Source organism: Phyllobates terribilis, unplaced genomic scaffold (genome assembly GCF_046119375.1).
Source record: "Phyllobates terribilis strain yellow unplaced genomic scaffold, ASM4611937v1 Scaffold_183__1_contigs__length_3771566, whole genome shotgun sequence".
Taxonomy (NCBI): Eukaryota; Metazoa; Chordata; class Amphibia; order Anura; family Dendrobatidae; genus Phyllobates; species Phyllobates terribilis.
In genome coordinates this window covers 1,329,588-1,451,483 of record NW_027362943.1, presented here as the reverse complement: position 1 = coordinate 1,451,483, position 121,896 = coordinate 1,329,588, and the positions used below count along the sequence as shown (strand labels likewise).

The following is a 121,896-nucleotide window of genomic DNA, read 5'->3' as shown; positions in this document are numbered from 1 at the left end:
ACGTATTCAGATGCAAACTCCAAGGAAGAAACTGCTTGTTGTCTGTGGCCTAAAATATATAGGTTTTATTAGTAGATGTAAAGAAGAAAACTAAATACTGTAAAATAATAAATCTCCTCAGATGTTTCCCCTTATTATCTCCAGTAATTGTATTATTACACAGGATTTTTATGATGTTACATCGGCTCATCATCTTCTCATTCAGGTCTCTACAATATCAGATCCTCTCAGTGAAGATCTATATAAGAGAATTTCCTGATTTACTCATCAAGGATGGATATGGATAGAGACAAGATGGCGGAGAGGATATTCCACCTCACCCTAGAGATCCTCTTCCGGGTTACTGGAGAGGTGAGAGATTCTGATGACGTCACATTACATCATTCTTATCTATGGGAATAACAGATGGACAGAACTGGAGAGGTGAGGACTCTGGAAATGTCTGTAGTGAGATTTATTAATGTGTCTCTCTATAACCAGGATTACAGAATAGTGAAGAAGACCTCTAGTGAGCGCTGTCAGGACCCTGTGTCTGAGGGATGGGGAAGACCCCTGAGCCCAATCACGGGACCTCCACCTCACCCCCTGATACATGAAGACATCAATGACCAGAAGATCCTAGAACTCACCTACAAGATGATTGAGCTGCTGACTGGAGAGGTGACACTGCTGGGAATGCTGGCACATTATACAGTAACGCTATGAAGGGATCAGGGGGATGACAGTATCATTGTATGTGTCAGGTTCCTATAAGGTGTCAGGATGTCGCTGTCTATTTTTCCATGGAGGAGTGGGAGTATTTAGAAGGACACAAAGATCTGTACAAGGACGTCATGATGGCGGTTCCTCAGCCCCTCATATCACCAGGTAATAGACAGGACTAAATACACACGGCCTATAATTATCTGTATGTAAAGAATGAATTCAGTCCCTGTATGTGTTTCCTCCAGATCTATCCAGTTACAGGACAACACCAGAGAGATGTCCCCGTCCTCTTCTTCCACAGGACTGTAAACAAGAAGATCCCAATATTCCTCAGGATCATCAGGTAGATGGAGAGAAGGTGTCATGAGATCTCCCCTATGATGTGTAGACAGCTGTGAAGGTCTTGTGTTCAGTCTTGTTTTATCCACCAGTATTATATGTTTTATACTTGTGTAATGAGAACGGTGGAGATGACAGGATTAGAGCCGATCATAGATGTGACTTCTCCATCTGTCTGTGACTTTTACAATATTTGTTTCAGGGTGAAGATCTGACCCATATTAATACTACAGAGACATATGTGAGGGGTGATGAGCGGTGTAAAGAGGAGATTCCTACATATGACTACCCAGGTGAGTAGTAACCAATAAATGCAGAGAAGTCACAGATTCTTCTCAGTCAGCGGCTGTGGCTGCTTTATCGGTGGTGTAGTCCGGACGTATCACAATCGTGTGATCACCATTTTGCCGCTGGAGCATAACATTCTCCTCCACCCAAAAACTGTTCAAATGAATTAGGGCAAGGGTGGGCAATTCATTTTCCCGAGGGGCCACATTAGAGATCGTGACTGTTGTGAAGGGCCGAACCAATTGGCTGAAATTAATTCTGCTCAATATTAATATCAATATATTAATGATAATATTAATATAATTAATAATTAATTGCATCAATTAATTACATTAATATGGAGCTGAATTAAGCATGCTGACCTCTAACTATATACCACTTAAACCTGAATACAGCCCCTTCTATATATCGTATGAGCCCCCACACAGCCTCCCCATATACAGCATGAGCCCCCACACAGCCTCCCCATATACAGCATGAGCCCCCACACAGCCTCCCCATATACAGCATGAGCCCCCACACAGCCTCCTCAAATAAAGCATGAGCCCCACACAGCCTGCTCATATGCAGTATGTGCCCCACACAGCCACCCCATATACAGCATGAGCCCCACACAGCCTGCTCATATGCAGTATGAGCCCCACACAGCCTGCTCATATGCAGTATGAGCCCCACACAGCCTGCTCATATGCAGTATGAGCCCCACACAGCCTCCCCATATACAGCATGAGTTCAACACAGCTTCCCCATATACAGCATGAGCCCCCACCCAGCCTCCCCATACACAGCATGAGTTCAACACAGCCTCCCCATATACAACATGAGCCCCCGCACAGCTTCCCCATATACAGCATGAGCCCCCACCCAACCTCCCCATATACGGCATGAGCCCCACACAGCCTCCCCATATACAGCATGAGCCCCCACACAGCCTCCCCATATACAGCATGAGCCCCCACACAGCCTCCCCATATACAGCATGAGCCCCCACACAGCCTCCCCATATACAACATGAGCCCCCACACAGCCTCCCCATATACAGCATGAGCCCCCTCACAGCCTCCCCATATACAGCATGAGCCCCCTCACAGCCTCCCCATATACAGCATGAGCCCCCACACAGGCTCCCCATATACAGCATGAGCCCCCACACAGCCCATATTCAGCATGAGCCCCACACAGCCTCCCCATATACAGCATGAGCTCCACACAGCCTGCCCATATGCAGCATGAGCCCCATGCTCGGCATGAGAGCCCCATGGCCTGCCCCATGCTCGGCATGAGAGCCCCATGTCCTGCCCCATGCTCAGCATGAGAGCCCCATGGCCTTCCCCATGCTCGGCATGAGAGCCCAATGGCCTGCCCCATGCTCGGCATGAGAGCCCATGCTCACCTCGCTTCACCCGACGCTCTGCCTCTGTTGCCCTCTCCGCTGCTTCACATACTGATTTGTGGAGGAAGGGGCCAAAGGCCCCTCCTCCACCAATGTAGTCGGCGCGGATGGAGAGTTTGGAGACAGCAGACGGCCGGCGAGCAGGCGGTGGGGGAGGGCGTGGTGCGTCCCGTAGGCCACTGTTTTCCAGCCCCTCGGCCATTTCAGTCCGTGGGCTGGACTCGAGCAGCCAGAGGGCCGGATGTGCGGGCCGCACTTTGTCCAGGTTTGGCTTAGGGCAGTGAAAGCCCTTTTCTAGAGAACTTGCAACCTGGGAGGTCCACTGACCCCCTGGGATTAGAAGACGCTGACCATTACCTGCCCAGATCTGTAAACTACAAAGCCAAATGACAGCGTACGTAGAACGTGCTGACAAGTGAGAAAATCACTTGAAAAATAAATAGAAATTTTAGATTGCCAAGAGCCATTGAGCCCCATACTCCAATTACCCCAGAGAGGTTTCACCACTAGTTACTTATTTATTACTGATGAAGACTGTTGAGTTTGATCATTTCAGTAGATGTGTTGTTGTCTATACTCACAGTTTTGACTATAGTAGTTAGTGTCCAAAATACTCTGATTTAACCCCTTCCTGCAGCCAGTTTTGTTTTCCTAATTAGGCCCCATTTTTCAAATCTGACATGTGTCACTTTATGTGGTGATAACTTTGGAATTCTTCACAAAGGATAATAGGAAACAAATGGACCTTACAAATTATTTTCCAACTTCTCTTGAATCTGACAATACCTTATATACGGTTGTACCCTACTGTCTGGCACATGGCAGGTTAAGAAGGGAAGGAGTGCCATTTAGCTATTTGAATGCAGATCTTGCTGGAATAGTTTGCAGACACAATGTATTGGGGTCACTGTTCGTGGTCACCTGGCAGCTCAAAAAATGGCCACCACAAACAGGCTTGGCTCTATCTATTCCGTTTTCCAAATCCCAGGGATTGTCTTGCTCATCACCCTTTAACACCTTCATGACCTTGACTTATGTATACGTCCAGGCGATTTTGTGTGCCCAGGAGCTATGCACACACAATCGCCACTGGCTGTCAGCTGATCTGATAGCTGACACCCAACACTCAGGGCACCGCTCCCAGCACTTTAACCCCCGAATTACTGTGATTGACATCCATCGCAGCATTTAGAAGACAGGCAGAGGGACAGAGCCCCCTCTGCCATCCGATCGGATTGCAAAAATCGGTGGTGGGCTCAGTGGCGTTTTTTTTTCCAGCACCGATTAGATTACGATCGCGCTGAAAAAAAATCGCAGCATGCTGGATTCAGATCACACACACATATATAAGACTTTGGGTGCGTGTGAAACATCGCACTGCACTCGGATATCACCCGAGCGCAGTTGATTCCCTCCGACACCAGCAACAGAGGAGTTGGAGAAATTGATTTCTCCATTCCCTCCGCAGCTGTGCTGCGATCCTCTCTGTGCTAGAGGATCAGAGCACTGACATTCGACTCCCGCTCGCAGCGAGCATGAGCTGAATGTCATTAGCATATCGGATCAGATACCTTATGCTAGTGGGCTCCCGGCCTTTCAGAGCATTTAGTGTGGAGAGGGCCTGGAGGCACGAGCTCTGGAGCTGTGATGTTCATGTTAAGCAAAGCTAAACCTTTGGTTGTTTATACTGAAGCGTGGCAAGGCAGGCACAGATCTGGCCAAGGTTACGAAAGAATTTCTGCATTACTCAAGGTTCTTAAGAGCACAATGTCCTCCATAATCCTTAAATGGAAGAAGTTTGGGACCACCAGAAGCCTTCCTAGACCTGGCCGTCCAGCCAAACTGAGCAATCGTGGGAGAAGAACCTTGGTGAGAGAGGTAAAGAAAAACCCCAAGATCACTGTGTCTGAGATCCAGAGATGCAGCAGGGAGATGGGAGAAAGTTTCACAAAGTCACTGCAGTCCTCCACCAGTGGACCGACATACAGTGCCTACAAGTAGTATTCAACCCCCTGCAGATTTAGCTGGTTTGATAAGATGCAAATAAGTTAGAGCCTTCAAACTGCAAACGAGAGTAGGATTTATGAACAGAAGAATAAATCTTACAAACCAAAAAGTTATGTTGCTCAGTTGAATTTTATTAAATTTTAAACATAAAAGTGTGGGTCAATTATTATACAACCCCTATGTTTAATATTTTGTGGAATAACCCTTGTTTGCAATTACAGCTAATAATCGTCTTTTATAAGACCTGATCAGGCCGGCACAGGTCTGTGGAGTTATCTTGGCCCACTCCTCCATGCAGATCTTCTCCAAGTTATCTAGGTTCTTTGGGTGTCTCATGTGGACTTTATTCTTGAGCTCCTTCCACAAGTTTTCAATTGGGTTAAGGTCAGGAGACTGACTAGGCCACTCCAACACCTTGACTTTTTCCCTCTTGAACCAGGATTTGGTTTTCTTGGTTGTGTGCTTTGGGTCGTTGTCTTGTTGGAAGATGAAATTACGACCCATCTTAAGATCCTTGATGGAGGAGCGGAGGTTCTTGGCCAAAATCTCCAGGTAGGCCGTGCTATCCATCTTCCCATGGATGCGGACCAGATGGCCAGGCCCCTTGGCTGAGAAACAGCCCCACAGCATGATGCTGCCACCACCATGCTTGACTGTAGGGATGGTATTCTTGGGGTCGTATGCAGTGCCATCCAGTCTCCAAACGTCACGTGTGTGGTTGGCACCAAAGATCTCGATCTTGGTCTCATCTGACCATAGAACCTTGAACCAGTCTGTCTCAGAGTCCTCCAAGTGATCATGAGCAAACTGTAGACGAGCCTTGACATGACGCTTTGAAAGTAAAGGTACCTTACGGGCTCGTCTGGAACGGAGACCATTGCGGTGGAGTACGTTACTTATGGTATTGACTGAAACCAATGTCCCCACTGCCATGAGATCTTCCCGGAGCTCCTTCCTTGTTGTCCTTGGGTTAGCCTTGACTCTTTGGACAAGCCTGGCCTCGGCACGGGAGGACACTTTCAAAGGCTGTCCAGGCCGTGGAAGGCTAACAGTAGTACCATAAGCCTTCCACTTACGGATGATGCTCCCAACAGTGGAAACAGGTAGGCCCAACTCCTTGGAAAGGGTTTTGTACCCCTTGCCAGCCTTGTGACCCTCCACGATCTTGTCTCTGATGGCCTTGGAATGCTCCTTTATCTTTCCCATGTTGACCATGTCTGAGTGCTGTTCACAAGTTTGGGGAGGGTCTTAAATAGTCACAAAAGGCTGGCAAAAGAGATCTTTAATCCACACATGTGAAGCTCATTATTCTTGGTGCCTGAACTACTTCTTAATACTTTAGGGGGACCAAACAGAATTCTTGTGGTTTGAGGGGTTGAATAATAAATGACACTCTGAATTAACTTTTAACGTTAAAAAAAAAAAAAAAAAAAAGCAATATTTGCTGCAGTGCATTTCCCACTTCCAGGCTGATCTACAGTACAAATGTCACAATGCCAAGTTAATTCTGCATGTGTCAACCAGCTAAATCTGCAGGGGGTTGAATACTACTTGTAGGCACTGTGAGGCTATGTGCCCACGTTGCATTTATGAAGCAGAAAATTTCTGCTGCATAAATGCAAGTCCTCTCCCGGAAAAACGCATGCGGAATTCCGCACGCGTTTATCGCGCGTTTTTCGCGCGTTTATCACGCGTTTTCCACATGCGGAATTGCCTTGCGTTTTTTATGCATTGGACAAAGGCAATTCTGCTTGCGGAAACGCAAAATTAATTGACATGCTGCGGATTTTTGAACGCAGCATAAACGCTGCGGAAAAATCCGCAGCATGTGCATAGAACTTGCGGAATCCCATTGGGGACCATGGGGTGCGGGTTACCAAGCGTTTTATAAGCGTTTCCGCTGCGGAAATTCCGCATCAAAAACGCTTGAAAAACGCTACGTGGGCACACAGCCTGAGTCTCTCCTCAGTGCAAGACATGAAATCCTGCATAGAGTTTGCTCAAAAACACATGAAGGAATCCCAGACTATGAGAAATAAGATTCTATGGTCTGATGAGGCGAAGGTAGAACTTTTTGGTGATAATTCTAAGCGGTATGTGTGGAGAAAACCAGGCACTGCTCATCACCTGCCCAATACAATCCCAACAGTGAAACATGGTGGTCGCAGCATCATGTTATGGGGGTGTTTTTCCAGCTGCAGGGACAGGACGACTGGTTGCAATTGAAGGAAACATGAATGCGGCCAAGTACAGAGATATCCTGGATGAAAACCTCTTCCAGACTTGGCCGAAGGTTCCCCTTCCAACAAGACAATTACCCTAAGTACACAGCTAAAATAACAAAGGAGTGGCTTCAGAACAACTCTGTGACCATTCTTGACTGGCTCAGCCAGAGCCCTGACCTAAATCCAATTGAGCATCCCTGGAGAGACCTGAAAATGGCTGTCCACCAATGTACACCATCCAACCTGACGGAACTGGAGAAGATCTGCAAGGAAGAATGGCAGAGGATCCCCAAATCAAAGTGTGAAAAACTTGTTGCGTCATTCCTGAGAAGACTCATTGCTGTACTACATCAAAAGGGGGCTTCTACTCAATACTGAGCAAAGGGTCTGAACACTTTCCGCACCCATTGTGTGTGTGTGTGTGTGTGTGTGTGTGTGTGTGTATATATATATATATATATGTACCCGTAAATATTGTTATGAAAAAACAAAGTAAACCACATGCACTATATACAGTGCCTACAAGTAGTATTCAACCCCCCGCAGATTTAGCTGGTTTGATAAGATGCAAATAAGTTAGAGCCTTCAAACTGCAAACGAGAGTAGGTTTTATGAACAGAAGCATAAATCTTACAAACCAAAAAGTTATGTTGCTCAGTTGAATTTTATTAAATTTTAAACATAAAAGTGTGGGTCAATTATTATACAACCCCTATGTTTAATATTTTGTGGAATAACCCTTGTTTGCAATTACAGCTAATAATCATCTTTTATAAGACCTGATCAGGCCGGCACAGGTCTGTGGAGTTATCTTGGCCCACTCCTCCAAGCAGATCTTCTCCAAGTTATCTAGGTTCTTTGGGTGTCTCATGTGGACTTTATTCTTGAGCTCCTTCCACAAGTTTTCAATTGGGTTAAGGTCAGGAGACTGACTAGGCCACTCCAACACCTTGACTTTTTCCCTCTTGAACCAGGCCTTGGTTTTCTTGGCTGTGTGCTTTGGGTCGTTGTCTTGTTGGAAGATGAAATTACGACCCATCTTAAGATCCTTGATGGAGGAGCGGAGGTTCTTGGCCAAAATCTCCAGGTAGGCCGTGCTATCCATCTTCCCATGGATGCGGACCAGATGGCCAGGCCCCTTGGCAGAGAAACAGCCCCACAGCATGATGCTGCCACCACCATGCTTGACTGTAGGGATGGTATTCTTGGGGTCGTATGCAGTGCCATCCAGTCTCCAAACGTCACGTGTGTGGTTGACACCAAAGATCTCGATCTTGGTCTCATCAGACCATAGAACCTTGAACCAGTCTGTCTCAGAGTCCTCCAAGTGATCATGAGCAAACTGTAGACGAGCCTTGACATGACGTTTTGAAAGTAAAGGTACCTTACGGGCTCGTCTGGAACGGAGACCATTGCGGTGGAGTACGTTACTTATGGTATTGACTGAAACCATTGTCCCCACTGCCATGAGATCTTCCCGGAGCTCCTTCCTTGTTGTCCTTGGGTTAGCCTTGACTCTTCGGACAAGCCTGGCCTCGGCACGGGAGAACACTTTCAAAGGCTGTCCAGGCCGTGGAAGGCTAACAGTAGTTTCATAAGCCTTCCACTTACGGCTGATGCTCCCAACAGTGGAGACAGGTAGGCCCAACTCCTTGGAAAGGGTTTTGTACCCCTTGCCTGCCTTGTGACCCTCCACGATCTTGTCTCTGATGGCCTTGGAATGCTCCTTTGTCTTTCCCATGTTGACCATGTCTGAGTGCTGTTCACAAGTTTGGGGAGGGTCTTAAATAGTCAGAAAAGGCTGGCAAAAGATATCTTTAATCCACACATGTGAAGCTCATTATTCTTGGTGCCTGAACTACTTCTTAATACTTTAGGGGGACCAAACAGAATTCTTGTGGTTTGAGGGGTTGAATAATAAATGACACTCTGAATTAACTTTTAACATTTAAAAAAAAAAAAAAAAAAAGTTGCTGCAGTGCATTTCCCACTTCCAGGCTGATCTACAGTACAAATGTCACAATGCCAAGTTAATTCTGCATGTGTCAACCAGCTAAATCTGCAGGGGGTTGAATACTACTTGTAGGCACTGTATACAGTACAGACCAAAAGTTTGTACAAACCAAAAGTTTGGACACACCTCATTTAAAGATTTTTCTGTATTTTCATGACTATGAAAATTGTACATTCACACTGAAGGCATCAAAACTATGAATTAACACATGTGGAATTATATACTTAACAAAAAAGTGTGAAACAACTGAAAATATGTCTTATATTCTAGGTTCTTCAAAGTAGCCACCTTTTGCTTTGATGACTGCTTTGCACGCTCTTGGCATTCTCTTGATGAGCTTCAATAGGTAGTCACCGGAAATGGTTTTCACTTCACAGGTGTGCCCTGTCAGGTTTAATAAGTGGGATTTCTTGCCTTATAAATGGGGTTGGGACCATCAGTTGTGTTGTGCAGAAGTCAGGTGGATACACAGCTGATAGTCCTACTGAATAGACTGTTAGCTGCTTTTTTCTTGCCATAATACAAATTCTAAGTAAAGAAAAACGAGTGGCCATCATTACTTTAAGAAATGAAGGTCAGTCAGTGCGAAAAATTGGGAAAACTTTGAATGTGTCCCCAAGTGCAGTTGCAAAAATCATCAAGCGCTACAAAGAAACTGGCTCACATGAGGACCACCCCAGGAAAGGAAGACCAAGAGTCACCTCTGCTTCTGAGGATAAGTTTATCCGAGTCACCAGCCTCAGAAATCGCAGGTCAACAGCAGCTCAGATTAGAGACCAGGTCAATGCCACACAGAGTTCTAGCAGCAGACACATCTCTACAACAACTGTTAAGAGGAGACTTTGTGCAGCAGGCCTTCATGGTAAAATAGCTGCTAGGAAACCACTGCTAAGGACAGGCAACAAGCAGAAGAGACTTGTTTGGGCTAAAGAACACAAGGAATGGACATTAGACCAGTGGAAATCTGTGCTTTGGTCTGATGAGTCCAAATTTGAGATCTTTAGTTCCAACCACCGTGTCTTTGTGCGACGCAGAAAAGGTGAACGGATGGACTCTACATGCCTGGTTCCCACCGTGAAGCATGGAGGAGGAGGTGTGATGGTGTGGGGGTGCTTTGCTGGTGACACTGTTGGGAATTTATTCAAAATTGAAGGCATACTGAACCAGCATGGCTACCACAGCATCTTGCAGCAACATGCTATTCCATCCGGTTTGCGTTTAGTTGGACCATCATTTATTTTTCAACAGGACAATGACCCCAAACACACCTCCAGGCTGTGTAAGGGCTATTTGACCAAGAAGGAGAGTGATGGGGTGCTACGCCAGATGACCTGGCCTCCACAGTCACCAGACCTGAATGGTTTGGTGTGAGCTGGACCGCAGAGTGAAGGCAAAAGGGCCAACAAGTGCTAAGCAGCTCTGGGAACTCCTCCAAGATTGTTGGAAGACCATTTCCGGTGACTACCTCTTGAAGCTCATCAAGAGAATGCCAAGAGTGTGCAAAGCAGTCATCAAAGCAAAAGGTGGCTACTTTGAAGAACCTAGAATATAAGACATATTTTCAGTTGTTTCACACTTTTTTTTTAAGTATATAATTCCACATGTGTTAATTCATAGTTTTGATGCCTTCAGTGTGAATGTACAATTTTCATAATCATGAAAATACAGAAAAATCTTTAAATGAGAAGGTGTGTCCAAACTTTTGGTCTGTACTGTATATGTTGTGGAGGATCCTGCAGTCTGATCCTTATTGGTCAATCTAGACTGTATAAATGACATCAATGCAGTTTAATAGCCATATAATAGCAATCTGTATATCAAAAAACAATACCTCACTGGTTATGCTATATCATATATAATCAATCCAATGACCGCACAAATGAAGAAAAATTTGCATATAAACCGATAAAAAAAAAATATATATATATATATATATATATATATATATATATATATACAACCAATGAGGTTTACATGGACCTGCACGATTTTGCATATACACCATACACACCATGTGTTTAGAGCTTGTATGCAAGTTAGAAGTTACTTACCGTCCATTAACATTCCTGACTGACAGTCCACGAGAGACGAGCAGCGGGACCTATGTAAGAAGGTCCGCAATAACTCACTGTGTCAGCGTTTTATTGCCCGATGCTTGTATGCAAGTTAGAAGTTAATTACTGTCCATTAACATTCCTGAATGACAGTCCACGAGAGACGAGCAGCGGGACCTATGTGAGAAGGTCCGCAATAACTCGTTGCGTCGGCGTTTTGATGTCCGATGCTTGAAGCTGTCAGTGCTGATTACTTGGATGTGGAGCTGGCGGCATGAGCACGCAGGGAGCCCCGGCCGGTGGCTTGCCTGCGGCTGAACTTGCCGCGTGTGAAGGAGCAGTGGCATTTTCCAGTTTTTATTTGTCAGTTCCACAGTTATTACCTCATAAAGTGATACTTGTCAGAATTGTAAAATTTGGACTGGTCATGAAGGTGAAAACAGGCTTTGGGGGGGTAAAGGAGTTAACCCCTACACATATATCTGGACTTACACAGAGACCTCAAGGCTTGGGCCACGGTGTAAGGCCACGGCCCCACTATCAGTATTTGGTCAGTATTTTCTCAGGAATGGTAGCCAAAACCAGGAGTGGGTGATAAATGCAGAATTGGTGACTTGTTTCTATTATACCTTTTCTCTGATTGTTCCTCACCTGGTTTTGGCTCCCACTCCGGAGAGAAAATACTGACCGAATCCTGAACAAATACTGATAGTGGGGCTGTGGCCTTACCTGCAGTTCTGTGGAGTGAGACGGCAAGAAGAATAGTCAGGTAGCCGGGTCAGAACCAGCAGGGCCGAGAAAATACAAAATCAGAAGACACCAGTAGTCAGTAAACGGGCCGAGGTCACAACAGAAACAAATACACAAGCCGTTAGCTGAGCACAGAGGACTGAACCAGAGGAGAACAAGGCTGTATCTGGCAGCTTCCAGCAATATGCTTCCAGCTTTAGTAGGGTGTGGTGCTTTCCAGTTGGCTGAAGCAGGGAGCAGATTACTCCAGCTGGACAGCACACACACCCATACTGCTAGACTGGATGGTACTACTGGTCCCAGGCACCCTAATCTTACTGGCTGGACAGAGCCTGCACCACCCAGAACTTCTGGTTCTGACGTCTCCTCCATCACCAGCGCCACCTGCAGGATGAATAAGGCGGCTCCTAGTGACGTCACAGGAGCAGATCCCGGAGGAGATGGGACACAATTACAGAAGCCCTAATATAACAAAATGGCAGAAAACCAGAGCAGTAGAAATCCCCATAAAGTGACTCAATTTTGGAAATTATAATTCTCAGTGAAATAATCTATAGGAGTAGTGAGTATTTTGACTCCACAGCACTTTCCTGAAATTAACACACACTGGATGTTGTAGATTGAAAATTGCAAATATATTATTTCATTACCCAACACATAGTGCCCATATTGTGCTAAAGGAGACACACAACATCAATTAAGTGGGTTCTTCTCACTATAGTAATGTCAAATACATGGAGGCTAAATGTGGCTTGGGGGCACTGCAAGGCTCAGAAGTGAGGGGGAGATCTGACTTTGGGGGAGTGGATATTGCTGGATTGGTTTATGGAAGCCATGTTGCTTTTCAAAAGCCTTTGAGCCACTAATAATGTGGAAACCTCTGTTTTTCCATTGACATATGATGGACCTGAGTGGGGACTTGTTTTTTGTGAGATGAGTAGAAGTTTTTATTGGTATTATTTTTGACTGCATAATATTCTTTTGTGGCTTTTTATTCCATATTTGGGAGGCAGAATGAACAATCAGTTGAACACCACGCTCTACTGCTTCATGCTATGAGGTTTTCTATTAGACTGTGAACTATCAGTGTCTTGGTGAATAATTCAATTTTTTTGCATAACTTGCCATTTTTACTGACAGTTTAAGTAGAAATGTTCAAAAATATAAAATTCAAGGATACTTTATTAAAAAAAATAATAATTTGCTTTCTTCTTGGCAGATGACTGTACCAGGAGATCAGAGGAACAGCTGACGTCTTCAATTTTCAAATCAAATAATTTTGAGATCTCACAGGATACAATTGAAGTGAATGCCATTATTCCAGATATACCATCATCCCTTCACAGCAAAGATCTGTCATCTGATCCTTTGAAACAGGTTCTATCTTCTGATTCATTACCGACTACTAAGGAAAATCAAAGTCACAAAATAAGCATTAAAAAACGAATTGCTTCTAAAGCAAAAAAGCCATTTTCACATTCAGAATACGGAAATCATTTTCCGCTTGAAACGTCTTTTCTTAAACATCAAAAAATTCACACAGCAGATAATAGATTTTCGTGTGGGAGTTGTTTTAACCAGAAATCAGATCTTGTTAGTCACCAGAGAGTTCACACAGGGGAGAAGCCATTTTCATGTTCAGAATGTGGGAAATGTTTTGTGAAGAATATATCTCTTCTCAATCACCAGAGAGTCCACACAGGGGAAAAGCCTTTTTCATGTTCAGAATGTGGGAAATGTTTTAAATGGAAAACAAATCTTGATAGCCACCAGAGAATCCACAGAAGCGAGAAGCCATTTTCATGTTCAGAATGTGAGAAATCTTTTACAGAGAAAACACATCTCATCACACATCAGAGAACTCACACAGGGGAGAAGCCTTTTTCATGTTCAGAATGTGGGAAATGTTTTGCAAAGAAATCAACTCTTAATACACATCAGAGAACTCACACAGGGGAGAAGCCATTTTCATGTTCAGAATGTGGAAAATGTTTTATAGAGAAATCAAAGCTTATCAGACATCAGATAACTCACACAGGGAAGATGCCTTTTTCATGTTCAGAATGTGGAAAATGTTTTCTAGATAAATCAACTCTTTTTACACATCAAAGAACTCACACAGGGGAGAAGCCTTTTTCATGTTCAGAATGTGGGAAATGTTTTAACCAGAAATCAGATTTTGTTAAGCACCAGAGAATCCACACAGGGGAGAAGCCTTTTTCATGTTCAGAATGTGGGAAATGTTTTCGCCAGAAATCAGATTTTGTTAAGCACCAGAGAACCCACACAGGGGAGAAGCCTTTTTCATGTTCAGATTGTGGGAAAAGTTTTGTACAGAAATCACATCTTAATATACATCAGAGAACTCACACAGGGGAGAAGCCTTTTTCATGTTCAGAATGTGGGATATATTTTACACGGAAATCATCTCTTAAGAAACATCAGAGACGTCACACAGGGGAGAAGTCTTTTTCATGTTCAGAATGTGGGAAATGTTTTGTAGATAAATCATCTCTTCTTAGTCACCAGAGAAGTCACACAGGGTAAAAGCCTTTTTTATTTTCTTAAATTATATTCTTATTGTTCAGAATACATTTCCTCTTCTCAGACGGGACGTAAGCCCCTTAAGAAAAGTCTTTAAACGAGTATTTGAACCATAAAATCAAATTTTATTGGAAAAAAATCATTATTTAAAACATGATAAAACTAATCACAGTGCTTCACAAATATGGACGGGCTAATAAATATGCAATCTAAACAGTATATGTGTAAACTTTTTATATCCCAATGTCACCAAAAATCATGAATCACTAGTTTACAATATATTATTCACAAATGTGACTATATTGCTATCTCATGACATGTAAAAGTAAAAATGAATCTAATAATAGCATTGAAAAATACCTATGTCTGTGAAGCAATTGTCACTATTAATTTGTATGGTGCTGTGTAATGACCATGCTGCCACCTTATGGAGAACTTAAAACTACAACCAATATTGTTAATAGTGTAGAAAGGTGCCCATAGGGAACAGAAACAGCTGTCAAAAAGTATGAAGCGCAATCACTATGTCACGTGGACAAAGGGATAAAAGCTAATGAATGGCATTACCTGAATCAATGTTATGTGCTGAAGCCCGTCCATCCGTTATTGTTCAGAATGTAGGAAATATTTCATACAGAAATCAAATTTTGTTAAGCACCAGACTGAGCAGTCACACAGGTGAGAAGCTTTTTTCCTGTTCTTAATGTGGGAAATGTTTTACTTGGAAATCAATTCTTAATAAACTTCAAAGAAATCACACAGAGGAGAAGCCTTTTTCATGTTCAGAATGTTGAAAACGTTTTAACCGAAAATTGGATCTTCTTAAAGGGGTTGTTCACTACTAGGACAACCCTTTTTTCATGTTTGGCCTTGATAAAATAAAAAAACTCATACTCGGGTCCCGTGTTGGTGCTGTTCCAGCAGTGTTGTGACTCACATTATTTTACACGGAAATCAACTCTTAATACACATCAGAAAAGTCACACAGGGGTGAAACTTTTTCATGTTCAGAGTGTGGGAAATATTTTACATGGGAATCATCTCTTAAGAAACATCAGAAAAGTCACACAGAGGAGAAGCTTTTTTCATGTTCAAAATGTGGGAAATGTTTTAACTAGAAAGTGCATCTTGATAGCCACGGGAGAACCCACACAGAGGAGAATGCCGCGACTGCACCCTACTGGTCTCTGTACAGATTAGAAAGGCCATAGCTGCACAACTAAAAACACAACCTAGGACCTAACCCTTAAATAGGCATTTGAGGAGTTTCTCATACCAGAGAGGAGGCCGCAACACACTGTCAATAAAGGGAAAGAAAAGTGTGAAGTAAGATATGAAAAACCCTGAGTGAGAAACCCATTCATATAGGGCAAAGAAGACAAGCTAATGAGAACCAAAAATAAAAGGAATAAGTATAACTTTCCAGAAACCTAACCTTGGTAGAAAGAAAAGGTACTGGGAGGGAAAGCAAACAGAGAAGGAGGATTGTTTCACCTTTGTGGTGAAACTTACAAAATTCATTCTCACTCACAATTATTTGAATTTCATAACAACATTTATCTACAGGAGACTGGTACAGCAATGGGAAGTAAAATGGCTCCACAGTGCGCAAATCTTTTTCTGGTTTTCTGTTGTTTATCCCTCTGTGGATTCAGTGCTGCCTGCAGCCCTCCATTATACATACCACATGTGTTATGCATTTCACAACCCAGAAAGGTGAGAAATTTCTGTTTTCTCACAACTTAATCTGGTAACAGCGCAATTTGCGCTCCCTTTTTATTTATTTTTAGTTTCCAGGTGGAGCATAGGCCTGGGAAAAAACATGGGAATGATGATACCTTATCAAGGGTCTTTGTATGGTGGCAGAAGGTGCCAAAGGTGGGCAGATGGGGGAGGGATTGTAAGGTTGCAGCTGGACATGTCGTGGACGGGAGGTAAGTGTCCTCAAGGTGCCAAGCCTTGGTGATGTACGGAAGACCAATTTTCCTCTTTACTCTCCAAATCACACCTCACCACCTGTGAACTTGACCCAATCCCGTCCCATCTCATCCCCAACCTTACCACAGTCTTCATCCCAACCCTTACCCACCTTTTCAACCTGTCAATAACAACTGGTATTTTCCCCTCATACTTCAAACATGCCTCGATCACACCCATCCTCAAAAAGCCCTCCCTTGACCCATCCTCTCTGACTAGCTATTGCCCCATATCACTTCTCCCTTACGTCTCAAAACTACTGGAACAACACATCCATTCTGAACTGTCTTCCCACCTCTTCTCCTGCTCTCTCTTTGACCGCCTCCAATCTGGCTTTCGACCGCACCATTCTACTGAGACTGCCCTGACTAAAGTCACCAACAACCAACTAACCACCAAATCCAAGCGACACTACTCTGTCTTCCTCCTCCTAGACCTGTCATCTGCCTTCGACACAGTGAACCATACCCTCTTACTACAAATTCTCTCATCTCTTGGCATCAAAGACTTGGCCGTATCTTGGATCTCCTCATACTTAACAGACAGGACATTCAGTGTCTCCCACTAACACACCACCTCCTCATCTCACCCCCTATCTGTCGATGTCCCCCAAGGTTCAGTCCTAAGACCCCTGCTCTTCTCCATCTACACCATTGGCTAGGACAACTCATAGAGTCTCATGGCTTTCAGTACCACCTCTATGCTGACGGCACACAGATCTACCTCTCTGGACCCGATATCTCCTCCCTACTAACCAAAATCCCACAATGTCTGTCCGCCATCTCATCCTTCTTCTCTGACAGATTTCTAAAACTTAACATGGATAAAACAGAATTCATGGTCTTTCCGCCATCTCATTCATCCCCCCGCCTGACCTATCTATCAACGTCAATGGCTGCCCACTCTACCCAGTCCCTCAAGCTCACTGCCCGATTAATCCACCTGTCCCCACGCTATTCCCCGGCCTCTCCCCTCTGTCAATCCCTTCACTGGCTCCCCGTTGCCCAGAGAATCCAGTTCAAAACCCTAACCCTGGCCTACAAAGCCATCCACAACCTGTCTCCTTATATCTCTGACCTAGTCTCCTGGTACATACCCGCACGCAACCTCCGATCCTCACAAGATCTCCTTCTCTACTCCCCTCTTATCTCCTCTTCCCACAATCGCGTACAAGATTTCTCCCGTGCATCCCCCCTACTCTGGAATTCTCTACCCCAACATATCAGACTCTCACCTACCATGGAAACCTTCAAAAGGAACCTGAAGACTCACCTCTTCCGACAAGCCTACAATCTGCAGTAACCATTGCTCCACCATACTGGTGCACGACTAGCTCTACCCTCACTTACTGTATGCTGAACTATCCCTTGTAGATATCCCCTGGATTTATAATTTTAACAGCATGATTTTAAAGGAATTCTAATAAACATGAAGTTTTAACACACATTCAGATTCCTATTTGGATGTTTGTTGTTGGATCCTTGCTTTTTGTTGATATCCCTTGTAGATTGTGAGCCCTCGCGGGCAGGGTCCTCGTTCCTCCTGTACCAGTTGTTGTCACGTTTTGTTAAAGATCTTTGTAATAGTTCATGTATGTATACCCCTTTTTCACATGTAAAGCGCCATGGAATAAATAGAGCTATAATAATAAATAATAATAATAATGTAGGACTCGGAAAAGTAGGCTGCAGCACACATAGTGCTGAGAGGTATTTAATGGGCTCGGATTATAGGGCCGTGTTTTACGGGCATCTAAAAGAGCTGGGGTGATCAGCTGCTCACTTACCTCCAGTCCAGGTCTTGGAAGGCCTGATTTAAGACAGCTGAGCTTGTCTCAGTCTGTGTGTGTGTGTTGTGCAAAGTGAGCAGACCTTGCATGTGCTGCTCAGACCTTGCTGAAGGCAGAGAAAGGCATCTGCATTTAAACGACTGAGGCCGCGCTGTATGGACTAGATATTTTGTGTTTTGTTCTGTTATACCTTTTTGGAACCTGAAATAGGCTGTTATGTTTTGTTTCCTGCCTGGTTTATGGACATTTAATAAACCACCAGTTTGTTTGAACCTGCGCACTGCATCCCTGTATGAACCAGCGCCTACCACAGAGCAGACTCCTCACAACACTTTAATATATTTCATCCCACCATCAACTCATCACGCAACTATTCACTCCTGTACTGAATTTAACTTTTTAGACACCTTCAAGCTATTGAACAATGAAATAGAGATGTCCCTGTCCCTCTACTTGGGTCAGTCTCCATCCAAAACACATAATAAAACTCTATTGTCTACAACCAACCCATTAGATATGTGATGGTGTGATATGATATGTGGGTATCTTTTTGTGTATAGTTATATTTTACTGATTTTCATAGTGTTCTCTTGTTGCTCTGTGTCCCTCTAATGTTGACTTCTCTTGTAGGATGAGTTGATATTTGTTAATTGATGAATAGCTGGTATTTATCATCTGATATCAGCTCCCACAGTTTATTATACTGTTATCTTTGCCCAGGGTCAGTGAATAATGCTGTTTGCTAATATGCTAATGACATATTGAACCAGGCTAGCTTGTTGATTTTGCAATGTAATGGAAATACCAGCAATGGGACCTCCCTCCCTGACCTGTGAATGAGGAGAAGGGACTTTTAAATATCACAGCCAGGAGAGACACTGGTGAGATTCTGTATGGGACGAGGATGTGAGGACAGCATGCCAGAGAGAATGGGAGAAGCCTGGATGACTTTGGAAATATTTCTTGAAGGAATATATATGGAGAAACATATGGACTATTTTATCCTCTGTCTGCTGGATTGTTGGACTCTCATCTCCCAGGGCGTTAGTACCATTACCGGACTGCATTCATGTTTCTGGACTATTTTTATCCTCTGTGTGGTGGATTGTATATGGATCTTTCAGTATTGCCTATAATAAAGGTCTTGGAATTGTTCAATCTTCTCTTGCTCTGTTGATTGTGTGATGTTGGAGAAGGACCCCGTGACAAGATACAATCAGATATGTTCCAACCCTATGGACAGAGACAACACCTTGGTGGCCTCAGAAGGACTTTTTTGAACGAGGGATACCATACAAGAAGAATTGAAAACCAGATTGCAAGAGCCACCAGAATATCAAGGAATCATCTCCTACATTACAAAACTAAACAAGAAAGCAATCTGGTGCCTCTAATAGTCCCCTAAAATCCAATTCTGGGGGTGCTAAGTAGAGCTACATGGAAATTACAACCATTATTACAAAAAGATGCCCGCTTACAATCTATATTTCCAGATCCCCCACTTCTGTGTTTTAGGCAGCCCCCAAAACTAAAAAGCATCATTGTCAGAAGCTCCATGTCCTCACCAACAGCTACAGGAACTTTTCCCTGCAACCAGAAACAAATGTAAAATCTGTCTATTTATAATGAACACAGACAAGATAAAGATTCCCAACTCAAATCAGGAGACAACCACAAGATCCCAAGTACTTTCAGCTGCATCACATCTAATGTAGCGTGCTTAATTATATGTACCAAATGTCCAGATAGGGGTCTGTACGTAGGGGAGACAGGGCAAAAACTTAGAACAAGGATGAATTGTTATCGCCACACAATAAAAGAAAAAAGATTAGATCTACCTGTGGCCTAACATTTTTTTATCCCTGATCACAGCATCATGGACATGAAATTACTTGTATTAAAAGGTAACTTCAAATCTCAGACGGAAAAATGTGGAATTACAAACTTATGACAATCTTTGACACACTCAGGGAGCAGGAATTAATGTGTCACATGGATATATGTCTTTCTACATCAACTAAGGAATGTGCTCCTCAGACTGTTTGGGGGCATCACAATCATGGACCAGATCTCAATCACAGGACAATAAAACTTTCACACTCCTTATCAATGAACTGTTCCAATATTCACAGCCACAACTGCTTCTCCCTCTCCCATACTGATAGTTCTGTTTCACGTCACTTGTCTTATCTATTGCATTATTCCTGTGCCCTGTTGTGTATAAATATGTGACTCTTCAGATTTTGTGTTATACTATGTCTACTGAAGAGATCTGAGTAGTCTCGAAAGCTTGTAATTTGTTACCATCTTTTCAGTTAAACAAAGGTATCAACCACTGAAGACTCTCAAATTTTAATATTTTTTTCCAAACAGCAATTTTAAGATCTATACACAGGTGTTCAATGGGATTTAGATCCGGACTCATTGCTGGTCACTTCACAACTCTACAGCACTTTGTTTCCATCCATTTCTGGGTGCTTCTTGATGTATGCTTGGGGTCATTGTCATTCTGGAAGACTCATTACCTAGAACATAAACCCAGCTTTTTGACACTAGGCACTACATTGCCACACAAAATCCTTTCTTAATCTTCAGATTTCAGGATGCCTTGCACACAGTCAAGGCACCCAGTGCCAGAGGCAGCAAAAGAACTCAAAAACATATTTGAACCTCCACCATATTTGACTGTAGTTACTGTGTTCTGTTCTTTTCTTTGTAGGCTTCATTTTCTTTAAACAGTAGAATGATGTGCTTTACCAAAAACTCTATATTGGTCTCATCTGTCCACAAGACGCTTCCCCAGAAGGATTTTGGCTTATTCATGTACATTTTGGCCAACTGCAGTGTAGCTTCTTTATGCCTCTGTGTCAGCAGTGAGGTCCTCCTGGGTCTCCTGCCATAGCGTTTCATTTAATTCAAATGTTGACTGATAGTTCACACTGGCACTGATGCACCCTGAGCATGCAAGATGGCTTGAATTTATTTGGAACTTTAGTGGGGCTGCTTATCCACCATCTGGACTATCCTGCGTTGCAACTTTTCGTCAGTTTCTCTCTTCTGTCCACATCCAGAGAGATTAGCTACAGTTCCATGGGTTGTAAATGTGTTGATTATGTTGCGCACCATGGACAAAGGAACATCCAGATCTCTGGAGATGGACTTGAAAATTATCAACAATTTCAAGGTTACAACAATTTTGGTTCTCAAGTCCTCAAACAGTTCTCTTCTTCTCTTTCGTTCTCCATACTTAGTGTGGCACACACATGCACACAATGCAAAGATTGAATCAACTTCTCCCTTTTTTATCTGGTTTCAGGTGTAATTTTCATGTTGCCACAATTGAGTTTGAACGAGCTTCACATGCATGAAATAAAGTTGTTTACCCACACCCCACAATTTTGACAAGGTGCCAACAATTTTGTCCGGCGCATTTTTGGTGGTTTTGTGTGAAATTATGTTCAATTTGCCTTTTTTTCTCTTTTTTTTTATTGTGTTGTTCCAATACACACAAAGGAAATAAACGTGTATAACAAAACATGTGTGATTGTAATAATTTTCTGGAACAATTTCAAGGGAGCCAACACTATGGCCATGACTTGTTTTTGTTGCCTTTTAAATGTGTTGCAGCATATCATCCTCTACATGTTCAGCTATATTAGGAGGCTTGCAGCAATCGCAAATTAGCAGCTTTCCATTATTGCCATTTCCATGTACATTTACCCATACTGGCCCTACATTGTCGTCATTGAGCACAGGTTATAAATTGGATTTAACGAAAATACCCATCCCTCTATCTTTTGTTTCTTTCCTAACTTTTTAAGTGTAGTGTAACCCTCTGTTTGTCACCCAGTCATGGCTTTCTAGCCAGGTTTCCGTAATGCCCACCACATTGTAATCTGTGGCTGACACAAGAGCCTCTAATTCATTCATTTTGTTTGCAAGTCTTATTGCATTTGCCAGCAGACATTTATTACTCCTACTCACCTACTTAATTTCCTTGCATGTCCTAGCCCCCATAAATCCTCATTGACCCCTACTGTCTCTCTGTCTACTGTATGTCCTTATTTACACAAGTACCCTCCCTCCCCCCAGATCCTACTTTAAAAGCTCCTTCATCCATCTGACCATTTTTTCCCGCAGCACAGCTGCACCCTCCCCGTTAAGGTGCAGCCTGTCCCTATCGTAGCGCCTGTAGCTGACAGAGAAGCTGGCCCAGTTCTCCATGAATCCAAACCCTTTCTTCCTGCCACTTATTTAACTCTTTAAGATCCAGTTAACTTTCTAGTGATGATAGTGGAATCTGCAGTATTTCTGAAGACACTTCCTTGGAGGCCCTGTACTTCAGCTTCTCTCCTAATTCCCTGTAATCATTTTCAAAGACCCTCCACCTCCCTCTAACTTTGTCATTGGTACCCATGTGTACCATGACTGCTGGATTTTCCCCAGCCCCACCCAATAATCTGTCTATCTGATCACATGAAGATCCCCAAATTAATTTAGGAGCTATCTTAAGGACCATAATCTTTCCACTTAACGAGATAATGCAGACGGCACCTGACCCACCTGGAACAAAGCACTCGCCCTACCTCATACTACTGATACCCTTCCAAATCCACCTCAATTATGTCTTGAGGCCCCATCAATTTTTTTTTTAAAAGAGAAGAATAGAAAGAATTATGATTTTCCAGGCCATAGGAAGTTGCAACTTAACTTACAGGATTTAACATTTTTATAATTTTATAAGGACCTACAAATTTAGGCACAAACTTTCTAGATGTGATCTTTAAGTGCAGATATTTTGAAGACAACCACACAAAATCTCCCTCCCTAAAGATAGAAGCCTTCCTACCTCTGTGGTTAGCACCACTTTTGGCCTGGTCACTAGCTACTAAAAGATCCCTTTTGACCTCCCTCCAGACCTTAATTAATTGGGGACAAAATCTCTCCTCCTCTGACATGAAGGATTGTAATCCTGAAAAATTCCCAAACACTACAAACTACAGCAGCTAAAAAAAAAGCAAGGTCCCGGTAGTCTTAGAGGAATGGTTATTTAGAGCACACTTGGTATGGGACAAAAATTCCACCCAGTCTTTCTGATTAGAGGAGACAAAACATCCCTAATACTGCTCTATTTCCAGGATCATCCTTTTCTGTTTGACTGTTAGTCTCGGGATGATACACTAAGAGAAAAAACAGATTGATACCCAATCTGGAGCAAAAACTAAGCCAAAAACTAGCCAGAAATTGAACTCCTCAATCGAAAATTATGTTTTTGGGAACACCATGAAGTTTAACGATTTGAGAAATTAACAAAGTTGCTAAGATCCTAGCAGTTTGCATGTTTTGAAGTGGGACCAAAAGAACGATTTTGCTAAAACGGTCTACCACCACCCACATGACAGTAATACCACCAGTTAAGCAAATCAGTGACAAAGTCCATAGACAAGTGGGTCCAGGTTTGTAATGGAACATCGTTAGGGAAGAGATAACTAGAGGCTTTAGCCCTGGCACAGACTTTCAGACTTTGCATTTTCAGACATACTCTTCAATATCCTTAAGAGCATTCTGCCACTAAAAAGACCCAGAAAGTGATCTTGAAGAGGCAGAAGAACCCACATGGCCAGCGAAAAAGGAATCATGTACTTCATTAAGAAGATCTATGACTAAAGAGGGCAGTACATAAAGCTTATTTATAGGTAAACCTTCCTGCGCACTGTCCTGAGCATCCTGAATGTGTGAAGCCCAGCTGTGCTTGGTATCACAAATCCTAGAAGGGTGTGTTGAAGGATTCCTCCACAAGAGGCCCCCATAACCATTCACACATCTCCACCTTCCACCTCAGACCACCAGAGGGAGACCGTTAGGGATATAAAAGGGAAGGTGGAGCCAGGCAGCAGTTGGGTTGAGTCAGAGTCTAGTTCAGTCTGGTTTAGCAGTGAATCCAGTGCAGTCTGAGAGGAGTTACCTCAGAGGACAAAAGCCTGTTCCAGCTCCTGCAATTGCTAACCTGCAGTGGAGCTTATCCAGATCAAGACTCCGTGTAGCTCAGAGAGGTGAGCTTCAGGTGTGCCGGCGCCATAAGATCGGTGAAGCGCGGCAAGCTGCCGTTAGTGTGAGTAGCCTAGAGAGGGCCCAAGTAGGCCGAAGGCGAGTAGACAGAGTTAGTTCATAGGGGGCAGAGGAGCTTAACTAGCTCACCCCGAAGAAGCAGTTACCGGACACCGGGTCCGAAGCTTACCGGGATCTCCATGACCCAGTAAGATAAACCAGAATCCCTGGAGAACTACAAGTCCCAGGATCGCTAAAGTGCTGATACGTACCAGAGCCAGGAGACACATAGGCCCCGTAGGTCGGGAGCGTTCACTCCAAGAGAAGGCCCTACCACAAGGTCAGCCAGCGCAGGACAGAGACAAAGTTAGGCCTAGCTCCAGGCAGGTCAGAAACTTACTACGCAGAGTCAAGAAGCATGAGGCCCAAAACCTGCTCATTGGGGAAGATCCGGACATACACCCTTCACCCTACAGTGCTCCGGGGAGTGCCTGAATTTCCATCAGTAAAAGGTACTGAAGTGACTATTGTGTCCATCCCTGTTCTTGCTCTGACCCGGCTGAGTCTCTCCGTCCTGCATACCCCGTCCGTACCCTGCCCTGAGGCCTAGCTCCACCTGTGGGGAGCCATACCATCTAGCTGCCTGATCACCGGCCTCAGTGGACTACGCAGCGCTGGTGAATATCATCAGAAACCATAGGTGGCGTCACAAACTCTTTTATAAACTTAACAAATCACTAACCCTTTTTTAAAGGAGAGGCCCAGGGTACGGGCCCGGGAGCCGACCACCGCGACATCCCTAAAGGCCAGGCTAAAGGCCCGGGTACCGATTCATCCCCATCTCCCCCTGGGCTAGTCAAATGCGCTGCCTGAGATCTTCCCCACCCCTTCACTAAGAATCTTGACTTGAATTTCGTGTTGACATTCGTAGAGCCAGGGAGATAAGTAACGGCAAAATCAACAAGGCCCACCAAGCCTGTCTGGTGTTTAAGCACTTAGCACCGTCAGCGTACAACAGGTTCTTATGATCGGTCAAGACAGTCACCTTATCTGCTGGACCTCAAATTGACATTTCTCCAGTTTAGCAAATAAATGGTTGTCACATAGAGCCTGAAGAAACTCTCTGACATGCTCGTGATGCTCCTCCAGAGTATGTGAATAAATCAATATGTCATACAGGTAAATCACCACAAGTCTACCCACTAGTGAGCAAAAAATATTATGATATTTTAAAAGACTGAAGGTGCATTGCTTAACCCAAATGGCATCACCAAATTTTTAAAATGACACTGAGGCGTAATGAATGCGGTCTTCCGTTCGTCACCCTGATGTATGAGTATAAAGTTATATGCCCCTCTCAAGTCAAGTTTGGAAAACCATTTAGCTCCAGATAATTGCTTAAACTGGTTCGGTATAAGGGGCAAAGGACAGGGATTGTGAACCGTGATTTTATTAATCTCTCTAAAATTCAAGCACGGATGCAACTCTCCATCCTTTTTTTAATAAGTAAAAACCCCCACTACAACTGGAGAGGTGGATGGCCGTATATGACCCTTAGGGCAGAGACACACTGCCGTATAACTCGTGTGAGGATCGCATCGCACTGAATGGACTGGCCCGCACCTCTCCTGACCTGAACATGACAGCATGATGGATTTCTTTGCAGCTGTCAAGCTCAGGTCAGGAGAGGTGTCGGCCAGTATGAGGTTCGAGGCGATCCTCGCAGGAGAAGTACGGCCATCTGTCTCTGCCCTCAGCCGGACTCTTCTGAATATAGTCTGTCAAGGCCGCCCTCCCTGGAAGGGGTTAAACAAACTAGATTTCGGCCTTTTAGCTCCTGGTATGAGGTGGATAGCACAATCATATGCCGCCATATAGTAGACGTCGGGTAACTGGTGATAATCACCTCATGTGTCGTCTATTTGTCTCCAAGCAGGAAAATCCCACGTTACATTCACACATAAAACTGTAGAAAAGGCGGCGCGGGGTAATTGTGCCAGTAGTGAGGGGCAAATAATGCCGGAAATGTCACTGACTGTGGAGACGTCTCCATGTAGCGTCTTCACTCCGGATATCACTGTACAGGAGCCGCACAGTTCACACTGTGCATTCACTGAGGCCCCTGATCATGTGACCCCTGACTCCTCCCCTCCTGTGACCTCATCACAGGTCCTGTGCGCACAGAACAGCCATATATGTGGTGGCGGCTCTGCAGGTGGAGGTATGTGGAGACCCCCATTACTGGGTGCAGGGGGCATTAACCCCTTCAGCACGGAGACTCTTTTGGGGTCTCTGTGTGGTGTGAACAGTGAGGTAACAGCTGTGGACAGAATGCGGCTTAGCTGGTTCCCGTCCACATTAGATCCATTCAGACGACAGCAGGATGAAGGACAGAAGCCCAGAGAAGTCCTCACACAACGCCATTATTCCGCTTCTAGTTCCAGCACAGTAATGTAGATGCTAGTGATGACATTCGGGGGATTTGCAGGAATATGTGGCAGATACTTGCTGGATCTTCTGCTTTCTGGACCGGTTCCACTTGTAAGTCTTATTAACCCTTTCACCCCAGAGTCTGTTTCACCTTCCTTACAGGTCACTTTTTTCAATTCTGACCAGTGTGTGAAGAATTAAAGCAATGGCAAAGGGAAAAAATTAAAATGTTACTTTTTCCCACAAAAATCTTACTTTACCCCCAAATTTTGCATTTTCAAAAGGGTAACAGGAGAAAGTGCATCATACAATTTGTTGTGCAATTTTTCCTGAGTAAGCCGATATCCCATTTGTTGTAGGGAAACTTCTGTTTGGGTCTACAGCAGGGCTAGGAAGGGAAGGAGTCCACTTAACTTTTTGTATGCAAAAATGTCTGGACTCGAGAGCGTACCCCATGTCGGGTTTCCAGATCCCCTGATGTGCCTATACAGTGGCAACCCCCCACAAGGGACACCATTTTTGAAGCTAGACCCCTCAAGGAATTTATCTAGTTTTGTGGTGAGCACCTGGAACACACAGGTGCTTCACATAATGTTATAAAAAGCCGAAGACGAACAACTCCCATACACAAACTATAATAATTATGTTATTGAACATATATTAAAAAGACAACAATTAAAAACAAAACCAGAATTAAAAAAGGGAAATCTACTGCAAATGAACAAGTAACAGGTAAAAAAGTTTTACTTATAGTTTATGCCAGATGTGAAAATACATATATAGATCCATATGGAGAAATATCTAATAAACACTAACTATATGATTACTTCATACATATAAATATAAACTGCATTTTGGGGTAAGTGAAGAGTCTCCGCGAGCTCAAAGAACACTGGATTTTGGCTGTTGGAGCTGAAAAGAGGACATCGGTAAACCAGGGGAGGAGTCCTGAGGAGATAATTTGCATATTCCCACTGCATTTTGGGGTAAGTGAAGAGTCTCCGCGAGCTCAAAGAACACTGGATTTTGGCTGTTGGAGCTGAAAAGAGGACATCGGTAAACCAGGGGAGGAGTCCTGAGGAGATAATTTGCATATTCCCACTGCATTTTGGGGTAAGTGAAGAGTCTCCGCGAGCTCAAAGAACACTGGATTTTGGCTGTTGGAGCTGAAAAGAGGACATCGGTAAACCAGGGGAGGAGTCCTGAGGAGATAATTTGCATATTCCCACTGCATTTTGGGGTAAGTGAAGAGTCTCCGCGAGCTCAAAGAACACTGGATTTTTTCTGTTGGAGCTGAAAAGAGGACATCGGTAAACCAGGGGAGGAGTCCTGAGGAGATAATTTGCATATTCCCACTGCATTTTGGGGTAAGTGAAGAGTCTCCGCGAGCTCAAAGAACACTGGATTTTGGCTGTTGGAGCTGAAAAGAGGACATCGGTAAACCAGGGGAGAAGTCCTGAGGAGATAATTTGCATATTCCCACTGCATTTTGGGGTAAGTGAAGAGTCTCCGCGAGCTCAAAGAACACTGGATTTTGGCTGTTGGAGCTGAAAAGAGGACATCGGTAAACCAGGGGAGGAGTCCTGAGGAGATAATTTGCATATTCCCACTGCATTTTGGGGTAAGTGAAGAGTCTCCGCGAGCTCAAAGAACACTGGATTTTGGCTGTTGGAGCTGAAAAGAGGACATCGGTAAACCAGGGGAGGAGTCCTGAGGAGATAATTTGCATATTCCCACTGCATTTTGGGGTAAGTGAAGAGTCTCCGCGAGCTCAAAGAACACTGGATTTTGGCTGTTGGAGCTGAAAAGAGGACATCGGTAAACCGCGCGCCTGCAGGCGCGCGCATTTTGAAGCTTTTTTCACTGTTTTCAGAACATTAACAGTAAGAACATGGAAGAGTCCAGGAGCCATTTGGTGAGCTGCATATCCTGCTACATGTTCACAGACTTGCCAGTGGAAAAGCCAAACTTCACATGCCAGAAATGCAAGCTTGTGTCCCTGTTGGAGGAAAAGTTGCGAAATCTAGAAGAGAGGTTAACTACCTTGAAAATCATTAAGGAAGGTGAAGAGTTCTTAGACAGAGCAGAATTATCTCTTCATGATTCAGAAAGAGAAGAAATTCGAACTGCACCTGATGAAACAGAGGAATGGAAGCATGTGACCACAGAAGCAGGAGGATCGAGAGGCAGTCAGCACCTATACTGCTCAGGAACCAGTACCAGGCTCTCACGCAGGAGAACCATGAAGAAATACAGCAAAATAAGACTTTGCCAGCAATGAATAACCTTGTAAGCCCTCAGAATCCTCCTGGATGGAGAAAGAAGAATGTTGTGAAGAAAAAACGGAGAGTGGTGGTCATGGGGGATTCCCTGCTAAGAGGAACAGAGGCCGCTATCTGCAGACCAGACATAACCTCAAGAGAAATGTGCTGTCTTCCAGGAGCAAAAATTAAAGATGTGTCTGACAGGATATCAAGACTCTTCAGACCTACAGATCACTACCCATTCCTGCTAATACATGTGGGGACAAATGACACCGCAAGAAAGGACCTGGAAACCATCTGCAGTGACTTTGAAGACTTAGGCAAGAAAGCGAAAGAATTGGGAGCGCAGGTGGTCTTCTCATCCATCCTCCCAGTGGATGGCCATGGAACAATGAGGTGGAATAAGATTCTACAGGTGAACAACTGGCTACGTCGATGGTGCCATCAACAAGGATTTGGATTTCTGGATCACGGAATGAATTACCTATACGATGGACTACTTGCTAGAGATGGGGTGCACCTTACGAAGACTGGAAAACGTGTATTTGGAAGTCGCCTTGCTACACTCATCAGGAGAGCTTTAAACTAGAACAATGTGGGAAGGGAAGCAAAAGGCCAAAAAAGCCATACAGCTGACAAATACTATTGAGATCTCTGCTACTGGAAGTGGAAAGGAAGAACAAAGACAAAACAATTTAAATAATAAAAATATGGGAGGAAGAGAAACCAATCACAAACTAAAATGTTTTTATACAAATGCACAAAGCATGGGCAACAAACAAGGAGAATTGGAACTACTAATGCAGGAAAAGGAATATGATGTCATTGGAATCACTGAAACTTGGTGGGACGATACACATGATTGGAATACAAGGCTAAAAGGATACAACTTATTTGCAAGAAACAGACTTGATAAACGAGGAGGAGGTGTCGCATTGTATGTTAGAAAAGCGTATATCTGCACAGAGATTGAATCTTCAGAGACTGGGAGTTCTGTGGAAACTGTTTGGGTAAGAATACAAGGAGAGAACAATGGAAAGGACACCATTGTAGGCATTTACTACAGGCCACCTGGGCAAGCTGAAGATATGGATGAACTCTTTATGTATCAAATGACCAAGTTCTCCAAAAAATATGACGTAGTGGTCATGGGAGATTTCAACTATCCAGACATTTGTTGGGAATCTCTCTCAAGTAAAACTAACAGGTCAAACAAATTCTTATCCTCTCTTGCTGACAACTTTATCTTCCAAAAGGTAGGGGAGAAAACAAGGGGATCTGCTACTTTGGATCTAATCCTTATAAACAGGGAGGAAATGGTTGAGGAGGTAAAGGTGGCTGGGACCCTAGGAGGCAGCGATCATGCTATTATAGAATTTTGGATAACTAGAGGAGGAAGACATGTGAAGACTCAAACTTCAAGGTTAGATTTTAGAAAGGCAGATTTTAAGAGACTCAGAAAGAGAATAGGAGGGATCCAATGGCTGGATGTCCTTAAGGACAAAAATGTCCAGGAAGGATGGGAAATTTTTAAAAATGAGATTCTCAAAGCACAATTGTTAACAATCCCGAAAAGTAGGAAGAATGGGAAGCATTTAAGGAAACCAGGATGGATGAACACAGAACTTAAACACATGCTAAAAATAAAGAAAGAAATGTTTATTAAATGGAAAGAGGGAGGCATATCTAAAGAAGATTATAATGCAGTCTGCAGATCCTGCAGGGCACGTGTCAGGTTAGCTAAAGCTGACAATGAATTAAGGCTTGCAAGAGATGTCAAAAGCAATAAAAAAGGATTTTGGGGGTATGTCAAAAGTAAAAGAAAAGTCAAAGATGCTATAGGATTTTTACAGGATGAAAATGGAGAAATGGTAAGAGAGGATGTTGAGAAGGCCGAACTTTTTAACTCCTATTTTGCATCTGTTTTCTCTCAGAAAGAAAATGTAACATCAACTGATCTTCACTGTCCTTTTAAAGGAATAGAGGAATCCAAGTTATCTGTAAACAGAAAGATTGTGAGGGAATATTTAGCTAACATAAATGAGTTCAAGTCTCCAGGTCCAGATGAATTACACCCCAGAGTACTGAAGGAGATCGTAGAAGAAATTTTAGAACCACTCTCCATAATCTTTGAAAATTCTTGGAGAACAGGAGAAGTCCCAGAAGACTGGAGAAGAGCAAATGTTGTTCCTATCTTCAAAAAGGGGAAGAAGGTGGACCCAGGGAACTATAGGCCGGTGAGTCTGACTTCTATACCAGGAAAGATCTTTGAACAAATTATTAAACAACATGTATGTAAGTACCTGGATAAGAATGAAGTGATTAACCAGAGTCAGCATGGGTTTGTAACTAACAAGTCATGTCAGACTAACTTAATTTCCTTCTATGACAGAATCACTGACTGGGTGGATCAGGGAAATGCTGTAGATATAGTATATCTTGACTTCAGCAAAGCATTTGACAAAGTATCTCACACCATCCTTATTGAAAAAATGACCAAGTATGCAATGGACCAGGCAACTGTTAGGTGGATTAATAACTGGCTTAGTGATCGGACTCAAAGGGTGGTTGTAAATGGCTTCACATCCAGCTGGATGAATGTCTCAAGTGGGGTACCACAGGGCTCCGTCCTGGGACCTGTATTGTTCAACATCTTTATCAATGATTTAGATGAAGGAATTGAGGGTAAACTGATTAAATTTGCTGATGACACAAAGCTAGGAGGGATAGCTAACACTAGAGAAAAGAGAGAGAGGATTCAAAAAGACCTAAATAAACTGGAGCAGTGGGCAGCAACCAACAGAATGGTTTTTAACAGGGAAAAATGCAAAGTACTACATCTGGGCAATAAAAATGAAAAAAGCATATACAGAATGGGAGGAATAGAGCTAAGCAACAGTACATGTGAAAAAGACTTAGGTATACTAATAGATCATAGACTCAACATGAGTCAACAGTGTGATGCAGCAGCAAAAAAGGCAAATACAATTCTGGGATGTATTAACAGTAGCATACAGTCTAGATCACGTGAAGTCATTATCGGTCTTTACTCCTCTTTGGTCAGACCTCATCTGGAATACTGTGTAGAGTTTTGGGCACCACATTTTAAAAAAGACATAGACAAACTGGAGCAAGTTCAGAGAAGAGCGACCAGAATGGTGACTGGTCTGCAAACCATGTCCTATGAGGAACGGTTGCAGGATTTGGGAATGTTTAGCTTGCAAAAAAGAAGACTGAGAGGAGACTTAATAGCTGTCTACAAATATGTCAAGGGCTGTCACATTGTAGAAGGATCATCTTTATTCTCATTTGCACAAGGAAAGACTAGAAGCAATGGGATGAAACTAAATGGGAGGAGACACAGATTAGATATTAGAAAAAACTTTTTGACAGTTAGGGTGATTAATGAGTGGAACAGGCTGCCACGAGAGGTGGTGAGTTCCCCTTCAATGGACGTCTTCAAACAGAGGCTGGACAGAAATCTGTCTGAGATGATTTAGTGAATCCTGCTTTGAGCAGGGGGTTGGACCAGATGACCCAGGAGGTCCCCTCCAACTCTACCATTCTATGATTCTATGATTCTATGAAAGTGCATAGTGCATGTATGAGCACCACATATCTGTTAGTAGGGTCAGTTCATTTTTTAATGTCTCCCCCGAGTGGGACCATATGGAATCTTATGAAGACTCCAGAAATAAAGATATTTGGTCTCATTCAAAATCCATCACGGCTAGTTGCTAAGGTTATGCTACACAAATACAAAATTATTATTATTATTATTTATATAGCTCCATTGATTCCATGGTGCTGTACATAAGGAGGGGTTACATACAAAATACAGATATCACTTACAGTAAACAAACTAACAATGATAGACTGGTACGGAGGGAAGAGGACCCTGCCCTTGTGGGCTTACATTTTACTGGATGGTGGGGAAGGAGACAGTAGGTTGGGGGGATTGCAGTAGCTCCGGTGTTGTTGAGGTGGCAGCAAGCAAGGTCATGGCAGGCTGTAAGCTTGTTTAACCGGTTCCCGACCGCCCACTGTAGATAAACGTCGGCGCTTGCCGGGCTCTGTGCAGTGCCGACGTTTAAAAACGGTGGGTGGTCTCGCAGTGCTCAGGACCCCCAGGGTCCTGCAAGCACTGCGATTCCGGTGCAGAGCGTTAGCTCTGACAGGGTACATCATCGGGACCTGATTAGATCAGGTCCCAGTGATGTTAACCCTTTGCTGTCTTCTATATGCTGTGATCTATAGTGATCACGGCATATAGGAGACAGCAGGAAGAGAGGGGGTCGTCTTACTTACCTCCGAAGACCTCCGTTTCGTTTGAGGACCTGGGGTTGCTATGGCAGCTGGAGGTCACATGACCGCCTCCAGCTCTGCCATATATGGTGTCCTTCCTGTCTGACTTCAGCCTGTATGTAGCTGAAGTCAGACAGGAGACTCTGACTGAAACAGTCAGTGAAGATCTCATATAATGTAATACATGTCTATTACATTACATGAGATCAGTGATCAGAAAAATAAAAATTAATGTCCCATACAGGGACTAAGTAAAAATGTAAAAAAAAGTAAAAAAAAAGTTTTTAAACTATTAAAAAAAAAAATCACAATATAAATAAAAATAAATAAATAAAATATTAAACCAATAAATCCGTAAATTATTACAAAACCAAAAAAAGTACACATATTTGGTATCGCCGCGTCCGAAACAACCCGAGCTATAAAACTGTCACACTAATTAACTCCTTCTGTGCACACCGTAATAAAAATAAATAAAAAACGAAGCAAAAAAATATGCTTTTTCATCATATCGCCAAACAAAAAGTGGAAAAAAATGCGATCAAAAAGCAGAATAGAAATAAAAATGGTACCACTGAAAACGTCATCTTGTTCCGCAAAAAAAAGCCGCCATACAGCTCCATCAGCCAAAAAATAAAAAAGTTATAGCGCTCAGAATAAAGCAATGCAAAAAAAATATTTTTTTTTCTATAAAATTGTTTTATTGTGTAAAAGCGCCAAAACATGAAAAAAATACAGTAAGTGTAGTATCGCTGTAAACGTACTGACCCGAAGAATAACGCTGCCTGATCACTTTTACCACACGCAGAACGGCATAAAAAAAACCTCAAAAAACAATTCCTGAAGTGTTTGTTTTTGTTAACTTTACCTCCCAAAAAACGGAATAGAAAGCGATCAAAAAATGTCACGTGCCCAAAAATGGTTCCAATAAAAATTTCAACTCGTCCCGCAAAAAACAAGCCATCACATGACTCTATCGGCCGAAATATGGAAAAATTATAGCTCTCAAAATATGGTGATGCAAAAACTAGATTTTGCAAAAAAAGCGTATTTTAGTGTGTGACAGCTGTCAGTCATAAAAACCCGATATAAATCTGGTATCTCTGTAATCGCACCGACCCGAAGAATAAAGTAATCTAATCAGTTATATCACACTAGGAACGGCATAAAAAATAAATAAAACAAATATTATTCAACTGCTACTGATTTGTTTATTATGTCTCCCAAAGATCCCAGTAAGGCTCTGCTCACATTTATCCTGTGCTCTGCGCTGAGCACTTACACCAGAGTTTCCGTGTAAATCTCTGAAATACGTGATTCAGCCAGAACCCATGATGGAAGATTCCCTGTAATGAGGCAGATATAGGCCACTGTGGATGCCGTCTAGCCTGGGATCCCACGGTGTCATTTGTTTTAGGCGTGCATAAAAGTGCGGTTGGCCACAGTTTTGTGCACTTCTGAAAAAAAGGACACCACTAAACAGAGGCCAGACGGAGTCCAGAGTAACTCTGCTGCCTCATTACAGTGAATGGATCCTGCAGGGGTTTCATCTGAATTACATCACTTGGAAAATTAGATGGAAACCCCGATGTAAGTGCTCAGCCTAGAGCGCCGGATAAATGTTACGTAAAATGTTCCCAATAAAAGCTTCAACTCAGTCCTCAAAAAAAGCTAGTCCCCACTCAGGTCCATCATCTGTTAAAAATATAAGGGACTTCCAAGTTACTGGTAGCAGAAAGGCTCTGGAAAAGCAAAATGGTCCTTGCCCCCCAAAAGAAATTCAGAAAATTTTGTGCTCCCAAATCCAAATGCCTATTCTACAATAATTTGTTCTCCAATTGTCAAATAGCACTCCGTCCCCCCCAGATCTCGCCGTATGGCTAAGTGGTACGATACAGCCACATATGGGGTATTGACACTTTTAGAAGAAATTGTGTGACACATTTTGGCACCATTTTTACCCATTACCCTGTGTGAAAATGTAAAATCTGAGGGTAAAACATTTTTTTGTGGTAAAAATATAATTATGCTTTTTTCACTGCCCAATGGTATAAATTTAAAAATTAAAAAATGCTCACTACTTCCCTAGATGAATTCCTTGAGAGGTGTAGTTTACAAAATGGGGTCACTTGTGGGGGTTTCTGCTGTTTTGGCATGTCAGCGACTCTTCAAATGTGACATGGTGTCTGCTGCCTATCCCAGCCAACATAGCGCTTCTTTCTCTTCCGAACCCTGCCGTACACCAAAGCAGTGGTTTTCCCCCACATATGGGGTATTGGCGTACTCAGGAGAAATTGTACAACAAATTTCATGGTGCAATTTATCCTGTTACCCTTATGATAATGCAAAATTAGGGAATGAAAAACATTTTTTATGGGAAAAATGTGAAAATTTTATTTTTACGGCTCAATATTATAAACTTCTGTGAAGCAGCTGGGGGTGCAAGGTGCTCACCACACATCTAGATAAGTTCCCTAAGGGGTATAGTTTCCAAAATGGTGGCACTTGTGGGGGGTTTCCACTGTTTAGGCACATTAGGGGCTCCCCAAATGTGACACGGCGTCCGCTAATTATTCAAACAAATTTTACATTCAAAAAGTCAAATGGCGCTCCTTCCCTTTCAAACCCTGCCATGTGCCCAAACAGTAATTTGCCTCCACATATGGGGTATCGGCGTGTTCAGGAGAAATTGCACAACAAATTTCATGGTGCAATTTATCCTGTTACCCTTATGATAATACAAAATTAGGGAATGAAAAACATTTTTTGAGGGAAAAATGTGAAAATTTTATTTTTACGGCTCAATATTATAAACTTCTGTGAAGCAGCTGGGGGTGCAAGGTGCTCACCACACATCTAGGTAAGTTCCCTAAGGGGTCTAGTTTCCAAAATGGTGGCACTTGTGGGGGGTTTCCGCTGTTTAGGCACATTAGGGGCTCCCCAAATGTGACATGGCGTCCGCTAATTATTTAAACAAATTTTACATTCAAAAAGTCAAATGGCGCTCCTTCCCTTTCAAACCCTGCCATGTGCCCAAACAGTAATTTGCCTCCACATATGGGGTATCGGCGTGTTCAGGAGAAATTACACAACAAATTTCATGGTGCAATTTATCCTGTTACCCTTATGATAATACAAAATTAGGGAATGAAAAACATTTTTTGAGGGAAAAATGTGAACATTTTATTTTTACGGCTCAATATTATAAACTTCTGTGAAGCAGCTGGGGGTGCAAGGTGCTCACCACACATCTAGATAAGTTCCCTAAGGGGTCTAGTTTCCAAAATGGTGGCACTTGTGGGGGGTTTCCACTGTTTAGGCACATTAGGGGCTCCCCAAATGTGACATGGCGTCCGCTAATTATTCAAACAAATTTTACATTCAAAAAGTCAAATGGCGCTCCTTCCCTTTCAAACCCTGCCATGTGCCCAAACGGTAATTTGCCTCCACATATGGGGTATCAGCGTGTTCAGGAGAAATTGCATAACAAATTTCATGGTGCAATTTATCCTATTACCCTTATGATAATGCAAAATTAAGGGATGAAAAACGGTTTTGTGGGAAAAATGTGAAAATTTTATTTTTACAGCTCAATATTATAAACTTCTGTGAAGCACCTTGGGGTTCAAGGTGCTCACCACACATCTAGATAAGTTCCCTAAGGGGTCTAGTTTCCAAAATGGTGTCACTTGTGGGGGGTTTCCACTGTTTAGGCACATCAGGAGCTCTCCAAACGCAACATGGCGTCCGCTAATTATTCAGACAAATTTTACATTCAAAAAGTCTAATGGCGCTCCTTCCCTTCCGAACCCTGCCGTGCACCCAAACAGTGGTTTTCCCTCACATATGGGGTATCAGCACGCTCAAGAGAAATTGCACAAAAAAATTTGGGGTCCATTTTTTCATGTTACCCCTGTAAAAATAAAAAAATTGGGTCTAAAGTAACATTTTTGTGAAAAAAGTTAAATGTTAATTTTTTTCTTCCACATTCCAAAAATTCCTGTGAATCACCTGAAGGGTTAATAAAGTTCTTGAATGTGGTTTTGAGCATCTTGAGGGGTGCAGTTTTTAGAATGGTGTCACTTTTGGGTATTTTCTGTCATAAAGACCCCTCAAAGTGACTTCAAATGTGATGTGGTCCCTAAAAAAATGGTTTTGTAAATTTTGTTGGAAAAATGAGAAATCGCTGGTCAACTTTTAACCCTTATAGCTCCCTAACAAAAAAAAATTTGGGTTCCAAAATTGTGCTGATGTAAAGTAGACATGTGGGAAATGTTATTTATTAACTATTTTGTGTGACATATCTCTCTGATTTAAGGGCATGAAAATTCAAAGTTTGAAAATTGCAAAATTTTCAAAATTTTCGCCAAATTTCCGATTTTTTCACAAATAAACGCAAGTGATATCGAAGAAATTTTACCACTATCATGAAGTACAATATGTCACGAAAAAACAATCTCAGAATCAGGGGAATACGTTGAAGCGTTCCAGGGTAATTACTTCATAAACTGGCAGTGGTCAGAATTGAAAAAATTGGCCCGGTCACGAAGGCAAAAACAGGCTCTGGCGCGAAGTGGTTAAAGAGATGTATTTTCAGGTTCCATCTGAAGGATAAAAGTGTGGTGGATAATCGGACGTGTTGAGGCACAGAATTTCATAGGATGAGGGATATTCGGACGAAATCTTGGAGGCGATTAACCTCCACTTCTAGAGCCGCCACCACATATATGGTTGGTAGAGACTAAATCCAAGTCGACAAAATACAACTAGTGCTGTGATAGGGTAACAAGAGGTACACAATGTATTCAGGTATATTAATAACCCCTACAGAGCCATCTATAATTGTTTAGCACAGGCTTTTGCAGAGTCTTTGTACTACCAGTAACGTGGAAGCCCCATATATTTCCATTGACAGAAGACGCACCTGAGCGGGGACTTGCATTTTTTGTAGATTGAATTGAAGCATTTTTTGAAAACATTTTACATAACATTTTCGATCACATTTATCCTGCGCTCTACGCTGAGCACTTACATTGGGGTTTCCATCTACAGTGGGGGAAATAATTATTTGATCCCTTTCTGTTTTTGCAAGTTTGCCCACTGACAAAGACATGAACAGTCTATAATTTTAAGGGTAGGTTAATTTTAACATTAAGAAATGGAATATACAAAAAAATCAAGAAAATCACATTGTATAAATTAGATATTTTTTTGCATTTGGCAGTGAGAAATAAGTATTTGATCCCTCTGGCAAACAACACTTAATACTTGGTGAAAAACCCTTGTTGGCAAGCACAGCAGTCAGACGTTGTTTGTAGTTGATGATGAGGTTTGCGCACATGTCAGGAGGAATTTTGGTCCACTCCTCTTTGCAGGTCATCTCTAAATCATTAAGATTTTGAGGCTGTTGCTTGGCAACTCAGAGCTTCAACTCCCTCCATAAGTTTTCTATGGGACATGAACCCATCTATCTTCCTTTCAGTAAGGTGAAGTCATCTTGTCCCCTTTGCAGAAAAGCACCCTCAAACTATAATGTTTCACCCACCATGCTTCACGGTTGGGACGATGTTCTTAGGGTTTTACTCATTCTTCTTCTTCCTCCAAACATGGCGAGTTGAGTTAATGCCAAAGAGCTCAATTTTTGTCTCATCTGACCATAGCACCTTATCCCAATAACTCACAGAATCATCCAGGTGTTCATTGACAAAATTCAGACAAGCCTGCACATGTGCCTTGCTGAGCAGGGGGACCTTGAGGGCACTGCAGGATTTTAAACCTTTAAGGTGTAATCTGTTACAAATGGTTTTCTTGGTGACTGTAGTCCCAGGTGCCTTGAGATCATTAATAAGTTCCAGCTCGTGTAGTGTATAGCCTGATCTCTCACCTTCCTCATGATCAAGGATACCCCACGAGGTGAGATTTTGCATGGTGCCCCAGATCGATGTCGATTGACAGTCATTTTGTATTTCTTACATTGTCTTACTATTGCAACAGTTGTCTCGTTCTCACCCAGCGTCTTACTTATGGTTTTGTAGCCCATTCCAGCTTTGTGCAGGTCTATAATCTTGTCCCTGACATCCTCAGAAAGCTCTTTGGTCTTGCCCATTTTGTAGAGGTTAGAGTCTGACTGATTAATTAAGTCTGTGGATAGTAGTCTTTTTCAGGTGACTATATAAGACAGCTGTCTTTAATGCAGGGAATGAGTTGATTAGGAGCGTCTAACTGGTCTGTAGGAATCAGAACTCATAATGGTTTGTAGGAGATCAAATACTTATTTCTCACTGCAAAATGCAAATAAATTTATCTAATTTATACAATGTGATTTTCTTGGATTTTTTATGGATATTCTATCTCTCAATGTTAAAATTAACCTACCCTTAAAATTATAGACTGTTCATGTCTTTGTCAGTGGGCAAGCTTACAAAAACAGCAAGGGATCAAATAATTATTTCCCCCCACTAAATCTCTGAGTGACATGATTCAGATAAAACCCATTCACTATAATGAGGCAGCAGAGTTACTGTGGACTCCATCTCGTCTGTGTTTAGCATTGTCTTTTTTTCAGAAGTACACAAAACTTTGGTCTATTGCGCTTTTATGCACGCTTAAAAATATGGACACTGCCAAATCATAGGACAGACTTGAGTCCACAGTGTCTTAATCTGCCCTATTATAGGGAATCTTCCACCGGGGGTTCCATCTGAATCACATATTTCAGAGATCTACACGGAAACCCTGATGTAAGCGCTCAGCGTAGAGCGCAGGATAAATGTGCGCCAAGCCTTATTGCGATCTTTGGGAGGAAGAATGAACAAATCAACAGCAGGTGAAGAATAGTTTTTATTTATTTTTTATGCCATTCCTCATGTGGTATAAATGATTAGACGACTTTATTCTATGGGTTGTTTTTTATGTTTGGCTGCTGTCACACACTAAAAGATCCTTTTTTTTTTTAGAGCTATAATTTTTCATTATCTCTGCCTACAGAGTCATTTAAGGGCTTGCTTTTTGCGGGACAAGTTGATGTTTTTATTGGTACCATTTTCGGGCACATAACATTTTTTGATCGCTTTCTATTCCGATTTTTGGGAGGCAGAATGAACAAAAACAAGCAATTGTTTGGATTTTTTTATCTTGTTCCGTGTGTGCTAAAAGGCAGCTTTATTCTTCTGTTCAGTATGATTACAGCGATACTACAATTATATCATTTTTATGTTTTGGCGCTTTTACACAATAATAACAATTTTATAGAAAATTAATCATTTTTGCATCGCTATATTTTGACAGCTATATTTTTTTTCTTCTCTGCTGACGGAGCTGTATTACAGCTTGCTTTTTGCGTGACAAGATGATGTTTTTTGTGATACAATTTTAATTTAAATTTAACTTTTTGATGGTGTTTTATTTCACTTTTTTGGCGGCTTCATGAAAAACCATAGTTTTTTGCCACCTTTTTTATTTTTTACACTGTTCACTGAAGGGGTTAACTAGTGTGACAGTTTTATAGATCAGATCGTTCTGGACGCGGTATTTGAGTACCAGGGGGTGACAGTACGAGAGACATAACCAGTCCGTGATGAAAGCACTGGAATTCTGCCTGATCAAAAATTTATTTTTATTCAATAAGGAGTACTTCCACCAGCTCAGTGGCACCGCGATAGGCAGTCCGTGTGCACCATCGTATGCCAACCTGCTCCTGGGCTAGTGGGAGGAAACTATTGTTTTTGGTGACACTTCGCAGTGCCCTGAGGAGAGTATTATCATGTGGCTCCGCTACATTGATGATATCTTTGTCATCTGGAAGGGCACTGAGGAGACGTTCAAGGATTTTGTCAAGAAACTCAATGTCAACAATATTGGGTTACATTTTATGTATGAGTTGAATTCATCTAGCCTGGCCTTTTTGGACATTAAAATTGAGATCAATTCCAAGGGTGAAATTATCACTAAGACCCTTAGGAAAGAAGCGGCCACAAATTCCCTCCTGAAGTGGGAGAGCAACCATCCGGCGCCCCTCAGGAGGGAAATCCCCAAGAGACAATATTTAAGAATGCACCAGAATTGCTCTACCTTGCGGTCCTTCAAGAAGCAGGCAGATGACCTCAAGATAAGGTTTAAAGACAGAGGTTACCCCGAAATAGCCTTGAGGGAGGCATACAACGAGGCCTTAAAAAACCCGATCAAAGTGAAACTACACGATTTGTCATGAGATATTGCAATAGAGAGGAGGAGATTAGATCAATCCTCCAAAGGAGCATTAAAGATGGACACAGACATGGATAATGAGATCACACCTTACCCACAAATCACATACCGAAAAGGTAAATCTTTGAGGGATAGACTAGTGCGTAGCCAGTATCAGCTGAGAACCACCCCAACTTGGTTGGACAGAGGAATCAAAGGGTGTTTCACATGTGGGGTAAGATGTAAGATGTGTGAATCGATCCAGTCAGGCAGAGTTCAGAAGCAATGTTACTGGTATCAGGTACTCCATTCGGCACTTCATAAATTGTCGCACTAAGGGCATCATCTATAACGGCACATGTGAGTGTGTGGTGGCGTATGTTGAAAAACAAGAAGAGAATTTCGTAGGAAGGTGGGGAAACATATACGAGATATATGGAATAAAAGAGACACACTGGTCGCTAATCACATCAACCTACTGCATCACGGGGATGTAAGGAAGATCCTATTTATGGGGGTCGAGAAAATTACATCTCCCGTGAAAGGAGGTAACTGGGATAGGTCGATTTTACAGAGGTAGACCCGTTGGATTTTCAACCTCAGAACGGTACACCCGAATGGCCTGAATAAGCAAATGTCCTTAACTCCTTTCTTTGAAATAGAGGTGTCATAGGGACATATAGTCAGGGACCGCCGCCGATGAGTGGGGGCGCCATTGCGCAGGACAGGGTGCCAACCTCCACGTTAGGTAGGTGTGCTGATAGAGAGGGAAACGCTAGGGCATTTATAGATCTTTTCCACCTATTCTTTGGCTGTTTGGTTTGGTAGGGCAGTTCTGTATTGACTAGACACACCTGCCCACACTGTAACAAAACCCTCACTGGCGACAACAGTCGCTGATGGATAGCACTCTCTTTGATGTCTCCAACATCGTTGACAGCCATCATTTCTGCTCAGCATGAATCGATTTTAACCAATGAACAGCACTGAAGTCCACTGTTCCCTCGTCCAGCGTAGATGCTACCTGGTCCATGCAAGTCGATGACGCCTGTGCCTGGTGGTGTGGTCAGGTACCCTAGCAGACCACACTGATGTAAACTGTTTCGAATGGTCTGACATGACACTTGGGTGCCTCTCACCTCCCTTAAATGTGCCTGCAGTTGTGTGGCGTTCATCATCCAGTTCCGAAAGGCATTGTTCACAATGAAGCAGTCATCAGTGTGGAGTGTGGCCAAAGAATGTCCACTTCTCTGCCTTTCTGTGACTTTTCCACTCTCTCTGTATCTCTATTGCAACCTGCTAATGATGACACTCTGTGACACTCAAAGCTCAGTGACCACTTTCATCTAAAAACATCCTGCTTCAATTCTAACGCCTAAATTTTTTGGGCGATTCATGGATCAAACACTTGTTGTGAATTTTGCCATTAAGCTCCTTGTTAGAGAACAGCAAGTTGTGCAAAAAGTTCTGTAGGGTTTCTACTCACTCAGCTGCGGTTGAGGAAGGCACCAGTTTCATTAAAATGTCCAGGCTAGTTTATTAGAACTTCATAAACCACTCAGCATAAGCTAACAAAAAGACGCCCTTTTCCGACACAGTGAAAAACAGAAAGTAAATAGTTCAGACAGTGCTGTGAGTTCGCCTACTCGGGTCAGTGTCCTTTAGCAAACAGCCTGGAGGTCTCCACAGTTCCAGTCACAGACACTGAATGAGACACTTGGTCTTCATTTTATCTGCCACACCCCCAGCTGGGACTATGTGAGCCCCACTCTTTGACTGCTCGTAAACTCGGCCCTGATATGCCCTATTAACCCTCAGCACTATCTGTCCTTGAGTCTGCTTTCCAAGGCTTACATCACCAAAGCTACCAACCTCGATGATATATATCTCCCCTCAAGCACCTGTGTTACATGCACGCCGCCTAAGCTCAGATAGGGGCGAGACCGATTACATGAATTCGTTGGAATTCTGGGGGAACAGTTATTCCGGGCGACCATAGGCTGCAGCTTCTCTGAGGCACAGGACAGATTAAATTGCTGACCAGACACATTTGAAAGAGTCCTCATAAACGGTAGAACAGTAACATTTAATGAGGCATGGCCAATGCAATGTACATGTCTCTTTGAGCAACAGGCTCCAGTAATAACAGTACAATCTTCTTTGCAGCACAGCAGTACACAGTCTATTATCCTGTAGCACAGTACAGCACAGTTTAAATGCATACACAACCACAGGCTTTTCCTTCACAAGGACTCAATTGTACACAGCATTCTTTATCCTGCATGGAGCGGGGGGGGGGGGGGGTTTGATGAGGGAGACGATCCCTATGACAAGATTCCTTCCAGTCCTTATCTTCCTGGTCGACAATACTCCACACTGTTAGCTCAGGGAGTCTATCTGACCTGTGTTTAGCTTCCCTCCTGACCTGAATTCTGTTTTCTTGCCTTCTGTGAGATACAGATACAGATACAGATCATAAGCCACCTTTCTCTTTGGCTCTGGACAGCCAGTAAACAACTTCCCCACAATCCCCCTGGGGCTCTGCTAAAACACTCCCCTTCTCCTGTGACTGTGTTAACCCCTCTAGTTGCTGGATGCTTCTGGAGCACAACACTTCCTGTCTCCTGTGATTCTGTTACTTCTAATAGTTGCTGAATGCTTTTAAAGCAACAGCACTACTTCTGCACGTCACACCTGTCCGGCGGCCATCTTACAGTACTGAAACATTGAACAGTTGGACATGTGTATCAAAACATTAAGAGATGGTCACATTAAAGAGGTTATCCACTGCAATGTGTAGTTGTCAGATGGATTTAAACCTAGGAAATAAGGCTTTCTTCAAATACCTTGTGTTTCCAAATGTGCCTGTGAGCGGCGCTATCGTTGTCCTCTTAGCACCATCATGTGACCCCCGGCTGCAGTTGCCTCTGATGTCTGGTGACTTCACGTCAAGTTCCGGAATTGATTGACTGGGCTGTGGGCAGCGTTTCACCACATGTCACAGCCCAGCATCGTGTGCGCTCTCTCTTCACTGCTTTCATTAACAGAGTGCCGCAAGCCCACGAGATGCTGGGCTATGAAGTGATGAAACTTCGCCCACAGCCCAGTCAATCATTGAGACTGGGACATCGGCGATGTCGGGTCAACTTCCAGTTCTGGGAGTTTCCATTTTTGCCCAATCTCTTTCTTATGGTGGAGTCATGAACATTGACCTTAACTGAGGCAAGTGAGGTCTGTAGTTTTTTGGATGTTGTTGTGGGGTCTTTTGTGAGCTCTTGGATGAGTCGTCGCTGCACTCTTGGGGTAATTTTGATCGGCAGGCCACTACTGGGAACATTCACCACTGTTCCATGTTTTTTGCTATTTGTGAATAATGGCTCTCACTGTGGTTCGCTGGCGTGTCAAAGCTTTAGAAATGGCTTTATAACCTTTTCCAGACTGACAGATCCCAATTACTTTGTTTCTCATTTGTTCCTGAATTTCTTTGGATCGCAGCATGATGGCTAGCTTTTGAGGATCTTTTAGTCTACTTTACTTTTTTAGGCAGGTTCTATTTAAGTGATTCCTTGATTGAGAACAAGTGTGGCAGTAATCAGGCCTCTATATGGCTAGCGAAATTGAACTCCGCTTCCCAAAGATTAATGGGGAGTTGGGGGGGCAATCACTTTTTCACACAGGGCTCTGTAGCTTTGGATTTCTTTTTCCCTTAATAATAAAGACCTTCATTTAAAAACTGCATTTTGTGTTTACTTGTGTTATCTTTGTCTAATATTTAAATTTCTTTTGTGATCTGAAACATTTAAGTGTGAAAGAATAAGAAATCAGGAAAGGGGCGAACACTTTTTCACACCACTGTTGGTTTTATTAGTAGATGTAAAGGAATCTAAATACTGTACAATAATCTCTTCATGTGTTCCCCTTATTATTCCCAGTAACTGTATTACACAGGATTTTTATGATGTTACATCGGCTCATCATCTTCTCATTCTGGTCTCTACAATATCGGATCCTCTTAGTGAATATCTTCTATATAAGAGAATTTTCCTGAATTACGCATCAAAGATGGATATGGACAGAGACAAGATGGCTGAGAAAATATTACACCTCACCCTAGAGATCCTCTTCCGGCTTACTGGAGAGGTGAGAGATTCTGATGACGTCACATTACATCATTCTTATCTATGGGAATAACAGATGGACAGAACTGGAGAGGTGAGGACTCTGGAAATGTCTCTAGTGAGATTTATTAATGTGTCTCTCTATAACCAGAATTACACAGTAGTGAAGAAGACCTCCAGAGAGCGCTGTCAGGACCCTGTGTCTGAGGGATGGGGAAGATCCCTGAGCCCAATCACAGAGCCTCCACCTCACCCCCTGATACATGAGGACATCAATGACCAGAAGATCCTAGAACTCACCTACAAGATGATTGAGCTGCTGACTGGAGAGGTGACACTGCTGGGAATGCTGGGACATTATACAGTAACGCTATGAAGGGATCGGGGGGATGACGGTATCATTGTATGTGTCAGGTTCCTATAAGGTGTCAGGATGTCGCTGTTTATTTCTCCATGGAGGAGTGGGAGTATTTAGAAGGACACAAAGATCTGTACAAGGACGTCATGATGGAGGTTCCCCAGCCCCTCACATCACCAGGTAATAGACAGGACTGAATACACACGGCCTATAATTATCTGTATGTAAAGAATGAATTCAGTCCCTGTATGTGTTTCCTCCAGATCTATCCAGTAAGAGGACAACACCAGAGAGATGTCCCCATCCTCTTCTTCCACAGGACTGTAAACAAGAAGATCCCAATTTTCCTCAGGATCATCAGGTAGATGGAGAGAAGGTGTCATGTGATCTCCCCTATGATGTGTAGACGGTTGTGAAGGTCTTGTGCTCAGTCTTGTTTTATCCACCAGTATTATATGTTTTATACTTGTGTAATGAGAACGGTGGAGATGGCAGGATTAGAGCTGATCATAGATGTGACTTCTCCATCTGTCTGTGACTTTTATAATATTTGTTTCAGGGTGAAGATCTGACCCATATTGATACTACAGAGACATATGTGAGGGGTGATGAGCGGTGTAAAGAGGAGATTCCTACATATGACTACCCAGGTGAGTAGTAACCACTAAATGCAGAGAAGTCACAGATTCTTCTCAGTCACCGGCTGTGGCTGCTTTATCAGTGGTGTAGTCCGGCCGTATCACAATCGTGTGATCACCATTTTGCCTCTAAACCACAACATTCTCTTCCACCCAAAACTGTTTGAATGGCTTTGAACATTGAAAGACCTTTTCCATAGAACTTACAACCTGGAGGATCCACCTACCCCCTGGGATTAGGAGATGCTGACCGTTACCTGCCCAGATCTGTAAACTACAAAGTAAAATGACAGCGTATGTAGAATGTGCTGACAAGTGAGAAAATCACTTGAAGAAAAATATTATGATGGGCCTGTAAGAGAAAGCGGAGGGTAATGATGCTGTTGGCTTCCTAGATCCCTGATATCTTATTGGATGAATCTACCTTCTCTCCCTTCTGTGCTGCTGAATGTGCTCATATGGTCCCTACAAGACCAGGTCCAGTCTCCCTGACCTAACTTAACTTTTATGATTGAAAATATTAAATGTGCAGTGAGGGCCAAGTGTGAATTTCTGTACAATAACAGCTGATTTACCCTTAATCCTGACTTTTCAATTTCTTTTAAAACCGACTAACTTCAAACCAGATTGTGATAAACTATACAGAAAACATTACACCTGTGCCATGATATATCTCTAAGCTGTGCGTGGCTGATGGCTGTAATATACATTTATTCACGTCTGCAGGAGATGTGTGGCCATGGCTCGAGCCCTGGTTTCATGGATTTGTTGAGGGAGGGCAATAACCCTTCACGGTTGACCAAGTGAGTGTCAAATTATTATGTTGATTGCAATCCACAGAAAACCATACGAAAACAATGTTCTGTATTGGGAGGATTCAAAGAATCTCTGATCCCGTTTATTTTGCTTAGCATTTTATATTGTTTTGAGCATATCAATAGCCAATCACCTACAGTCATACTACAGGCTGACCAATGTTAGTACAATTATTACGGAAACACATATATGGTCATATTAGTTCGAAGCACGATGGAATTTTACAAGGTCAATCCTGGCCTAAACTAGTTAGATAACAGGAGCGGAATGTCTGACAAAATACAAAATGTTATTGTGAGAAAAGTTAGTGTGGGAAAGATGAGGCGAGAGAAAAGAAGGAAAGAATGTATGTTATGCAAGGAGTGATAATAAATGATTTTAAAACAAGCAGACAAAATGGAGTTGCTATAGCATGAATATCAATATGTCCTTTACATTTTCCCCCCTAAAAATTATGTTATTATCAACATTAGAGGTGCTTTCCCAGGGTCATGCTTTGAGCCTGAGGGACATTGGTCTTCACTCAATTAGTGCCCTTGTTACCAATCGAGGCTATCGCGGCATGTCCATCCCCCCTTGTTGGTTGATATAATCATAAACCTCTGATCTTCAGACGTGAGGTTGGTCGGGGCGTGCGGGTGAAGGTCATCATTCCCTTGCCGTCCAGGTCCTCAATGCTGGTCACATCTGGGAGGTCCGTGTACAGTAGCACTGGATGTCTGTTAACAGCGTTCTCCTTGCTCTCTGATGACTGGCAGGTTTTCCTCATGCAAAATGGGATACAATAAAAGACTAGTTTTAGTAAGACATATATTAACAAGATGCAAGCAGCAATATGCAACACTCCTTGTAATATTCCAACAATCCATCCACCAATCCCTTTAAACCAATTAGCAGGATTTAAAAAGGAGAACATATCAGACCACCAACTGTCTTTGGTCAATTCGTTATGTTTGTTATATTCTTCCCTGAGTTTCCTAATGTCTTCCATTTTAGTCTTTAACCGTATGGTAGAGCCGGGGTCAATATAGTGACAACAGGCTGGGCCTATAACCTGACACATCCCTCCTTGAGCTGCTGTCAAATAGTCCAGCACTAAAGTATGTTGATTAGCCTCTATAATAAGTTGATTCTGCACCTCAACAGTAGTATTAATTACTTCCAGCACACTCCAAATCTGGTCATCTAAGTAGTCAGTGACTTCCACTAATTTGTCCCACATTTGTGTTACTATAGGGTAGAGGAAGACAGTACTGGCTATCTTATTGGGCATACTCATTTGTACTAAATGAGGTCTTACTGATGGGCGTGGAGTGTTGTCCTTGGCACATTTATAGATGGTATGAAGAGGGATGGTTCTCATATCTACTTTACTATGGGGAATAAGATAAATGGCTGGAGTTAGCCGGGCCAACGTACAAGTCCCCCCTACTCTGACTAGGAGCCATTTATACGCATTATTCCCACAGACCCAATTTGTGGCTGATGGCAGATCCCATAAAGCAGAGTGCAGTAATACTAATTTATGTACCAAATCGATAAAAACTGTGTTATTTGATAACATACACCATGAAGGCATTTGTCCCAGGGGGCTACAGTATCCAATATCCGGATTGCCACATGTTGGATCACTAGGCTTATATTCAGAAGATTCATTGCAAGGGATGTTACCAGATATTTTATAACATGTATCATTGGTACCTTTTATAAACAGATTTGCATGTACCCATGAGTGATTATGAATGTATCTTTCCAACAATGACGGTTTAAAAGCATCTGCCGTACTAGGAGTAGCATTAAAACTGATTTGTAGACCTTCAGTTGGTATGAAGCCTAAATTAGTCAAGGAAGACTTGTTTCTGGGCACCCATTTGTTTCCTTTAAGGGCAAGACATTGTAGGTGTCTACTGGTGGCAGTAAGATTTCCTTGCCACCAGGGGAGATACAGTGGTGTTCCATAATCTACTAAACTTAGTAGCGTTATTAGCAAGGGCGTCGCTACAATTGGGCCAGTTTAGTATTTCTTCCAGAGTGACTGGGACCGCAAGAAAAGGCATACTAGTGGCTGAAACTGGTGAGTGAGTACATATCCAACAGTCACTGATCAGGTTGTTCTCTAATTGACTCAATTCTTGTACCAAAATCTGGTGGTGAGTAATGAACTTGTTATTAAAAGGGTCAGTACTCTGTTGTAGGCTATTCCAGGTATTGATTAATCTAACCATACATATTATCATAAAATATCTCAGGATGGTTGACGTTTGCAATGTGAAGCATGGATCCATGTTGACCTCCCTTCAAGTTTTACTGCTGTTGGGGTTGTAAGGAGCACTTGGTATGGTCCGTCATACAATGGTTCTAGTCTGTGTTTCCGTACATGCCTCTTCACATACACATAATCTCCGGACTTGAGGGTTATGATAACCTTCTGCATCAGCTGGATCTGGAATAGAAGATGATACTAACGCATGGGTGTTAGTTAAGGCTTTGGCAAGCTGAATCACATATTGCACAACATGATCTGTTTCTTCTGATAATTGTTGTGGGGTAAATCGAGCTATAGCTGGTTGTGACCCAAATAGTATCTCATAGGGTGACAGTTTGTTTCCCTATGGGGGTGGTGCGTATGTGGTATAGTGCAATGGGAAGGAGTTCAGGCCACTGGGCCGTATCCTCCTGCATCATTTTGGTCAATTGCCTTTTCAGTGTGCTATTCAATCTCTCCACCTTGCCGCTTGACTGAGGATGGTAAAGAGTATGCAGCGCCACTGTTGATCCGATCATGGTAAGTATTTCTTGATATGCGCATGAGGAAAAGGCTGGTCCCTGATCACTTTCGATAACTTCTGCGACTCCATACCGGCAAACATCTTCAGAGACCAGCTTCTTGGCAGTCATGTTTGGAACGGCGAATGCTTCTGGCCAGCTGGAAAACATATCCACTACCACTAAGCAGTATTCATATCGTCCTGCTTTAGGGAGAGTGATATGATCAACTTGCAATCGTTGGAACGGATACTCTGGTTTAGCAATGTGTTTTGTCGGTACATTCTGTAATCTGCCTGGGTTGCAGCTTTGGCATATTGAGCAACCTTTCTTTTGTGCGCTCAACACGGTGGAAATTCCTGGGGCCCAATAGAGTTTCTGTACCAGTAGCAAAGCTTGATTCTTCCCTCAATGCACCGGTCCATGGGCCCAGGCTGCAACGGCCTGATATAGGAGTCGAGGCAAACAATACAGTTGTCCCTTTTTCCATAGCCCATCTATCAATTTAGCACCCGCCTCCTTCCATGACTGGTGTTCTTCTTTAGAGACTTTTTGCTATGTGCAGCGTAGCTTTGTGATTGGAGGGACCGGTTGATGATTTTCTGCAGGTTGATCCTGGGTTGGCACGGAATTTAGCTGTTTGGTTTGCTGCTGCGTAACAGCCATGGACATGGATGTTGGAAGAAGAGCTGCTTGCATAGCATGGAGATCAGCAAGTGCATTACCTCTTGCTTCAGGGGCATCTGGTCGGGTATGAGCTTTTACCTTTACAACAGCCAACTGTCTTGGTAGTTGTACCGCTTCCATCAATTGTCTGACGCTTTCAGCATTTTTCACAGGAGAACCTGCAGTCGTGACAAAGCCTCTCCTTGCCCAGATCTCCCCAAAGTCGTGTGCAATCCCGAAGGCGTATCTCGAGTAAGTAAATATATTCACACGTTTTCCTTCAGCCTGTTGACAAGCAGCAATCAGAGCTTTGAGCTCTGCTTCCTGTGCTGACATACTGGGAGGTAAGGCTGCAGGCTCTACCAATGTATCTTCAGTTGTGACAGCATATCCAGTATGAAACCTGCCAGAGGTGTCAGCATATCTGGATCCATCCGTATATAACGTAAGTCCTGGGTCATCAAAGGGTACTTCCCCCACTAAAACAAGTGGAGTTGACTCCGCAGTAATTTGTTCCAGACAATCATGTGGTGGAGCATCTTTCCCCTCTCCTTCAGGTGCTGGTAGCAGGGTGGCCGGGTTGATGGTGGTGCACCAATGTAATTTCACATTTTCTGTCAAAATCAACGTACACTGCAGCCGTAGGTGTCTCAGTGTGCACAGATGTTTAGGTTGCTGTAAACCCAAAACAGCCGCAATATTGTGTGGAGCATAAATGTGAGTCTCATGTCCAAGGATGATGTCCGCCATTTTTTCAAGTAACTGCTGTGTGGCGTGAACCGCTCGTAGACAGCTGGGGGAGGCCCTGGCTACCGGGTCCAGAAGCGCTGAGTAATAACCGACCGGGCGCTGCTTTGTACAGTGTCTCTGCGTGAGTACTCCGGCTGCATGCCCTCCTGTCATGGAGACATACAAATGGAAAGGTTGAACATAATCCGGGTTTCCAAGGGCAGTGGCTGTCATTATCCTTGATTTTAGTTGCTCAAAGGCTTGTTGCAGCAGTTCTTGGTGGTCCTTGTTGTTTACACCAGCCAGAGTGTTTTCTTTTAATGCATCATATAGGGGTTCCATCAGACGTGAAGCGCCTGGGATCCATTGTCTGCAATATGTACATAGTCCGAGGAACCATTGCAGCTCTATGGGATCTTTTGGGAATGGTAGTAGGTAGATGGTCTTTCTTTCTTCTGTGAGATGTCTGGCACCCTGAGTAAGGCAGTGGCCTAAGAAAACCACTTGACTGAGGCAAAACTGAAGTTTCAAGGCTGAGACTCGACAATTCAGTTTTGCTAGATGCTTGAGGAGGCTAACACTGGCCCTGATGGACACTTGCTCCGTGGGGGCACACAAAAGAAGATCATCAACGTATTGTAATAGTACTACCTCAGAGTTGTCCAGCTGCCACGGCAGCAGACAGCTAGACATGTTCTTTGCAAACTGATTAGGGCTATTCTGCGCTCCCTGCGGCATCACCGTCCAAGTCAATTGCCTGCCCTGATATGTAAATGCAAACAGAAACTGACAGTCTTTATGTAGTGGAATGCTGAAAAAGGTGTTTGCTAAATCAATTACTGTAAACCAGGCTGCGGTAGATGGTATTTGTGAGAGAAGTGTATGTGGGTTAGGCACCACAGGAGTTTCCAAGACTGTCGCTGCATTTACTGCCCTCAAATCCTGCACCAATCGATAAGCGGGCGGCTGCCCCGGTTGGGATTTATTCCTTACGGGGAACAACGGCGTATTACACGGGGAGACGCAGAGGATTAGTGCCCCTTTCTCTAACAAGGTGTGAATTTGCTGGTGTAGACCTTGTTCTTGTGCATGTGTGAGCGGGTACTGGCGAACCTTGGGAAAGGGCGCTCCGGGCTTGAGGTACACCTGTATTGGTTCTACCGGCAATCACCCAATGTCGTCTGGGCCTTGTGACCACAGATGAGAAGGGATTTCCTCTGTGTATGGAGCTAACCTGGGATCTTTTGGGAGATTTCCAATCGTATCTGATATGTTAATCATAACCGTGGGTAGCGCCCGTAAGATGCAGACCTCCTCTGTGTGCATCAGAGTTTGGATCCTTTAAAGTAAGGATCATCTGACCATTGTCCTGGTATTGAATTCGGGATCGGAATTTAGACAAGAGGTCTGCTCCTAAAAGATTTACCGGGCAGATCAGGGATATGACAAATTGTGCCATTACTTCTGGAAATGGGCCAATCGGAATAGGTTTAGTGAGAGTGTGTTTGTTAGGTCTGCCATCTACACCGATCAATATTAGATTGTCGTTAGAAAATTGGACTGGGAGACCCTGGGGCAGTTCAGTGGATTTTAAAATGGAGTTGGCCGCCTCAGTGTCTACCATGAACTTCACCGGATTCCCTCCTATTGGGATAACTACAGATGAACAGAGCCCAGGGGTGGTTACGGGCATCACGATGGCAGACTCTGGTTGGCCTCAATTTCAGAATGGATGGTCTTGGAGGACATTTTCTCGTGAGTCTCGTGGGCTGGGCATCCTATTTCTAGATAGGGGGCTTGGGCGGTGCACTGGCTAGCAGGGGTGTGACAGTCCCTTTGGAAATGTCCCGTCCGGCCACACATCCAACACTGAAGACAGGAATTCACTAGTGGCCTTTTCCCGGGATACATTACTCGCTGATCAGGTACCGCCATGGGGTAATAGTGGGGCTGTAAGGGAGGATACTGTGTTGCGGGTACTGCAGGTGCCGCAACTGCCACTGCAGCGGGTTTAGATTTGGGCTTAACCGCAGAAGCGGTCCGGGCGACACTTTTCTGGAAGCTTTTTGCTACCTTTAGGACATCTCCTGGGGTGGCTGACTCAACATCTGGTCATACAGCCAATATCGCATCCTTGATTTCAGTCCGTAACCCCTGGATAAAGGCGGATACTAACAGCTGGCAATGAGTTTTAGTATGTAAGGAGAACCCAAGGTCCTTATAGACCTGCATAAGGCGCCCATAAAACTTCTCAGCCGACTCTCCCTTCTCTTGAGTGACATCTGTGAGGGTAGTGGATTGATCAGCCAACTTATCCTGAGCCCATATTTTAAGGGCTTGACAGAAGTCAACCCCACTCTCATACGTATTGGTGTCTAATGCTCTATTATATGGGACAGCTGCCTCTACCATGGGATAATATCCTTCACCGGCTTTTACACGGAGCAGGTGTAAAAGATCTTGCCTTGTTGTTGAATATATCTCTCTATTTGCGGCCATGCCCCTGTAAAAAGCCACTGGGGAATGTTCGGGATCCGGGAGACGGTTACACAGAGTATCTGTCTGTACTGGGGTAAACGGGGTATATTTGGGTGGGCTGGTATTGTGGTCCGCTTCCTCCATTTCCTCCATCTTTGTGAGAGGGGGTGGAGCTGGAGGGAAATCAGCATGAGTACTGATTGTTGGGAGATCTTGGAGGTAGGGGAACACTGGGGGAGACCAGATATCGGGTTTGATTAGTTGAGCGGCATAATAAACGAGATCCCTGTCGATGGCCAAGAGTCTTATCTCTCTCAATTTAGTTGGATGCGTGGCGATGTATTACTTTATACCCCCGACTATTATTTTGGCTGCGTCTTGTTTTGGATATCCAAAAATACCGGTGGAAATAAATGGCAGGGCTAGGGTTGGGACCGCATGAAGCTGTGATGCATATGCTATGGTGTTTTGAATTGTGTCTGTAAGCAGGTGTTGTGACCTGGGTACATCCAGGGGATCATATTTTGTAATCGTTGGATGTAGTTTGTATTGTAGGCCCCCCAATACGACATATTTCTGCAGCTAGCCCCCCCCCCCACCATGCTGTAGTTTTGCATTTGCTGCGTTTACAATGATCCCAACTTGCTGTTGCGGTGTACTCCCCATGCCTATTCTCAGTATAGTGGAAAATTCCGAAGGACCATTCAGCAAAACAGACGCCACCTCCTGGTACTCGTGTCCATGTTCTATTTCCCCAGTTTGGGAGAGGGTGAATAGGGTAGAGTTCAGAGGTCCCTGGGTCTCCCCGAATGGAGTGTGGACCATGGCGGGAGCAGGTGGGGGCAATGGTTCATAATACCCACCGTCAGCGTTAAGTAATGGGAAGGTTGGTGCTACAACACTGGGTCTGCGTGTTCCACAATTATAACACGTCTCGCGCCATCCCGGATTGGTGACCCAACACACTTTACAAAGCCAGCCATCTGGGTTATATGGTGGTGGCTGGCCACCAGTGGGAAGTGCAGGGTATTTAATCTCCTTAGGTATAAATTGCTCAGTTTCCGGATTCAGGGGCTGGGGTACGGCTACATTTGTGGGGGTAGGGGATGCTTCTTTAGGGGCTTCAGATTCAGTTTGTGGACACATAAGTTGGGAAGGGGAATCTACTTCCTCCTCTACCTTTTCCCCATCAGCTTCATTTTGTAGCACAAAACAGCCAGTCTTTGTCACAGTGCTAGATAATTTTACTTTCTTGACATAAAGATAATTGAAATAACCAGGCTCCTCCTCTATTTCAACATATCCATCACCACAAATCTCATGTGCAACTTTCTTAAACTTTTCAGCATCTTCCAACAATCCACAGTCAACTAATCTTCCCCTTTTCTGCCGGATTCCTTCGTCCCACAATGAAGGCTGAAGTCTCCCCTCCACGGGAAAGTTTAACAACTTAAACACTTTTGGTTCATTCTTAAATGATCTTTTCCCCTCTCAACCGACCATGATAGTCATCACATCCTCTCCCTCCTGAGGGGGAGACACTTTCTTTCTGCTCCACAGAAACATTGATTAATCACTGCACTGCTGCCTTTCGACTGACAAAGATCCTTGATTTGTGCACAGTATGAGTCCGGCCGGCCTCAACTGTTCCACTGACTCGCCCCTCCCTTCGGGGAAGTCACGTACGGTACTAGGTGAAAGGAGGAGAGCTCGCGTCTGCAGCCCTCCGGACACTCAATATACTTATATCTGTGTGCGTGTCCTACCCAATCTTCGATCACCTGCCGCGACTGATACTAATAGTGTTCAGTCTCCTAAGAATCTTTGTCAGAAGTTGAGGAAGATTCATACAATATTCACTTGTCAATCCGAGGTGGTACTACTTTAAAAGTTATCAATATCAGACCCCTAATGGGACTACACCCCTATAGTCTCACCTTTGACTATATCCAACCAAGACATCCAGACATACTGCAAACAACCACGCACCACGTGGAAACCACGCCAAATGGTCAGTATCACTAGTAAAGAACTCGGGCACTTACTGTGGCTTTTGTGGGGGATGATCAGTCCCAATTCCAGTGGGGGAGGCCGAAAGCAAGTCTCTCTTTGTGGACGTCCAGAGGTGGTGGGGCGTCCCTGGTTAGGGATCCGAGTCACGGCACCAAGCTGTTGAGGGAGGGCAGCAATGACCCTTCACGGTTGACCAAGTGAGTGTCAAATTATTATGTTACAAGGTTGATGTAAAGGACATATCGATATTCATGCTATAGTTACTTCATTTTGTGCTAGCTTCTAAAATGATGTTATTATTACACCTTGCATAGCATACATTCTTTCATTCTTTTCTCCTGCTTCACATGCAATTTTCTCACAAGAACCTTTTCTCTCAAGAACATTCTATGAAACACCCTGCTCCTGTTATCTATCTAGTCTGAGCCGGGATGTATAACCTTGCAACTTTCCATCATGTGCCGAACTAACGATAATATGACCATATGTGTGTTTCTGTAATAATCGTACTAACATTGGTTTAAGCCTGTAGTACGGCTGTAGGTGATTGGCTATTGATATACTCAAAACAATATATAATGCTAAGTAAAATAAACGGGATTAGAGATTCTCCGAACAGGAAACAAATACACAAGCCGGGAGCTGAGCACAGAGGACTGAACCAGAGGAGAACAAGGCTGTATCTGGCAGCTTCCGGCAATATGCTTCCAGCTTTAGTAGGGTGTGGTGCTTTCCAGTTGGCTGAAGCAGGGAGCAGATTACTCCAACTGGACAGCACACACACCCGTACTGCCAGACTGGATAGTACTAATGGTCCCAGGCACCCTAATCTTAGTGGCTTGACAGAGCCTGCGCCGCCCAGGGCTTCTGGTTCTGACGTCTCCTCCATCACCAGCGCCGCCTGCAGGATGAATAAGGCGGCTTCTGGAGAGAGAAGCAGACATCGCAGGAGCAGATCCCAGAGGAGATGGGACACACCATTTGCAGAAGCCCTAATGTGACCAAATTGCAGAAAACAAGAACAGTAGAAATCCTCATAAAGGGACACCATTTTGGAAATTATAGAGTAGTGACTATTTTGACTCCACAGGCACTTTCCGGAAATTAGCACGCAGTGGATGTTGGAGAGTGAAAATTACAAATATATAATTTCATTACCCAACACATAGTGCCCAGATTGTGCTCCAGGAGACACACAGCATCAATTAAGTGGGTTCTTCTCACTATAGTAATGTCAAATACATGGATGCTAAATGTGGCTTGGGGGCACTGCAAGGCTTTGAAGTGAGGGTGAGATTTGACTTTGGAAGAGTGGATATTGCTGGATTGGTTTATGGAAGCCATGTTGCTTTTCAAAAGCCTTTGAACCACTAATAATGTGGAAACCTCTGGTTTTCCATTGACAGATGATGGATCTGAGTGGGGACTTGTTTTTTGTGAGATGAGTAGAAGTTTTTATTGGTATTATTTCACCTACATAACATTGTTTGGTGGCTTTTTATTGCATATTTGGGAGGCAGAATTAACAAACAGTTGGACACTACGATCCACTGGTTCATCCTATGAGGTTTTCTATTAGTCTGTGAACTGTTATTGTCTTGGTGAATAATGACGGCTAACATAGGGCAAAATTAAAAAAAATCACAGAAAAAGATACAGCCTTACCAACACCAAATCATATAACAAATGCACTAGCAGGATGCCACAGACCCCCATGATAAAGGTGGGGGCAGCGCAGGTGCAAAATACTGATGAAGCAACCACTCACAAACCGACCAATTCATGGAGGGGGTGGTTGCCTAGTATTAAAGATGCACACAGATGAAGCTTGCATAGGACGCCAGTCACACAGGTAGGTGTGATGCAGTGTCTGGCTTAGGATAGTGATGATGCCCATACTATTACATCAGGAAGGCTGCCCAGCACTATATAAGTGCACCCCACATGGACAGACACCCCAGTACACCCAACCAACACTAAAATGCTAATGCATTTGTTATCTGATTTGGTGTTGGTAAGGCTGATTTTTTTCTGTGATATGTTTTCTTGGTAAATAATGATACTTTTACATAAAGTACATTTTTATGGAGAGTTTAATTAGAAATATTCAACAATATAAATTTTAAGGATATGTTATTTATAAATAATAATTGGTTTTATTATTGGCAGATGTCTGTGCCAGGAGATCAGAGGGACAGCTGACATCTTCAATTTTTAAATCAGATGATCTTGAGATCCCGCAGGATACAATTGAAGTGAATGCCATTAACCCAGATATACCATCATCCATTCACTGCAAAGATCTGTCATCTGGTCATTTGAAACAGGTTCTGTCTTCTAATTCATTACCGACTACTAAGGAAAATCAAAGTCACAAAATAAGCATTAAAAAACAAATTGCTCCTAAAACAAAGAAGCCATTTTCATGTTAAGAATATGGAAAAAGTTTTTCCCTCGAAAAGTCTTTTCTTGGGCTGTGTGCCCACTATGCGTTTTCCAAGCGTTTATGCTGCGAAATTTCCGCAGCATAAACGCTTGGGAAATGCTTGGTAATCCGCCCCCAGGGTCCCCAATGACAAGCCGCAATGTCAATGCCCATGCTGCGGATTTTTCCGCAGCGTTGATGCTGCGCTCAAAAATCCGCAGCATGTCCATTCATTTTGCGGACACGCAGCGTAATCGCCGCCATTGACTTGCATTGAAACGCATAATATCCGTGTCAGTACATTTGTACACACGGATATTATGCGTTTCTATGTGCGGATGGTACCCAAGTCTGGAGAAGAGGAGACTCTCATCCAGACCTGGGTACCATAGAAACTGTAAAAGAAAGAATTTAAAATAAAAAATGAAGTTTATACTCACCTTCCGATGTCCTCCCGGTGTTTTGTCTGCTCCGTCCCGTCTCTTGCAATGGTCGCGCTGTTGTGAAGGACCTGCCATGACGTCAGAGTCATGTGACCCATCACATGGCTCAATGACATCACCGCAGGTCCTTCACAACAGAGCGAGCTGCCCAACACACCGGACGCAACGGAGATAACACCGGGAGGACATCGGAAGGTGAGTATAAACTTATTTTTTTTATTTTTTAACATTCTTATTCTTTTTTTTTTAACTAACTTGGTCACACTACTATAAATCCATGCTGGTTGCATGGATTTATATAGTGTGAACAAGTTGTCAAGCACTTTTCCAAGTGATGCTAAAATCGCTCGGAAAAGCGCTTGATAACCCGCATGCAGAAATGCATGCAAAGACGCTTGACAAACGCTTCTACCTGGCGGGAAAAACGCATGTAAAAAATGCATGCGTTTTTCCTGCCAGGGAGAAGCGTAAAAAATATGCAGCATTTCTGCATCGTGGGCACATAGCCTTAAACATGAAAACATTCACACAGCAGAAAATAGATTTTTTTGTTCCAAGTGTGGGAAGTTTTTTAACCAGTAATCAAATCTTGTTAATCACCAGAGCAGTCACACAGAGGAGAAGCCATTTACTTGTTCAGAATGGGGAAAATGTTTTACAGAGAAATCAAGTTTAATCAAACATCAGAGAAATCACACAGGGGAGAAGCCTTTTTCCTGTTCAGAATGTGGAAAATGTTTTAGCCGAAAATCAGGTTTGGTTAAGCACAAGAGAATTCACACAGGGGAGAAGCCTTTTTTCTGTTCAAACATGAGATCTAATGTGATAGAAGATTACAGTCCGGGGAAGACGGGAAACATTCATATAGACGGCTGGTGGAGATGTAGTCAGTGAAGAACTCTGGCTAAATATGTTTCAAGAGCCGTAGTAGAAGATGAAGATGTCCTCCTCATGAAGTAGTTATTTCTCATGTCACGTGTAATGAATATTTCCTGCAGTATTGCTAATGCCGATTGCAGTGTCTGTAAATGAGAGGAGAATTAGCTTTATGGCAGATGAGTCTTTGAGAAATGTGTTCAGCTACAGACTCCAAGGAAGAAACTGCGTGTTATCTGTGTCCTAAAATATATAGGTTTTATTAGTATATGTAAAGAAGAAAACTAAATACTGTAAAATAATAAATCTCATATGTTTCCCTTATTATCTCCAGTAATTGTATTATTACACAGGATTTTTATGATGTTACATCTGCTCATCATCTTCTCATTCAGGTCCCTACAATATCAGATCCTCTCAGTGAAGATCTTCTATTTAAGAGAATTTTCCTAATGGACCCATCAAAGATGGATTTGGACAGAGACAAGATGGCGGAGGGGATATTACACCTCACCCTAAAGATCCTCTTCCGTCTTACTGGAGAGGTGAGAGATTCTGATGACGTCCCATTACATCATTCTTATCTATGGGAATAACAGATGAACAGAACTGGAGAGGTGAGGACTCTGGAAATGTCTGTAGTGAGATTTATTTATATGTCTTTCCATAACCAGGATTACATATTAGTGAAGACCTCTAGTGAGCGCTGTCAGGTCCATGTGTCTGAGGGATGGGAAAGACCCCTGAGCCCAATCACAGGGCCTCCATCTCACCCCTTCATACATGATGACATCAATGACCGGAAGATCGTAGAACTCCCCTACAAGATGATTGAGCTGCTGACTGGAGAGGTGACCGTGCTGGGAATGCTGGGACATTATACAGTAACGCTATGAAAGGATCGGGGGGATGACGGTATCATTGTATGTGTCAGGTTCCTATAAGATGTGAGGATGTTACTGTCTATTTCTCCATGGAGGAGTGGGAGTATTTAGAAGGACACAAAGATTTGTACAAAGACGTCATGATGGAGGTTCCCCAGCCCCTCACATAACCAGGTAATGGACAGGACTAAATACACACGGCCTATAATTATCTGTATGTAAAGAATAAATTCAGTCCCTGTATGTGTTTCTTCCAGATCTATCCAGTAAGAGGACAACACCAGAGAGATGTCCCCATCCTCTTCTTCCACAGGACTATAAACAAGAAGATCCCAGTGTTCCTCAGGATCATCAGGTAGATGGAGAGAAGGTGTCATGAGATCTCCCCTATGATGTGTAGATGGCTGTGAAGGTCTTGTGCTCAGTCTTGTTTTATCCACCAGTATTATGTGTTTTCCTTTTGTGTAATGAGAACGGTGAAGATGGCAGGATTAGAGCTGATCATAGATGGGACTTCTGCATCTGTTTGTGACTTTTACAATATTTGTTTCAGGGTGAAGATCTGACCCATATTAATACTACAGAGACATATGTGAGGGGTGATGAGTGGTGTAAAGAGGAGATTCCTACATATGACTACCCAGGTGAGTAGTAACCACTAATTGCTGAGAAGTTACAGATTCTTCTCAGTCACCGGCTGTGGCTGCTTTATCGGTTGTGTAGTCCGGCCGTATCACAATCGTGTGATCACCATTTTGCCTCTAGACCACAACATTCTCTTCCACCCAAAACTGTTCAAATGATTTTGGGCATTGAAACCCTTTTCCATAGAACTTACAACCTGGAGGATCCACCTACTCCCTGTGATTAGGAGACGTTACCTGCCCAGATCTGTAAACCACAAAGCCAGAAAATCACTTGAAGAATAATATTATGATGGGCCTGTAAGAGAAAGCGGAGGGTAATGATGCTGTTGGCTTCCTAGATCCCTGATATCTTATTGGATGAATCTACCTTCTCTCCATTCTGTGCTGCTGAATGTCCTCATATGGTTCCTACAAGACCAGGTCCAGTCTTTCTGGCCAAACTTCACATTTATGATCTACAACATTAAATGTGCAGTGAGGGCCAAGTGTGAATTTCTGTACAATAACAAGAGTTTCCCTTTATCCTGACTTTTCAGTTTCTTTTAAAACCGACTAACTTCAAACCAGATTGTGATAAACTAAACAAAAAAAACCAAAACATTACACCTGTGCCATGATATATCTCTAAGCTAAATTTAAGACACCTCAGCTCTGCACTATTATAAAAAGTTCTCTTTGAACGTCTAATATTTCTTCTTGAAACTCCTCTGACAGAAAATATTGGCCCTTACGATAGTTTAGATTGCCAAGAGCCACCGAGCCCCATACTCTAATTACCCCAGAGAGGTTTCACCACTACTTACTCATTTTTCTCTGATGAAGACTGTTGAGTTTGATCATTTCAGTAGATGTGTTATTGTCTATACTCACAGTTTTTACTTTAGTAGTTAGTGCCCAAAATACTCTGATTTAACCCCTTCCTGCAGCCAATTTTGTGTTCCTATCTGGGCCCATTTTTCAAATCTATGGAAAAATACTCTGGCTTCTCTTCAGAATGTAAAAATCTTTCGCCTTTTGCTAAAGATTTCCATGGAGAGAAGCAAAACTGAGTTTTGTGAAGATATTTTTTCAATTTTTTTTTTTTTTAAACACAAATTGAAAGATTGCCGGGAATTTTACTTTGATTTTACACAATGTCTGCAAAACTGCTGAATGGTTTGTGGTATCGGGGTATTTATATTCTGAGCGTTGACTAAATGCTTTTGCTTTTTTTTTTACCCTTAACTGAAGGATGCTCCAAAAATGGAAAGAAAAAAACAACCACAAAGAGCTGAAAAATGGAGAGCTTCATCTGCTCCCCCAAACCCGCTATGTTATTAAACCACTAAACCCGTTAAAGAGGTTATGTACGGTTTGTCCTGAGGAAGGAGTCGGTGGTCTCTGAAACGCGTAGACAATTAACCTACATTTTTATCCATAATAATGCTTTGTCGTGACTCCAGAGAGCGCAGAAACAACTTCCTTTCCCAGCACCTATCTCTGACATTTTTCAAATCTGACGTGTGTAACTTTGGAATTCTTCACAAAGGATAATAGGAAACAAATTGACCTTACAAATAATATTCCAACTTCTCTTGAATCTGACAATACCTTGTATGCAATTGTACACTACTGTCTGGGCACATGGCAGGTTAAGAAGGGAAGGAGCGCCATTTAGCTATTTGAATGCAGATTTTGCTGGGATGGTGTGCAGACACAATGTATTGGGGACACTGTTCGTTGTCACCTGACAGCTCAAAAGATGGCTACCACAAACAGGCTTAGCGCTATCTACTCCATTTTCCAGATCCCAGGGTTTGCCTTGCTCATCATCCTTTTACCCCCTCTACATGGATTTGGACTTAGACAGAGACCCCCCTAAGCTTGGGCCACAGTGTTACCTAATGTTCTGTGGTGTGAGATGGCAAGAAGAATAGTCAGATAGCCGGGTCAGAACATGGAGGTCAGAGAAAATACAAAATCACACAAGAGTAGTCAGTAAACGGGCCGAGGTCACAACAGGAATCAAATACACAAGCCGGGAGCTGAGCACAGAGGACTGAACCCGAGGAGAACAAGGCTGGATCTGGCAGCTTCCAGCAATATGCTTCCAGCTTTAGTAGGGTGTAGTGCTTTCTAAATGGCTGAAGTAAGGAGCAGATTACTCCAGCTGGACAGCACACACACCCATACTGCCAGACTGGATGGTGCTACAGGTCCCAGGCACCCTAATCTTAGAGGCTGGACAGAGCCTGCGCCGACCAGAGCTTCTGGTTCTGATGTCTCCTCCATCACCAGCGCCACCTGCAGGATGAATAAGGCGGCTCCTGGTGACAGAAGCAGACGTCACAGGAGCAGATCCCAGAGGAGATGGGACACACCATTTGCAGAAGCCCTAATATGACAAAATGGCAGAAAACCAGAGCAGTAGAAATCCCCATAGTGACTCCATTTTGGAAATTATAACCCTCAGTGAATTAATCTATAGGAGTAGTGACTATTTTGACTCCACAGGCACTTTCCGGAAATTAGCACGCAGTGGATGTTGGAGAGTGAAAATTACAAATATATAATTTCATTACCCAACACATAGTGCCCATATTGTGCTAAAGGAGACACACAACATCAGTTAAGTGGGTTCTTCTCACTATAGTATTGCCAAATACATGGATGCTAAATGTGGTTTGGGCACACTGCAAGGCTCAGAAGTGAGGGGGAGATCTGACTTTGGGGGAGTGGATATTGCTGGATTGGTTTATGGAAGCCATGTTGCTTTTCAAAAGCCTTTGAGCCACTAATAATGTGGAAACCTCTGGTTTTCCATTGACAGGTGATGGACCTGAGTGGGGACTTGTTTTTTGTGAGATGAGTAGAAGTTTTTATTGATATTAGTTTTGCCTACATAACATTGTTTTGTGGCTTTTTATTCCATATTTGGGAGGCAGAATGAACACCATGCTCTACTGGTTCATGCGATGAGGTTTTCTATTAGACTGTGAACTGTTATTGTCTTGGTGAATAATGACGGCTAACATAGGGCAAAATTAAAAAAAATCACAGAAAAAGATACAGCCTTACTAACACCAATAATCGTACCAATTCATGGAGGGGGTGGTTGCCTAGTATTAAAGATGCACACAGATGAAGCTTGCATAGGACGCCAGTCACACAGGTAGGTTTGATGCACAGTGTCTGGCTTGAGATACTGATGATGTCCATACTGGGTAGGAAGGCTGCCCAGCACTATATAAGTGCACCCCACATGGACAGACACCCCAGTACACACAACCAACACTAAAATGCTAATGCATTTGTTATCTGATTTGGTGTTGGTAAGGCTGATTTTTCTGTGATATGTTTTCTTGGTAAATACTGATACTTTTACATAAAGTACATTTTTACGTAGAGTTTAAGTAGAAATATTCAACAATATAAATTTTAAGGATATGTTATTCATAAATAATAATTGGTTTTATTCTTGGCAGATGACTGTACCAGGAGATCAGAGGGACAGCTGACATCTTCAATTTTTAAATCAGACGATCTTGAGATCCCACAGGATACAACTAAAGTGAATACCATTACTCCAGATATACCATCATCCCTTCACAGCAAAGATCTGTCATCTGATCACTTGAAACAGATCCTGTCTTCTGATTCATTACCGAATACTAAGGAAAATCAAAGTCACAAAATAAGCAATAAAAAAGAAATTGATCCTAAAACAAAGAAGCCATTTTCATGTTCAGAAAGTGGAAAATGTTTTACAGAGAAATCAAGTTTAATCAGACATCAGAGAACTCACACAGCGGAGAAGCCTTTTTCCTGTTCAGAATGTGGAAAGTGTTTTAGCCGGAAATCGTGTTTGGTTAAGCACAAGAGAACTCACACAGGGGAGAAGCCTTTTTCCTGTTCAGAATGTGAGAAATGTTTTAACCAGAAATCAGATTTGGTTAATCACCAGAGAACTCACACAGGGGAGAAGCCTTTTTGCTGTTCAGAATGTGGGAAATGTTTTAAAGATAAATCAGATTTGTTTAAGCACCAGAGAACTCACACAGGGGAGAAACCTTTTTCCTGTTCAGAATGTGGAAAATGTTGTAGCTGGAAATCAGATTTGGTTAAGCACCAGAGAACTCACACAGGGGAGAAGCCTTTTTCCTGTTCAGAATGTGGAAAATGTTTTAGCCGGAAAACAGAATTGGTTGAGCACCAGAGAACTCACACAGGGGAGAAGCCTTTTTTCTGTTCAGAATGTGGAAAATATTTTAGCTGGAAATCAGGTTTTGTTACGCACAAAAGAATTCACACAGGGGAGAAGCCTTATTCCTGTTCAGAATGTGGAAAATGTTTTACCCGGAAAACGGAATTGGTTGAGCACCAGAGAACTCACACAGGGGAGAAGCCTTTTTCCTGTTCAGAATGTGGGAAATGTTTTAGCCGGAAATCAAGTTTGGTTAATCACCAGAGAAGTCACACAGGGGAGAAGCCTTTTTGCTGTTCAGAATGTAGGAAATGTTTTAGCCGGAAATCAGATTTGGTTAATCACCAGAGAAGTCACACAGGGGAGAAGCCTTTTTGCTGTTCAGAATGTGGGAAATGTTTTGTGAAGAAATCATCACTTCTTAGTCACCAGAGAACTCACACAGACGAGAAGCCATTTTCATGTTCTTAATATGGGAAAAGTTTTACACGGAAATCAACTCTTAACAAACTTCAGAGAAGTCATACAGGGGAGAAGCCTTTTTCATTTTTAACCGAATATTGTATCTTCATAAAGGGGTTGTCCGCTACTAGGACAACTCCTTCTCATTCCTCATGTTTGGCCTTGTTAAAATAAAAACACTCATACGCACTTCCTGTTCTGGCGCCGTTCCATTGGTGTCACAACTTGCGTTTCTGTAAGGCTGTTACATCACACAATCCTGCTGCCAATCAACGCCACCTTCAGACGTATTGTACATCAACAGGGAGGACATGGCCTGGACATATCACCAAGAGAATGCACACACTGAGAGTACTCTCTTCAGACCGTGTTCTTGGCGGAATTATAAGCAATTTACAGCCTCAAACATGACTTTCGATATGGGAAAGAAAGAAGAGATCAGAGGTTAATCTGAGGTCCTCCACCTCTGTCAGCATGTCTGGTATGCAGAGTTTCTTATGGAAGGTCTTATCTTCCTGCTCCGGAGCTATTACTGCCTCACCTCAGCATGGAAAAAGAAGCAGTCTTAACCCTCATGATGCCAGACAGCTCCAGCCTGTAAGTGACCAAATTAAGACAAGTCGTCATTACTTAAACAAACTAAAATATTTTGCGGAGGACCTTATCACTGGAGGTGACTTTAATTTTGTCTTGGATCCTTCTTTAGACACGTCCCTGAGCTGGAGTCACCAATCTAAAACACAAACAAAAGCTTTGCTAATTGTGCTTTGGTCTCAACCGGTCGATGTATGGAAGATACTACATCCAGACGTAAAGGATTATACCTATTATTCTCCTTTACATATTATGCATAGCCATATAGTCCTTTTCTTAATTAGCTGTCACTTGCCTACATGGCAACCTACATCTCAGGTAGGAACTGCTGTTTGGTCAGATCATGCTCCTGTATATTGTAACTAGCTATTGAACCCATTCTACGCCCGGGTGGCGAGCATTTTTATTGGTATATGGTCTCCCATGCTGGTATGTGCTGCCCCCCTCCTGGTATTTCTGCTGCCCCCATCCTGTCCCCACCATCCTATCCTGGTATGCATGGCACCCCTCATCCCCAATCCTGGTATGCATGGCACCCCTCATCCCCAATCCTGGTATGCATGGCACCCCTCATCCCCAATCCTGGTATGCATGGCACCCCTCATCCCCAATCCTGGTATGCATGGCACCCCTCATCCCCAATCCTGGTATGCATGGCACCCCTCATCCCCAATCCTGGTATGCATGGCACCCCTCATTCCAAATCTGGCATGTATGGCCTCCTCATCCCAGAAACCTGGTATGCATGGCACCCAATCCCTCATTCTGGTATGCAATGCACGCCTCATCCCCAATCCTGGTATATATGGCTCCCTCATCCCTATCCTGGTATGCATGGCACCCCATCCCCTATCCTGGTACGTATGGCACCACTCATCCCTATTCTGGTATGCATGGTACCCCTCATTCCTATTCTGCTATGCATGGTACCCCTCATCCTGGTATGAATGGTACCCCGCATTCCTATCCTCGTATGTATGGTACCCCTCATCCCTATCCTGGTATGCATGGTACCCCTCATCCCTATCCTGGTATGCATGACACCTCATCCCTCATCCTGGTATACATGGCACCTCTCATCCCAATTCTGGTATGTATGGCCTCCTCATCCCAGAAACTTGGTATGCATGGCACCCAATCCCTCATCCTGATATGCATGGCACGCCTCATCCCCAATCATGGTATATATGGCGCCCTCATCCCTATCCTGGTATGCATGGCACCCCATCCCCTATCCTGGTATGCATGGCACCCCTCATCCCTATACTGGTATGCATGGCACCCCTCATCCCTATACTGGTATGCATGGTACCCCTCATCCTTATTCTAGTATGCATGGTACCCTTCATCCTGGTATGCATGGTACCCCGCATTCCTATCCTGGTATGTATGGTACCCCTCATCCCTATCCTGGTATTCATGGTACCCCGCATTCCTATCCTGGTCTACATGGTACCCCGCATTCCTATCCTGGTATGTAGGGTACCCTTGGTCCCTATCCGGTATGTATGGTACCCCTCATCCCTATTCTGATATGCATGGCACCCCACACCCCCCAATACTGGTATGCATGGTCCCCTCACCCACTAATCCTTGTATGCATGGCACTCCTCATCCCTATACTGGTATGTATGGCACCCCTCACCCCCCCAATCCTGGTATGTGTGGTACCCCTCATCCTGGTATGCATGGCACCCCATTCCTCATCCTGGTATTCATGGTACCCCTCATCCCCCAATCCTGGTATGCATGGTACCCCTCATCCCCCAATCCTGGTATGCTTGGTTCCCCTCATCCCCCAATCCTGATATGTGTGGCCACCTCACCCCCCTGGAAGGGGGTGATCGCTCTTGTACTATCTGTATTTGGGATACAACTTCAGTTGGAACCTAAAATCTGTATCCTAGGACTCCTGGGAGAGGACGTAGATCCAGACTCCCATATGGCAATAGCTAGCTCAGGAATATTATTCCAAGCCAGAAAGTTGTTGGCACTACATTGGATAGACAATTCTCCCCAAACGATAACAGAACTAAAATCCAGGAAAAATAACACTCTATGCTTGGAAAGTGGAGCTTATACTAAAGGAACGCTCTCAAGAAATCCATACAAATATGGGAACAATGGCTAAATACACCAGGTATTGCTTCAAAGAACCTTCACAGAAATACTATACTGGATCGTTTGTCCATTTCCTTATAGTAAACCAGGAATTTATATCCTTATACCCAAGGTGTCAGCAAATAATAATTGTCTCAGTCCACACAATTGTCCCTTCTTAGATATATTCTTTTTCTTTTGCTGTCTCAATAGGGAAAAAAATAAGCAGTCATGAAGTATTCAGATATTTATGTGCAAATTACTGTTCCAAACCATTGTACTATAGAGCGATATTGGGATTTATATCATTGTAAACCGGTTGTCGTATTGTTTACTGGTTTTTCTCTTTATTTTTTTTTGTCACAAAGTTTATTTAAAAAAAACAAATGTTGGTAATTCTTTGTTTTGTTAAATAAAAATGATCTGATTGAAAAAAAAGAAAGGAGCGAAGGTCTTTACTAGATCAAACGTATACAAAATGCCAAGATCACATGTGAAGATACTCGTACGAATTCACAAATAAATGTGGTCGCTCATTGGCAAGGAGGTTACATCCACACGTGTAAAGGACATACGTATCCAAAATAAAAGGGGCCCCCGGACAACAAATTCATAACCCCACTGACCTAGCTAAAGCATTTAGTTGCTTTTATAGTTCGCTATATAATATTCATGGACAATACCACGACATACCACCTAATATTCTTGAAACTAAAAATGACAAATATATTATGGACACTGCCGTTCCTTCCTTACAGACCCCTGAGGAGGAGATACTAGACCAAGCTTTCACTGAACAAGAGATAGGAGAAGCCATTAAATCATTCCCTATCGGGAAGAGCCCTGGGCCAGATGGATTCAATAATAGATTTTATAAGATGTTTGCACCTCTGTTATTACCATTTTTAGCCAAAGTGTTCGATAATATCTCAGAAGACTCCCCCTTTTGCCCCCCAATCACTTAAGGCTCAAATAATGGTTTTATCAAAGCCTGGAAAAGGACCAAATACCTGCCCTAATATTCATCCAATATCATTAAATAATGTAGACGTCAAAATATTCTCTAAAGTAATTACAACACGGCTCTCCCACAATCTACCCTCAATTGTCAGCAACGATCAGGTTGGCTTCATTAAGGACAGAGAAGCTCGTGATAATAAAAATAAAACATTAATTTCACATGCAAAAAAACAGGGGATCCCAATGTGCCTTGTTTCTGCCTACGCTAAAAAAGCGTTTGACACAGTGAATTGGACTTTCTTGAAGAGCACCCTACCACAAATTAGGTTGGACTCTTTCTTGTTATCTAAAATTCTATCCTTCTACACTGATCCTAAAGCGATAGGGTAAACGGCCTTCTATATGACACATTTTCTATTAAAAAGGGGACGAGACAAGGGTGTCCCTTATCACCTCTCCTATACACATTGGTGATGGAACATTTAGTGGTAGCATTACACACAAATCCAGATATTAGTGGAGTTACTATAGACTCACATCACTATAAACTAGCTCTACATGCAGACGACCTGTTGCTCTATGTTTCAAACCCAATGATCTCATTTCCCTCTATAATAAAGGAATTTGAATAACTCGGCCATGTAAGGAATTTTAAAGTCAACTACTCTAAAACAGAAGCCATGAACATAACTTTTAACGCTGAACTGACACAATAACTCATTTCTAACTTTCCCTTTAAGTGGCAAAAAGACACAATTAAGTACCTGGGTATACAAATTCTGGGGAACTTGGATGATCTGTATTGTTTAAATTATATCCCCCGTCCTTGAACAAATGGTTAAAAATTTTATGAATTATAACTTGAAACCCTTGTCCTGGTTTGGTTGTATTAGTGTGATCAAAATGGACATTTTACCAGATCTTCTTTATATATTTCAGACCGTTCCGGTTTGCGTTCCTCAGATTTCTCCCGTCTCAACAATTCTAAGAGCAAGTTTGTATGGGGAACATCGAGGCCTAGGATACGTGTTAAAATATTGTAAAGAAACAGGAGGGAGGGTTAGGGAGCTGCAACGCTGAATCCAAACAGGGTGAAGATAGTCCACTGAAGGGTGCCGGTCCGGCTGGTGAGCACAGCCATATGAAGAAAACGAAAAGGAGAAAATCGGCACTCCAACAGGTAAAATATGAGAAAAATATATTGGATCATTTAAAAAAAAAAAAAAATTTTAAATTCTTACACGTTTCTGGCGCTAGGGTTGCGCCCTTAGTCATAGCAGATGAGAAAAGGACAATGAAGTCATATATATATACAAGCACAATGGAGTCACATAATACAAAATGAGAAATCAATTAGACTTGCAAAAGGTGTGAAGAAAATCCCAGCCACAGTTCACATTGAAGGCAACGAGATCAAATACAGACAAGGTGATTATTACAAGCGTCACACAACAAGCCAGAAATGCAAAACACCATGATGGTGAAAAATAAGATAGAATTAGACCTCATCCTCTTATTCATGCATATCCGTATCCCCCTCTGTATATAAACTGTTTATTGCAGGACATTTGTGTGAAGACCTCCGGTGTTAGCTGCCAGGGATTATCCCATATAGGAACACAACACCGGGATTAAGTGTACAGGTGTGAGATCACCGGGTCAGAACATCTCAAATGCCATCAACTATAGCAACGGAAGGTGGGAGGATATACTGATTATAGAGGGACAGGAACATGTATACATGAGATGGATGATAGATTCAGTATAGAGCATCGCAATAACAATGTCCAATAAACAGAGAAAAAGCATATCAATGTCTAAATTGTGAATAGAAATATTGTTCTTATCGATCTGACACACGTAAAAATATAATATAAAATAATATGCACAATAACCAATATGGAGAAACTATAAACCTATAACAATGAACATATAGAGGGGAAAAAATTATGCAAATCAAAATTGATTACATAGTAGAAGATTTACAAGGAAATCCACCCACATCTGATCTGGTGCAAAGTATAATATCCTGGCAAAGGATCATAGAGCCGCAGATATACCGAGCATTATCTGTCATATCAACGGGAGGCAAATAGATGCATCATTGTAAAACAGACGAGAACAAGTACAGAACACTGGTGAGATTACTGTGGAGCATTGTAATGGCGAATCAGATTACTGTGGAGCATTGTAATGGCGAATCAGAATACTGTGGAGCATTGTAATGGCGAATTAGATTACTGTGGAGCATTGTAATGGCGAATCAGATTACTGTGGAGCATTGTAATGGCGAATCAGATTAGATGGAGCGTACAAATCCATGATATCCAAGAGCTGAATGTATAACAGATCAATGGCAATGGGAGACGTCTGCATAGAGTCTGATGGAAAACCTGATCATGAGGCTATAGATGGAGGAAGCATTTCTATCTGTATCAACGAAAAACAGGTAATTACATTATAATAAAACTGACAAAAACAAATATCTGATGCAGAACTGAATCGTGAAGCTGTGGATGTAGCGGGAATTTCTATCTGTATCAACGAAAAACAAATAATTGAATTATATTGCGAGAAAACTGACAAAAATAAATATATGAGAAATGGAAAATAAATAAGCTGCAGAACATTGCAATGGAAATACTCCGTCATTGCTGAAAAATCTTTAAGATATTTGCATCATTTATGTGCGTTCTGCGAAGATGAATCAGCGATGATAGCGCAATATACAGAAAGGCAAATAAGTACACCGGCAAATAATAACCGGAAAAACACAAAATAAATTCAGAAAACCTGGAATGTCACCATATAGATGTCTGCTGGGAATAAACCAGTATGAATTTCATCAATAGATGTAAAACAGGTCATTGCGGAAATTCATTACCCGAAGGGTATTTAGTATTTACACGTCAGATCCAGAAGGCTTCACGCATATTAAGGGGTTTCTGTCTGTTTCCACCCATCACCGGATAATTAACTTTTTCAAGACCAAAGAAAGAAAAATGTGTGAGATCATTATTATGTATGGACACGACATGTTCTGATGCCCCAGAGTATGTGCTATTAGAACTGTTGATATATGAAATCTGCTCTGGTGGTCTCTATGAATCCTACCAATTTGTATAAAACAATGTTGTCCAGTATTCTGGAGGAAGGCATTTATTTGTCGGTGTTTAATAACAAAATTCAGCGCTGGCTGTTACCTGATTATCCCATTTTACCCAATTTTCATGGGCTCCCCAAAACACACAAGGGTATCTCCCCCCCCCCCTCCCCTTCGCCCTATTATCTTGGGTATGGGTTCATTGAATGAGAATTTAAGCCAATGGCTGGTGAACATTTGTATCCTCTGGTTATTCAAACACCAGGCTATGTGAAAGATACTACGTCTGTCGTGAGGGTTTTTGACAGGTTCGTGTGGCAGGAAGAATATAGGTTTGTCACCAGCAATGTTGTCAACCTGTATTCCTCCATCCCTCACGCATTGGCCATCATTGCTGTTCAACACCATTTAAATAAATATAGTAACATCTCATAAAGTGGACACCACACTCTATAGAAAACCTTTCTCAGGTAACACATTACAGTTGTCTTCCAATTCTCAACTTACTCTATACAGTTCGCAGGGGCGACTCCGTATAGTTGGAGGTAAGCACTCCGATGCTGTTCAGCGAATGTGACCCGTGCTACACAAAATATGTAACTTCCAACATAAGTGCTGATCCATCCTCCGTGGATTCTTTTATGCCTAAGGGGAGACCTGCCCACATACCCCCTGTGATGACATCACGGGGGCTGGTCTCCAGCCTTCATATTTTTATTAGATATCTGTTTTTTGCGATAACTTATCATGGGTTGATCATAGAGGCCCGAAAGTGATACCATATTTTCCGTTATGATTTTACCTTTCTCCAGAGACCACAGACGGTATACCTGCCGTCTGCTATTTTGTTGCTTTTGCGCCACAGAGGGGCTTACAGAGACGGGAAAATATCCATATTGTTCCTTAGCTGACCCTGCCACCCAAAATATAGGCCCCATTATTATCGGACATATGGAACTTTAGTTATTCCATATCGGCTTTGGGCGCTTTGCAGGCCTTTGTTACATTCCCTTTGAAGCACTGAGAATACAACCTTCTCAGTTAGCTGTAAATCTATCACAAGGCTGTGTCAATTGGGTTTGGTAGCACCTTTTGGGCCAGCATTTGCTTACAAGGCCCTTCTCATGTGTGTGTTGATTTGCATAGAGGCAACTGGCCAAAGTGTCAGCTCTTCTCCCGTGGACAATTACTATAGGGGATGAGGGAAGAGGAGTTTTGTACATCGAGAGGCTGAAATTCTTGCCCATTCTTCCTTGCAAATCAGTTCGAGCTCATTGCGGTTGGATGGAGGGCGTTTATGAACAGCAGTTTTCAGCTCTTTCCACAGATTCTCGATTGGATTCAGGTCTGGACTTTGACTTGGCCATTCTAACACCTAGATACGTTTATTTTTGAACCATTCCATTGTAGATTTTCCTTTATGTTTGGGATCATTGTATTGTTGGTGTTATGCACACGCCCGGGCTAAGCGGCGTGTGCGTGTGATTGGTAGTGATTCCACTGGACCGTGCCGGAGAGTGTATGCCTGGAGGGGCGTGACTAAGTATTCACCCGATCCGACCAGGGTCGCACGACGGCATACGACGCCAGTGCACCAAGGAGGAACCGAGCAGAGGGACCAGGTGCTACTCCAGGACAGACCCCGGACACGGCTGTTGACCCACACAGGGAATACAGGAACAGGCTGGTAGGCTGGCACACAGACTGGAGGGTATAGGCAGGCACGACTGGTATGCAGGCAGGCGGGTATGCAGGCAGGGGGGTAAAGGCAAGCACAGCTAGAGTGCAGACAGAGGCACTAGCAGGTAGGAACACAGGCGGGATAGAACCCAGTACACACCGGGACTCAGGAACAATACAGGCAGGATAGGGCCCAGTACACACTGGGACTCAGGAACAATACAGGCAGGATAGGGCCCAGTACACACTGGGACTCAGGAACATTACAGGCCGAGGGGTACAGGCAGGGCAGGACAGGACTGCCGGAGCAGCGGGCAGAAGCAGGGCAGGACAGGACTCTGTTCACACGGAACAGACAGGAAGGGAAAGACAGAGCCAAACACCCACAGGGTACTTGCAGTGAAGTAGCGAGTGGACCACAAACTCACAAACGGAAGTACAGAGACAACTGGCAGGAGTTAGGTACGAGTTCAGACTCTGCAGGAAAAGGAAGGGAATGGACATAGACAAAACAGGTAAAGGATAGGAGAGAGTTCAGACTGGAACTGAGTGTACGGAGGAGACCGACACTGCAGCGGGATACAGGAGCGGGTCTAGGTAATCGGCCCCTAGAAGGCGGGAGGAACAGGCTAGGAGCGTGTTCAGACAGGACAGACAAGAGAACACAGAAAAGACTAAGTTCAGACACGGGAGCTGACACCGCAAGGCAGGAGAAATAAAGGACTTAGTTCAGACACGGGAACTAATACCGTAAAGCAGGAGACATACAGGACTTAGTTCAGACACGGGAACTAATACCGTAAAGCAGGAGACATACAGGACACAGTTCAGACACGGGAGCTGACACCGCAAGGCAGGAGAAATACAGGACTTAGTTCAGACAGGCCTGGAAATACAGCCTCCAGGAAAGGCGGACAGGGAAACAGGAACGGACCTGGCACCTTCAGAGTGCAAGCACACACTGAAAGAAACACATATGCTCAGGCAGGGATAGAAGGGAGCTGCTGAGCTATATACCAAGAGACAGACAGCGATAGGCTGAGGACGCACAAGGGGAGTGACCCACAGCAGGTACAAAAGACAGGAAGTGATCGGGCGCCGCCCTTAAGCAGCAGAGACAGACACAAACACAAACAGACAGCATGGAGGGAAGCCAGAGAGACATTCTGGACAGGAGATCAAGTGCGCCCTCTTGCACAGTGGGAGATGGACCACCATGCAAGGACGCCGCCAGGTATGTTACAGTACCTCCCCCCTTACGCCCCCTCTTCTTCAGGCCTGCCAGAATCTTCCGCAGGGAATTCGAGGACCAGTCGTTCACTGGGTTGGAGGGGGACAGAGACTTGAGGGTAATCTCTGCTTCGAGGTACATCTTGTCAAGCTCACAGGAAGAAATAGACGGGTTATCAGGTACATAATGAGGAAAAGTCACTGTCTCTTTGTTATCTGGTGGTACCCCGGAGGATTCAGGAAACAACTGGAGGTCCTCCGCCGGGTCAAAAGAGTACTGAGGCTCAGAGAAAACATCTGCTTCAGAGTACACTAGGTCGGACTCACTGGAGGAAGCAGGCGAGGTATCAGGTACAGGAAATAGGAAAGTCTCTGTCCATTCACCACCAGGTGGCACCCCGAAGGGTTCTGAACACAACTGGAGGTCCTCCGCCTGGTCGGAGGGGTGTAGAGACTCGGGAGTAACCTCTGCTTCGGAGTACACTAGGTCGGACTCACTGGAGGAAGCAGGCGAGGTATCGGGTACCGAGTATAGGAAAGTCTCTGTCCATTCACCACCAGGTGGCACCCCGAAGGGTTCTGAACACAACTGGAGGTCTTCCGCCTGGTCGGAGGGGTGTAGAGACTCGGGAGTAACCTCTGCTTCGGAGTACACTAGGTTGGACTCACTGGACGAAGCGAGCGAGGTATCAGGTCCAGGATATAGGAAAGTCTCTGTCCATTCACCACCAGGTGGCACCCCGAAGGGTTCTGAACACAACTGGAGGTCCTCCGCCTGGTCGGAGGGGTGTAGAGACTCGGGAGTAACCTCTGCTTCGGAGTACACTAGGTTGGACTCACTGGACGAAGCGAGTGAGGTATCAGATCCAGGATATAGGAAAGTCTCTGTCCATTCACCACCAGGTGGCACCCCGAAGGGTTCAGAACACAACTGGAGGTCCTCCGCCTGGTCGGAGGGGTGTAGAGACTCGGGAGTAACCTCTGCTTCGGAGTACACTAGGTTGGACTCACTGGACGAAGCGAGCGAGGTATCAGGTACAGAGTATAGGAGAGTCTCTGTCCTTTCGCTACCAGGTAGCACCCCGAAGGGTTCAGGAGGTCTCAGGGAGGACAGACCCTGGCGTGACTGCTTGCCTCTAAGTCTAGCACGTCTGGACTGCCTCTTGAGGTTGGGAGAAGTATTCCGGAAAGCGTAGTCACCCTGTGAGGATTCTGGGTGGGCAGTAGTCTCATTGGGCTGGAGAACTATTGCGCTACCCACACACATTACCTGACGGGGCTGCTCCGGGATATTGGGAAGTGAAGCTTCAGCAGGGGCTTCAGAGTTAGGGTCCTCGAAGACCATACGAAAGGCCACCAGGAAGGCCTGCAGGTCAAGGATGACAGGATCCCATGCTTCCCATAGGGGGGTGACCCATTTCAAGGCATCACCCGCTAGGTAGTCAATCATAAAGGCCACTTTAGCCCAATCGGAAGGAAAATAGAGAGGGTAGGCCTTAAAGTGTAGCATGCATTGCTCCACAAATGCACGACACTGTCTTGGATCCCCATAGTAACGTGGCGGATCCGCAGGAACGAGAGCTGATGGATCCATCTGGACGGGTGCGTAATTCGCCTGGAACTCAGCTAAAGGGAAAAAAAATTTATTTATTTATTTTAATGCATGTATTTGCTGGAAAAACTTCTCAGAGAGCGAAGGCCGTGGGGCTCAACGGGAACCATGGCCTGAGCATGCTGTTATGCACACGCCCGGGCTAAGCGGCGTGTGCGTGTGATTGGTAGTGATTCCACTGGACCGTGCCGGAGAGTGTATGCCTGGAGGGGCGTGACTAAGTATTCACCCGATCCGACCAGGGTCGCACGACGGCATACGACGCCAGTGCACCAAGGAGGAACCGAGCAGAGGGACCAGGTGCTACTCCAGGACAGACCCCGGACACGGCTGTTGACCCACACAGGGAATACAGGAACAGGCTGGTAGGCTGGCACACAGACTGGAGGGTATAGGCAGGCACGACTGGTATGCAGGCAGGCGGGTATGCAGGCAGGGGGGTAAAGGCAAGCACAGCTAGAGTGCAGACAGAGGCACTAGCAGGTAGGAACACAGGCGGGATAGAACCCAGTACACACCGGGACTCAGGAACAATACAGGCAGGATAGGGCCCAGTACACACTGGGACTCAGGAACAATACAGGCAGGATAGGGCCCAGTACACACTGGGACTCAGGAACATTACAGGCCGAGGGGTACAGGCAGGGCAGGACAGGACTGCCGGAGCAGCGGGCAGAAGCAGGGCAGGACAGGACTCTGTTCACACGGAACAGACAGGAAGGGAAAGACAGAGCCAAACACCCACAGGGTACTTGCAGTGAAGTAGCGAGTGGACCACAAACTCACAAACGGAAGTACAGAGACAACTGGCAGGAGTTAGGTACGAGTTCAGACTCTGCAGGAAAAGGAAGGGAATGGACATAGACAAAACAGGTAAAGGATAGGAGAGAGTTCAGACTGGAACTGAGTGTACGGAGGAGACCGACACTGCAGCGGGATACAGGAGCGGGTCTAGGTAATCGGCCCCTAGAAGGCGGGAGGAACAGGCTAGGAGCGTGTTCAGACAGGACAGACAAGAGAACACAGAAAAGACTAAGTTCAGACACGGGAGCTGACACCGCAAGGCAGGAGAAATAAAGGACTTAGTTCAGACACGGGAACTAATACCGTAAAGCAGGAGACATACAGGACTTAGTTCAGACACGGGAACTAATACCGTAAAGCAGGAGACATACAGGACACAGTTCAGACACGGGAGCTGACACCGCAAGGCAGGAGAAATACAGGACTTAGTTCAAACAGGCCTGGAAATACAGCCTCCAGGAAAGGCGGACAGGGAAACAGGAACGGACCTGGCACCTTCAGAGTGCAAGCACACACTGAAAGAAACACATATGCTCAGGCAGGGATAGAAGGGAGCTGCTGAGCTATATACCAAGAGACAGACAGCGATAGGCTGAGGACGCACAAGGGGAGTGACCCACAGCAGGTACAAAAGACAGGAAGTGATCGGGCGCCGCCCTTAAGCAGCAGAGACAGACACAAACACAAACAGACAGCATGGAGGGAAGCCAGAGAGACATTCTGGACAGGAGATCAAGTGCGCCCTCTTGCACAGTGGGAGATGGACCACCATGCAAGGACGCCGCCAGGTATGTTACAGTTGGAAGATAAATCTCCCTCCCAGTCTCAGGTCTTTTGCAGACTCCAACAGGTTTTCTTCCAGAATGGTCCTGTATTTGGCTCCGTCAATCTTCTCATCAATTTTAACCATCTTCCCTATCCCTGCTGAAGAAAAGCAGGCCCAAACTATGATCCTGCCACCACCATGTTTGACAGTGAGGATGGTGTTTTGAAGGTGATGAGCTGTGTTGCTTTTACGCCAAACATATCGTTTTGCATTGTGGCCAAAAAGTTTGATTTTGGTTTCATCTGACCAGAGCACCTTATTCCACATGTTTGGTGTGTCTCCCAGGTGGCTTGTGGCAAACTTCAAACAAGACTTTTATGGATATCTTTGAGAAATGGCTTTCTTCTTGCCACTCTTCCATAAAGGCCAGATTTGTGCAGTGTACGACTAATTGTTGTCCTATGGACAGACTCTCCCACCTCAGCTGTAGATTTCTGCATTTCATCCAGAGTAATCATGGGCCTTTTGGCTGCATCTCTGATCAGTCTTCTCCTTGTTCGAGATGAAAGTTTAGAGGGACGGCCGGGTCTTGGTAGATTTGCAGTGGTCTGGTACTCTTTCCATTTCAATATGATCGCTTGCACAGTGCTCCTTGAGATGTTTAAAACTTGGGAAATCTTTTTGTATCCAAATCCGGCTTTAAACTTCGCCACAACAGTATCTCGGACCTGCCTGGTGTGTTCCTTGGTCTTCATGATGCTCTCTGCACTTGAAACAGTACCCTGAGACTATCACAGAGCAGGTGCATTTATACGGAGACTTGATTACACAAGGTGGATTCTATTTATCATTACCAGTCATTTAGGACAACATTGGATCATTCAGAGATACTCACTGAACTTCTGGAGTGAGTTTGCTGCACTGAAAGTATAGGGGCCGAATAACATTACACGCCCCACTTTTTAAATTTTTTTAAAAAGTTTAAAATATCCAATAAATTTCGTCCCATTTGATGTTGATTGTTCCGAAAAAAATTTGAATTTTATATCTTTATGTTTGAAGCCAGAAATGTGGCAAAAGGTAGAAAAGTTCAAGGGGGCCAAATACTTTCATAAGGTACTGTATGTGATCTGGTGTTCTATGGGAACTGTTAGGGTATGTGCACATGGTCAGGAGCTGTTGTGGGTTTGACACTGCAGCTTATGCAGCAACAAACCTGCAGCGGCCAGGTGTTACAGCATAGTGTATAGGATTTCTAGAAATCCCATGTCCACTATGCGACTCTGTGCACCAATGGATCACCCACGAAAACTGGCATGCGTCGCGTCTTTCAGACCCGCATCATGTCAATTTCTCTTGCGGGTCCACATGTGGACTTTCTCCACAGTCTAACTTCTATGAGGAAACTCCACATGTCCCAAAAAAAAATTGCACCACTCAATTGCATAAAATGAGGGCAGAAGCCGCACGGCTATCCCGCAGCTTCGGGGCCGCAGACGCCTCCTGAGCGTTGGCACATACCCGTAATGTGTGATTGATAAGGATGTGGTGTAGAAGTGGAGTTTTTCCAAGAGTGGGCGGTGTGACTGTGGAAGGATTGATGAGTGGAGGTGGAGCTGGGGCGGAGTCTCCAGGGTGCCTAAAAAGTTTTTGCCAGTATGGGGCCTGAAATTCCTGGTGGCAGCCCTGCACACATATACATACACTCATATACTAATCTTTTATGATATTGGGGTCTTCTGGAGAGGGCTGCAGAACGCACTGTGGAGGAGGGAACACAGCAGACAGGACTGATTTCAGCTTCCTGCCCCTACGTGCTGTCCGATGCTGTGGACTCTCCTCGCCCAACCCCCTACTCTTAGAGGAAATTCTACTGGGAAAGGAACAGCAGGAGACAGAAGACCCACTGTAAGTCCACGCAGGAGGACAGACACAGCAGCCAATGAGCGCTCTTATCAGTCTGATGGGGAAGCGTTCATTGGCCACCAGCCTCTCTCCTGCATGACATGCCCCATTTTTCAATGGCCGCACTTTGCCCAGGGTGTCAATAATCATTACGGGTGGGAGTGGACAGGGTTAAGCAGCATCAGCCCTCAGTCAAGGGGCTCCATAGCAGCTGCGTGGTCTACTGCCTGAGCAGTACGCCCCTTCCTGCATGGGCCCCCCTCCACCTCTGGGCCCGGGTGCGGCTGCATCGGCGGTGTGTCCACCCCTGGCTGAACCCCTCGCTGCGGCTCTGAGCAAATGTAATATTATTTACACCCAACCGAGTGGTAAAGAAATCAGTGAGAAACTTGTGGGATAAGAAAGTAAGAACGCCCATTACACCCTCAGATGACTTCCCTCGTGGGCACAGTGTCCGAAATGGGGTTATTTTAGGGGGTCGTATGTTCATCACACCTCAAGGGCTTTGCTATTGGCTGCTCCGTACACCTCGTACACACATGGCTCCGCTCCGTATACACAGCTCCGATCTGTACACCTCGTACACACGCGGCTCCGCTCCGTACACCTCGTACACACATGGCTCCGCTCCGTACACACAGCTCCGATCTGTACACCTCGTACACGCGCGGCTCCGCTCCGTACGCCTCGTACACGCGCGGCTCCGCTCCGTACGCCTCGTACACGCGCGGCTCCGCTCCGTACGCCTCGTACACGCGCGGCTCCGCTCCGTACGCCTCGTACACGCGCGGCTCCGCTCCGTACGCCTCGTACACGCGCGGCTCCGCTCCGTACACCCTCGTACACGCGCGGCTCCGCTCCGTACACCTCGTACACACGCGGCTCCGCTCCGTACACCTCGTACACGCGCGGCTCCGCTCCGTACACCTCGTACACGCGCGGCTCCGCTCCGTACACCTCGTACACGCGCGGCTCTGCTACATCCACACTGTAAACCCCTCCTGACCCCACACATAAACTTCAGCTCATCCAGCACCATGACAACCAGCACAGCAGAGCCCTGCATCCACTGAGGCCCCTGATCATGTGACCCCTGACTCCTCCCCTCCTGTGACCTCATCACAGCTCCTGTGCGCACAGAGCAGCCATATATGTGGTGGCGGCTCTGCAGGTGGAGGTATGTGGAGACCCCATTACTGGGCGCAGGGGGCATTAACCCCTTCAGCACGGAGACTCTTTTGGGGTCTTGTGTTGCCCCTTTATAAGAATCATAAGGTTTTTGTTCTGTTTCCTGTATTAGATACATACGACCCAACTATGGAGACAGGAAGGGAGGAAACGTATTGTTCTCATAGTACAGGACCCCTTTACTGGCCCCACAGTGTAATGCCCCCATTATGCCCCTTATGCAGTATGTATGATGCCCCCACAGTGTAATGCCCCCATTATGCCCCTTATGCAGTATGTATGATGCCCCCATTATGTCCCTTATGCAGGATGTATGATGCCCCCACACAGTGTAATGCCCCCATTATGCCCCTTATGCAGGATGCATGATGCCCCCCACAGTGTAATGCCCCCATTATGCCCCTTATGCAGTATGTATGATGCCCCCATTATGCCCCTTATGCAGTATGTATGATGCCCCCACACAGTGTAATGCCCCCATTATGCCCCTTATGCAGGATGCATGATGCCCCCACAGTGTAATGCCCCCATTATGCCCCTTATGCAGTATGTATGATGCCCCCACACAGTGTAATGCCCCCCATTATGCCCCTTATGCAGTATGTATGATGCCCCCACACAGTGTAATGCCCCCATTATGCCCCTTATGCAGGATGCATGATGCCCCCCACAGTGTAATGCCCTCCATTATGCCCCTTATGCAGTATGTATGATGCCCCCACACAGTGTAATGCCCCCATTATGCCCCTTATGCAGTATGTATGATGCCCCCACACAGTGTAATGCCCCCATTATGCCCCTTATGCAGGATGTATGATACCCCCACACAGTGTAATGCCCCCATTATGCTCTTTATGCAGGGTGTATGATGCCCCCACACAGTGTAATGCCCCTTATGCAGGATGTATGATGCCCCCACACAGTGTAATGCCCCCATTATGCTCCTTATGCAGGGTGTATGATGCCCCCACACAGTGTAATGCCCCCATTATGCCCCTTATGCAGGATGTATGATGCTCCCACACAGTGTAATGCCCCCATTATGCCCCTTATGCAGTGTGTATGATGCCCCCAAACAGTGTAATGCCCCCATTATGCCCCTTATGCTGGATGTATGATGCCCCCACACAGTGTAATGCCCCCATTATGCCCCTTATGCCGGATAAATGATACCCCCACACAGTGTAATGCCCCTTATGCCGGATGTATGATGCCCCCACACAGTGTAATGTCCCCATTATGCCCCTTATGCAGTATGTATGATGCCCCCACACAGTGTAATGCCCCCATTATGCTCCTTATGCAGGGTGTATGATGCCCCCACACAGTGTAATGCCCCCATTATGCTCCTTATGCAGGGTGTATGATGCCCCCACACAGTGTAATGTCCCCATTATGCCCTTTATGCAGGGTGTATGATGCCCCCACACAGTGTAATGTCCCCATTATGCCCCTTATGCAGTATGTATGATGCCCCCACACAGTGTAATGCCCCCATTATGCCCCTTATGCAGTATGTATGATGCTGCCACACAGTGTAATGCCCCTTATGCAGTATGTATGATGCTGCCACACAGTGTAATGCCCCCATTATGCCCCTTATGCAGTATGTATGATGCCCCCACACAGTGTAATGCCCCCATTATGCCCCTTATGCAGTATGTATGATGCCCCCCACACAGTATAATGTTCCCACAGTACTGCCTGAGGTTGGAATAAACTTTCTGGAAAATGGTCTTCCCTTTCCCTGCTCCCCTACATGTATACCCTCGAGCATGTATACATGCATGTAGGGGAGCAGGCCTTACTAGATATTGAGGCTTTGTACAGTAATATACAGCATGAGGATGGCATCAGAGGTGTAAGACGTTTCTTGAAATTGAGATCAATAAAGTGTAGCAGACATAATGACTTCATAGAGGATCTTCTAAAATTCACTTTTACTCATAACTTCTTCCTTTTTGACAGGAAGTACTTCCCCCGAGCTCAGCGGTACTGTGATGGGGAGCCCCTGTGCCCCCTCGTATGCTAACCTATTCCTGGACTAGTGGGAGGAAATCACAATATTCATAATGATCATAAGTGGTGGCATCCATATACTGGGACATAGTATAGATATATTGACGACATTCTTATTATCTACTCAGGGACGAGTGAAAAGTTTCTTGAATTTGTCAGGGAACTCAACATCAATAGAGTCGGCCTTAGATTTACATCAGAGGTTAATTATTACCAGTTGCCTTTCCTGGATGTTCTAAATAAGATATAGCGGGATGGGACCCTAGCGACACTTATCTACAAAATACTTACAAGCACTAGTAAACTATTGAAGTGGGATAGCCGCCACCCCATCCCCCTAAAAAAAACCAACAAAAAAAAACAAACAATATCCAAGGGCCAATTTTTATGGTTGAGAAGAAGCTGCTCTAATATCACAGATTTTAATATACGGCCAATAGACATGAACACCAGATTCATGGAACAAGGGTACAGACACTCCTTCATACCTAACCAAGAAAAAGATGGGATAACACGAGAAATAGGAACTTTGGACAATCAGAGTGACCATATCTTTAATATCCTCAGAAAACACTAGGGTGTACTTGTAGTCAACTCGGACCTGGGAGTGCCGTGTGATCTACTACCACAATAACTTTCAGAAAGTGTCGGTCAATTAGGGACCGTTTAGTTTACAATTCTGAACAGCCAATCACAGCATTTCTCACTGTTTCTGGCAATCAGATTGCCGGAAACAGTGATGTGCAGCCTGGGATCGGTGCTCATAAGAGCATCGATCCTAGGCTGTTGCTAAGAAACCCCAGCCCTCTCCCCAACCCGCTATGATTGGTGTGATCGCCAATCACATCGATCGCACCGATCATAGCGCCACCGCGCGGTGACTGGGCGGTCACGGGGCGGTGACCGGCTTGAGACCTACCTGTCACCGCCCCATAACCCCTTGTGATGTCAGCAGAGGCCCCAGACAGCTCTGATTGGAGCGATCGATGATGACATCGATCGCTCCAATCAGAGTACCTGAACACAGGTGACAAGGCGGTCACAGGGCGGTGACCGACTTGTCACCTCCCTGTGACCCCCTGTGATGCTGCCCAGGCCCCAGCCATCTCTGGTGTGATCGATGCCATCATCGATCGCACCAATCAGAGTTCCTGATCGGGAGGTGACTGGCCTGTGACCTGGCTGTCACTACCCTATCATTCCCCCTTTGACCGCCCTGCAGTTCCTCACACTTGGTGAGGATTTCTACGGAGCGGTCACGTATGATCACCTCTGTGCTGGGCATTGTGTTGCCACAGAAGCACCTGTGACACCACAAGACCTTCTCACCTGCTCCAGTCGCTGCTGCGCTGGCGTCCTGCTGCTGCGTCCTGGGTCTCCTGCTCCGTGTCTTGCTGCTGCAGATCTTACTCCTGGACCTGCTGCTGAAAGAAGAACAGAGAAGACTTTGGTAAGTCCATCTCTGTTCTCCCCTCATCCACCCCAAACCCCTCCTTTTTACCCACCCTGCCCCCAGTTTGTTTGTTTTTTTGTGCGTCCTGCAGCGGCCGAGCGCTGACCAGTGACTACTTCACTGATCAACGTCCAAGCTCGCTGCATTTCACGACTTTATTTCATCCCTGTCAATTCTTTCTCCTCCCCCCTCACTTTGCACCACCTCCGTGCGTACATCCAGCAGCCACCGAGAGTTTATCGGTGACGCAAATCACCGATCAGCACTCGTGCTCGCTACTTTACCTTTTTTTTTCAACTAACCATTTTTTTTCCTAGAGGGCGGTCACGCTGTCCGATTGTGCTCCGTGCTGGGCCACAGAAGCCTGTGACACCACAATCGATGCTCCTGCTCCAGAAGACATCTTACAGAAGACATCTGATAGACGACATCTGAAAGACAACAGCTGTAAGTAGGATTTTTTGATCCCTCCTCATCCACCCCAATCCCCCTCTCCCCCTTCCCATACCCCTTTCTGCCTCCAAGTGCTGATCATCACTTCATCGCTCGACTGTTGTCCGTTTTCCTTTTTCTTTGCGCTTCGTGCAGCGGCCGAGCGCTGATCAGTGACCACAGATCTTATTCCAATCGCATACCTTTTTGCAGTCCAGTGAGCGTCAGTCACAAATAGCCAGGGATCGCTAATCAGCAGGTGCTCTGCGCAAAGAAAGATTTTTCCTTTGATATCCTGTTAGCAGATAGAAGGTGGCACTCCAGCAAGCGATTGAATATGAAGATCCTTTATTCTTTACAATTTTAAAACATGGAGCCGGGAAAGTGGGAGTCCTTCAGGTGCTGCTGAACCGCCACTCAGACGCCCCAGGAGAAGAGATGAACCAGCGCCCTCCCCCTACTACTGACCCCATGTGGACCTTGCCCCCCCAAAATTATGAGCCACTGATTCCTGATTTTGTGGCGGAATCAGGAATCAGGTTTGACACCACCGGCCTCACAGAACTAGACTTTTTCAAAGTCTTTTTCTCTGAGGATCTTGTAAACCTCATGGTGGGCCAAACTAATTTATACGCTCATCAATTTTTGGAACAAAACCCCTCTTCATCATTTTCTAACTGGTCTCCTATACACGCAGTAGAAATAATGAAGTTTTGGGGCCTGGTCCTTCATATGGGATCCTGAAGAAGCCAGAACTTTGACAATATTGGAGTGTTGACGTTTTGTATAACACTCCAGTGTTACAAATGGTCATGACCCGGAAATGTTTTCAGGCCATCCACAAGTTCTTGCATTACAACGATAATGCAAGGTGTCCTGCACGCGATGACCCGAACTTTGATCATCTTTTCAAAGTTCGGCCGATCATCGACCACTTCAACAACAAGTTTGCTAAAGTGTACGTGCTCCAAAGGGACATCTGCGTGGATGAGTCCTTAATGGCTTTTATGGAGCGGCTTGGATTCCGGCAGTACCTGCCCAATAATAAGGCCAGGTACGGAATCAAGCTGTATAAACTTTGTGAGAGTACCTCAGGGTACACTCACAAATTTAGAGTTTATGACTGGAAGGACTCCCGGATTAAATCCCCTGAATGCCCCCCTGTTTTGGGAGTGAGTGGGAAAATTGTGTGGGACTTGTTGCACACACTGCTGGATAAAGGTTATCACTTATACTTTAACTTTTATACTGGTGCCCCTCTTTTCTAGTCCCTCTCTGCGCTACGTACCGCAGCCTGCGATACTGTCCGCAAAAATAAAGAGGCCTCCCAAAGACGCTAATTGGGCAGCTGCTCAGAATGGGTGAGAGCAGAGCCCAATGTAGCGACCACTTTCTGGTGGTCAAGTACAAGGACAAGAGGGATGTCCTTTTCTTGACCACCATACATGGTGATGGCAGCACCCTCAGCACTGTACAAGGTTCCACTACACAGGTCATCAAACCAGACTGTGTAGTGGGGTACAACAAGTACACGGGGGGAGTTGATCTCTCTGATCAAGTCCTCCAGCTGTACAGTGCTTTGAGAAAGGCCAAGGTGTGGTACAAGAAGTTGGCCATGCACATTGTACAGATGGCAATGCACAACGCTTTCCTTCTATCACAATGTGCAGGCCAGACTTCTACGTTGTACCTTCAGTTCCAGGAGGTAGTTATCAAGGCCCTGATATTTTGCAGTGGTGACTGAGCGGGCCCCAGTACTTCCGGAATTGAAGGTCCTCGAATTGTACCAGACCAGCATTTCCCAGGGCAGATGCCTCACAGCGGAAAAAAAGGTCACAAAAGAAGTGCCGAGTGTGTTTATAAAAGGTGAATACGCAAGGACACCATTCATCAATGTGACACCTGCCCCGACAAACCTGGCCTGTGCATGAAAGAATGCTTCAAAAAGTACCATACTTCCATGGACTACTAAATTAATTTCTGACGTATGACAACCTGACGAACACTACACAACTGACGTATGACACTACATTATAAGATTCACAAATCGGGTATCCGTTCCAAAAAGGGGGCAGGGTGGGTAAAAAGGAGGGGTTTGGGGTGGATGAGGGGAGAACAGAGATGGACTTACCAAAGTTTTCTCTGTTCTTCTTTCAGCAGCAGGTCCAGGAGTAAGATCTGCAGCAGCAAGACACGGAGCAGGAGACCCAGGACGCAGCAGCAGGACGCCAGCGCAGCAGCGACTGGAGCAGGTGAGAAGGTCTTGTGGTGTCACAGGTGCTTCTGTGGCAACACAATGCCCAGCACAGAGGTGATCATACGTGACCGCTCCGTAGAAATCCTCACCAAGTGTGAGGAACTGCAGGGCGGTCAAAGGGGGAATGATAGGGTAGTGACAGCCAGGTCACAGGCCAGTCACCTCCCGATCAGGAACTCTGATTGGTGCGATCGATGATGGCATCGATCACACCAGAGATGGCTGGGGCCTGGGCAGCATCACAGGGGGTCACAGGGAGGTGACAAGTCGGTCACCGCCCTGTGACCGCCTTGTCACCTGTGTTCAGGTACTCTGATTGGAGCGATCGATGTCATCATCGATCGCTCCAATCAGAGCTGTCTGGGGCCTCTGCTGACATCACAAGGGGTTATGGGGCGGTGACAGGTAGGTCTCAAGCCGGTCACCGCCCCGTGACCGCCCAGTCACCGCGCGGTGGCGCTATGATCGGTGCGATCGATGTGATTGGCGATCACACCAATCATAGCGGGTTGGGGAGAGGGCTGGGGTTTCTTAGCAACAGCCTAGGATCGATGCTCTTATGAGCACCGATCCCAGGCTGCACATCACTGTTTCCGGCAATCTGATTGCCAGAAACAGTGAGAAATGCTGTGATTGGCTGTTCAGAATTGTAAACTAAACGGTCCCTAATTGACCGACACTTTCTGAAAGTTATTGTGGTAGTAGATCACACGGCACTCCCAGGTCCGAGTTGACTACAAGTACACCCTAGTGTTTTCTGAGGATATTAAAGATATGGTCACTCTGATTGTCCAAAGTTCCTATTTCTCGTGTTATCCCATCTTTTTCTTGGTTAGGTATGAAGGAGTGTGGGGGAAAGCCATTGTTTGGGCGCACGGCAGGGCTTGGAAGGGAAGGAGCGCCAATTGATGTTTTCAATGCAAAATTCGCTGGAATTGACAGCGGACCCCATGTGCCTAAACAGTGGAAACCCCCACAAGTGACCCCATTTTGGAAACTAGACCCCTTAAGGAACTTATTTAGAAGTGTGGTGAGCACTTTGGACCCCTAAGCGCTATGCAAAAGTTTATGACGTAGAGTTATGAAAAAAAAATCTTTTTTTTTTCCACAAAAACGATCTTTTATCCTAAATTTTTTTATTTTCCCAAGGGTACCAGGAGAAAGTGGACCTCAAAATCTGTTGTCCAATTCCTCCTGAGTACGCTGATACCCCATGTGTTGGAGAAAACTACTGTTTTGGTGCACATCAGGGCTAGGAAGCGAAGGAGTGACGCTTTGGAATGCAAACTTTGATGGAATAGTCTGCGGGCATCATGTCACGTTCTCAGAGCCCTTAATGTGCCTAAACAGTGGAAATGGCTTTCCCCCACAATGGCTTTCCCCCACATATGGGGTATCAGCATACTCAGGAGAAATTGCACAATAACTTTTGGTTTCCAATTTCTCCTGGTACGCTTGTAAAAATAAAAAAAATTGGGGGTTAAAGTAAAATTTTAGTGAAAAAAAGTTAATTTTAGTGAAAAAAAGTTAAATGTTCATTTTTTCCTTTCACATTCAATTAATTGCTGTGAAGCATGTGAAGGGTTAATAAACTTCTTGAATGTGGTTTTGAGCACCTTGAGGGGTGCAGTTGTTAGAATGGTGTCACTTTTGGATATTTTCTGTCATAAAGACCCCTCAAAGTGACTTCAAATGTGACGGGGACCCCCAAAAAATGGTTTGTAAACTTTGTTGTAAAAATGAGAAATTGCTGGTCAACTTTTAACCCTTATAGCTCCCTAAAAAAAAAAAAAAAAAAAATTGTTTCCAAAATTGTGCTGATGTAAAGTAGACATATGGTAAATGTTATTTATTAACTATTTTGTGTGACATATCTCTCTGATGTAAGGGCATGAAAGTTCAAAGTTTGAAAATTGTGAAACTTTCAAAACTTTCCCCAAATTTCCATTTTTTTCACAAATAAACGCAAGTGATATCGAAGAAATTTTACCACTGTCATGAAGTACAATATGTCACGAAAAAACATTCTCGGAATCAGGGGAATCCATTGAAGCATTCCAGAGTTCTTACCTCATAAAGTGACAGTGGTCAGAATTGTAAAAATTGTCCTGGTCATTAACGTGCAAACCACCCTGGGGGGGTAAAGGGGTTAAACTGAATGATTTGGGTCAAGCATTTGGGATATCCTTCCACAAGCTTCTCACAATAGTTTGGTTGGAATTTGGGCCCATTCCTCCTGACAAAACTGGTGTAACTGATCCAGGTTTGTAGGTCGCCTCGTTCGCAGCCTTTTCAGCTTTGCCCGTAAATTTTCAATAGGACTGAGATCAGGGCTTTGTGGTGGCCACTCCAAAACATTGACTTTGTTATCCTTAATCCACTTTGTTACCATTTTGGCAGTATGCTTCGGGTCATTGTCCATTTGGAAGACCCTTTTTGCCCATGCTTTAACTTCATGGCTAATGTCTTGAGATGTTGCTTCAGTATTGCCAAATATTATTCTTTTCTCATTATGCCATCTATTTTGTGAAGTGCATCAGTCCCTCCTGCAGCAAGACAACTCCACAACATGATGCTGTCACCCCCGTGTTTCACAGTTGGGATGGTGTTCTTAGGCTTCCAAGCTTCTCCCTTTTTCCTCCAAATGTAACAATGGTAATTATGCCCAAAATTTTAGTTTAATCAAACCACAGGACATGCCTCCAAAAATTAAGGTATTTGTTCCTATGTGCATTTGCCAACATTAATCTGGCTTTTTTAGGTTTCTTTTGGAGTAATGGCTTCTTCTTGGCAGAGTGGCCTTTCAGCCCATGTTGATACAGCACTCGTTTCACTGTGGATATTGACACAGTCTTTCCAGCTTCCGCCATCATCTTCACAAGGTCTCTTGCTTTTGTCCTTGGGTTGATATGCACATGTTGGACCAAAAGCACGTTCATCTCTGGGACACAGAACCCGCCTACTTCCTGAGCGGTATGATAGCTGGACATTCCCATCTTGTTTGTATTTGCGTATAATTGTTTGTACAGATGAATGAGGCACCTTCAGGTATCTTGAAATTGTACCCAAGGATGAGCTGGACTTGTGCAAGTCCACAATTCTCTTCCTGGTATCTTGGCTGATTTCTTTAGACTTTCCCATGATGCTACACAAAGAAGCAGTGTGTGTCAGGTGTGTATTAAAATACATCCATACGTGTGTCTCTAAATAACTAAGATGTTGCCAAAAAACCGGAAGCTTCCAAACACGTGATATGTGTAGTGTCGGCGTCTCTGCCTCCTGCGCGGCAGAAACGTCGATCCACTCATCACCGCGGCTATGGTTCGGCTTTCCCCGCTATTTCCTCTGGTCTCACCGCAGCGTCTTCCCAGGGCACTGTACTCTTAAAGGGGCCGCGCGCGCCGTCCTAAAAAGTGCCTGGCCAATGGCCGGAGGACTGCCCCTATTTAAAGCACCTCCTCAAAAATGGAGGTGCCTGTGCAAAGTTGTGGTTTGTATTCTAAGCACTCTTTCCAGCCCTCAGGTCCCAGTGCTGCCTGCCTGTCTATCAGCCTTGTCCGCCTGTCAGTCTGCCTGCCCGTTTACCTGCATTGTCTATCAGCCATGCTCATCTGTCATGCCTCTTGGCTTTGGCCATCAGTCCCGTGGGAGTTGCCTGCTCTCACTGGAGGTCGGTCCCAGTGTGGCACCTGTTCCACCTTCTCCGTCCCTTCTTGGTTCACGGAGTCGATTAAGCCGCCGTGTAGCCAGGGTCCAGTTACGCCCCTCTGGTCCCTCCTCATATCTCAGCACAGAGGTTCTACCACCCGGACCCGTAACAGTATGATCATATGGGCAGTCCAAAATTGTTTAAAGGCATAGTAATCTTAGTATATGTAAACTTTTGACTTTGCAGTAAGTAATAAATATGCCTTAAAACATTCTCTGCCTTAAAACATTCTCTCTCTCTCATTATTCTGGCACTTGACAAATATTAAAAATTATGGTAATCCTAATTGACCTAAAATGGGAAAGGTTTATTCTGATTTAATTTCAGATATTGAGAAAAACGTGCATACAGTGAAGGAAATAATTATTTGATCCCTTGCTGTTTTTGTAAGTTTGCCCACTGACAAAGACATGAACAGTCTGTAATTTTAAGGGTAGGTTAATTTTAACATTGAGAGATAGAATATCCAAAAAAAAAAAAAAAATACATTGTATAAATTAGATAAATTTATTTTCATTTTGTAGTGACAAATAAGTATTTGATTCCTCTTGCAAACAACACTTAGTACTTGGTGGCAAAACCCTTGTTGGCAAGCACAGCAGTCAGACTTTTTTTGTAGTTGATGATGAGGTTTGGAGGAAAATAGGAGATGCGTCTTATAGTCCGAATGTTGGGGGATGAGGGGGTATATATATGATGTGTGGGGGGAGCGGTAGCGGTGGGGGAGTGGGGCACAGGAGGCAGCAGCCGCCTGCTGCAGCCTACACTGTCCCCGCTGCTAAAGAAAATTAATATTCAGTGCTCCCCACGCCCATGGGAGCGTGAATGAATATTTAACCTCTCTCTATGCTCATGGTCGTGGAGAGGGGGTGAATATTCATGCCCTTTAATAGCTTGCACACGCGATCTCCCAGCAGGAGCTGTTCTGCAGCTGTGTGCCGGCTATTAAGGAGCATGAAGTCACTGTGACCTCCGGGAGCTGATCTCTCCTTGTGAGCCGCGCATGGTAGTGACGCCAGCCGTGGCTCACATGGCAAGATCAGTGGGGCAGACAGGACGCAGTGCTGGAGGAGAGAAGAAAGGTGAGTAGGAGTGTTTATTTTTATTTTTTTATGTGCAGCATGATGGGGATGAGGGGGACCATACATACCAGGATAAGGATGAGGGGGACCATACATACCAGGATAAGGATGAGGGGGACCATACATACCAGGATAAGGATGAGGGGGCCATACATACCAGGATAAGGATGAGGGGGCCATACATATAAGGATGAGGGGGCCATACATACCAGGATAAGGATGAGGGGCTATACATTCCAGGATAAGGATGAGGGGTGCCATGCATATCAGGACAGGGATGATGGGTGCCATGCATTTCAGAACAGGGATGAGGGGTGCCATGCATATCAGGACAGGGATGAGGGGTGCCATGCATATCAGGACAGGGATGATGGGTGCCATGCATTTCAGAACAGGGATGAGGGGTGCCATGCATATCAGGACAGGGATGAGGGGTGCCATGCATATCAGGACAGGGATGAGGGGTGCCATGCATATCAGGACAGGGATGAGGGGTGCCATGCATATCAGGACAGGGATGAGGGGTGCCATGCATATCAGGACAGGGATGAGGGGTGCCATGCATATCAGGACAGGGATGAGGGGTGCCATGCATATCAGGACTGGGATGAGGGGGGTGCCATGCATACCAGGACAGGGATGAGGGGGGTGCCATGCATGCCAGGATAGGGATGGGGGGTGCCATGCATACCAGGACAGGGATGAGGGGGGTGCCATGCATACCAGGACAGGGATGAGGGGGGTGCCATGCATACCAGGACAGGGATGAGGGGGGGTGCCATGCATACCAGGACAGGGATGAGGGGGGGTGCCATGCATACCAGGACATGGATGAGGGGGGTGCCATGCATACCAGGACATGGATGAGGGGGGTGCCATGCATACCAGGACAGGGATGAGGGGGGTGCCATGCATACCAGGACAGGGATGAGGGGGGTGCCATGCATGCCAGGACAGGGATGAGGGTGGTGCCATGCATGCCAGGACAGGGATGGGGAGTGCCATGCATGCCAGGACAGGGATGGGGGGTGCTATGCATGCCAGGACAGGGATGGGGGGTGCCATGCATGCCAGGACAGGGATGGGGGGTGCCATGCATGCCAGGACAGGGATGAGGGGTGCCATGCATGCCAGGACAGGGATGAGGGGTGACATGCATGCCAGGACAGGGATGAGGGGTGCCATGCATACCAGGATAGGGATGGGGGGTGCCATACATGCCAAGATAGGGATGGGGGGGTGCCATGCATGCCAGGATAGGGATGGGGGGCGCCATGCATGCCGCCAGGATAGGGATGAGGGGTGCCATGCATGCCAGGATGGAGGGGTGCCATGCATACCAGGATGGAGGGATGCCAGGCATGCCAGGATGGGGATGGGGGCCACGTATAAAAGGAAGGGGGACATATAAACCAAGATGGGGGATATTGTTAGAATTGGAGGACATTACCCCTATACCAGTGTCAGCAATGTCAACACATTTTTTGCTTAAATTTTTTTTTTATATTTTCTTCCTCTAAAACCTAGGTGCATCTTATAGTCCGAAAAATACGGTACTGTAAAATAATATATCTCCTCATATGTTTCTGTGGCATCCCGCTACCCGTTCTACTGCTGCTAAATGAGCCAGTTGTAGTGTGATAGTAGACTTGTTCCACTGTGGGCACTGTGAGTTAGGGGATATAATACATTGCATTGTAAATTGGACTTTCCTGCCATCTACTGGCCAATGTGTGTATATGAAAGGTAAGTGATTATTCTCCTCACAATAAGCTGCCATAGAAACGGCTGTGAGGAGTCTCCCAGCTCAGGGCTCGCACACTGACTGAGCACTGGTACAAATCAGTAGTGGGGGGTTCAAGCTGCCTAATGAAGATATAGGAGACAGACACTATTTCTCACAGAAGAGTTTCCATGCCAGTCCACGCTGGGGGGACATTTTTCTCCACATAATCTCCTTCCCAAAAAGACAAGCGTCTTCCAGTCAGGAGAGATAACGCTGTTCATGTGCTCTCCTGCACGTTGGTTATCCTGTTTGCTTCTAGCCGGACCAGATCCACGTGGCTGCCACACCACCGACTTTTTGTTTAAACCTACCCCCTGCGAAAGGGAACGGTGGGCTAAAAACTGTGAGCACACCCAGACTTTAGTGTGTTTCCACGGAGAGCCAATCTGTGAAGGTCCCTCCATCAGTGTAATATTTCTTAGACTGTGCATAGCATTTCCTCTACTAGCAAGTGAAGAGGACTCTGCTCCAGCCGCCCTGAGAGGCCATAACCTCGCTTGTCTCATGGGGAGAGAACCATTACTTTCATATGCACAAAATACTGTAAACTTTGCCTTCAAGAGAGACTGTACCCCGTTACCTCCTTCAGTAAAATTGTTATGTTTACAAGTTCACCTCCGTGTCTGGCTGCTTGAGTTTGCACAAACATCACGGACACTCCAAACTTGCACCCAGACACCACAACTACAGGAGTGCCCCCTGGGGGTCCTATACCATCCACAAGTGCCACCTTCCGACAATTGTTGTGGACACTAGGGACGTGTTTAGGGGTCCACTTCAACTACTGTGACATCATTATCTGCTGCCTTTGAGACTACATACCCCAGCTGGCCCTTCTGCAACATCTGGGACCTCCTCAGTGGCCCACCACATTTCCCCTTATTATCTCCAGTAATTGTATTCTTACACAGGATTTTTATGATGTTATATAGGCTCATCATCTTCTCATTCAGGTCCCTACAATATCGGATCCCCTCAGTGAAGATCTTTTATATAAGAGAATTTTCCTGATTTACCCATCAAGGATGGATATGGACAGAGACAAGATGGCGGAGAGGATATTACACCTCACCCTAGAGATCCTCTTCCGGCTTACTGGAGAGGTGAGAGATTCTGATGACGTCACATTACTTCATTCTTATCTATGGGAATAACAGATGGACAGAACTGGAGAGGTGAGGACTCTGGAAATGTCTGGAGGGAGATTTATTAATGTGTCTCTCCATAACCAGAATTACTCAGTAGTGAAGAAGACCTCTAGTGAGCACTGTCAGGACCCTGTGTCTGAGGGATGGGGAAGACTACTGAGCCCTCCACCTCACCCCCTGATACATGAGGACATCAATGACCAGAAGATCCTAGAACTCGCCTACAAGATGATTGAGCTGCTGACTGGAGAGGTGACACTGCTGGAAATGCTGGGATATTCTACAGTAACGCTATGAAGGGATCGGGGATGACGGTATCATTGTATGTGTCAGGTTCCTATAAGGTGTCAGGATGTCGCCGTCTATTTCTCCATGGAGGAGTGGGAGTATTTAGAAGGACACAAAGATCTGTACAAGGACGTCATGATGGAGGTTCCCCAGCCCCTTACATCACCAGGTAATAGACAGGACTGAATACACACAGCCTATAATTATCTGTATGTAAAGAATGAATTCAGTCCCTGTATGTGTTTCCTCCAGATCTATCCAGTAAGAGGACAACACCAGAGAGATGTCCCCATCCTCTTCTTCCACAGGACTGTAAACAAGAAGATCCCAATGTTCCTCAAAATCATCAGGTAGATGGAGAGAAGGTGTCATGAGATCTATAATGTGTAGACAGCTGTGAAGGTCTTGTGCTCAGTCTTGTTTTATCCACCAGTATTATATGTTTTATACTAGCTATTGAACCCATTCTACGCCCAGGTGGCGAGCATTTTTATTGCTGTATGGTCTCCCATGCTGGTATGTGCTGCCCCCCTCCTGGTATTTGTGCTGCCCCCATTCTGTCCCCACCATCCTATCCTGGTATGCATGGCACCCCTCACCCCCAAATCCTGGTATGCATGGCACCCCTCACCCCCAAATCCTGGTATGCATGGCACTCCTCACCCCCAAATCCTGGTATGCATGGCACCCCTCACCCCCAATCCTGGTATGCATGGCACCCCTCACCCCCATATCCTGGTATGCATGGCACCCCTCACCCCCAATCCTGGTATGCATGGTACCCCTCACCCCCCAATCCTGGTATGCATGGTCCCCTCACCCCGCAATCCTGGTATGTGTGGTACCCCTTATCATGGTATGCATGATCCCCTTATCCCACAATCCTGGTATGCATGGTCCCCTCACCCCCCAATCCTGATATGTGTGGCCCCCTCAATCCTGGTATGTGTGGCCCCCTCATTCCTTTCACACTGTACACACATACAAAAAAATAAACAGTTATACTCGCCTTTCTTCCCTGTACTCCAGCGCTTCTGCGCCCAGTTCTGCCGGAGGCCGGGGGAGGAGTGTGTCGCCGGAGCACTGCGCTGTCCGACGCCATTTTTGCTGAACACACACTGTAAATGTGTCTTCAGTAAAACGACGCCAGATAGCGCTATGCGCAAGCGCCGATCCGACGCCTCACTCCTGCCCCATCTCCGACGAAGAGAGGCGCCGCTGCAACGCTCCTCCCGATCAAGTAAGTATGGTGCCGGAGATTGCGGTATACGTTCAGTGCCTACCCATACAGCGATCTCCGGAGCCATACACTCCTCTTACCTGTAACGGCTGAATGGGTGATTCTGTCTGGAGCCAGACTGCGCGTCGCGCATGCGCAGTCTATCGAGGCTTCAGACAGAGACACACATCCCCGGTTATATAATAGACTATTGTAATGAGAACAGTCGAGATGGCAGGATTAGAGCTGATCATAGATGTGACTTCTCCATCTGTCTGTGACTTTTATAATATTTGTTTCAGGGTGAAGATCTGACCCATATTAATACTACAGAGACATATGTGAGGGGTGATGAGTGGTGTAAAGAGGAGATTCCCACATATGACTACCCAGGTGAGTAGTAACCACTAAATGCAGAGAAGTCACAGATTCTTCTCAGTCACCGGCTGTGGCTGCTTTATCAGTGGTGTAGTCCGGCCGTATCACAATCGTGTGATCACCATTTTGCCTCTAGACCACAACATTCTCCTCCACCCAAAACTATTCAAATCATTTTGGACATTGAAAGCCCTTTTCTATAGAACTTACAACCTTGACAATCCACCTACCCCCTGGGATTAGTAGATGCTGACCTTGACCTGCGCAGTACTGTAAACTACAAAAAATAAATAAATAAAAAGATTATTATTATTATTAACTACAAATCCAAATGACAGCGTATGAAGAATGTGCTGACAAATTAGAAAATCACTTGAAGAATAATATTATGATGGGCCTGTAAGAGAAAGTGGAGGGTAATGATGCTGTTGGCTTCCTAGATCCCTGATATCTTATTGGATGGATCTACCTTCTCTCCCTTCTGTGCTGCTGAATGTCCTCATATGGTCCCTACAAGACCAGGTCCAGTCTTTCTGGCCAAACTTCACTTTTCTGATCGACAACATTAAATGTGCAGTGAGGCCAAGTGTGAATTTCTGTACAATAACAGCAGAGTTTCCCTTTATCCTGACTTTTCAATTTCTTTTCAAACCAACTAACTTCAAACAGGATTGTGATAAACTACATAAAAAAACATTACACCTGTGCCATGATATATCTCTAAGCTGTGCGTGGCTGATGGATGTAATATACATTTATTCCCGCCTGCAGGAGATGTGTTGGCTCCAGCCCTGGTTTCATGGATTCACTCCACGTCATAAATTCCATTATGTTTTCATCCTAAGGAATTCAGATTACTGCACAATCTCTCCTGAAATGGGGGCGCTAATACTTTCTCTACTCTCCTGCTCAGGACTCATAGTAGCTCCAATGGTCCACCATATATGAGTGTGACTCCTATTTAGTTTGTAGTTCTCCTCTCATACATACATTGTTGTTGAGGATGTAACATAGAATAAAAAAAGAAGTTATTTTTTCCATGTCCATTCTGTATGATAGTGTGATTGTGGTGGGATCGGCCGGCCTCACTTACGTTAGTCTGTAACTCCCTTGTAGCCTTTAAAAAAAAGGTCTCCATTGACTCTCCCAGATGCCCGAGATCTAAAATTAAGACATTTTCAGCTCTGCACTATTATAAATAGTTCTCTTTAATAAAAGTATATTTTTTTCTTGAATCTCATGTGATAGAAAATATTTATTAGACATTACAATAATTTTAGATGGCCAAGAGCCACCAACCCGCATACTATAATTACCCCAGAGAGGTTTCACCATTAGTTACTCATTTTTTACTGATGATGTGTTATTGTCTTTACTCACAGCTTTGCTCATCACCCTTTAACCCCTCTACATGAATCTGGACTTACACAGAGACCCCCTAGGCTTGGGCCATGGTGCTATCTGCTGTTCTATGGTGTGAGATGGGAAGAAGAATAGTCAGGTAGCCGGGTCAGAACCAGGAAGGCAGAGAAAATACAAAATCAGAAGACACAAGAGTAGTCAGTAAACGGGCCGGGATCACAACAGGAAACAAATACACAAGCCGGGAGCTGAGCACAGAGGACTGACCCAGAGGAGGACAAGGCTGTATCTGGCAGCTTCCGGCAATATGCTTCCAGCTTTAGTAGGGTGCGGTGCTTTCCAGTTGGCTGAAGCAGGGAGCAGATTACTCCAGCTGGACAGCACACACACCCATACTGCCAGACTGGATAGTACTACTGGTCCCAGGCACCCTAATCTTAGTGCCTGGACAGAGCCTGCGCCGCCCAGACCTTCTGGTTCTGACATCTCCTCCTTCACCAGCGCCGCCTGCAGGATGAATAAGGCCACACATGGTGAAAGAAGCAGACGTCGCAGGAGCAGATCCCAGAGGAGATGGGACACACCATTTACAGAAGCCCCTAATATGACATAATAACAGAAAACCATTGCAGTAATAATCTTCATTTTCTTTATATATATAGCACCAACATATTCCTCAGCGCTTTACATACATTATCATCGCTGCCCCCATTGAGGCTCACAATCTAAATTCCCTATCAGTAGTATGTTTTTGAAGTGTGGGAGAAAACCAGAGAAACACGGGGAGAACATACAAACTCCTTGCAGATGTTGTCCTTGGTGGGATTTGAGCCCAGGACCCCAGCGCTGCAAGGCTGCAGTGCTAACCACTGAGCTATCGTGCTGCCCTGGGAGCACGGTGAAATCCACATAAAGTGACTCCATTGCTCCATTGTGTAATTTTTAACCCTCAAGGAATTAATCTAAAGGGGTAGTGACTATTTTGATTCTAGCGGCACTTTCCGGATATTAGAACACAGTGGATGTTGGAGAGTGAAAATTGCAATTATGCCATTTTATTGCCCAACACATAGTGCTCAGATTGTGCTCCAGGAGACACACACCGTAAATTAAGTGGGTTCTTCTCACTATAGTAATGTCAAATACATACAGTACAGACCAAAAGTTTGGACACACCTTTTCATTTAAAGATTTTTCTGTATTATCATGACTATGAAAATTGTACATTCACACTGAAGGCTTCAAAACTATGAATTAACACATGTGGAATTATATACTTAACAAAAAAAGTGTGAAACAACTGAAAATATGTCTTATATTCTAGGTTCTTCAAAGTAGCCACCTTTTGCTTTGATTACTGCTTTGCACACTCTTGGCATTCTCTTGATGAGCTTCAAGAGGTAGTCACTGGAAATGGTTTTCACATCACAGGTGTGCCCTGTCAGGTTTAATAAGTGGGATTTCTTGCCTTATAAATGGGGTTGGAACAATCAGTTGTGTTGTCCAAAAAGTGTAGTGCCAAGAGGAATAACAAGGAGTGTGCGCTGTGCGGGGTTAATTTTCCCAGCACTTATACTAAAAAGCTTAGCCCGAGTTGTATCCAAGAAACCATATCCGAGGAAACACCTAATTTTGTTATGGATTTAAAATCTTTAATCCAGACGGAGGTTAGGGACTCCCTAAAGATGTTGGCTACACGTAAAAAGAGTAGGAAGCTGAAACGTCCTACATCAGACTCGAAGAATCTGTAGTATTCCAGGGCAAGGGAAAGTCTTATTTGCTCTCCTAACTACTCGTCATCCTTATCATCATCATCATCTTCCTCAGATAGCGATACAGGAGGTAGGCCGTGTTTTCCAGTGCAAAACACGGATAAGCTGATTAAAGCCATAAGAACAACTATGGGCATAGCCGATACCATGACCCCTAGGACTGTTCAGGACATCATGTTTGGGGGTCTGGATCAGAAGAAGAGGTGCACATTCTCCGTCAATGAAAGGATCGTTCATCTACAGGGAGAGGGCAGTTACCATCACCTTCAAAGAGAAGATACCCGTTTGAGGAAGAAGAATCAACCAGGTGAGATAAAACCCCAAAAATTGACCGTATCAAAATTCTCTAAAAAAAAATCCACCCTGCTGTCTGAGGATTTAGGAGCTTTCAAGGATCCTCTTGATTAAAAATGCGGAAACCTTATTAAACCGAACCTGGGAGTGACCAGCGGGAGCATTGAAACCGACAGTAGCAACCACTTGCACAGCCAGGTCAATGATGGTCTGGTTGCAGCAGCTAGAAGTCCAGATTAAAGGGGACATTCCAAGGGAAAATATCCTGGCCAGTCTTCCGCTAATGCAGGGAGCGGCTACCTTCCTCGCGGACGCGTCGGCAGATTCAGTAAGGCTGGCCGCCAGATCAGCGAATTTATCCAACACAGCTCGCAGAGCTGTGTGGCTCAAGAGCTGGTCAGGTGGTGTACAGTCTAAGATGAAACTGTGTTCAATCCCGTGTGAAGGGGAGTTTCTTTTTGGCAAAGCTCTGGATGACATACTGGATAAAGCCGCAGATAAGAAACACTGGTTTTCCAGTGTGTTGATGCCTCAGTACAAGACTTCCTTTTGTAAAAGGAAGTATAGTATAGGTACATTTTCCAGAGACCAGTGCAGATGGAAGGACAAGGAATGGAGGCTTCATGTTCGGAGGTCCTTCCTCTGAGAACAGAAAATCCCCTAAGTGACGGGCCTCCCCAGGTAGGAGGAAGACTGTCCCACTTCCTGACTACCTGGAAAAAAATTCCATCCAGTGCCTGGATATCAGGAATTATAAAGACAGGACTGAGACTGGAATTCAGATCCATTCCCCTGCAGACCTTCAGGATTTCGTCTCCCAGGAGGCCCAGAGAGCAAAGAGCCCTGGAGCAAGAGGTATTAAACTTAGTGGAAAAGAAGGTTCTGAGAGAGACTAATAAGCGAGCAGGGGAAAGGATTCTATTCGCCCCTGTTTCTGATAAAGAAGCTGGTTGTCTCCTTTAGAACCATAATCAACTTGAATGGCCTAAACAACTTTCTAATCTACAGACCCTTCAAGATGGAATCTATAATATCAGCCATAAAGATGTTGTTCCCGGGTTGTTATATGAGTGTCCTTGACCTGAAGGACGCCTATTACCACGTCCCAATCCATACAGGATACCAGCAGTATCTGAGAGTAGCTGTGTATATCTTCAATCGTGTGAGGCAATTTCAGTTCACAGCTCTGCCCTTCGGCCTCTCCATGGCTCCAAGAATCTTTACGAAGATCATTCTGGAAGTCATGGCGCATTTGAGAGAACAAGATACTCTAGTTGTCCCTTACCTGAACGACTTCCTGGTAGTAGGCAGGTCAATGCGAGTTTTCAATGCTCTCTTGATAAGAGCCTGAGCCAGCCTGATCAATCCTTACATAGTTACATAGTTTATAAGGCCAAAAAAAGACAAGCGTCCATCCAGTTCAGCCTATTTCTTGTGCACTGCAGCTATTCCGCAGCATTGATCCAGGGGAAGGCAAAAAAAAACCATGCGGTATAGGCCAATTTACATCATTGAGGAAAAATTCACTTCCCAACTCCAATCTGGCAGTCAGATTAAATCCCTGGATTAATTAACCATCACTAAGCATAAGATGTAATTTTATTGTTCTCAAGAAAGGAGTCCAGGCCTCTCTTGAACTCATTAAGTGAGTTGGACATCACCACTTGCTCTCCCAGAGAGTTCCAGAGTCTCACGGCTCTGACTGTAAAAAATCCCCTTCTATGCTGGTGCAGGAACCTCCTTTCCTCCAGATGCATAGTGTGCCCCCTCGTCTTTGTCACCATCCTTGGTATAAACAGGTCATGGGAGAGATCTCTGTACTGCCCCCTGATGTATTTATACATGTTTAGGAGGTCTCCCCTAAGCCTTCTCTTTTCCAACGTAAATAGGCCTAATTTTGACAACCTCTCTGGGTATTCTAGTCCCTCCATTCCCTTTATTACCTTAGTCGCCCTCCTTTGTACCCTCTCTAGCTCCAATATGTCTTTCCTGAGCACCGGAGCCCAGAACTGTGCACAATATTCTAAGTGCGGCCTTACCAGCGCTTTATACAGAGGAAGAACAATGTTCTCATCATATGCCCCTATTCCTCTTCTGATGCATGCCATGACTCTATTTGCCTTCGCAGCTGCTGCCTGACACTGGGCACTCCAATTTAATTTGCTATTAACCAAGACGCCCAGGTCCTTCTCCATGTCAGATTTCCCCAACGGTTTCCCATTTAATATGTATGGGTGACTGCTGTTTTTCTTTCCCATGTGCATGACCTTACATTTATCGGCATTGAACCCCATTTGCCATTTTTTGGCCCAACTCCCCAATTTATCTAAATCCTCCTGTAGCTGTGCCCTATCCTCATCTGTATTAACTACTTTACAAAGTTTAGTATCATCTGCAAATATTGCTATTTTACTATGCAACCCTTCCACTAGATCATTAATAAATATATTAAATAATATAGGGCCCAAGACAGACCCTTGAGGCACCCCGCTAGTAACCCTGACACACCCTGAGCTTACTCCATTGATAACCACCCTCTGCTTTCAATCACTCAGCCAGCTATTTACCCACTTGCACACATTATCCCCCAGACCAAGCATTCTCATCTTATATACCAACCTTTTGTGTGGCACGGTATCAAACGCTTTGGAGAAGTCAAGGTATACAACATCCACTGACTCTCCCCGGTCCAGCTGTGAGCTCACCTCCTCGTAGAAGGCGATCAGGTTTGTTTGGCAGGAGCGATCCCTCATGAATCCATGTTGATATGGAGTTAGACAGTTATTATCATTAAGATATTCTACAATAGCTTCTCTAAGAAATCCTTCAAACAATTTACCCACAACAGACGTTAAGCTAACTGGTCTATAGTTCCCAGGGTCACTTTTAGACCCCTTTTTGAATATTGGTACCACATTTGCTTGGCGCCAGTCTAGAGGGACAGTCCCTGTCCATAAAGAGTGCTTGAATATAAGATACAGCGGCTTGTCTATCACATTACTTAATTCTTTTAGTACCCGGGGGTGTATGTCATCTGGGCCTGGTGACTTGTCTATTTTGATATTATTTAGTCGTTTCTGAACTTCCTCCTGGGTTAGGTGGGTGATATTTAGCGGAGGGTTTACTTTATCACTCTGCATTTCCTCCGATAAATTGTTTTCTTTTGTGAAAACAGTGGAGAAGAAGCTATTGAGTAGGTTTGCTTTACCCTCATCGCCCTCTATGATTTTACCCAGGTTATTTTTCAATGGGCCAACTCCATCAGTTTTAATCCTTTTACTGTTTATATAGTTAAAGAACAGTTTGGGATTCGTTTTACTTTCCTTGGCAATTAGTCTCTCTGTCTCCTCTTTTGCTATTCTTATTTGTTTCTTACAGATTTTGTTTTTTTCCCTATAAGATATTAGCGCTTCCTCGCTGCCTTCTTGTTTAAGTTTACCGAAAGCCCTTTTTTTGTTTTTCATTGCCCTCTTGACTTCCTTATTTAGCCACATTGGCTTCCTCCTATTCCTAGCCCTTTTATTCCCATAAGGTATGTACCTTCTACAGTGACTATGTAGGACTGTTTTGAAAATTTCCCATTTTCTATCCGTGCTCCTATTACTAAAGATACTATCCCAGTCTATAAAGTGAAGGGCATCTCTTAGCTGATCAAACTTTGCCCTCCTGAAGTTCAGTGTTTTTGATTGTCCTTGATTGTTACTGAATCTAGAGAAGTCAAGCCTGGAGCCTCGGAAGGTTCCGTCTTTTTTAGGGCTTATCTTCGACTCAGAGGGATAGACTTGTCTGTTACCAGAAGGCAAGAAAAACAGAATTACGTCCCTAGCCTCAGGAGTAGTCAGGAATCCATCCATGACCCTAAGGAAAGCAATGACTCTTTTAGGTACAATGACATCATGTATCCCAGCAGTCCAGTGGGCTCAGATACACTCCCGATATCTGCAGCTTGATATCCTAGCAGCGGAGAAACAACTCAGGGGACACTTGGACAGGAAGATGACACTTTCCAATACAGCCATCAGCTCATTCGCATGGTGGCTGGATCGGGAGAACCTGTCACAGCGAGTTCCTTGGTCGTATCAGGTCAGGGACATAATTACAGCGGACTCAAGCTCAGATGGCTGGGAGCACATCTGGGAGATCGTGTAATACAAGGAGTCTGGTCGGACAGCGAGAAAGCCTTCTCCTCAAAACATGAAGGAGCTGTTGGCGGTAAAGAATGAAGTGATGAAGTTCAGTTCCTGACTACAGGGACAACACATCCGAATTATGTCAGACAACAGTCGACTATGTCAATCATCAGGGGGGCACGAGATCCCGACCTCTCCTGTTGGTGAAAGAGCAGATTCTACATTTTGCAGAACAACATCAATTTATGCTCTCGGTTCTGCATATTAGAGGCAAAGAAAACTGAAGATCAGATTTTCTGAGTCAGAATGTACTGAAGCAGGGTGAATGTTAATGCCAACGATTTTGAGGAAGATTCGAGAGGTACAAGCAAGGGTCATACTAATCGCCCCATTCTGGCCCAAGAGACCCTGGTTCACCTGGATAAAGAGGATGCCCCAGTCAGATCCATGGGTCCTTCCAGATGCTCCAGATCTCCTCAAGCAAGGCCCAGTCTTCCATGCTCAGAGGTTGGGCATTTAATAGCCTGGAGTTTGAAAGGTCATTACTAATCCAGGAAGGGTTTTCCCAAGGTCTATTCACTACTCTGTTCAAAAGCAGGAAGCCTGTGACGACTAAGATCTATGGTAGGACATGGGCAAAATTCCTATGTATTTCGGCGCGGTCGGCTAAGGTTAAAATTCTTATTAAAGCTATTCTGGAATTTCTTCAAAGGGTCTTAGATATGGGGTTTGCTATCAGTACCCTTTAGGTGCAAGTATCAGCGCTAGGAGCTTTATATAACTATAATTTGGCAGCAGATAGATGGGTTATCAGGTTTAAAAAGGCGTGCGATAGATCCAGACCTATTGTTACCCCGAGAATGCCTCCCTGGGGTCTAAACCTGGTCCTGGAAGCCCTGACTAAGTCTCCTTTTTGAGCCCTTAGAAAGCGTGACAGAAAGAACTCTCACTCTGAACACAGTGATACTGATAGCTGTAGCATCGACGTCTCTTCCCCGTACTAGGCAGAGACGCCGTCCCTCTCACCTCCCCGCTCCTGGCGCGGCGTCCTCCAGCGCTTCTCTCCCCGCTGCTTCCGGCACGCGCTCCTTCCCCGGCAGTGTGCTTAGGGCGCGCGCTCCCCCTCTCTTAAAGGGACCGCGCGCGCCGTCCTAAGGAGTCCCCGGCCAATTGCCGGAGGACCTCCCATATATAAGGCACTTCCTCCAAAATGGAGGTGCCCGAGCATTGCTGTTGCAAAGCCTTCACTCTGCTTCAGTCCTCAGGTCCCGCTACCAGTTACCTGCCAGTCACCTGCCAGATTCCTGCTTGTTACCTGCCAGTCACCTGCCAGATTCCTGCTTGTTACCTGCCAGATTCCTGCCTGTTACCTGCCAGTCACATGCCAGATTCCTGCTTGATACCTGCCTGATATCCGCTTACCTGCTTGCAAGCCTGCGGTCCGACGGTCTGCCTTCCGACACCTGTCAGTCTGTCTATGGACCAGCCTGCCCGCTCACCTGGGAGCGCTCACCTGCTACCAGCCTGCTAGCCTACCTGGAGGATCTGCCGTCACTTGCTGTGACCACCTGCCTGTCCAGAGTCTCCTGCCCGCTCACCTGGGAGCGCTCACCTGCTACCAGCCTGCTAGCCTACCTGGAGGCTCTGCCTTCACTTGCTGTGACCACCTGCCTGTCCAGCGTCTCCTGCCCGCTCACCTGGGAGCGCTCACCTGCTACCTGCCTGCTAGCCTACCTGGAGGCTCTGCCGTCACTTGCCGTGACCACCTGCCTGTCCAGAGACTCCTGCCCGCTCACCTGGGAGCGCTCACCTGCTACCTGCCTGCTAGCTTACCTGGAGGCTCTGCCGTCACTTGCCGTGACCACCTGCCTGTCCAGAGACTCTTGCCCGCTCACCTGGGAGCGCTCACCTGCTACCTGCCTGCTAGCCTACCTGGAGGCTTTGCCGTCACTTGCCGTGACCACCTGCCCATCCAGAGACTCTTACCCGCTCACCTGGGAGCGCTTACCAGCCACCTGCCTGCTGTCCTTCTACCCAGAGACTGTCCCTGTCACTTGCTGTGACTACCTGCCCCTCTACCCAGCGACTGTCCCTGTCACTTGCCGTGACTACCTGCCCCTCTACCCAGCGACTGTCCCTGTCACTTGCCGTGACTACCTGCCCGTCTTCCCTGGGAGCCACCCGCTTCCTTACAAGGACCGCCTCCTTGTATAGTTGCTCAGAGGTTCCACCTCCCATACCCGTTACAGTTTGCTCGGGCCATGGAACCCGGTGGCACCCAAGCTCCCTCGCTCTCGGACCTATGTCATGAACTCTCCCGTCAGAGGTCCCAACAGGAGTCCATCCTGAGTCACCTGCGGAATGTCAACTCTCGCCTGGACACTCTGACTGCTCCACCAGCAACCACCGCTAGTGTCATGACTCGCAACCCGGCAGCGCCGCTGCCCACCAGTTTATCTCCGACCGGTCCAAAGTAGCTTTTATCATGTCCCACCTCACGGGGGAGGCTCTGGCTTGGCTAAATCCTCTATGGGAGAGAGGAGACCCCCTGGTGTCCGACCTGCCAGCCTTTCTCACGGCTTTCCGGAAAGTCTTCGACAAACCCGGACGGAAGACCTCATCCGCATAGTCTCTGCTACGCCTCCATCAAGGAAATCTCACCGTGGGCCAATATGCCATACAGTTCCGTACCCTTGCTTCGGAGCTGGCCTGGGATAACGACGCCCTGGTGTCTGTCTTCTGGGAGGGTCTGTCCGGCCGTATTAAAGATGAACTCGCCGGGCGGGACATTCCTACCACTCTCGACGGCTTAATAACACTTGCCACCCGGATTGACATCCGGTTCCAGGAGCGCGCCAAAGAGGTCACCCGTGAGAGGAGGTTTCCACGTCTAGCCCCTATCTTCCAGAAACCCATCACTCCCTCCGTTACTCCCCAGGCACACTCACCTGAGCCTATGCAGGTCGACCAGACCAAGATGGTCAAAACCCGTCAAGACTTACGCCGTGCCGAGGGGAGCTGCTTCTACTGTGGCAGTAAGGAGCACTGGATCCGTTCCTGTCCAGAGAGGTCGGGAAACGCCTGTGTCTAGGATCGCTCAGAGAGGTCGCCCTAGACAAAAATAAACCCTCTCCATCCCTGATGCTGTCAGTCTCTATCATCTGCGGAGAGAACCGCTATTTTGAACTGGCTCAACTTGACTCTGGAGCTGCTGGAAACCTCATCTCTCAATCCCTGGTAGAAAAATACCGCATTCCCACCAAACCTCTGGCCGTACCTTTATCTGTCGCCGCCGTGGATGGGGGTCTCTTACCACATCCCATCCAACTCATCACCGAAGCTCTAACTCTACAGGTGGGAATGCTGCATTCTGAGAGCATCTCCTTTCATGTTCTGCCAGGACTCTCTCACGCCCTCTTACTAGGCCTACCTTGGCTTCAGAAACATGCACCCGTGCTTGATTGGCAGACCGGAGAAGTCCTTCGCTGGGGACAGGACTGCCATAAGACTTGTTTAGTTCCCGTCCATCCTGTCCGTCCTTCTCTTACTCCAGCCAATCTACCTGGTCTTCCAGCTCCTTATTGGTCGTATGCGGATGTCTTTAATAAAAAGGAGGCAGAGACATTACCCCCTCATAGAACATACGACTGCCCAATCGACCTGATGCCCGTGGGCGCATTTACCCTTTGTCCGCTGCTGAGACTCGATCCATGTCAGAATATATTGAGGAGAATCTGGCCCGGGGATTCATGTGGAAATCTACTTCCCCGGCGGGAGCAGGCATCTTCTTTGTCAAAAAGAAGGACGGCTCACTCCGTCCCTGTATAGACTATAGAGGCCTTAACCAGATCACGGTGAAGAATAAATACCCCCTTCCGCTCATTCCGGAATTATTTGACCGTCTGATGGGGGCTAGAATCTTCACCAAGCTGGACCTCCGTGGGGCGTATAACCTGGTCCGTATCCGTCAGGGGGATGAATGGAAGACGGCATTCAACACCCGGGACGGCCACTATGAATACCTGGTAATGCCCTTCGGTCTTTGTAACGCTCCCGCCGTCTTTCAAAAATTGGTCAATGACATCTTCCGGGACCTTCTCTACTCCTGCGTAGTGGTATACCTGGACGACATCTTGGTCTTCTCTCCGGATCTCCCCACACACCGGAGGGATGTTCGTCAGGTTCTGCTCGGGCTCAGGCAGAACCATCTCTATGCTAAATATGAGAAGTGCCTCTTTGAGCAGACCTCGCTTCCGTTTCTGGGCTACATAATCTCTCAGACCTGCCTACGAATGGATCCTGAGAAACTGTCTGCCATCGAGAAGTGGCCTCGACCTGAGGGGTTGAAGGCTATTCAGCGGTTCCTGGGCTTCGCCAACTACTACCGCCTCTTCATACCGCACTTCTCTTCTCGGACTGCCCCAATCTCTGCGCTCACCCGTAAGGGCACTAATCCCAGAGAATGGCCGCCCGAAGCAGAGGAAGCCTTTCTTTCCTTAAAACAGGCTTTCTCTACCGCCCCGGTGCTGCATCGTCCGGACGTCAACAAACAACTCTTCCTGGAAGTTGATGCCTCCTCCTCTGGAGCCGGAGCGGTACTTACCCAAAAGTCGCCTTCCGGAAGAATGGTAACCTGCGGCTTCTTCTCCAAACTCTTCTCCTCTTCTGAGCGCAATTATTCTATTGGAGACCGAGAATTGTTAGCCATTAAGCTGGCACTGGAGGAGTGGCGTTACCTGCTCGAGGGGGCTCTTCACCCGGTAATAATTTACACGGACCACAAGAACTTGGCTTACCTTCAGAGCGCCCAGAGACTTAACCCGCGCCAAGCCCGGTAGTCCTTGTTTTTTGCCCGCTTTGATTTTGTTCTTCATTTTCGCCCGGCAGACAAAAACATCAAAGCTGACGCCTTGTCCCGATCCTTCCTGGTATCTGATCTAGAGGAGGAACCTAAGCACATCATTGATCCCGCCAGAGTAATGCAAGTGGCCCCCGTGAATCTAAATCGTCTCCCTCCCGGTAAGACGTTCGTAACAGTACCTGATCGGAAGAAGGTCCTACACTGGGGTCACTCGTCTAAGCTAGCTGGCCACGCCGGTCAGAAAAAGACCCTCCAGCTTATTACCCGGCATTACTGGTGGCCTACCCTGCACAAGGATGTAATAGACTTTGTTTCAGCCTGTGTGTCCTGCGCCCGCAACAAAGTTCCGAGACATCTGCCAGCCGGTCGCCTCCTTCCTCTTCCAGTACCTGCTGCCCCGTGGCAGCATATAGCTATGGACGTTATAACGGATCTCCCTGTCTCTGCCGGTTGTACGGTCATTTGGGTGGTCGCTGATCGCTTTTCCAAGATGGCGCACTTCATTCCCCTGCCGGGCCTCCCGTCTGCACCCGAACTGGCTAAAGACTTTATCCGCCACATCTTCCGTCTCCATGGCCTGCCCCTCCACATCGTGTCGGATCGTGGGGTTCAGTTCACCTCACGCTTCTGGAGAGCCACATGTAAGTTGCGTGACGTCACTCTGGACTTCTCCTCCGCTTACCATCCACAGTCCAATGGTCAAGTGGAGCGGATCAATCAGAACCTGACCAGTTACCTCCGGCACTTCGTTAATGCCCACCATTCGGACTGGGTGGATCTCCTACCATGGGCCGAGTTCTCTTACAATAATCACGAGAGCGAATCTTCCTCCAAATCCCCGTTTTTTGTAGTCTTCGGTCAGCATCCTCGGATCCCATTTCCCGTCTCCACCTCGGTGGACAATCCGGCTGCGGAATCTCTCGTTAGCGAATTCTCCTCCATTTGGGAGAGTACCCGATCCGCACTCCTTCAGTCGTCCGAGCGGATGAAAAAACACGCTGACAAAAAACGCCTGGATCCTCCACAATTCCGTCCTGGAGATAAAGTCTGGCTCTCGTCCAAGTATGTCCGGCTCAAGATTCCCTCCTACAAGTTAGGGCCTCGGTTCATCGGCCCACTGGAAGTTATCAAACAAATCAATCCGGTGGCCTACAAATTGAAACTCCCGGCCAACATTCGGATCCCTAACTCCTTCCATGTATCTCTCCTCAAACCCGTGGTACTTAACTCTTTTTCCAAGTCTACAGGTACGCCCCCTGCTCCGGTTTCCGCTGAGAACGAGTTTGAGGTAGAGAACATTCTGGCCACCAAAAGGGTAAGAGGAAAAACCTTTTTTCTGGTAGATTGGAAGGGGTTTGGTCCTGAGGAGAGAACGTGGGAGCCCCGGGAGAACATCCATGCCCCTCTCATCCTTGATAAATTTCTCTCTGGCCTAAAAAAGGGGGAGCCTAAAAGGGGGGGGGTACTGTAGCATCGGCGTCTCTGCCCCGTACTAGGCAGAGACGCCGTCCCTCTCACCACCCCGCTCCTGGCGCGGCGTCCTCCAGCGCTTCTCTCCCCACTGCTTCCGGCACGTGCTCCTTCCCCGGCAGTGTGCTTAGTGCGCGCGCGCGCTCCCCCTCTCTTAAAGGGACCGCGCGCGCCGTCCTAAGGAGTCCCCGGCCAATTGCCGGAGGACCTCCCATATATAAGGCACCTCCTCCAAAATGGAGGTGCCCGAGCATTGCTGTTGCAAAGCCTTCACTCTGCTTCAGTCCTCAGGTCCCGCTACCAGTTACCTGCCAGTCACCTGCCAGATTCCTGCTTGTTACCTGCCAGTCACCTGCCAGATTCCTGCCTGTTACCTGCCAGTCACCTGCCAGATTCCTGCCTGTTACCTGCCAGTCACCTGCCAGATTCCTGCTTGATACCTGCCTGATATCCGCTTACCTGCTTGCAAGCCTGCGGTCCGACGGTCTGCCTTCCGACACCTGTCAGTCTGTCTATGGACCAGCCTGCCCGCTCACCTGGGAGCGCTCACCTGCTACCAGCCTGCTAGCCTACCTGGAGGCTCTGCCGTCACTTGCTGTGACCACCTGCCTGTCCAGAGTCTCCTGCCCGCTCACCTGGGAGCGCTCACCTGCTACCTGCCTGCTAGCCTACCTGGAGGCTCTGCCGTCACTTGCCGTGACCACCTGCCTGTCCAGAGACTCCTGCCCGCTCACCTGGGAGCGCTCACCTGCTACCTGCCTGCTAGCTTACCTGGAGGCTCTGCCGTCACTTGCCGTGACCACCTGCCTGTCCAGAGACTCTTGCCCGCTCACCTGGGAGCGCTCACCTGCTACCTGCCTGCTAGCCTACCTGGAGGCTCTGCCGTCACTTGCCGTGACCACCTGCCTGTCCAGAGACTCTTACCCGCTCACCTGGGAGTGCTCACCAGCCACCTGCCTGCTGTCCTTCTACCCAGAGACTGTCCCTGTCACTTGCCGTGACTACCTGCCCCTCTACCCAGCGACTGTCCCTATCACTTGCCGTGACTACCTGCCCGTCTTCCCTGGGAGCCACCCGCTTCCTTACAAGGACCGCCCCCTTGTATAGTTGCTCAGAGGTTCCACCTCCCAGACCTGTTACAATAGCTATAACATCAGCCCGTAGAGTTATTGACTTACAAGCTCTGTCAGTAAATCATCCTTTTACACAGGTCACTGTAGATGGAGTTACGTTAAGACCAGACCCAGCCTATTTTTCGAAGGTGGCCTCCAAATTCCACAGAACACAGGAGATCATTCTCCCCTCATTGTATCCTAACCCAACAGATTTAGGGGAACAGAGGCTTCATACTCTAGATGTTAGACTGGTTTTGCTTCAGTATTTGGAGGTAACAAGGCCTTGGAGGAGAAGTGATGCCTTATTTGTCTCCTTCCAGGGAGCTAGTAAGGGACTTAAAGTTACAAGGGGAACTATAGCTAGATGGATCAGCCGTTAGCTTAGCATATTCCCCTAGTAATGTGCCGGTTTCAGAGAACCTGAAGGGCCATTCCACAGAGCTGGTGCAGCCTCCTGGGCTGAGAAGGCGGAAGTGTCCATTGATAACATATGTAAGGCAGCAACATGGTAATCTCCTTCTACCTTCTATAACCATTACTGGCTTGATCTTTCTTCATCTGCTGATCTATCCTTTGGGAGAAAGGTGTTGCAAGCGGTGATCCATCCTTAAGGTGTCTGTTCTATATAAATCTCTCAGGTGGTGCTGTCAAAGGAGAAGGGGGAAAAAATCATAGTTACCTACCGGTAACGGGATTTTACAGAGCCCATGACAGCACCCTTATATGCCCCTCCCCCCCCCTTTTTGATCACTTCTGGTGTTTTCTATATATGGGTGTATAGTGAGAAATGTTTTATTGGTGGTAGTTGTGTACTAACATACTGTCTGGAGGTCCTCTCGTGCTCTAAAACAAAACTGATGCGGAGGAGAGGTACCGCCTTTTTTATTCAGCAGGTTTCCTGTCCTTGGTGGGCGGATACCGTCTCTCAGGTGGTGCTATCATGGGCTCTGTAAAATCCTGTTACCGGTAACTATGATTTTTTTCATTTACAGACTATGGACCTGAGTGGGGCTTGTTGTTTGTGAGATGAGTAGAAGTTTCTATTGTTATTATTTTGCGTACATAACTTGGTGGCTTTTTATTCCATATTTGGGAGGCAGAATGAACAAACAGTTGAAAACCACGCTCTACTGGTTCATCCTATGAGGTTTTCTATTAGATTGTGAAATGTCAGTGTCTTGGTGAATAATTAATTCAATATATTTACATAACTTGCCATTATTATAGACAGTTTAAGTAGAAATGTAAAAAAATATAAAATCCAAGGATATTTTATTGAAAAATAATAGATTTTTATCTTAGCAGATGACTGTACCTGGAGATCAGAGGGACAGCTGACATCTTCAATTTTTAAATCAGACGATCTTGAGATCCCACAGGATACAATTGAAGTGAATGTCATTACTCCAGATATACCATCATCCCTTCACAGCAAAGATTTATCACCTGATCCTATGAAACAGGTCCTGTCTTCTGATTCATTACCAACTACTAAGGAAAATCATAGTCACAAATTAAGCATTAAAAAACAAACTGCTCCTAAAGCAAAGAAGACATTTTTAAAATATGGAAATAGTTTTCCTCTCGAAAAATCTTTTACTAAACGTCAAAAAATTCACACAGCCAAGAATAGATTTTCTTGTTCCAAGTGTGGGAAATATTTTAACAAGAAATCAGATCTTGTTAAACACCAGGGAACTCACACAGTGGAGAAGCCTTTTTCATGTTCAGAATGTGGGAAATGTTTTACTAAAAAATCCAGTGTTGTTAAGCACCAGAAAACTCACACAGGGGAGAAGCCGTTTTCATGTTCAGAATGTGAGAAATGTTTTTACCAAAAATCAGATTTAGTTATTCACCAGAGAATTCACACTGGGAAGAAGCCTTTTTCATGTTCAGAATGTGAGAAATGTTTTAACCAGAAATCAAGTCTTGTTAAACACCACAGAACTCACATAGGGGAGAAGCCTTTTTCATGTTCAGAATGTGGTAAACATTTTACACGGAAAGCAACTCTTAATAAACATCAGAGAAGTCACACAGGGGAGAAGCCTTTTTCATGTTCAGAATGTGGTAAACATTTTAAACAGAAATACGGTCTTGTTATACACCAGATAACTCATACAGAGGAGAAGCCTTTTTCCTGTTCAGAATGTGGGAAATATTTTACACGGAAAGCAGCTCTTAATAAACATCAGAGAAGTCACACAGGGGAGAAGCCATTTTCATGTTCAGAATGTGGTAAACATTTTAAACAGAAATACGGTCTTGTTTTACACCAGAGAACTCATACAGAGGAGAAGCCTTTTTCATTTTCAGAATATGGGAAATATTTTACACGGAAATCAACTCTTAATACACATCAGAGAAGTCACACAGGGGAGAAGCCTTTTTCATGTTCAAAATGTGGGAAATTTTTTAAACAGAAAGTGCATCTTGATTGCCACCGGAGAACCCACACAAAGGAGAATGCCACGACTGGTCTCTGTACAGACTAGAAACATCAGAGAAGTCACACGGGAGAAGCCTTTTTCAAAATTCAATTTTTATTGAAAGGTTAAATAATTTTCAATTACAAAAATACAATAAAAATAAAAATAATAACCAGGACAATATCAGCATCAGTATATCATAGAATATAAGTATAACGTCCAATAAAACATCAAGTTATAGGAAGAAAAAGGAAGGAAGGGAACATTTTAGGCCATCAGTATTACAATTATGAAGTTACTAAAATCCAATGGAAACCATACGTAGTGCAGCCAGGCACGAACCAATGCGGAGCACAATCCGGACAGAGAAGAAACGCACCAGAGAAAAGGGTGGGTCACATCAGTCTGGGGAGATAGGGCAAAAACTTAGAACAAGGATGAATTCTCATCGCCACACAATAAAAGAAAAAAGATTAGATCTACCTGTGGCCAGACATTTTTTATCCCTGATCACAGCATCATGGACATGAAATTACTTGTATTAAAAGGTAACTTCAAATCTCAGAGAGACAGAAAAATGTGGAATTACAAACTTATGACAATCTTTGACACACTCACAGAGCAGGAGTTAATGTTTCGCATGGATTTATGTCTTTCTACATCAACTAAGGAATGTGCTCCTCAGTCCATTTGGCGGCATCACAATCATGGACCAGACCTCAATCACAGGACAATAAAACTTTCACACTCCTTATCAATGAACTGTTCCAATATTCATGGCCACAACTGCTTCTCCCTCTCCCATACTAATAGTTCTACATCACGCTACTTGTCTTATCTATTGCATTATTCCTGTGCCCTGTTGTGTATAAATATGTGACACTTCAGATGTTGTGTTATACTGTCTGAAGAAGAGACCTGAGTAGTCTTAAAATTTTTCAGTTTGTTACCATCTTTTCAGTTAGCCAAAGGTATCAACTACTGAAGATTCTCAAATTTTAATATTTTTCTCCAAACAGCAATATTAAGATCTCTTTACGGGTGTTCAATGGGATTTAGATCCAAGCTCATTGGCGGTCACTTCACAACTCTCCAGCACTTTGTTTCCATCCATTTCTCTGTGCTTTTTGATGTATGTTTGGGGTCATTGCCATGCTGGCAACCCATGACCTAGAACGCAAACCCAGCTTTCTGACACTAGGCACTACATTGCCACACAACATCTTTTGGTAATCTTCAGATTTCATGATGCCTTGCACACAGTGCACACCCAATGCCAGAGGCAGCAAAACAACTCCAAAACATCTTTGAACCTCCACCATATTCCACTGTAGTTACTGTGATCTTTTCTTTGTTGGCTTCCTTCTGTTTAAACAGTAGAATGTGCTTTACCAAAAAGCTCTATATTGGTCTCCTCTGTTCACAAGACACTTCCCCAGAAGGGTTTCAGCTTACTCATGTACATTTTGGCAAACTGCAGTGTAGCTTTTTTATGCCTCTGTGTCAGCAGTGGGGTCCGCTTTATTCTCCTGCCATAGCATTTAATTTAATTCAAATGTTGATGGAGGGTTCACGCTGACAGCTTGACTTTCTTTGAAATTTTGGTGGGGCTACTTATTCAACATCTGGACTATCCTGCATTGCAACATTTCATCAATTTTTCTCGTCTGTCCGCATCCAGGGAGATTAGCTACAGTGACATGGGTTGTAAATGTATTGATTATGCTGTGCACCAAGGACAAAGGAACATCCGGATCTCTGGAGATGGACTTGAAAAATATCAAGAATTTCAAGATTAGAACAGTTCTCTTCTCTTTCTGTTCTCCATGCTTAGTGTGGCACACGCATGCACACGATGCAAAGATTGAATCAACTTCTCCCTTTTTATTTGGTTTCAGGTGTGATTTTCATGTTGCCCACACCTGTTACTTGCCACAATTGAGTTTGAATGAGCTTCACATGCTTGAAATAAAGTTCTTTACCCACACCCCACAATTTTGACAAAAGGTGTCAACAATTTTGACCGGCCCATTTTTGATGGTTTTGTGTGAAATTATGTTCACTTTGCCTTTTTTTTAATCTGTTTTTTTTTGTTGTTCCTATACACATAAAGGAAATAAACATGTATAGCAAAATGTGTAATTGCAGTAATTTTCTGGGAGAATTACTTCATTTTTTGGAACAATTTTAAGGAAGCCAACACTTTGACCATGAGTTTTTTTTGTTGCAGCATTTCATCCTCTACATGTTCAGCTATATTAGAAGGCTTGTAGCAAACTCCAATTAGCAGCGTTCCATTATTGGCATTTCCATGTACATTTACCCATACTGACTCTACATTGTCGAAGCTCCCCTCCAATGTCGTCATTTAGCACAGGTCTTAAGTTGGATTTAATGAAAATACCCACCCCTCCACCTTTTTTTCATTCCTAACCTTTTGAATGTAGTGTAATCCTCTATGTTTGTCACTCAGTCATGGCTTTCCAGCCAGGTTCCCGTAATGCCCACCACATCGTAATCTGTGGCTGACATTAGAGTCTCTAATTCATTAATTTTGTTTGCAAGACCTCTTGCATTTGCCAGCAGACATTTACTATTAACTATTTATTACTCCTACTTGCCTCCTTACTTTCCTTGAATGTCCCAGCCCCCTAAATCCTCATTGACCCCTACTGTCTCTCTCTCTCTCTCTCTGTCTACTCTATGCCCTTATTTGCACAAAAAACCTCCCCCCCTCCCAGATCCTAGTTTAAAAGCTCCTCCATCCATCTGACCATTTTTCACTGCAGCACATCTGCACCCTCCCAGTTGAGGTGCAGTTTGTCCTTATCGTAGAGCCTGTAGCCGACAGAAGTAGGCCCAGTTCTCCATGAACCCAAACCCTTTATCCTGCAGCTTATTTATCTCCTTAAGTTCCCGCTAACTTTCTAGTGACGCTAGTGGAATCGGCATTATTTCTGCAAACACTACCTTGGATGTCCTGTACTTCAGCTTCTCTCCTAATTCCCTGTGATCATTTTTAAAGACCTTCCACCTTCCTCTAACTTTGTCATTGGTACCAATGTGTACTGCTGCACAATCTTTCCACTTAACGAGATGGTGCAGACAGCGCCTGACCCACCTGGAACTAAGAACTCGCTCTACCTCATACTCCCAAAACCCTTCCAAATCCACCTTATTTATGTCTTAAGGTCCCCTCAAATTTTTTTAAAAGAGAAGAATGGAAAGAATTATGATTTTCCAGGTAATAAGAAGTTGCAACTTAACTGTCACATGATTTAACCCCTTAACAACATCTGACGTACTAATACGCGTCTGTGCCCTGGGATTTAAGAGCCAGACCCGTATTAGTACGTCATGGCGATCGCGCGCGCACACAGGCTGTGCGGGCGCGATCGCCGCCGGGTGTCAGCTGATTGTCACAGCTGACACCCAATACTATGTGCAGGGAGTGGTCCTGCACCGCTCCCAGCACATTAACCCCCGCGATGCTGCGATCGAAGTCGATCGCAGCATTGCGGGGGCAAGGGGAGGTGATCGCAGATACTCACCTCTTCCGGCTTCCAGCGCTGTCTGACGTGGCTTTCCGGGTGTTGCCATGACGACCCGATGTCGTCATGACAACATCCGGGTCACCAGAAAAGCAGGAAGATTGTTTGGACATGCGCAGTGCATCTTCAAACAATCTCCCTGTCCAGCGCTGACAGCCTGCATGGCACACGGATGGTGCTGCATTCCTGTGCCATGCAGGCGATCAGAGAAAAAAAAGTGAAAGTCCCATAGTGGGACAAAGTAATAAAGTATAAAAGCTGTCTGAAAGTGAAAAAAAAAAAATTGTAAAAATATAAAAAAAAATATAATCACTAAAAATCAAAATATAATGTACCCATCAATACATATTATTATAAAAAAAAAAACAATAAAAGTACACATATTTGGTATCGCCGTGTCCGGAACAACCTGACCTATAAAACTGTCCCACTAGTTAACCCCTTCAGTGAACACGGTAAAAAAAAAAAAAAAAAAACGAAGCAAAAAACAATGCTTTATCACCATACCGCCAAACAAAAAATGGAATAACACGCGATCAAAAAGACCACTATGAATAAAAATGGTACCGCTGAAAACGTCATCTCATCCCGCAAAAAACAAGCCAACATACAGCTCCATCAGCCGAAAAATAAAAAAGTTATAGCTCTCAGAATAAAGCTATGCTAAAAAATAATTTTTTCTATAAAATAGCTTTTATTGTGTAAAAGCGCCAAAACATAAAAAACAATATAAATGTGGTACCGCTGTAAACGTACTGACCCGAAGAATAAAGCTGCCTTATCAATTTTACTACACGCGGAACAGAATAAAAAAAAAAAAAACAATTCCTGAATTGTTGGTTTTTGTTTATTCTGCCTCTCAAAAATCGGAATAGAAAGCGATCAAAAAATGTCACGTGCCTGAAAATGGCACCAATAACAACGTCAACTCATCCCGCAAAAAACGAGCCGTCACATGACTGTCTGCCAAAATCTGGAAAAATTATAGCTCTCAAAATATGGCGATGCAAAAACTAGATTTTACAAAAAATGCGTCTTTTAGTGTGAGACAGCTGTCAATCATAAAAACCCGATATGATTCTGGTATTGCTGTAATCACACCGACCCGAAGAATAAAGTCGTCTAATCACTTATGCCGCACGAGGAACGGCGTCAAAAATAAACTCTCGGGTTAGGGTTGGGCTAGGGTTAGGGCTGGGTTTGGGGTTAGGGTTGTGATGGGGTTGGGATTTTTTTCAAAAGTAAGAAAAAAAGATGACGATATGGCGACTAGTGTTGAGCGCAAGTGCTCGCTACTTGAGTTTGCATCGGGTGCTCTAGTATGCATTGAGTATTGTGGGTATTTGAGTGACATGCTCCAGTCCCCGCCCCATATGCTTCGCGGCCAAAAAAACTTTACGGGGATTGCCTGCCATGCACGAGCGATCCCCGCATGTTTTTTTTTGGGTGTCTAATAACCGTGAAACATGCGGAGCAGGACTCGAGCATGTCACTCGAGCACATGCTGTACATGGTGCATACCTGAGTACCCGATGCAAACTCAAGTAGCGAGCACTTGCGCTCAAGAATAATGACAACTTATTCAATATGATGACCTAATGTTATCAAATTCTGTGTCGTACCTCCTGGGTTCAAAATGTTCACTATACACCTTAATAAAATCCTTGAGGGGTATAGTTTCCAAAATGGGGTCACTTGTGGGGGAGCTCCACTGTTTAGGCACATCACGGGCTCTCCAAACGCGACATGGTGTCCGCTAACAAATTGAATGGAAAATCGGCTCAAATTGTTAGCGGACGCCATGTTGCGTTTGGAGAGTTCCTGTGTGCCCAAACGTTGGAGCTCCCCCACAAGTGACCCCATTTTGGAAACTAGACCCCCCAAGGCACCTATCTAGATGCATAGTGAGCACTTGGAACCCCCAGGTGCTTCACAAATTGATTCATAAAAATGAAAAAGTGTTTTTTTTTTTTCATTTTTACGAATCAATTTGTGAAGCACCTGGGGGTTTCAAGTGCTCACTATGCATCTAGATAGGTGCCTTTGGGGGTCTAGTTTCCAAAATGGGGTCACTTGTGGGGGAGCTCCAATTTTTGGGCACACAGGGGCTCTCCAAACGCAACATGGTGTCCGCTAACAATTTGAGCCGACAATTTGTTAGCGAATACCATGTTGCATCTGGAGAGTCCCTGTGTGCCCAAACATTGGAGCTCCCCCACAAGTGACCCCATTTTGGAAACTAGACCCCCCAAGGCACCTATCTAGATGCATAGTGAGCACTTGGAACCCCCAGGTGCTTCACAAATTGATTCGTAAAAATGAAAAAGTGAAAAAAAAACACTTTTTCATTTTTATGAATCAATTTGTGAAGCACCTGGGGGTTCCAAGTGCTCACTATGCATCTAGATAGGTGCCTTGGGGGGTCTAGTTTCCAAAATGGGGTCACTTGTGGGGGAGCTCCAATGTTTGGGCACACAGGGACTCTCCAAACGCAACATGGCGTCCGCTAATTATTCAAGCAAATTTACAATCAAAAAGTCAAATGGCGCTCCTTCCCTTCCGAGCCCTGCCGTGCGCCCAAACAGTGTTTTTTCCCCACATATTGGGTATCTGCGTGCCCAGGGGAAATTGCACAACAAATTTTGGGGTCCATTTTTTCTTGTTACCCCTGTGAAAATAAAAAAAATTGGGTCTAAAGTAACATTTTTGTGAAAAAAGTTAAATGTTCATTTTTTTCTTCCACATTCAAAAAATTCCTGTGAAGCACCTGAAGGGTTAATAAAGTTCTTGAATGTGGTTTTGAGCACCTTGAGGGGTGCAGTTTTTAGAATGGTGTCACTTTTGGGTATTTTCTGTCATAAAGACCTCTCAAAGTGACTTCAAATGTGATGTGGTCCCTAAAAAAATGGTTTTGTAAATTTTGTTGGAAAAATGAGAAATCGCTGGTCAACTTTTAACCCTTATAGCTCCCTAACAAAAAAAAATTTTGATTCCAAAATTGTGCTGATGTAAAGTAGACATGTGGGAAATGTTATTTATTAACTCTTTTGTGTGACATATCTCTCTGATTTAAGGGCATAAAAATTAAAATTTTGAAAATTGCAAAATTTTCAAAATTTTCACCAAATTTCCGTTTTTTTCACAAATAAACGCAAGTGATATCGAAGAAATTTTACCACAATCATGAAGTACAATATGTCACGAAAAAACAATCTCAGAATCAGGGGGATCCGTTGAAGCCTTCCAGAGTAATTACCTCATAAAGTGACAGTGGTCAGAATTGTAAAAATTGGCCTGGTCATTAACGTGCAAACCACCCTCGGGGCTTAAGGGGTTAAATTTGTAATAATTTTATAAGGACCTACAAATTTAGGTGCA

General features: G+C 44.9%; 4 protein-coding genes and 1 non-coding gene across 6 annotated transcripts; all 5 read left to right on the top strand.

Moving 5' to 3' along the window:
• The first annotated feature begins 324 nt into the window (after positions 1–324).
• Positions 325–68,485, top strand: LOC141212728 (uncharacterized). The gene is made up of 8 exons (XM_073665035.1): positions 325–351; positions 481–660; positions 744–867; positions 951–1,048; positions 1,247–1,337; positions 12,995–14,269; positions 33,979–33,989; positions 64,925–68,485. Exons 2-8 carry the CDS (start codon positions 637–639, stop codon positions 65,825–65,827), a joined length of 2,526 nt encoding a protein of 841 aa, XP_073521136.1. The 5' UTR covers positions 325–351; positions 481–636; the 3' UTR covers positions 65,828–68,485.
• Positions 37,199–46,814, top strand: LOC141212746 (gastrula zinc finger protein XlCGF53.1-like). The gene is made up of 7 exons (XM_073665057.1): positions 37,199–37,941; positions 45,249–45,456; positions 45,586–45,765; positions 45,849–45,972; positions 46,056–46,153; positions 46,352–46,442; positions 46,631–46,814. Exons 2-7 carry the CDS (start codon positions 45,379–45,381, stop codon positions 46,678–46,680), a joined length of 621 nt encoding a protein of 206 aa, XP_073521158.1. The 5' UTR covers positions 37,199–37,941; positions 45,249–45,378; the 3' UTR covers positions 46,681–46,814.
• On the top strand, positions 54,709–60,696 carry LOC141212721 (oocyte zinc finger protein XlCOF7.1-like). The gene is made up of 5 exons (XM_073665029.1): positions 54,709–54,721; positions 58,068–58,225; positions 60,038–60,187; positions 60,317–60,493; positions 60,577–60,696. The coding sequence occupies exons 1-5, from the start codon at positions 54,709–54,711 to the stop codon at positions 60,694–60,696; spliced, it is 618 nt and encodes a 205-aa protein (XP_073521130.1).
• On the top strand, positions 62,147–62,265 carry LOC141212754 (U5 spliceosomal RNA). Its single transcript, XR_012282404.1, has one exon. It is a non-coding gene; the product is annotated as a U5 spliceosomal RNA (small nuclear RNA).
• Positions 68,486–95,287: 26,802 nt separating the features above from the next.
• Positions 95,288–115,904, top strand: LOC141212744 (uncharacterized). Of its 2 annotated transcripts, none has more exons than XM_073665055.1 (6): positions 95,288–95,601; positions 95,731–95,898; positions 95,980–96,103; positions 96,187–96,284; positions 97,456–97,546; positions 113,841–115,904. In XM_073665055.1, the coding sequence occupies exons 1-6, from the start codon at positions 95,524–95,526 to the stop codon at positions 115,031–115,033; spliced, it is 1,752 nt and encodes a 583-aa protein (XP_073521156.1). In that variant the 5' UTR covers positions 95,288–95,523; the 3' UTR covers positions 115,034–115,904. The 2 variants fall into 2 exon arrangements, with proteins under 2 accessions (XP_073521156.1, XP_073521154.1); XM_073665053.1 differs by having other exon boundaries at positions 113,838–115,904.
• The last annotated feature ends 5,992 nt before the right edge of the window (positions 115,905–121,896 follow it).

What these genes read in the sequence shown, in the direction of transcription:
- LOC141212746 (XM_073665057.1), top strand. Translation starts at nt 45,379, where the DNA reads ATGGATATGGACAGAGACAAGATGGCTGAGAAAATATTACACCTCACC. An exon ending in TCTTCCGGCTTACTGGAGAG is followed by an intron (nt 45,457 to 45,585) that starts GTGAGAGATTCT and finishes CTCTATAACCAG; the next exon opens with AATTACACAGTAGTGAAGAA. An exon ending in CCAGCCCCTCACATCACCAG is followed by an intron (nt 45,973 to 46,055) that starts GTAATAGACAGG and finishes TGTTTCCTCCAG; the next exon opens with ATCTATCCAGTAAGAGGACA.
- LOC141212721 (XM_073665029.1), top strand. An exon ending in CATCTGGTCATTTGAAACAG is followed by an intron (nt 58,226 to 60,037) that starts GTTCTGTCTTCT and finishes CTTCTCATTCAG; the next exon opens with GTCCCTACAATATCAGATCC. An exon ending in TCTTCCGTCTTACTGGAGAG is followed by an intron (nt 60,188 to 60,316) that starts GTGAGAGATTCT and finishes TTCCATAACCAG; the next exon opens with GATTACATATTAGTGAAGAC.
- LOC141212728 (XM_073665035.1), top strand. Translation starts at nt 637, where the DNA reads ATGATTGAGCTGCTGACTGGAGAG. An exon ending in TCAGCCCCTCATATCACCAG is followed by an intron (nt 868 to 950) that starts GTAATAGACAGG and finishes TGTTTCCTCCAG; the next exon opens with ATCTATCCAGTTACAGGACA. An exon ending in ATATTCCTCAGGATCATCAG is followed by an intron (nt 1,049 to 1,246) that starts GTAGATGGAGAG and finishes TATTTGTTTCAG; the next exon opens with GGTGAAGATCTGACCCATAT.
- LOC141212744 (XM_073665053.1), top strand. Translation starts at nt 95,524, where the DNA reads ATGGATATGGACAGAGACAAGATGGCGGAGAGGATATTACACCTCACC. An exon ending in TTGAGCTGCTGACTGGAGAG is followed by an intron (nt 95,899 to 95,979) that starts GTGACACTGCTG and finishes TGTATGTGTCAG; the next exon opens with GTTCCTATAAGGTGTCAGGA. An exon ending in CCAGCCCCTTACATCACCAG is followed by an intron (nt 96,104 to 96,186) that starts GTAATAGACAGG and finishes TGTTTCCTCCAG; the next exon opens with ATCTATCCAGTAAGAGGACA.